General features: G+C 38.8%; 4 protein-coding genes and 9 non-coding genes across 30 annotated transcripts; 9 read left to right on the top strand and 4 right to left on the bottom strand.

The window, feature by feature from the left end:
- Nucleotides 1–1,073: 1,073 nt before the first annotated feature.
- Nucleotides 1,074–14,742, bottom strand: MED17 (mediator complex subunit 17). Its single transcript, XM_032990788.2, has 12 exons — nucleotides 14,441–14,742; nucleotides 13,950–14,116; nucleotides 13,372–13,591; nucleotides 11,104–11,240; nucleotides 10,919–11,003; nucleotides 9,664–9,816; nucleotides 8,697–8,827; nucleotides 7,480–7,664; nucleotides 6,777–6,914; nucleotides 5,652–5,769; nucleotides 4,200–4,359; nucleotides 1,074–2,297 (listed from the first exon to the last, which is right to left on the bottom strand). Exons 1-12 carry the CDS (start codon nucleotides 14,670–14,672, stop codon nucleotides 2,092–2,094), a joined length of 1,932 nt encoding a protein of 643 aa, XP_032846679.2. The 5' UTR covers nucleotides 14,673–14,742; the 3' UTR covers nucleotides 1,074–2,091.
- A 479-nt stretch (nucleotides 14,743–15,221) lies between these two features.
- CUNH11orf54 (chromosome unknown C11orf54 homolog) lies at nucleotides 15,222–26,741 on the bottom strand. Of its 4 annotated transcripts, XM_032990963.2 has the most exons (10): nucleotides 26,624–26,727; nucleotides 25,568–25,656; nucleotides 23,834–23,957; nucleotides 22,120–22,218; nucleotides 21,089–21,162; nucleotides 20,234–20,335; nucleotides 19,096–19,272; nucleotides 18,257–18,406; nucleotides 17,563–17,679; nucleotides 15,222–15,555 (listed from the first exon to the last, which is right to left on the bottom strand). In XM_032990963.2, exons 3-10 carry the CDS (start codon nucleotides 23,889–23,891, stop codon nucleotides 15,382–15,384), a joined length of 951 nt encoding a protein of 316 aa, XP_032846854.1. In that variant the 5' UTR covers nucleotides 23,892–23,957; nucleotides 25,568–25,656; nucleotides 26,624–26,727; the 3' UTR covers nucleotides 15,222–15,381. The 4 variants fall into 4 exon arrangements, with proteins under 4 accessions (XP_032846854.1, XP_032846856.1, XP_042649368.1 ...); XM_032990965.2 differs by lacking the exon at nucleotides 25,568–25,656 and having other exon boundaries at nucleotides 26,628–26,675; XM_042793434.1 differs by lacking the exons at nucleotides 21,089–21,162; nucleotides 22,120–22,218 and having other exon boundaries at nucleotides 26,628–26,741.
- Nucleotides 26,742–26,791: 50 nt separating this feature from the next.
- TAF1D (TATA-box binding protein associated factor, RNA polymerase I subunit D) lies at nucleotides 26,792–42,290 on the top strand. Of its 10 annotated transcripts, none has more exons than XR_006165403.1 (15): nucleotides 26,792–26,829; nucleotides 28,880–29,134; nucleotides 29,215–29,708; nucleotides 29,970–30,145; nucleotides 31,625–31,679; nucleotides 32,001–32,271; nucleotides 34,472–34,522; nucleotides 35,815–35,956; nucleotides 36,308–36,354; nucleotides 37,223–37,260; nucleotides 37,807–37,877; nucleotides 39,590–39,659; nucleotides 40,029–40,095; nucleotides 40,892–40,977; nucleotides 41,856–42,290. XR_006165403.1 is itself a non-coding variant. In XM_042793433.1 (6 exons), the coding sequence occupies exons 2-6, from the start codon at nucleotides 28,893–28,895 to the stop codon at nucleotides 32,118–32,120; spliced, it is 1,062 nt and encodes a 353-aa protein (XP_042649367.1). In that variant the 5' UTR covers nucleotides 28,018–28,675; nucleotides 28,880–28,892; the 3' UTR covers nucleotides 32,121–34,058. The 10 variants fall into 10 exon arrangements, 1 of the variants encoding a protein (XP_042649367.1); XR_006165398.1 differs by having other exon boundaries at nucleotides 26,796–26,829; nucleotides 29,240–29,708; XR_006165402.1 differs by lacking the exon at nucleotides 26,792–26,829 and adding an exon at nucleotides 26,930–28,000.
- Nucleotides 34,263–34,334, top strand: LOC116961158. The gene has a single exon (XR_004406842.1). It is a non-coding gene; the product is annotated as a small nucleolar RNA SNORD5 (small nucleolar RNA).
- On the top strand, nucleotides 35,580–35,706 carry LOC116961156. The gene has a single exon (XR_004406840.1). It is a non-coding gene; the product is annotated as a small nucleolar RNA SNORA40 (small nucleolar RNA).
- Nucleotides 36,050–36,188, top strand: LOC116961150. The gene has a single exon (XR_004406834.1). It is a non-coding gene; the product is annotated as a small nucleolar RNA SNORA8 (small nucleolar RNA).
- Nucleotides 36,579–36,710, top strand: LOC116961152. Its single transcript, XR_004406836.2, has one exon. It is a non-coding gene; the product is annotated as a small nucleolar RNA SNORA1 (small nucleolar RNA).
- On the top strand, nucleotides 37,432–37,502 carry LOC116961148. The gene has a single exon (XR_004406832.1). It is a non-coding gene; the product is annotated as a small nucleolar RNA Z40 (small nucleolar RNA).
- On the top strand, nucleotides 38,409–38,540 carry LOC116961153. The gene has a single exon (XR_004406837.1). It is a non-coding gene; the product is annotated as a small nucleolar RNA SNORA18 (small nucleolar RNA).
- Nucleotides 39,327–39,465, top strand: LOC116961149. The gene has a single exon (XR_004406833.1). It is a non-coding gene; the product is annotated as a small nucleolar RNA SNORA8 (small nucleolar RNA).
- Nucleotides 41,021–41,150, top strand: LOC116961151. Its single transcript, XR_004406835.1, has one exon. It is a non-coding gene; the product is annotated as a small nucleolar RNA SNORA25 (small nucleolar RNA).
- A 663-nt stretch (nucleotides 42,291–42,953) lies between the features above and the next one.
- On the bottom strand, nucleotides 42,954–101,733 carry CEP295 (centrosomal protein 295). 6 transcript variants are annotated; one of them, XM_042792433.1, is made up of 30 exons: nucleotides 101,713–101,733; nucleotides 85,275–85,408; nucleotides 83,913–84,113; nucleotides 82,586–82,710; nucleotides 81,612–81,705; nucleotides 77,033–77,146; nucleotides 74,917–75,057; nucleotides 73,620–73,803; nucleotides 71,622–71,813; nucleotides 70,555–70,779; nucleotides 69,185–69,291; nucleotides 67,479–67,691; nucleotides 66,587–66,684; nucleotides 65,383–66,460; nucleotides 64,234–64,405; nucleotides 63,942–64,094; nucleotides 62,148–62,372; nucleotides 57,222–57,328; nucleotides 55,630–55,671; nucleotides 54,955–55,093; nucleotides 53,154–53,330; nucleotides 51,952–52,100; nucleotides 51,545–51,707; nucleotides 48,586–49,223; nucleotides 47,639–47,812; nucleotides 46,400–46,517; nucleotides 45,406–45,606; nucleotides 44,757–44,865; nucleotides 44,125–44,224; nucleotides 42,954–43,316 (listed from the first exon to the last, which is right to left on the bottom strand). In XM_042792433.1, exons 2-30 carry the CDS (start codon nucleotides 85,380–85,382, stop codon nucleotides 43,269–43,271), a joined length of 5,595 nt encoding a protein of 1,864 aa, XP_042648367.1. In that variant the 5' UTR covers nucleotides 85,383–85,408; nucleotides 101,713–101,733; the 3' UTR covers nucleotides 42,954–43,268. The 6 variants fall into 6 exon arrangements, with proteins under 6 accessions (XP_042648367.1, XP_042648366.1, XP_042648365.1 ...); XM_042792432.1 differs by lacking the exon at nucleotides 101,713–101,733 and adding an exon at nucleotides 87,137–87,218; XM_042792431.1 differs by lacking the exon at nucleotides 101,713–101,733 and adding an exon at nucleotides 86,741–87,120.
- On the bottom strand, nucleotides 55,334–55,417 carry LOC116961155. Its single transcript, XR_004406839.1, has one exon. It is a non-coding gene; the product is annotated as a small nucleolar RNA U2-19 (small nucleolar RNA).
- Nucleotides 101,734–102,743: the final 1,010 nt, after the last annotated feature.

The raw sequence follows: 102,743 nt of genomic DNA, 5'->3' as shown, positions 1-102,743 counted from the left end.
GGCCTCATCAGTCTGTTTCCATTAAAATTAGGAATCCATGTGTATTCAACACTAAAGGACACGCTCCAGGTCCGTAACACTTTTTTTTTAGCAGATAAGCCTACAAGTCTTGATAAATGTCTTTACTGCTAACATGCAGTGCTTGCACTTACGTAACACAAGAGAACTCCTCTTACATCCATTGTTTCTTTTCAGAAGGGGATAAATCCTGCAACTATGAGATCCTATTACTTCGTAATGAAGAGCTTAGTTGATGAAAAAGCTATCATCATATGCAGGCCTGTCAATTTAGGTTAAGAACAGTAAAGTGTAAAGACACAGTTAAGTTTCACATGCTCATCTTCTAATTATTAGTAAAAGAAGATTTGTTGTGTTGCCAAGAGTCAAAACAGCCTCATATAATCAGATGCACAAACAGATGCATCAGGCTGTTGGCTGAACTGTGCACCAAGAAGCAAAACCCCTCTGCCTGTAATCATAGAGTGCCTACCAGCCAAGCAACAGGGGACCTGGCACCACAGGTCTTTCGTAAGATTCACCTGTCTTTCAAGATCAAGAGACTGCTTTCAACTAATATTTTTTCATTTTCGTAAGCTGTCTTGAGTAACTCAGAGCCTGAAAGGAAAACCCTTTCTCTCTCATAGTTCAGTTGCACAGAAGCCAAGTACTTGAAGGAACTGAAATAATAGGATGTTCTGCACTGGCAAACACCAACATAAGTACAATAGCTGCTTTGGATACACACTGAGCAGCACCTTAACACAAGCATTTGCTTAAAATAGATCTCCTACAACTATTCTTTATTGCTCAAGAATACAGCAAAATAACAACTGTCACCATACAAGTATGATGTTCAATTCAAACATGTTCTATATGAAAGAAGTTCTCCTATATATACACACATCTATATATGTATACACACACACACACCTCATAACACACAATATGAACAGAAGTCTGAACCAGTTCATACAGGTTTCAAAAAGACCTTTAGCAATAAATCATCAAACAAAAGAAAAGCTTTGTGCAACACCTTACTAGAAGCTTTAAGAAGGCTACAATTACAACCAAAAGAGAAAAAAACACTTTTTTTATTTTAAAACAACTCAAAACAGCTGATCCTCAGGAGGATATTACTGTTACCCTGGATGATAATCAGTGACAGTGCAGAAAGAAAAAAACAGAACCAAAAGCAGCAGCACAAGTGTGGAGATCCAAGATCTACTGCATGAGTTACCTGCTTCTATCCAGACATCAATTTACACAAGCCACCCACAAACTCAAATGGTCAGAATTTTGCAGAGTAAGACCCTTTCCTCTACATGCTCACAAAAAACAAGAACAAAAAACAAGCAAAGTAACTAACACCACAGTCTCATTTATGGCTGTCAGAAAGACATTTGCCTCAAGCTGTGACTTCGTAGCACTCTCAAACAAATCACTAAGTAAATACATCTCTCAAAAAGAAATGGGTCACCCAGAAGCCACATCAATGTACAAACTCCAACTCAAGAATGTCAGGCAGTGAAGACTGTTCCTTGATTCTTAAGTTTTGTTTAGTCTTAATTCTTGACAAGTGAATTCTGCTTCTTCTCTGTTGTCCCACTGCTCAAATGAGTCCATTAGCTTCCACAAAGATAGCCATTCCCTGTGGTACAAGCCACTAAAAGGCTTATCAACAGCACAATTCAATTCTAATAATTTTCATCTTCCAGAAATACTTGCTAAGATCTATTGAGAAAAAGTAAGGGCACAAGGGAAAAGGGAATGACTCTGAGCAAACACCTTTCATGTTACAAAGGACTACTGAATTTCATTTTATAAAAGAAAAATGTTAATTAGCTATGTTACTCTGAATAGAGAAATTTGAAAAGATACAGCTGAACGGAACTTTTTCAGAAAGTTGTATTTTATACGTCATTGAAAAAAAGTTTTATTACAAACACTACAATGGACATATCTGTACAGGAAATGAATTTGCATTTGCTTTCTTGTACTGCCCCGTAAGTTCCGATTCCCTTTGCTGCACGGGAAGTGCTTCTTCACAGCACAGAGATGATTCAAAGCTGCCATGGAGTGGCTGATGGATTATTAGCATGGAGTTAGGGCAGCCATGAGGAGTTCCATTTTATACACAAAGTTACGCCCTTCCATTTTATTCCACTGCACCTCCTTGAACGGCCCTCGAAGATGATTCCACTTGTTGTCTTGCAGCACATCGCCTTTGGGGAGATCCTTGCACTGGCTCCGTGGAAACTGAACCATAACTTTGCTGCCACTTTCCGGACCATTACGTACTGTGATGAACAGAGATTTTTATGAGCATTTTTACACTGTAGGTATTCCTCATATTAAATATCCTTCCTTGTGTATGCTATATATTACTCCTACTCAATTCCAAACATGCTGAAAGCAATCAAGGGAAATTATCTTACTTTTTTTTTTTTTTTTTAATTTTCTCTTTCATCTCCCACTTTGCTATGATTTTGTTGCTTTAGCACTGCATGCTCTTGGTTAGAGCAAACCAGAGAAATGTTTGACAAAAAACCCCACACATACACCTTACAAATGCATTTATTTTTCCCGAATGATGCTAGGAAGGGCAAAGTTTTTTGCCAGTTCTTCCCTTGAATGTATTCCCTACCATCCTGTTGAAGAACTTGATCAAAAAGAAATTGTTTCTAATGGACTTATCTCAAACGGTCAGGAATTAAGTCAGTCAGGAGAGCTGCTGCTTTTAATCACAAAATTCTGCAACACTGATGGAGGGGTGGTGGTGTTCTATGGGCTTAGGTAGATTTTTGTGTTTTGATGTTGGGGAGCAGTGGTGATGTTTGTTTCCCTGTTTTTTAAATAAGCAGTTAGGGAGATAACACTTAGCTTTCCCCTCACCTACCAAGGTAGTCTTTTACAAAGAGATGACTATCAGGCTGACTGAATGCAACTTCTCCCTCAAAAATTGATGCCAACTATTCCCCATTACCTTCTTCTCCTTCATGTTTGGAAACTGCTTCTGGGACTGTTTTTTTTGCCTCAACTTTCCAGAAATTGCAGTGAGGCTGACCAGATTTCAGCCAGAGGTTCCCCAGATTCTCCTTCCTGAATATAAGATGTGGTATCTGCCTTCTTCCAGTCCTCAGGAACCCTGCCTGATCACCGTGACCTTTCAAAGATGATCAAGAGTGGCCTTACAATGACATCACTCAGCTCCCTCAGCATTCATGGATACATCCCACCTGGTCCTGTGAATTTGTGTACATCTAGTCTGTTCAAAGGTTCTCTAACTTGATCCTCCTCTACTGAGGGTAAGTCATCTTTGCTCCAAAATTTCTATGGCTCTCAGGGACCTGGGATGCCTGAAGGCCAGTCTTAAAACCAAAGCAAAGAAGGCATCGAGTACCTGGGCCTGTGCCACCAGGTCCTCTCCCCATTTAACAGCAGGCTCACATTTTCCCTATTCTTCCTTTTGCTGCTAACATAACTGTTGAAGCTCTTCTTGTTGCCCTGTACACATCCCTCACCAGATTCAACTCCAGGTGGGCTTCAAGCTTTCCTATCCCCATCAATGCATGCTTGGACAGTCTATCTTCCTCCCAGGTCAACTGATCCTGCTTATTATCTCTTGCAGCTTCCTTCTTATGCCATGAGTTTAGTCACGAGCTCCCTATTCATCCACACAGATCATCTGTTATCTCTGCACAACTTCCTGCACATAGGAATGACCATTCTTAAGCTTGAAAGAGCTGATCCTTGAAAAAATAAAAAAAAAATTAAAAAAATTAAACCAGCTCTCTTGGACTCCTCTCCATCCCATAGGATTCTTCCAAGAAGATCCCTGAAGAGACCAAACTCTGTTCTCATTCAGTCCAGAGCTGTGATCCTGCTGTTTGCCTTGTTCCCTTCTCTCAGGATCTTGATGGTTTCTGTAATTTATTTTTTCTACACTAATTCTAAGAAATATTTTCAAGCCTCTATAAATTAAATCAGGTTTATATTAAGTGGCTTACTGGGCAAAGTATTGATTCAATTCAGGTGTCAATTCCATACACAAGAGAGAGAGTCTCTCTAGACTTTTATAGAATAATGTCGATTTATAGTAAAATATTCTACAAACAACCTCAGAAAGAGACTTAAAAAGCTTGTGGAATTTGCTGAAGAATTTTAAGATTTTTTCATATATTTGCAATGGAAAGCACTACCTGAAATGGCATAGTCTCCATTTGGTGATGCTACAGTTATTGCTGATGCATTGCCAATACTCTCCACCGGCCCCAGACCGACGTGATTACTGAAACTCAGCACATGCCATCCCATAACCTTCGCAAGCTGCTGAACTGCATGTACTTGGTGCTGTGACATCTGAAAGATAACAAGAAGCTCGTCTTCTGTTCAGTATTTGCACACTATAAAAAACTGCTTACTGGTTTTACCAAGCATTTTTTATTCTGCTGTACAGTAGTTATTTATAAAAGTGACTTTGTCTTTTAAGTTCTGTAGTTTCAGAGAAACTTTTTTTTTCTTAATATATATGCTATGTAAGTGCTAGTAGAACTCTGTGTTCTTTTAATTTAGACTAGTACCTTTGCAGACAGAGAAGACCACTTAAGTATTAAGCACACTGCAGTTAGATTAATTTTTCATAGGTATATGACTTTTGCCTTTTTTTTTTTTTTTTTTTTTTCCCAAAAGCCTGTGTTTAGGTCTTGGGAACTAATTCAAGTGACACAAACAAGATTTTGAAATAATCCTTTCTTTGAATGGAAATGAGACCTCTAGTGTAAAAGATAAAACCTGTGACAGTATTATCATAAACTCATGAAAAAAGGTTCAGGTTCTCAGATGCATGATTATCTCCATTAATGCTCAAGTGTAAGCACCAAGATTTAAAAGCTTAGAAGTTTAAATGCTAATGCTTTTCTGTATCAAAACTTAACACTTGTAACAAGGAAGTATCTAGCACTGTTCAGCAGTTTCTGTGAATGGACAAGTCTGAAAACACTTGAACAAAAAGAGATACCCTCAGCAGAATCTGTTTCAACTTGTTTTCTGTGTCGTGGAGTCTTGTATAGCTACAACAGGCTAACCACTGTTATTAAAGACCTGTACTTTGACTACCTATAATGCATAGTAGGGAAACTGTCACTTCTGAATAAAACCAGCAGCTTGCTCTAAGCAATTAAGAAAACACAGTTCATTCAAATATCAGCTGGTTTAGTAAAGGACGATGCAAAGTGAACATTAACAAGACAATGTTGAAATGACAGTAATTGTGGGCTCATTAAGATCTCTACTCTAGATAGGACTTGGTTACAGTAAGTTTCATACCTTATTGTCTGCTATGACTCTCCCTGACTTGTTCTGAAGCAAGCAACAATCTTAGTGCTTCCATAATGAGTAGCATAAAGAAATGTATTTTAAATGGGAGGGAAAAAAATATTATTACTACTGACCTTCATAAAAACTGGCATTATATTTTTGTAACAGTTGCTAAAGACACTATACAAACATACTGAAAAATTCAGTCGTCTACTTTCCTATTTTCACTATCTTTATTTGAAGTTTTCTAACATTTTCTACATAAAGGTGAGATTCTAACTTCCTCTGTTTCCTAAACACTACAAGAAAGGGAACAATAACGCATATGAGTCTACCTGAGATAAAAGGAAATCCTGCAGCTCTTGCTCTTGATGGGACAGTGTAATAACTCTTCCATCTCTATGCACAACTCTGATCTGTTCAATTCCAATGTTCAGCTGTAGTTGAATGGATCTTCAAAGACAAGACGAATATTTATTCAAAATGCATTACAACACTTCAGAAAGCGGGAAGCTAAGAACACATAATCCCTCCCATTTATTGACAAGAACGCTACGATGAGGATGATGCAAAGCCTATGGGATACAACAGCAACTCCAACCATTTAAAGTTTCATCACTCACCACAACAGCAACCTCTATACTACAAGGGACATATTCTGTGCCATGCTCCCAGACCTGGTCCACTGCTTGTTCAGGTCAAGAAACCTCTTGAGGTGCCTCACAGCTCCCTGCCTGCCACTGTCCCCAAGTTTCCTTCCAGTGGTAAAGGGAAAATGGTGTGTACTCAGGACCTGTTCTATCCTACAGCCAAGACCTGGGCAGCACATGTGCTCTGGAACTGAGACCTGCAAATTGCACCAATGACTGCAGCCTGCTCCATACCGTGGACACAGCCAGAGAGAAGTGCTCAAAACAGAAGAAACAACCACGGCATTCACTGCCAATGCATTAGTTAATTCACTGCTGGTCAGCATGCAGACATTTATTTCTGGAACATGAAACCTCTGATTTCAAAGATAATGTGCATAAATAATAGCCTGAATTACACGAGTACCACATTTCAGTACCTATGCAACCAAGCTAGGACTGAGCACTGACTAGCTCTCCATGACCAGAATGGAAGTTTAGAATCCAGCACATACAAAGATACTTGATGTTCAGCTATCACTATCCAAAGCAAATCCCCCCTTAAACAGCCTCTTTGACTTTCAATTCCTTCTTAGAAAGGAAACTGTACTACTTAATGACTTACTAAGTTTCTTCATAAAAGTGTAAAGTGGATGAAGAGTTTTCTTAGGGTGGCTGTTCCCCTCACAACTCAAAAACACTCGCACACAAATAATGGGTTCCTACTTGCCTGTCTGAAAAGAATCTAAACTTGTAAAATACAACTTGAATACACGCTGCCATTGCTGCATGCTTGTAAAATGAGAGAGATATGTGCATTTTCATACTTACTTGCATATCTGTTCATATCCTTGAGAAGTTATTAGAACTTTAACACTGGATTCATAAACATCATTTATATTGGACCAGTGGGCCTGAATCTGAGGATCCTCAATACGACTAGCCAGACTGTCAATGGTTCGAGCAGTTCTAGAAGATAAAGATGCATTTCATGCACAACAATCTTAGACAGTTTGTGCTGTTATCTTGTTTCAAGGAAATTAGTAGGTTCATTAGTTTGTTTGTGGGGTTTTTTTGGTGGTGCACACACACACAAAAGGCTAATTTAACAGAACCCCGTAGATCAAAGTTCTATTTCAGCACCATTCTGGTGCTAATGAGGCACATTTGTTTACTCTGTACATCTCACATACATTCTGCAGCAGTATTAAAGTGGTATTACTCAGTACTGGTTACTGTAAAGCAAATACTAAAAAAGATTTATGAAGTTTAAGAAAAATAGGGACAATTACCAGCAGCCTATGTCATAACTCAGAGATTTTAAAGGAATCTGACTTATTTTTTTTTGTTTACTACTGGAGTGTTGCTTGCTCATATTTCATGATATGTTATCAGTTCTTAGTACTTAAAAATAAAGTCTATTTTAACAGTGAAGGAAAAAGTAGATAGTTTTAAGAACACTGAAAAAAAAAAAATGTATTCTACATAATGGTACATTTTATCATAACTTTAACAAGAATAGCTTGTGACCTACCTGCGTCTCAAAAAAATATGTTTTGCCTGTTTTATTATCTTTTCCAGAAGTCCTTCATTTGACTGTAAAGAACTGATATCATTTTTATCAAAAGCCTGGGGTCCTGCAAGTCTCATTCTCTTATGGCCAAAAGGTGCACTAGCTGGATGTGGCATCACTGTTGAACTCAGGGTTTGCTTGTGACACTGCAACAAACAACAGATACTATTAAAGGAAGCGTCTAAATAGCTTATCTGCAATAAATACTATGTACATTACAATATGCTGCTTCACATCGGGTTTTCTAAGTGTATCTATTTTCAGAAAGTGCACCTCCTTTTACTTGATAAACTTGATGGCACTTTAAAGCCAGCTTTACGCTCATGCTTTGCCTCTCAAAGTGATTTTTAAAATAAGGTGCTAGCTAACAATAATTTGGTAGTCAGGCGGTAGTTCCTACAAACTCTGCCTCATATGCATCTCTGGAGACAGACAGAATAGTCAAACAAGAATAAAGGAAGCAGTTCAGAGATAAAAAATTGAGGTACAAAAAGATTTAGCAACCTGTTCAAAGTCAAGAACAGAAATTCACAACAGAGCTGGGCACTGAGCCAAAGCTTCATGAAACTTAGTTCAGTGTTTAAAACACTGGACCATTCCACACAACTGCATGACTTGCAAAGCCACCCTCTAAGATGAACGCTCTCCGGAACATGGATTCTAAGTGCTTAGACATCTAAAATTGTGCTCCTTTCCCAAACAGATGCAACCTCAACCTTCTACTGCAGGTCCTTCTGTTAGATTATACAAGAATCTAAAACACCAAAGGAGAGAAGTGGACCTCAAAGAAGCAAACTTCTTATGGTAACTGGTTATTCTTTCTTCACGGGAGTATGGTCTGAACAGATGCTCACTTAAAGTACCTGACAAGTACTAATTATACACAAAGAAAAAAGGGAGACCAATGAGCTGTACACACTGGAAAAACCTTAGATGGCTCTTCTGAAGTGAGCAACTGAGCCTGAGGTTAAGTAAAGAACTAGCGTTCCATGAAAGCATTAACTGGAACTCCCTAACCACCTAAACACACTAAAACTGAACAGCAGGCTGCCTTACACAAACGGTTAGAAGGTGACTGGCCTCTAGTGGTATCCTGTTGTTACAACAGTGTCACACACTATGCAGAAGACTGAACAAAAGCCCAAAACCTCTCCAGTACTTGACCATAAATGAATTACCTCTCTGATAAGTTGATGCAAATTATGTTCCAGAACATAGAGATGATCTTCTGGATTCTGTTTTTCAGAAGCAGACTTTTGTGACTTTTTGTCGTTGGAAGAGTGACACAAAGAAATAGACAACTGCAAACCTGTAACAAAGCAGATTAAAAAATGAAAAATAAAAATTAGGACACTGACAATTTTCAAGGAAGCTACTGAGAACTGCTTTTCTTCACCTTTTATAGTCAACAGTTTTACAACCAATATTCATTGTATCAGAGAAAAATCAGAGTGATGTTGGTAAGCAGAGCACCAAAGGCAAGTAAAACTTGCTACTTACTGAATCATTGACCAGCCATTGTGCTTTTCACACCGATTTCTATGACTCAATCCCACACAAAAAGAAGAGTCCCCAGGACCCCATTCCTTTCCCAAAGAAGGAATGATTTACCATCATACAAATGTTAAGCAATCCAGAAACATACTCTTCACATGATATAAATCAGCTGTGTATCCCTTGTAAGAACAGAGGATTCACCAGCCAACTCCAAGCCATCTTTGTGCTGTTTAATTATCCTCACTAAAGAATATTAGCCTTCATTCTTCTGAAGACTCATTAACTTAAGTCTTAAATTTTACCTGCATGCAATCCAGGAGCAATGACTTATGCACAGCTCCAAACTGCAATGTGCACATGGCATTACAGTTGACAGCTCTAAGTGCTGCTGACAAAAAACACACAATCACAAATCCATACAATAAAATACAAGCAAATTAGAAACTAAAGTGCAAAGTTCATTAGTTGAATGTTTCTATAATTAGCAAGCAAAATTGAAATTCTGTTTTTCAAAGTTTTTGAGAAACAAAGAGACTACCTTTTTTTTTTTTTAAAAGAACTGCACATTAAAGGGGTCACATCAATCAGAATTTCAGTTCACGTTTAAGCAAATAATCATAGGAGGAGGAGTCTTAAAAAGCTTCCTACCTGGAAAAGGCTGGGAGATTATCTGATTTTTCACAACAATGTGAGGAATTTGTGATTTAATTTGAACAGCTTCTCGTGACAGCTGGGCAAAAATTTCTTTACATAAAAGAACATTCTGTGCAGTCTCCAACTTTGTCTGCCAGTGTGGAGAACCTGAAAAATACAAATCAACATTTGCAGAAAGAAAGAGTAAGGGGAAGTTATCTTTTTGTTCAGATAGCAGATACTGTGCAGTAGCTATGAGTAAGCTCTAAGGTAAGGTAGCCAGTATCTTCTACACAAATTGAATATTTTCAGAGTTTTATCTCAAAGCAAGTACTTTAAGATAACACTAATGCATTTTATTTTAGATATATGTATACTGTGAACTGAAACTCCCTAATGGGACTGCGTATTACATTCATAGGCCTTTCGTGAACTCTGTTTATGAACCTTTGCTTCCTAAATTGCAGCTTACTTTCAGTGATACTTCTAGCTTTGTTGAATTCACTCTACAGTGAGCCACCAAATAATGTTAAGTTCATGTATGTGCTTTCACAGGATTTACAGGCCCAAAATTCTTGGAAGTTTCTGGTCTGAGGAAGTACACAAGCTCTATGGTATACCCTGTGTACCATATGAATCATCTACATAGTACAGCATCCTGTCTACATTCAAGACAGCACAAGCATCTGTGCCACAGACCACTGAAATGAAATCCTGCCAGTTCCTTTTAATCCTAAAGACTAAAGGATGAGCTTTTAATCTCAAAGTTTTACAGCTTCATATACTGGCACATACCAGATAAATCAATCTGCTATCTGCCAGGTGAGCTGTTGGTAATCAATGCACATACTGCCAGCACAGTTTCAGATCCAGAGAAAACGTATGAGCCACAGAAACAAATGATGCATTTTGGGCAAAGTTAAGAGTGAACAGTCATTCCACTCAGCTGAACTAACAAGATGTAACATAATACCTTGGTTTGCTTTTGGTTATGTGCTGAAGCTTTTAATGACTAATAAAAGGTGCTCCAGAATACTTAAAACACAAAGCTAGTAATTTTGTTTCAGAAACTGAGTAAACACATATGGAAAACCTGAACAATTATGCTTTGAGAGCATCATATTTCCAAAGCCCAAGCAGCACTTAAACAGAAAATTTCAGTTTAAATAAAAATATTCTTGTTCACTCTTCTTTCAAACTATATGCTAAAATTTTCAAATAAACATAATATGATGCACATGCTCAAAAAACAACCTATAGCTAACTATACCTGGTTTTGATTTTGGCATGGGTCTTTTAAAGAGGTTGACTGTCCCAAGGTCACCAATGTCTGGAGCTTGTTTCTGAATAGAAACCTAGGCAAAAGAGAATGTTACTTGATGTTTGTTCTTTGTTGCAAGCATACAAATACCAAAACAAAATCCACACTACATTATTAAAGTTTCTCTGGCAAACCTTGATATAGGCGGATCCCTCTAAATCACTTGGAATTTGAACATCCAAAGGACAGTAATCCTCAGGTATCTTTTTGTCCAGGTCAACGTCAGTGTTCTTTATCACCTCAAATGTGCCATGATGAAGAAAAAGGGAGCCTAAGAAAGGAAGGACAGAGACATACATAATATACATAAAGCATCTTCTGCAAATAATGAAGCTCATACCTGTTTTGGAGGAATATGTATTTCTAAAGTCTCCAAACCTCCATAGCTGCACTTGACTCAAATGCCTTAATGGTTTCTTAAAAAGAAGAGGTGAATTAGAAAGCTCATTTCAGCACATCAGCATGTTAGCAATTGCAATTGCGAAGAAAACTCATCTACACAAAGTAGATAAGCAGGCACTTTTTTATTCCACTGCTGGGGAACACAGGGGATATAGCTCCACAAAAAAGTGTTCACCAGATACAAAACATAACATATTTATACACCTTTTCAACAGTCATGATTACATAAGTTTTTACATAAAAATGCATAGAATGCCCACTTCTTAATTTGACCTTTACAATGATTGGTTTTATCAATTACTTCACCTTATCCATATTCCTACTCTACAGTAATAATTGATTAACTTTACTGATTGTAATCCTTGATATTAATATCAAAGAGGGGAGCGTATATTGATAATAGGGATTAGCATATGCATGTTATTTCCTGGAAATCACTATCATATTCAAATATCTTTAATGCGTGTGTGGTTTTGTTGGACAGGGGTCCTCTGGTGGTTGTCGGCAGTCTTCCTCACTGTGTCTGCTGACCGAACCCCATCCTTGCACATGCTCATTTCTTTGGCTGATCTCCCAAACCAAGACCAGTTTCTTCTGGTACCCATTGCTTTAATTCAGAGTCCATACGATTTTGACAGTAATTGAGGCAAACACAATACTAGTTACTTATTACTAAGACCTTAACATATCTTATGCTCTCATAGCTATTATAACTCTGTATCACCCTTATAACCAAAACTCAAAATCATATTCTAAGATTCAAGCTATTTCATTAAGGTAATTGTAACAAGCATCTCAGTCCTCCAGTGTGTGATGTGTAATACTTTACAGTAAGTTAGCAAGTGGTATTTAATAATTATGGGAGAAAACCAACAGTGTTTCAAAATGGTGTCAGTAGATGCAGGGATGGAGGAAAAAAAAAAAAAAAACAAACAAAATGGTATTTAGTTAAAACAAGACAAAAAGTTAACTGTCTGAACTTTTGCAAGCAAGTAGCTTAAGGTGCAACACCCTTACTGATTTAAAGGAATGATGATGATGTTTGGCTTGCAGTCTTAAAACTATGACAATGTTCTGTCTGTAAAAGGCAAGTACAGCTGGTCATCCAGGTGGGACTGATAAAAGTGGATGCTCACATCAGTCCTAACTGCATGCTTTTACATCCAGGGCACAGTTCATCTAGTTTAGGATAAATCAACTAAAGAGACATACTCTGGATTACATCTACAGCTTCTCCATGCACACAAAATAAATAACCCTAAATTTGTCCTTCTCTTACTTCACCGATGACAACAGAAGCCCAACATAACCAGTTCAGATGCCTGCTTTGTATCTACATCTTCAGTTTTGTGAGATTCTGCATTCAATCGTTCATTCCATAATCTGTTCTAAAACTCTGGGCTGGCTACCCTCTCTTACAGTAATACATGAAATAATGCATATTCTCAGCATAATCTCTCACAAGTGTAGGAATAATAGGTATAATAAATCTATCTTTGATGACACTCTTTAGTCATATGTTTTTTTAGGCAGTCCTCCAAGCAGCAGGGAGTTAGACGTAATGATCCTTATAAGTCCCTTCCAACTTGAGATATTTTATGATTCTATGATATTCACTCAGAGGAAAATGCAATATACTCCTCAATTTTTTATAAATGCTTTACAGACCAAATGTAGATAAAAGCCAATGACTTACAAGGTCTACCTGTCAACTGATCAACTACACTGTCAATGCAGAATTGTTTCTGTAAAGCAATTGCTACCAGAATCCTACACAGTCTTTAAAATCACTTTCTAGGATGAGGACGGCACAATATTTTTCCTGATAATAAAACAAGTTTCCTCCTTTTATAATCCTGTCTCATAATTACAATAAATTTTTACGAAATTGTATTATTTATTATTAGAGATAGTCCATCTGGTTTTATATTTACCAAAAAAAGGCATAAAATATAAATATCTATTACTGAGCAAAACAAAAGACCATACTGTTTGTTTACCTGCACTTCTGTAGCTCAGATCACCAAGAATTTTGTCTCCCACTTTTCTCAGCTTCCAGTGTTGTCTCAGTCTTAGCAGTTCAGAGTTGAAGTCTCTTTGTCGCTTATTTTCCTGGTTTTCTGCAACCGATTTGGATAATCTTTCTGCACCTTTCAAAAGGATTTGAGCTGCTCCAGCTAATGACTTCTTTTTTGAAATCAACTGTAGAAACTGAGGATTCTAGTAACAAATAAAGAAAAAAAGCTACCTGCACATTAATTCTCAAAAAATTATTATTAGTGGAAACTGATAGTGACTGATAACTTATTTTTGCTGGATGTTCAGTAACTTATTTAGAATTACTTTCACACCAGCATTATACAGCCACAAGTAGTATTTTGGCTTACAGCTTCAGCAAAGAGGCCTCTCAAATCAGCCTTACCTGCCACACTTAGCCTTACCCTGACCCATAAAGTACTGTGCCTGCACATCACAAGGAACATTTTAATAAATTTTTATGTATCATACATGAAAGAGTCCAGCGGAAAAAAATCTTTAGTATCAAGCCATACAAATTACACAACTAGGTACAATATACCTGTTTTGGAGGAAGGGGATCCTGCACAACTGGATCTAGAGTCATGAACTTCTTATCCTTGACAATGCTGAGAACATCATACAACACACACATCTCAGTCAAGGCACTTCTTAAGTTGTTCCTCACCGAATCCCATGGCCAAAGGGATGGCTGAAACTTTACCAAACCTAAAAATAAAACAAAAGAAGGGGATACAAAGATACCATGTAAGGCTCATTCTTAAACCAGAGAAAGATCACAACGGCATGAAATACAACATAGCAGCAGGGTATCTCAATCCATCCTTTTCTACTCTATCGCTGTAGTTTGCTGGGACTCCGTCAGGAATATCCTGACTTGACCCACGGCCATCCGCGGGAATCCACGGGGCAAGGCAGGCCACGCCCGGGCGCCTGCGGGGCCACGGGCCGGGCAGAGCCGGAGCCCGGCGAGCGAGCTCCGGCTGTGGGCTCAGCCGCGGGTCGCCTGACAGGGAGCTCGCCGCCCCTCACCTTCCTCATCCTCCGCCTCGCCTGGCTCAGCCCAAGCGCGGCCCGCCGAACCCGGCTCGTCCTCCTCGGAGCCAGAACCCTGGCTGAAGTCGATGCGCTGCGCCAGGCGCGCCAGGTTCTGGGACATGGAGAGCGGCTGCAGGTAGGTCTCGCTGCCATCCAGCCCCACCTCCTGCACCTGCTTCTCGCACGCCGACTCGATGCTGATGCGCACCGCCGGCACGCCCGCCATCTTGCGCCGACCTCCGGCCGCAGCTGCCGGCCGCGCGCAGGCCCCCCGCGCCGACTACGGGTACCGGGCGGAGGCGGGGCAGCGACGGGGCGGGGCCAGCGCTGGGCGGGCTCGGCTCTCTCCGGAGGGCACTCGGGAGGGGGCGGGGCCAGCGCCGGGCGGGCTCGGCTCTCTCCGGAGGGCGCTCGTGAGGGGGCGGGGCCGCTCCTGAGGGGACTGGCGAGAACGGCGCTTGGCTGGTGCGGGGCGTTTCGAGGGCTCGTTACAACAAGCGGCCTCTTTTCTTCACCCTCTCATGTCGCAGGGAAGCCCCGGCCGAGTTCACTCGTCCTTCTCGGAGGCCACCCATCTCCGCTCTGCTGCGGTTTTCTTTTACAGCGTTATTTTTGACCAGAAGCTGCTTTAATTCCTCGTTCCAAATATAAATTCACTTCTGGTTCCTCATCATCAGCTACATCTACGCAGGAAGCTCAACCAAAGAGCAAAAAATTACACCATTAATAATACTGCAATGACATTACAGTTTGAAGTCAGTCATCACAATTTCAATTACATGTATGCTCGGCCTTTCAACAAAATTAAGGCAGCAGTTTACTGCTCTCATTTATTCTTGATTCCGATAGATGTGCATAATTAAAAGCATTATAAAAATCAGCATTTGCATTTTAGAAAGATGAAATCGCTGCGCTTTCACTGGAGCGCGCCTGTTTCAGTCTCTCCCGACGAGGTGGGTCTCCTGGGGCCTGTCGATGCGGAAGAGCAGCTCGGCGGGCAGCAGGTACCCCAGGTACTGCACGCTGTCCGGGCTGGTGTCCTGGTGGTAGTGTCCTCCTTCCCCGTGGTGGCTGAAGCAGTGGGTGTGCTCCACGCGCAGATCAAAGCCCTGTCACCAGAGGAAGGCCCGTGAACATGCATTCATGTGAACTGTGGTTAAAAGTCCTGGGAGAGTCTCTCCTTTATACTGTGTATTTCCACGCATCTCAGAGCCTGCTCCGACCATTAAGCAGTGAAAACTTGCAAGGTGCTTGTGAAACTAGGACAAAAGAGGAGCTGTACAAGGCTTTACCACAGGACAAAGAGAAAAGAATTTAGAAACCCTGAAAGCCCACAACTTTCTTTTGGTGTCAATCTCCCGGAGATGGATTTATTTTCCTTTCTTCCATTGGGATTAAATAAAGCAGTCACACCAAGGAACCCCTACTGGAACAGAACCCCTTTGCGCTGAATGCCACATACCCATGGGATAAAGGGACAATTTCTACCCCAATTCTGAGAGCCAGCTTAGATGAAAATAGGAAAAGTAGCAAATAAAGTAACCACTTTAATGTATCATAGAATCATATAATGGTTTGGGTTGGAAAGGACCTTAAAGATCATCTAGTTCCAACCCCCCTGCCATGGGCAGGAACACCTTCCACTAGACCAGGTTGCTCCCAGCCTCGCCTGGCCTTGAACCCTTCAAGGGAGGGGGCAGCCACAGCTCCTCTGGGCAACCTGTTTCACTGTCTTGCCACTCTCATGGTAAAAAAAAAAATATTCTTTATGTCCCATCTGAATCTGCCCTCTTTCAATTTAAAACCCTTACCCCTTCTTATGTCACTACTGGCTCTGGTAAAAAGTCTCTCCATCTTTATTATAAGCCCCCTTCAAGTATTAAAAGGCCACAATAAGGTCTCCCCAGAGCCTTCTCTTCTTGAGGCTGAACAACCCCAACTCTCCCAGCCTTTCTTCATAGAAGAGGTGCTCCAACCCTCTGACTATTTTCATGGCCCTCCTCTGGAACCACTCTAACAGGTCCATGTCTGACTTGGGGCCCCAGAACTGCAAGCAGCACTCCAGGTGGGGTCTCACGAGGGGGAGAATCACCTCCCTTGATCTGCTGCTGGCCATGTTTCTTTTGATGCAGCCCAGGATATGATTGGTTTTCTGGGCTGCAAGAGGATACTGATGAATAATGCTATGGCATTTGAATGCCACCTTCTGCTGCTGTGTCTGTAAGTGACACTCTAACGTTTCCAAAACCATAGGCTTAGCCGAGTGCTGTTGAGCTTGCAGTGGGTACAGATGGGTGTAACCCAGCTACATCGTGTTGCTGGTCATTTCTGAATTTCAAAGTACTCGGTTGATTCTGGGAAGATGCATAAAATTTAGCCTTAGGCCAAAGGCTGCCCACATAATGAGACAAAGTCACGCCCTTGAACATATCCAAGCCTACAGCATACCTCATTTAATTTTGGAAAAATGTGTTTTATATTACCTATGTCTGAATTGTTATTTATAAAACAGTCATTTTTATCTATGGCTTCCTGGTTACTTTTAAATAAATAGCCTTCCTAATGGTGAACATGTTAATGGCTTTTGAAACCAGATTTTTTTTTTATCCTGAATTGTTTGCTGTTTAATTTAGTGCTTGTGAGAGATGCTAGATAATTTTCTAGCATGAGGCTTTGCAGACTTAAATTTGCATTGGCAATTATGAGACACATGCTTCACATATTTCAACACAGCATCAGCAGAGGCAGTTGTTATGAAAGTGAACTACATGAACACACAGCTGAACAAGCTTCCATGCTCTTGACATTTCTCCTGGCACGGCCAGCAGTGAATGCAAACTATGCTGTTGGGTTTGGGATGCAAACACTTGCACACTTGCAATTAGAATGAACTATGAAGTTCAATCCACTATGAACAGCCACTAGGTTTCAGAACAGTTTGACTTAGCCTCAACTCAAAACAGTGACAGAAATGAGAAGCATCCAATTTCATTACACCATCTCTGGAAAAATTTAACACAATATATACACGGTCCTGTTCTTCAAGGAAAAATCACATCCAGGACAAAATTAATTACAAGTCTCAGTTTACACTTAGAAATGAGAAAGAGACTCACTGGATCTCTGGAAACTATTACTGGCTGACAAATCAGTGGAGCCTTCATTTCAAAGAATTTGAGCCAGTTATTCACATCCTCATCGGTATTCAGAGGACAGGCAGAAAATTCTGGAGGCTACAGCAAAAGTAGAAGGTTTATAAGTGAAAGGAAGACACTTGTATCAAGATACTTTTACTCTAACAACTTTTCTTCACTTCTCCCCCCCCCCCCCCATGCTCTGTTCACACTCCTAAAAGAAGCTCACCATTGCTCATTACTGTGTTTCTGCTAGAAATGGAAGTGACCAGAATATTGATTCTTTCATTATGCAGGTAGTGGGAGAACTACTGAAGTGATGCTTCTCCTCCTGGTACATTTTAGAAACTCAGCTGTTTTAAAAAAGTCTATTGCTTCTTCTAAGTATCATGACAGTTTATGTATTTAATTTCAAATCATTTTACAATAGTTAAACAGTTCTTTAGCTGCCCACAGATTTCAAAAGAAGACAGTATTAAGACCAAGTAATACAGCGTAACTAGTTTTGTAACGTCAGTTTTGTAATGTCAGCTCCTTACTTTAATACACCACTTATCCTAACATTTTATGCATACATTTAAAAATACAAAACGATGTCAAGGCACTAAGATATTATACCCTGATTTATACTTCTGTTTTCAGAAAGATGAAGTTATATGAATTGAGAACAACTTACCATAACGTGAATCTTTGCTTTCCCCTTCTGAATGATAAATGTACCGCCCATCCCAACTGGCTTTTCTCCATAGTGTTTTTCTAAAATTTGTCTCAGACAAGACACAAAGTTAAGTTCCCCAGTTCTTCCATTGGCTTTCACTTCAATGACCTGGAGAATAAAGTTGATTTGTCACTGCTGTCTCTCACTGCAACAATATGCAAAGGTGTGTGAAAGCGGCTCTGAAATTCTCACAAGCATATAACCCAAGATTGCTTTTTGAAAACGTGAGTTTCCCTGCAAGTGCTGCTCCACTGGCATCCTTCCAGTACATGACCAACAATCTTTCCTAACTTTCTGTCCAACGCTAGCTTTGCCTGTGAAGGGTGCCGGGTAAGCAACCCCTCTTTGTCCACTAGCTGGCTTCCACTCTGTGGAAAACTCTTGGAAACAGAGAAGACCGCTCAGTTTCCATGCAGTAGTCAGGTTTTAGGCTGCTCTGCCAACACCTCTTTGTGCTAGCTGTGCTGAGGGAATGCAGTTCTACAAAAAACTAGACAAGTGTCCAAGTTGACTTACACAAGTACAACATTAAATCACTGCTATTTGGGATTGGATATGGATGGATGATTTATGATGGAAAAGTTTTAGTAAACTAATTCCTCAAAATTTCAAGTGCCTCTCTGTCTCCACCAATTCTTCCCCCTGTTCACCGGTATCAGTTCCTTGTTTGGTTATTTCCTTCATAGAATTACTACTCTACTATTATCACAGAAAACTGATAGGAGAATGCTGAAACCTGAGTTTCCCTTCAACCACAAAGCTCTACAAGCAAAGTCACCTTTGATCCAAGTACGTACCTTACCAGGTTGGCCCTCACTGGCATAAAGGTTGGCCAACAGCCCAAACTCACAGTCAGTATATTTACTGCTGTATTTCTCAAGCAGGCACCCTTTATCTGCAGGATTTATCTGAGCAATGTAGCTCCCATTTACAGCAGGCTTTTTTTCACTCTTAGTTTGAACAATAGGAATAAGCTGAGAAAAAGAACACGTAAGAATAAGTCAAGTAAGTCAGTAAGAACATGTAAGAGTCAGTCCAATGAACTCAACTCACATAAGTGCAGTTTAAGCTTTGGACCATGATCCCAAGAAATAATCCCCTTTGTTGCACAGCTCTGTCTCTCGGGATGAGGTCCATACTGGTAAGAAAAATACACTAATATTGTAATGTTATTGAAAACTCCAGAAACAGCTTTACTTTTTCTGAACAGTTAAATTTAATGTTATGTGAAGATGAATGCTAGTGTTAAAAAAAACAAAAAAGAAAAAAAAAAGTCTAACCATTGACATCTGAGGCCTGCATGCAAATACTGGAATTCTATGTAATACTTTCTCAGTATACAGGAACAACTGCTATTATAGTGGCCAAAATTTAATGCTGAGATGGACTATCTCATCTGCCAATAAATGCATCAAAAAGATGGCAAGACCAGAGGTTTACTCTTGAAAAGACTTGACTAACCAAGCCGCCACAGGCAGAAGTTTTTGTCTCCCACCTCTCCCTATAGGTGATCATTTTGTATGTGGCATCTTTAAAATGTACAATGGTAAAACAAAGCCATCCAAGAGGGAAAAGGACAGGGAGTATTTCAAAGGCATTTACCAGTATCTTTGACAAGTATTTCTAAATGCTGTCATTAAAACCTCTGGTCAGGTCTTTGTCAATCAGTTCCAAAAAATCATGGTCCTCGCACACTTCAAAGCAATCACATGCTTCCCGGAGAATTACAAGTTAAAAATTAATTTTTATTACTCGATGTATGCACCTCATCAGATGGCCCTCATCTGAATTCCTTCTAATATGTTTTATGTGCTTTTGGCATGAATGTTGTTTATTAAATGTTTTGTTGGAAATGGGAAATTCCTAGCATGATACTGCTCTACTATTATAATACTTCCATGAATTAATTGAGAACCATCACGCCTATTTACTAACCTCAGCATTTACTCCAAGAATCTTAGATGAAGCAGCCCCAGCTCCAAGAATGAAAGCTCCAGGCAGTTCTATGTCTTTTGCAACTGTATTTAGATCATAAACCTGCAAAAGAGAAACAATCCTTTGATTTTTGGTGTGGTGCTCTGATTTGGAATTGTCATTCTGTTCACTGTAACCTCTGGATGCATTCAATTCACAACACCCTCATTAGTATTTTGGATAATTAGGTTGAACACAGTTTCTGAACAATACAGCATTTGGTACTAACAAATTTGGTACATGTCCATTTATCTTCTGAAAGATAGAGCCTGCCTATATGTTCCCCTGCCATTTTACCCAAAAACTGAATTATTTTTCTTACTGAAATTTATATTTGGGTAAAATAAAAAATGGAAGGGAATATCATATAGAAACAGATGGGGTGAGGTGTCAGAAAGAAGGCATAATATTCTTGGAAAAGGACAGTGACCTGAGTCCAGTGTTGGCCTGAAAATGCAAATACAGCCAGTTTTTACAAAGAAGCATGGCTGTGACTTGAAATCACAGGCATGCAGCAAGCCATATACAAACATGCAGACAAGTTCCTTGTTTAGTAGTTCCTTCCATGGCTCCTGTCACAGATGGTATGTTTCCAAAGTTATATTGTATTTGAGGGCAGGAGAAGATGAACCATTAACCACAATCAAAATCAATTAACCAAGTCAGAATCAATCTCATAAAACACTGAAAAGGGAGTTTATTTCACAAGTAGAATCTTAGAGTATTCACTGGTCCTTAGTTTTGGTTATATTTTAACAAGATATTGCTTTGCTTTTGAAAAATGTATTAAACCCCACAGCTACAGGGAAAACTCACTTTTTCTTTTTGTACAACAGGTATGAGGTAAGGCACACCTCCCACATCTGCTATTCTAGGCTTTCCACAGATTCCTGGAAGAATACAGCCAGTTAGCTTGGTAAAATATTGTTTCCTAATAATCTTAAATGAGCATGCAGTCTAACACACCAAAGAACTGGTTTGTCAAACTTGTAAAACACCTTGAGAACACTATTTCCCAAGCATGCACAGATAAAGTGTTGCACTATTAAGAATTGCAAGGACAGTAAGCCCTAGAATTATTCACAGTAGGATTTGATGCTAGGCAACCTGTTGTAAATTTAACATTCTCTAAGCACAAAAAACCGTTACAGTGAGCAACAAGTGCCATTTATCACTTTTCCACTAATATGCTCTCACTACAGAGTGGATACCCCCACTGGGACTCCACTTGCAAAATTTCAGCAAAGCTGGATCCCCAGGTATCAGGACAATTCATCCCAGTTATTTGGACATGTATTTTACGAAGTGATGAATCACCTTCTGGAGGTGTTTCTTTCACTACATTGATGACAGAGGGAACTCAGATGAATAGCACAGATGACATGTCTGTCTTCCAGACAGCTAATATCAAAGAAGATGAATCCCACTCAGAGTAAGATACTTTCACTTCACCAACATATATGAATGGTAGAAATTAAGAATTAACGGAAGCACAACTCCTTGGGTTCAGATAGTGAGTGGCATGGATCTAAACCATTTCTTCATCTGGAAGATAACAACTTAATTTCAAAACCTTTACAGTACACTAAATAAAGCTGATGAAATAAGTGAGTATTGCAATCATAGGTAAAGAAAAAAAATTATGACAAGTACTTTGTAATGACTTGTCCTTGTTCATACATTAACTAGGAAGCAAATCCAGAAATAAAATGTAGCTCTTGTCTCATGCATATTCTTTACCTGAAAAACAATTTAAGCTCTCCCAACATCTTTAGAAGATCAAAACCATGTAGGATCAGGTAGAAAGAACTGGAGAAGTCTTAGTGGGAGACAGGAATGTTGGTTACCTTTAGCGGGAAAGTTGAAGGGTTCCTGAGTCAAATCAGGACAATCTACAACAGAGACTTGAGCATCAGCAAAGTTTTCTTTAAGCCCTTTCTGCAAAACTGTAGTAAATAATAATGGCAAAGTTACTGACAATGAAAAATTATCAAGAGTTTGACAAGTTACTAACAACAACAAATGTACCTCTTTAGGCTTTATTTCAGCAAGGTATATTAAAGGACTTATGCTTGCCCTAATTAATTTCATTGCTTTAAATGTTACTGTCTCTAGGCACTTGTTTCCCGAGTCAGAGCTTCAGAGAAGGGCAAAAGCTTGTTCAGATAATTGTTAGCTACCGCATTAATTGCTTTTAAGAACTTTAAAAACATTTTAATTGAAATACAATAACTGACTGCTCCTAGTAGCACTAGAAGCAGCACAATGTGAAGTAACATAAGTAAACTTAAACCAGATTCAGCAGAGATTTTGCTTCACAAGAGCAGACGAGTATGATCGTGGCCAAATACCATGTGAGAGCAAAGGAGGAAATAAGTTTTAGCTGAAGTGACAATCAGTTCTTTATATATGTATATTAACTAGACTGTTTGTAATAGCCTGATCATAATATTAAACTGTCTCAGCTGTCTGGAAACTTCTGCTGTCACAGGATATTGCCTGTCATGTTCATGTGGAGATTTTCTGGCAAGTGCCACTGTCAGTACAAGACAGATAATGAATGGTGCTGATGGTAATGAACAGCCCCACCAAAATCTAAACTTTTGGTTTTGCTTCATATCACTGTTTTAGGCTTAGAACCTGCAAAGTTACTCAAACAGGGAGGATTCTCACTTATCTAAGTGCACTGTTTGGAAACAACTTCCAAACCTTAGTGGAGTGTGGGATTGCCTTTACATACGCTCTTCTCTGCTGAGCCCACAGGTCTATAGCAGCCCTGGCCTATTGCCCCAGCCTGACAGCCACTGAGTGAGAAAAGCACTGAGAATCACTGCTGGGACCACACTTCTCAAAGCATGGAAATGTCAAACTGACACAAATTTTGGAGAGTGGCAGACTGAACTTGAGGACCTCTCTGAAAGAAAGAAAACTTTTAGTACATATGCTGCAGGAGACAGACTGTCAGAAGGAATAATGCCTTCCTACTAGGGCAAGGAAAGAAACTCAGAAGCAGGTGAGTTGGACCAAATCACCTCCAGAGGTCCCTTCCAGCCTCTACCATTCTGTCATTCTGAGCACATTTTGTGAAGACTTTAGAAAGAAACTAAATGTCTCCTGTGACCTGGTTCTAAAGCAATCACCAAAAGAGGAGCCAACTAGGTTCATGCAAGAGGACCTGTCATGCTATACTCCATCTTGTCAGATATGTTTTGAGTAGTCCCAAAAAAAAAGGGTAGAGGACAGATCATCCAATATGTGTAATAAGTTTGGTCTGTAATTGTCAAACATTCACAACCCATGCACAAATCTGCAAATGCAGCAGTTTTAAAGGGTTTGAGAGCCTGTTTGTGTGCTTAAATATTATTGGCGTTTGGGGAAGGAATCATTGTTTGCTTTAAGGAAATAACAAATAGAAAAATAGAGCTTTTCTTTACATCTCAGTGTGCTAAGAACAGGAACATTCTGCATGTACTAGCTATAGAAAGGTTTTGATAAGAGCTTTAAGATAAGTTTGAAGAGTACATTTTAAGTTTGTAAAAAGTTACACGCTGCATGACTTACCTCCAGCAAGCTCTTCCAAACTTGGAACATGAAAAGCAAACCTTTCGACTTTGGCCATTTCCTAACTGGTGCCGATTTCTTCGGGTAAGAAGTTGCAGTATACCACACTTTAAGAGTGACCAATCTGTCAACAAGGATAATAGTTTAACAATTAAAACAGGCTGTTTTCAATATGTTACTTATTTTTTAATTTCACTCAAGAATACACAGATAACTATAGAATTGATGTTCTGCCATAAATGGAAGACTAACAGCTTCAATATTAGTGTTAGTTCTCTTACGTGCTTTGGAAGATGTGTCAGTGAGCTCTTTATCTGGCTCAGAGCATTATATATGCTAGCCCTCAAGCTTACAACTGGGTGTAGCTAAAACACATCCTACGCTGAATCCAGTTCAAGGGACAGGTCAGGAGATTTATCTGTCCTCTGTAAGCCTGGAGTCAATTTGATTTTGAAAAAAACCCTGGGCTTTCCTGAGTACATTAGCTGCTTCTTCAGATCTTCCCTACCTTAACGTTTACTTTTCTAGCATGGGCTATGGTGGACTTTCAACCTCAGCTGTGACATGGTCTCCAATTGACTCTGGGCATGTGTTTCTCCTTCCAGAGGGGAACAGGCTTCAGCAAAATAGAAAACAGCAGCAAGTTCTGCAGTATCAGAAAGTTTTGTTTCAACATAAGTTTAAGAACTCCTTTACAAATGAACTATATTTCAGTCAGTCTTGCAACAGTAAAGTCAGCTACTAGGGCAAACCACTAGCTCAGGGCAGAAACACATGATTATACACTACCTATAAATCAGCAACAGCAATCATTAAATCCTTAGGCACATGCTTGCTGCACACAGCAGAAAAAGAAAATGGGTCCCACTTATCCAGATCTCAGGCCTTGGAGGAAAAAGCCAAAAACATGATTACAATCCCTGACAGAGCTTTTGTTATGAAGGACTATGATGTGAGCTAGCTGTTTATGTATACTTTTAGCATCTATTTTTAGAAAAATCCTAGCTTTTATGATTGTCAAGAATCATAACTGTCCTTATACCAGCAGCCTCTTGAGCCATCATGAAGGAAAAAAACGCAGCAGAAAAAAGAAATAAAAAAAGTTGGGAGATCATAGCAGTCGCCTAACTGAAGTCTTTGAGCTCAAAGTTCAGCCACCCCAAATTACTGCTGTAGCAAACAGAAGAGAAAGGGAGAAAGCTACCTGTGTATAGTAATTCCCATATTAGTTGGTCTTATCCACCTTCACAGGTGACTCCCTCCCTCCTCTGGCTGTGGAAAAGAAAGTAACAGGCTGGATTTGGTGCCTCTGGTAGAAGCCTACTGTCAGATGGAGTGATTCATATCACAGGACTTTAAAGTGCGCACCAAACACAAGAAGGGGAGCAATTAGAGAAAGAAAGTGAGAAGATGGTTTTGGGAGCATTGATTTAGATGATCCTCATTCCCTCAAGAATCTTTTGCCATGTCCAAAAGGAGGCTGTGCCAGCACTCAAGACAGCAGTTGAAAAGGTCCTGAAACAGACTGAGAAGCCAGGCTAGAGCTGCTGTTGTGCAAAAGGCAGAGGCAAGACTTAGACACGGTTTAAGTAGGTAGTCTCAGGTAGAACACCTAGACCATCACCTGCTGTTTAAAGGACGGTAGTCAGCTCCCCACTACCAAGAAAAGAAGGAAAGACTATGGGAAAAGCTCAATGTACTATAATAATCTGATTGCCAGACAGTAGTCCTTACCCAAAAGGACACAAACGAGTAGATCCGTGAGTCACCACCTCAAGGAGAGCTTTCACAGGGGAGTTTGTGTGGTGTGGGAGAGGGAAAACCTGAAAGGAGACAACAGACAATTAAGATCCATCATGGAGGGGGTGGGGTGACACTGAATTACTACAGAAGACTTTCAAAGAAAGAAGACAAATACTAAAAGGACAATAAGATTATTAGATCTGATATAGCACCACAAAAATAGAGAGAACAAGCATCTATAAAGACTTTAAAAGTCTATCTTTTTGAAGCAGGAAGAAAACATCCGAGAGAGTAGTCAAGGGCCAGAGGAATGCAGATGAAATGGAGCCATTATATTAATGGGGTGGGGGGGTTGTCTCATATCAAAACCTGAATTAAAATTAGCTTGGAGGGTAGAAGCCAGAAAGGAGAGGTTATATGCAAGCTAGAGATGAGTCAAGATGTGGGGTGAAAGAAATATCAAGGAAAAACTGAAGGTGGCAATCAGTGAGAGAAGAGAAACGTAGTGGTGACAACAAGAAGAGCAAAACATTTACAGCTGCATCTGCAGCGGTTGTGTTCTTCAACTGGGGCGATCTAAGGAGATGCCGTAGGTGGCAGAGGAAGGCTGCAGGGCCTCAGGGGCATTGCTCAAGCGGCTGGGATTTGGGGAAGGGACGGGTCATGGCAGGGCAAGAACAGGCGGGCCAGGCGAGACGGGGGTGCCCAGGGGGCGCGGCCAGACAGGCAAAGGCAGCAGGAGCGCTGGGGCGAAGACACAGCGAAGCTGACGCTGCACTTGGCGTGGCTGCGAGAGGAACTGAAGAGTCGTTCAGGCTGGAGCCGCCGGTTCGGGGGAGCCCGGGCGGCAAAGGCAAGGAGAGGCAGGACAGCAGTAACGGGAGCAACGAGCAGCTCCTCGGAGCCTCACAGCGAGCGAGGAGCCCGGGCCCTTCAGACGGAGCGGGGAGCGGCTGAAGGGGGAGCCAGCCAGGAGCTGCCCCGCACTGCCCGAGCCTGCAAAGGCGCTGGCGGTCGATGCCCTGCCCCGCACCCGACCGCACGTACCTACCCCGCCGCTCCGGACTGCTCGCCCGTGCCGCGGGCCAGCCCCGGGGAACGCCCGCCCCGACACTCCCACCATGACGGCCGCGCCGGCCCACGGCCCCGCCCGTCCTCCCTCTCGGCGGGCCGCGCGCCTCTCGCGAGAGCCCCCGGCTCTATTTAAGCTCTCGGGCGGCCATTTTGAGCCTTTTACGGCGGCCGTGGCTGAGGTGGGGAGGGGTGGGGAGGGCGCGTTCAGTATCCGCCGGCATCCGCGGCGGTGGGAGCGGGGGGACCTGGGGGACCTGGGGGAGGGGAAATGAGTGACAATGAGTGGCGGCGGTATCGAGCCGTGCCCGCCTGGCCTGCCCCGGCGGAGGTTGTCCTTGGTGAGGGGGCCCGCTCGGCAGCGGTGCCGGTGGGGCGCCCCCGCTCTCTGGTAACGTGGTGGGTGCCCACGTACAAAATGTCCGCCGTGGCGCCGGTCCCAGCGCGTTGCTGGCAGCCGAGCTCGGCGAAGTGGGGGCGGGTGGGTGCGTCCATTCAACCTGAGGTAGATGTTAGCGAAATAATCGATGGCTCTTCTGGGAGGAAGGAAGCTTGCGTGAAATAATGAGCCAGTTACATGTTGGTTATTTCTTTCTAAAGGGATCTGTGTGGCGTTCTGGCTGTTAAGAACAGAGCTGCAATAGAGGCGGTGAATGATTTTTGAGCTACCAAGTACTAGCCTCAGCCTGTGTAGTTGGGGTGCTGTTACTGCATATGTTCCTGCTTTGATGTTGGACTGTTCTGTGGTGGGGTGTTGTGTGAGCTGATGGTAGCACTGCCCGCAGTTCGTCCAGGGCAACCCACATTTCCTCGCAGCGGAGGGCATTGGGCCGCTGGGCTGCTATTTCAAGTGCATTAGGGCGAGTTTAAGGTCTAGTGTACTTTTAAGTCTGCATTTAATGCTGCATTGGAAGGAAATGTTTTCATTCTGGAAGATGCAATGGGGTAGGTCCTGCCTGCAACAGTTAGATGATGCAAAAGTCATCTAAATGTAGACTATTCAAAAATCAATCATTGAGGTATGGCTGCAGCAGATTTCTGTTACTTTTATCCTCTTTGTCCTGAGAAAAACTTCGAGGTCACTGTATCTGTATGGATTAGAGAAGAAATAGGACTTAATATCATGAGCAGTCATAGCTGTTCATGTTCTATAGCCGTTTGTTCCGGCCTGCTAGTCTTATTCTTTACTGGTAATCTATATACATCTAGTGTATTTTCAGACTTCTCAGTTTGCTGTTGCATGCCTTTGTCTTTCCATGTGTTTGGGAAGCCTTCTTCCTGAACCTGCAGTAATCAGTACTCTGAAACATCAAACCATTATGCAGACAATAGCAGATTTTCTGAGAACATTAGGTGAGTTTTGCTATAATGTCTGCAAGTGCTAAATTGTGTGTAACTACATTTGAAATCATGGGTGTGATGATAGGTTCGTGAAACTGTAAAAAACAATAAAATTTAAAAGATACAGATCTATAGGGCTAGTAAATGATTTAACAAGCAGGTAAACCAACTCGAGGCTATTACATAGGAAGGACTGGTTCCTCTGCTGTGCTTCAGTCCCATTTGAGTAGACTTGAGCAGCTGAAGGGGTGGATTGGGTTGTCTTGCAAATTCAGCTGAAAATTAAGCTTTTGTTTGTGGGGCTATTCTACATGTCAATTGATAACCAGTGAACAAAGGGTCGATAGATATTTGGAGGAGTTGGCTTTAGGTATCATGTAGCTAGCAAAAGAACAGAGGGAAGATGACATTGCTTCTGATGGGGATGCTGTCTTAGATTAGTTTAAAAAGGTGAACCACAGTGAAGTGAGTATTTGCATATGATTTAAAACTGCAGTATCCTTATAAGAAGCAGTTGGCTACACATATGTGTTTATTTGAGGGAAAACTTATTCCTAGTAGGAATAGGATTAAAGCATTCAGAACTCTTCTACAGGTTTCTGAACACTGATGAAACTGAAGATAGCCTTGCTTTGAGTGGGAATTGGACCAAAAGAGCTGTAAAAATCCCTTCTGACCTAAATTATGGTATGAATATCTTGAGATAAGTGGCTTCAACATAACTTACTCTGAAGGTTAATACATTTGCTCGTGGTTCACAGGAAAATCTATGCTGAAGTTTGCTCAAGATTGTTCTTACAAGCTTATCCTAATAAGTGGAATGGTGGAAGGCTTGTTACCTGATGAATACAGAATTTTCTTGATTTTTTTTGAATTCTTACTGATTTTTAGGGCAAATTGAAACATGACTGATGCAGATGAATCCCAGGCTTCTGACTCCGATTATCCTGATGCTCAAGAGCTAATATGCAGTCAGCAGAAAGAACCAAATGAGGTACACGCATGTGAAACAAATAGACGAATGGAGCGTTCACGTTCAAGGCAAAAGAGTGCTGCTCGTGAGGAATCTTCAGATGAGCTTAACAGTATACATAAATCATCAGCTGCTTCAGCTGAGGTTTTACTGGACAGCAGTGATTCAGAAACGTGAGTTTTTTTTATCGCCAGTTTAGAATTTTTCATGTGAAGAACCTGTCACATACCATAAAACATACATTCTTTTAAAGTTGCATACCTTCTCTTTTTCTTCAGTGATATCTTTGCTGCTAGTAGCAGTGAATGCCATCCTCAGTGCTCCACTGCACGTTCAAAGCAAAAAAGGAGATCTTGGTCTTCAAGACAGCAAGCTGAATCTGTTGCAGGAATGTCTGACAATGAAAGTTCTTCAAATTCTTCTCTGTCCTCTCAAAGGCCAGGGAGATCATTGGAAACTTCCAAGAAGAAGTCAAAACTCAATTTGAAAGCCATTCTTGCCTATCACTTCAGGGGAAAGAAGTTTAAGGCTGCTGCACACCGAAAATTCCGGAGTGGCTCAGGGAAGAAGAAGAAGAAAAAGGAGAGAGAGGGTGAGAGCACACAGAAGCGTAAGGGGAGGCCACCATTGAGGATCTCCCCTCAAGAGCGAAAGAGAATACTTCAAGACAGAGGTCTTCAATTTCCTTTTGTAGAAAAATATTATGGGAGGAAACATCTTCCTTTAGCTATGGTTCTTGACTATGAGGTGAGTCCTCAGTTCTGTGGGGGATAATGTATTATTTTTTTACTTAGTGTAAAAATAGTTTAAATCGGCTATGTTGTGCTTCCATCTGATGTGCTACAACAAAACAATGAAACAGTTTTCCTGTTAAACAGACAACAGTGTCCTCTTTAATATCTTTAAGACAAGCACAGCTAAAATATGGGTGTCAATGTAATACTACGTAATACAGATGCTTTATAGTGGTGTTTTTTAAGATCTCACTTGATGTATTTTCTTCTTTAGAATGCAGCTATAAGGGGATTTTTCAAGTACATTAAAATGCTTAAATTTGAAGAACAGCTTAAACAATCTTTAACAGCCCTTCAGGCTAGTGAAGACTTAGAAAGAGAACCTCTGATGGCACGGAAACACAAGTACTTAGATGATGAAGGTCCCATTTCCCCTATTCAGGAGATGAAGTAAGTTAATCTTTTTTAGGTGGTATAAAACTTGCTTTTTTGTTATTAACTAAAATACAAGTTTGTATACAGGTAGATGCATCACACCCATTCCCCCCCGCCAGCTCTTGGTCACCCCCAGCCTGTTGGTGTGGGGAGAGCATCAGCACTGCTTTAGTTGCAAGTCCAAACCAGCACCATACAGGCTGCTATGAAGAAAGCTTAACTCCCTACCAGCCAGACCAGTACAATCTGCTGCTCTGCCAGTTGGAGCATTCAGGAGGTAGTATGGTTGGTTGTAGTAGCATGTGATTTTTGTGACAGAGTTGTACGTATATCTAGTTCAGTGCCTATCCTGTTCTTTTAACCTGTACCAACAGTTGTAATCTAAATGTGAATATCTGCTTATGGAAGCAGTTTATTTTGGGAACAAAATACTCAGCCACCTGGGATTCTGTGCTTGTAAATGTGACTTGGAAGTTCTTGTAGAATGAGATATTTTTAATCTTAATCTGAAGACTGTTCTTTCAATTGGTGATTTGTACTGTAAGTTTCTAAGCGGAGTGTTTCATGTCAAAGACTAAAGGACATTTTTTAATTTCCTTTTTACTTTATTAAGCTGAAGTATCATCTTGGGTCTTTCTGTTTATGGTCAAACAGTTAACTTAGGTGCCATAAAGGGATCAAATCATCAAGAACATGTAATGTAATATACTCAGCACCTTAAAACTATAAAGCCTAAAAGACAGTGTAAAGGTAGAAAGGTGTCTTTCAGCTACTGTTCACATTAGTAATCACTTAAACTGCTATTTTATGTAAGTTGAAGTATTGCGGTGAACCTGTGAAATGAGTAACAATAATTTGCTCTCTGACAAAAGAGCAGAAGAAAAGTTCTGTAGAATAAATGCAAGTCAGCTCACCCAGACACTCGGCTCTTCATACAAGAGGGGTACTAGAAGACTTTCTGGGTTTTTTAACCAGTCCTCTGTGCTGCTTGTCAAAACTATACTACTAAAATGGTCTCATCTTTTTCTAGGGAGTCCTTTAGCTTGAGAGAAATCTGTGGACATTAGTGGAATTGAATTTGATAAGTGTTTCATGTCAGTGTGGAGATAATACTTCTCTGTTACCGTATCAGGATAAAAGATGTGTACTCCTTAGCTGAGGCCTGTCCTCTTTCTTGATTGTATTTTTGTTTTCTAACTTGCTGACTTTCTAGCCTGTTTACTGGTGTAATCGAAAACATCAATACTGTTATTGATGTCTGCTACTGAATCTTTGTTCTGCAGTGAAGCACTGCTTCTGTCCTGCTGGTGTTGCTAGTTAGGATGTAATTCTGGTAGAAACTATCATTTGAGAACCTTATCTAGTAGTAGTATCTTACACCTACAAGCCACAGCACTTCCATATAAAGAGAAACCAGGGGTTGTGGTAGGAAAATAGTTTACATATTTTAGGTTACTATAAAAGTACAGAGGAATTTGAATTTTTATATTTCAGTGATGATGACAACTTGAATTCTGAAAATCAAGACGACTTTGATGCCAGAATAGTGGTAAGTAAATTCTCCTTAACTTCAGAAACTCTCTAACCTTCTTTCTCTTATGAGGTTAAAGAATTAGTAGATAATGTTTTCAGTACTTTATTTCTGAGTTTAGATCCAGAGTTAACAGTATGATACCTGAGTCCTGATCTGTAATGCAAAAAAAAGTTGTGTTGAGAGCATATACTTTCCTCTTCTAAATAACGCTGGAATGTATAAGAATTCTAGAGTTCTCTGAAGAGTTCATAAAGTTTCCAAAGTTACTACCAAAATCTTACCTTGGAAATATTTCAAAACTAGACTTGTGAATACTCTTGTCTTCCATTTTCTTAGGAGAACAGCTCTTTCATTCTAAGCAGCAAAATTCGCAGTAAGAAAAAAATCAAAGCCAAAAAAAACCGTACAAAATCAACTGAAGTGATGGAAATAGAGGGAGGGAATGTGCTGCTATGAACTCTGGGCTTCTGTAAGAATCACCTCGGTGAAAAGAAAACTAAGAAATGAGTTGGCAGTGATCACTCAGACACCTTCACTTGTTTTGAAGCATTGGTCTGAAGTCAGTGTTGAACTATCAACCAAGCAACCTCATCAGATTTGGTTTAAGGTGAGTGTATGGAGCTTGTGTCTGAGACTGTTACAGAACAAGTTTCATGTCTCTGCTAAGCTTTTAAGTGTCTTCTGTGCTGTTCTGTATCAAGTGTATAATGTCCTTGATTCAGTGGCTGGTAATCTTGCTGAAACACTAGCTTCTGCAACTTTTGTTAACCAATGGATCATAGAATTTGTGTGGTTAAAAATAGGAAAACAAATTCCAAATACTGCAACATAGCAGCTGCACAGTAAAGTCTGTGCATGTGCATCCATACATACATATGTTCAAGTTACAAAGGGCAATTTGGATGCCTGTCTTTCATAGCTGACTTCTGTGAGTGGTACTGGAGAGGTTATTTTTTCCGAGTCTTAAGGAAATGCAAGTTATGCTTTGAAATACTTTGAGAGCTAAGTAAGGGTTGAAGACAAAATTGATGCTTAATGTAAATCAAATGCCAACAGTAAAAATGCAAAAGTGGTTAGTCAAACAAAAGTCTTGCAAAATATGGTTAATGCATTTAAATGATGATAAAATCAATTTGTATGATTGAGGTTGTCTATTCCATGTGGAATAAGTTTTCAGAAAGCTATCTCTCTGCTCCTGAATCTAATTCAATAATCTGAAGTTACAAATTATCTTAAAAATAACTGTAGCAACATAGTGAATCTTGGATGAAAAGAATTTTTTTTTTTTTTTTCCCCTCTTGCCCTCCTGTCCAGAATGGGTTCTGATGTAAACATGACTAAGCAGAAGATGAAAGCTCTTTATAATGATAGTACTTAAGGAGCACTGCCCCAGTTGCAAATACCTTTCTCAAAGGTGTTTTGACATTTGGAAACATGACTAGTGAATGTTTAGAAATGGTCTGAATACTAATGCCTAGATGACAAGGCTGTCTTGGTAGCAGTAGAAATAAAAAATATTTTAAAAAGTCTACTTGTGAATTGATAAGATTTAGAAATCAAAGGGTGATATGCCTCATTTAAATAATAACCAAATTGCTGTCAGCAAGAAACTTAACCACCTGTTCAGCAAGTAAACATAGTCTGTGCCAACAGGAATGATGTCAGAAAAATTCTGTATGTATTGATTTAATTTCCTTCAAAATGTAGCTGACAGTCTTAATTTACAGTAGGTCCTCAGTATAATGAGGTCAAGTTTCATTCCTTGTATATTTGGATTAAGGACCCAGATCTTCGTAAAGGAAGTTTGGGGTTTCCCAATTGCAGCTTGGTAGCTCTAGGTGCTAAGACTGCAAAAATTAGTCTTCAGTAGTTGAAGATTATATTTAATACTGGTCCAAAATTGATGGCTAAATGTAACTCGGATCTACCTGAGAAATACTCTGTCTTTGTCCTGGTTTTGGCTGGGATAGAGTTAATTTTCCTTCTTAGTAGCTAGAATAGTGCTGTGTTTTGGATTCAGCATGGGGTTTGGTATGAGAAGAATGGTGATACCACACTGATGTTTTCGGCTGCTGCTGAAATTTCAAGGACTCTCGCAACTCCCCATGTCTTGCCCGTGTGCAGGTGCACAAGAAGCAGGGAGGGATGCACGGCCAGAGCACCAGACCCAAATTGGCCAGTGAAATATTCCATATCATGCAATGTCATGCTCTGTATATAAGGGAGGGGGGATTCTGCCTTGCTTCTGGGATTGCAATTGCAGGATCTTGGTATTTTGGGATTGTTAGCTGGGAATGGGCTTGGATATCAGTTGGAGGGTGGTGAACAATTGCATTGTACTTTCTATTGTTACTGGCTTATTTTATTACAATTATTAAATTGTTTTTATGTTGACCTATGAGTCTCTGTGCTTTTACCCCTCCACTTCCCTCCCCCATCCCCTGGGTGGGGGGAGCGTGAGCGAGCGGCTGTGTGGTGTTGGGCTGCTGGCCGGGTTTAAACCACTCCAGGTTTCAATTACTCTTCCTGGATCTAGGAGTGGGCTTCTTGCTTGGTAAGGCAGAGCAAGGTGGTATCTGGAGTCCTGCTCATTCTGCAGTTCACATGATGAATTTTTCTGTTCAACTGCTGAGTGACTCAGAAATGAACTAAATTTCAATTCTGATTAGAACTGGAAAAACACAGATGAAAATAAAGATTAGAACTGCTAAATTGATTGCTGAAACCTAGCTTTTGGCTTTAGGAATCTTCAGTTATTTGACCATATCTGAAAGTTCTTAGCACTTTGCGTGCTTTTTTTCTTCTAGTTTATGTTGTTTTTGGAAGTTGAATACTGCTCAGTTTTCTTGACGTGCAAGGTAAGCTGTTACTTGGTTTGCAATTCCTGTTTTCTTCAGGTAGCTTTTTTGCTTTACTTCACAAAACATCTTTGAAAAACAGTATTCCATAGTTCAAGTGTGAATATATTAGTGTTTCATAGCTGTGCAACTTCTCTGTGAAGCTTCCAGAGTATTGAGTTCACTGCAACATCTTTTATCAGTCTGACCAAACTTCGAGCCTGTAGTCTCTGCTGGAATGAAAACTAAAAGTTCCAAGTTCTTGAATACTTGTGTATTAAATGCAGTTTTTGTTAGAAGTTATATATAGAAATACTTTGTTTTTACCTGGCTTTGAATGCTGCAGGGAAACCTAATCTTGTCTGGTTGGTTTGGACACTATCTGGGACCTTCTCACCTCAAGATGTTGAACTACTGTACACTTAATCTCCTGGTGGTGCCCCACCCATACTGTCTGTACCTGGGTGTATTGTACAGCTGCAGTTTCTGATCACTTCCCTGTGGTAAAATTTCATCTTGATGCATGTCCCATGCAAGAACAGGGGCCACAGCAGAAAGAAGCTGGTAGTCTTGCACATATATATTGCTAAAGCTGGTAACCGTACCACAGGGTGTAACTGTATTGGATGGTTTAACCTTGCAAGTTCATGTGGCTTCAAGAGAGTCTAGGAAATAGCATGGAAGAAAATGCCATATAAGATTACTGAATAGAGAAACGTCTTTAATGTGGAAAGCCCTGAGCTAAAGCTGAGCAAGTAATGAAACTTCACAGGGACATACTTAAGGGTGATAGGATGCAGGCATCTGCTTTGGCCACTGCTGCAGTAAGGGTACTGGACTAGAAAACATTCGTTTGATACATCATAACTTGTTCTTATGTCAGCATATCTGATACTGAACCTCCGTTGCCGCAGTTACCTTAGTCCAAACTACACCTGTCTCTAAAAATAGCAGTAGTGGAAGGAGACAGATATTAATGTTTAGTAGACTGAGCAATAACTTGAATTTTGTGTATTGTTAAATGCTGCTTCAAAACCAGTGAAAAATAAGACTAAAGTTGATGCAGTCAGTCTGTTCCAGCACGTGTTCAGTTTTTGTCTGTTGCTGTAGACAAAAACCTGGAACCTAGTGCTTAGAAAAAACCCTTCTTTTGCAACCCACAGCTGATGAACATATTAGTTGTGTTACTTATATGAAGGGACAATATTTGCATGTATTCAAACAGCAGTTTGTTCAGATGGTTAATCCAGGGCATGAGTTTCACGTTTCCAACTTGCAGAAGTGTAGTTCAGTTGTTACTGGTTTCTTTGCAGAGTCTGCAAATGAACACAGCAGCTCTGCAGTGGTGAGCACTTGTAACTTCTTTGGCGTGCTTGAATTCTTGCAGCTGTTTGCCCTTCTGATGTACAGATCTATTACTTCGGTGGATTTCTGTGAAATGCGTTAGTGAAAGAGGTGAGCTTTGTGTTTCTTTTGAGCTTCAGCATAAGAGCATTAGACTTCTTCAGACAGATACTATTTTCACAGCAAGTAATCAGACTTAACTAGTGCACTGTATGGTATCTGCACCCAGCAGTGTCTTCCTGATGGGGTGTTCAAAAAGCAGTGCTACAGTATTTCAACAGCTGGCATCGTTGGTTTTCATGCAGATGTGCTGGTTAAACTTGGTTTTTCTGTTGAAACAAGTAGTTCGAAAGTTTCTTATTGGGAAGCTTGTCAACACAACGTTTAAGAACTGTGGAACTGTTGTGGGATAAAAGTATAGTCAAATCAGTGACCTTGTTCCGAAATATTTCTTCTTAAAAGGGCATTCCTGTGATGTCTGGAACACACTGGAAAGCTTCTACTTAAGAGTAAGTATTGAGGAAATAGTTGTTTTTCCCTGGGTGAAGGTTGTTGGATGGGGATATAAAAGCTCACGCCTTCAGCTTTTTGCCTGCCTTTCTCCAAAGAAGCAATACTTTATTTTGAAACAGAGCCAAGTACCACATGGCAGCTAGTGACATGTTTCTTTAAAAGTTAACTGGCTAGGCTTCAAGAGGGAAAGCTATTCTGCAGACGTTGTGAAGAGTTGTTATGCCTCGTTGTTCAGCAAATAGACACAACTTGCTGTGTGTCTGAATTGAAAAACGTGGCTAGAAGAGCAACAGGTTGTGCTTTCCTCACTGTAAAGTTAATTGCAGTGGTGACAATGAGACCTGTAACAGATTTACTTAGTGGGACAATTATGCAAACAGGTCAAAATGCAGCTACTGTAAAATCCCCAGATGGGCTTGTTTTGATGTTTTTGTGTTCTGCATCGTGCCTACTAAAGGAAGTAGAATTAGCAGGTAGAAGTTACATGTAGTGCAGCATTCTTGTAGATGGTTTATTAGAGCATATTTGTAAGCTGTCTTCAAATGGTGTTCTGTACGTGCTTTCTTTACATCACAGTACTGGCTGACTGTTGGGTAGCTCCCTTAATTGTACCCTCTGTGCCATAAGCTTCCAGTTCCTTAAAATGTAGATAGATGTTGTTGATCATTGTGTGATAGACTGGGCCATGGCTCTGATTTTTTTAAAAGAAATGCTTTGTTTTGGCATTAGCATTCAGACAGGATAACAGTATTACAGTCTGCCTGCTTCATATTGAGTATGAAAGTACTGAAGTCTTAATAAATTACTAAAATACTAAAGAAACTTGGAACTATTACTCAGATGCAACAATTTACTACTTTTTAGGAAGTCCACATGACAGTCAACTCTGAATTAGCATCTTGGTAAGTTGGTGTGATTGTTTTAACTCTTGCCTGTTGCAAGTTAGCTGTCTAACTTGGTGAAGCTGGTTATATTGCTGTGTTTTTTTTTTTTTTTTACTGAGAAGATGCAGTGTTGCTTTAGAAAACATAAGAGCTTATCTCCCCCACAAACTTGAGAATGCTCTGAGAAAACTGTTGTGATGATTGGCAAAATGTTCAACTGCTCTGAAGAGAGTGAGTGAGAATAGCCTTTCTGAACAAATCGCCTAAGTGTCCTTTTCATGTCACTTGATTCTGGGCATCTGAGTGTTTAACATGCAGTGTTTTGTGTCAGTGAGCAAAGATCATGGCTCTGACTTTCTTATAAAAATAAACAGGAAGTTGTTAAGAGCTGTCCAATTAAATAGGATAACATTCAGATATTATAGTAGCTTTAAATATGATTCCAAATAGAGGCTATCAGAAATGCCCGTGGGGTTAGAACTCCTTAAGTACTAAATACTGCTCTAGGTTCTGCTGGTTTGTATGCACATCCATACAGTTTGTAACCTTACCTTGCTTTTTCAGGGGGTAATTAAGAGAAAATCGTAGAAGAAATGCAGGATGCCATTCCACAGAAATCTGAAGCCCCTTTTATGGTTAGTATGACATCTAAGGTTCTGCATATTAATGACTGAAGGGTTCTGGTTTTCAGTGGCTGGAAGTCTGTATCAAATCAAGCTTACTGACTTGTGGAGGGTTTCAGAGACTTGTTTCAGCACCGTGTTGCTATATTTTAGCATTTACTCTGTTAAGAATTTGACTTTTTGTCCAAAGAACACTCGTACAAATTCCTCAGTCAAACAGGAGGTGATTAGCTTAACTGCTTAAACTGATAGTTTTGCTTCTACAAATAAGTTAACACTTTGCAGGAAAGTTACAGGGAGGATTTGGAGTACAATTTTGTAGTTAATACCCTTTGTTTGCCTTTCAGGTAACATTAAATTTTAGCATTAGAACTGTTGCTAATACGGAGTTACTTCAGCTTCCTCAAATGTTGGTGTATCATTTACCTTCCTCCTTCTCCCAAATGTCTTGAAACAAGTAAAAAGACACTTAGTAGGATCTGTACGAGATACCTTTCCAGTTGTCTTAATTTTTATCTAGTGTTAATTTATAGTACCAGAAATGTTGAGGTCTATCCCGATAGGATCTCTTCTGTAGGTTCGTGTCGTTGGAAACGCCTCACAGAATAAACTTGTGGTTTTGCTTTACCCATTGAACTACTTGTTAGCTCTGTGGGATAAAACTGCAAGACAAATCTCTGTAGACGTAGCGTCCTAGGAACTGTAATAATGCGTTCTGTTCTCCTTTAGGCACTGATTTATGTTTTTGGTAAAAACGAAAAAATCAATTCAAGTGGAAAAGCTTGGGAAGAATCAAAAGATAGTGCATTTGGGACTTCAAGCATTAACTACTGTGTTGAATTACACGGGCTGAGCTTACTGTTCAGCCAGGTTTTTGTATGGGTACCTGATTTGTAACATCTTCTTGTGGTTTGAGTTTTCTGGATGAGTTGAAGCAGTCTATTCCCCCTCTGATCAGGAGTGATTATTATTTCTTGTTTTGGTAGCTGTAGGTAAGAAGAGACAGCACTATGGTGTCTAAACTTTGGAGTAACTTGATAAACAATGCTGCATTTCTGTTCTGATCAAGAGATGCTTGATACTTTCATACTGAGCAGCAATACTTGGGTTATATTTAAGACCCAAACTTAAAGAGTTAATTACTGAGCAGCTCAGCCAGTTTACTACTATACAGTTAAAATTCCTGGCTTCTCTACAGAATGTAGGGTTTAAAGTAAAACAAGCAAAATATTCTGGAAGTGTAAATCCTTCATGGTAGGAATATATAAAAACTTAGAAGAATTCTGAAGCTGCTGTTCCTATTAGGTGAAATTCATGGAGTCTTTTCCTTCCTAGTTGCACAGCAGCTTTTGTGAACTGAAGAATAGATCAGTGTAGCTTATGACTAGACACCAGCTGGTGCATGTAAAAACCCTGAATGTTAAAATGAGCTGTTGCAGCTGAAGAATGACGGCAGCTCTTTGCACTGTATGGTATCTGCACCCAGCAGCATTTTGCTGATGGGATGTTCAAAGAACAGTGCTACAGGACTTCAGCATTAGGCATCGTTGGTTTTCATTCTGTTGTGTCTGTTAAACCTGGTATTTTTGCTGATACAGTCTTTGTCCTCTGAGGATTTGAGTGCACTTGCTTTCTATTTTCATGTTCCAGTGTGAGAACTAGTTACTGGCTTCTGGAACTCAGCAAGTCCATTCAAGTTTATTTTTCTTTCTTTTTTTAAACAGGTGCTTTAGCATACAGACCAATGTGGATTTTGCTAGGATCAACTGTGGAAGATAAGAGCCTGTTTGACAGGTAAGTGCTGAGTTACTTGTCAGCTCAGTTTTCATGCAGCTGTTCAGAAGCTTGTGTGCTAACCTGGTGTGGGAATATAACAGAAGAGTAGTGAGGATTAAACACGTTCAGTTGTCTCAGTTGCAATTCCAGTTGCAGCTGCAGTGTCAAAAAACATGTGTATCATCCTAATTGTTTTAGTTCTATGTGCTTGACAGTAGAACATCTGTGTTTAGATAACACAGGCCTGTGATAGAGACCTTATTGAACACACTTGATAGTCTTGCCCTGCTGTGGGGAAAGATCAGAGCACAGCAGAAAATTACACCTGCAAAAATCCCTGATGCAGGTGAAAGCAGCAGGTTTGACATACTTGTCTTCTCTTTCCAGCTACCAAGGACCAAGCTTCGCTGTGCCTCTGCCTGGGTGCTGCTGCAGAGATCCCCCAGGTCACAAGGTAATGAGAATAAATTTACTCCTTGCGTTTTGTGGTGGTTCCTGCTTCAGCTCACACACTTGGCATGACTAGAACCATAACAGTGACACTTGAGTGAACTGTTCAGGCAATCTGCTCGCTCCAAATGTGAGCAGGTTGCTTCTCTGTGAGTCAGCCGTGTGTGTGTGTGTGTGTGTACTTTAAGTGGATGTCACAGTTGTGCAGTAATCTGTAGTACTAGTGTCTGAATTAAACTGCTCTTGCTTGTGAGGAATTGCTCCATACTTGTTCAGGCTTATTGGCACACAACTTGGCTTACATATTGGCAGGATTGATGGGCCTCTTACGGGAAAGGATAGGAAACCTGAATATTTATTCAAGCTGGTGGTAACAGCAGTGAAAGAAGAGTACCTGGTCATTACCAAGGCTGCTAGGATGTTGCTGTTTCTAGCGAGTTGTGGACATGACCGTAAAGCAAGTCCATCAGACTCTTGCATTGCCACGTGATGTGGCACCAAGTCTGCTGGGAATAAAGTTTTAATGTAGGTCAGGGACACAGCGCTGCCTTCTGCTGCTAGGATGGGAGCAGGGTCCTGCCGAGCTGTAGGTCTGGGGCTGTGCTTGGGCAGTTCCAGCACTTCAGCTGCAGAGGAACAAAAGTGCCAGTTGGAACCTTTGTAACTTGGACTCCAGAAGCCACCGTTGATGGTGGTGGTTGTGCACACACAATCAAAAAGGAGACACAAAACTGCTCCATGCAACTTACATCTAACTTTGATATTAACTGTTCACTTGCACTAACCAAATGTGACTCTAGCCCCTAGTGTCTGCCACCCTGCCACCCGGTCACTGCATGTCAGAGGGCTGAGAAACCACCTGCGTGCCACCAAAGTGAGTCTGAAGGTAAGGGCACTCAGCAACATTGCTGGTACTAAAAAGTATTTCAAGGTCACTTCAAAGAGGGTTTGCGTGGCTGAAAAACCAGCAGCTCTTAACGCGGTGACCACATACTGAAATCCTCTGCAGGATGCCGTGGACACTTGGTGTGTGCTATGGTCTATTTATGAGGAGATAAACCTTACGGAGTGAGGTCTCTTGGAGTGAAAAAGGATGTTTATCTGATCTACTGCCCGTGGGTTTTCTGAGATGCTGATGTAGGGGAGAGGCTGCTTAGTTTCATTCTAAAATCAGTTGATTTCTGCAGGCTGTGAAGGTGCAGAACAGGTTGATACAGTTGTGACAGGAGCAGTCCTGTATCTTACCTGCTGCTTGTGTGCTTGAAAAGGGCAAGGGAGCTGGTGAACAGGCTGCCCAGGGAAGTGGCTGAGTCACCCGCCCTGGAGGCGTTTTACAGTTCAGTGGTGAACTGGGCAGTGCCAGGTTAACAGTTGAACTCCATGATCTTTTCCAACTTAAATGATACATGATTCCCTTTCCCTCAGCAGTGATACGTTCCTATAGCTGCAGGGAAGTCTTAGAGTAGGTAACCGTGGAATAGGGAGGTGAGGGAGAAGTCCAGGGTGGGAATGGTGTGGGCACTCTGAGTAGTTCCAGGAGAGGGATGATGATGACCCTGGGGGAGCTGGCACTGGAAAAGTGTGCTTTTGCTCCTTAACATTTGAGTGAGGGGGGGACTGTGTGCATGCTCCTTGTGTTACTGCTTTTATATACTTGAAATTAAATTGCTTCAGAGGCAGCCATGTTATGCTAAGTGTGAGGAAGACAACAGTGTTCAAATGACCTGTGAGTACAAGTGCTAATAGATGCTTTTCCTCTCTCAGGTTGTGGTGATGTTCCTGCAAGTCTGCTGTGAAGAACAGTGCAGAACTCCTCCAGATAGAAAAAGAACCTTCTCTAGAGTGTTTAGTGCAGTAATTTAGAATTGAACATTAATTATAATTTTCCTTACTGCTTTGTAAATTGAAATAGTGCATGGTATTTAGAAACTAATTCAGAAACCCAGGGCCCCTTTGCCCTTACCCTTTCAGGTAGGACTTGCCTGTTTTGCCCTTCTGGGAGATGGAACAAAGCTGCCTGCTTGGTGTTGCAGAAGAGTGAACTAGGCTGAACATAGCAAGTTGTAATTTGACTAGGAAAGGCTCCATCGGCTCTTTTCCCTCACTCCCCTGTCATTCAGCTCAACTGTACTAAAGCTCTGGAGAGGTATTTATTCTGTACAGCATGTCACAGCATTTAAATAAAACTGATGCCTGAAAGCTGCAGCTGAGGTTATTTCCTGGTGCTATACTGTAAGCAAACAAGGAGGGGGTGAGCAGCTCTGGGCGGGTGCCCCCCTAAGCATCCAAATACGTGTGGGGAGCAGCCCTCGCAGAACCAGGAAGGTGAAGAGAGGAGAGACTACACCTAGGGCCTGTTGCACCAAGCTTCTACCTCCTTTAACTCCATCAACTGACATGCTTGTTTTGCCTTACACTCTTTACTTGGGGGTGATGGGGATGTGTATGTAACAGTGCTTTAGCTACTCTGGCCTGAAAAAAATTTAGTGAAAACAAGCCTAAAGTATAAACTGCTCATTAGAAGTAGGTTTTCTGGGACTGTTCTCTGCTGCATTTTAAACAGGACCTGGTTTAATGAAATGGTCCTGCTGTTCCAGGTGCTAATAACCAAATTCAACATTGTAGTAAAAGTTGAGCTTTAACTTTGTCCTGATGATGTAATTACTTAACTGCACTGGAGCTTGGAAAACTTGCACTGAAAAACTACCTTTGGAAGTAGTAACAGTCTAAGGCTTTCATTCTCTTCCTGCCTTGAGGTGCTTTAAGATGTACAGCTTGACTGCAGGAACTCACATTTCCTAATCTTAAATCAGATAAAAATTTCAGCTTTACAGAAGGAAGTAACATCTTGCATTCTCAGGGTGCAAGTCTTAAAAAATTTATTTGAAAATACTTTATACATGTATATTACAGAAGTTAGTGTGATCTCCCCTGAACACCCTAATGCACACTATAAAATATTAGTGTCCATCTACTCAGAGTCAAACCATGTTTAAAGCTGTAGTCAATCTGTTGCTGTAATGATCTCAGTACAACAGGAGGGAACTGCACTAATTTTGTTCAATTAGTTTTCCTACAGCTTTAAGCTGAGGATGCCTAATGGCTCCACAATTAACTTGGAAGTTTCAGGGGTGCCTTGGATTGTACCAATACCATAGTACTAAAGTCTTGTGCCAGTCAGTGTGCTTCCCAAGTCTTCTTGCCCCGTAGTTTCTCCAGCATTTTCTGCAAATAAAACCACAAGAGTACAGCAAGTATAGCTTAAGTGACTGCACTAAAACCCAGCACAGATAGGTGGGCACAACTGGGGTACTATTTGTGTAGAACCTGAGCATCACTAACAGCCAGTGCAAGTGTGCTTACCTCTTTTCTGTTAATTATGGAATCTCTGAAACAATATAAAAAGAGCAACACTTTACCCCAAGAGCTGAGGCAGGCAGTGCTGAAGGCAGGATTTGCGCCTGGAGCCCCCAGGAACAGTCCCAGCCAGTTGGGAATCCCTGAGTATTTCCTTCCTTCAGGTGCCTGGGGACAGGCACAGGGACCATGCACATGTCCTCTTGTTCCAGAGCAATGGGAGGCAAACCCAGGCAGGATTCTTGCAACCTGAGGTTAGGTGTGCTCAACCAGGCAGAATCTTCAGCTACCTGGAGTAGCCAAAAAAACTCTCTAAAAACTGCCTTATACAGGAGATTTAGTCAAGTTGGGACTAATAAAAAACTTCTGCCTCTCTTTTGCCAAGTAGACTTTCTAGCAGCTGGAGTCCCTAACAGCCTTTTTGCTCATCTTCAAGTCACCAGAAAATTTCAGCCTTAGGTAGACACACATTTTAGAGAAAATTTCAGCTCAGTCACAATGTTAACAAGGAAATTCTTAAGTGGGGTATACCAAGAGCAGCACTGAAAATCCAGACTGGTTTGATGGTCTGTTTCAGTTGCACTCACCACAGAACTACGTCTCAATTAGCCTGAGTAGAAGCTCAGTGAAATCATGAGAACTAAGCAGGTAGGACAACATTGTAGCAGACTATTACCTTCTGAAACTCTTTAGCCTTCTCTCTGTTTTTAGCGTAAGTTTCTTGCCTTGTTTTTTCTTCCTTTCCGATTTTTACTTCTGCAAGTTGATTATAAAGTCTGTCAAAACAGCAGGAGAAAAATTGTGTGGTGTTGAAAGTGGCCAAGCTGGAATAAGTTAACAAGCTTAAGGGTTTACACTGTCTCCATTGCTAGAATTTCAGAAAGGAAATTTTGACTCGGCTCTCCAGTAACCTAGAATCACTTCACATGCCTCTTCAGCTGCATCTAACAAACACCCCATTCAGGAGTTGTACTTGCTGCGTGTTACTGTCAGTAAGTGCCCAAATGCAACTGTGAACTTGGCTTTAAATTTAATCTGGTTTCACACATTAGCTGACACAGCTGCTGCCTTAGCACGAGGAAATGAGCAGGCTGCCAGCCCCGTTTCTCACTGCCCGCTGTGCAAGGGAACTTCCCAACAGGTACCTGGATCAAACACGCTTGGCCTCTCCCAGCTGTTTCGTGTGGGCAGTACTGGGTCCCACTGGAAGATCACAAACTGCCCCAACTGTCCAGCAGCTTTGACAAGACACATGAACTACTACTGGTTTTCAAATTCAAACTTCTCCCACTTGTGTTCATGCAATACCTTAAAGTACGCTGCTGCATTTCAGTTTCTCCAGACTTCCTGTTCTCTGGAGAAGACACTTTCACTTCTCCTGCTTTCTTCAACTGATTGACAACTGCATCTTTTTCTCCTTAAAAAAAAAGCCAAACATATCTTACACTTCAATCTCTAATCCAGCTAACTCAAAAGCATGAGAGGTTTTCATAGATTTTTTTTAAATGACATTACAAAAAAAAGAAATAAGCTAGCAGAATGGAGATGATGTGTTAAAAGTAAAACTTCACAGTCTCACTTATGAGGCTGTTGCCTGTACTTTAAGCCAGCCACGCTTCTCAACAGCCAACTTACATCTCTAATGTCTGTTAATGGGGAGTTCTATCAGTTTGCTTAATATGGTTGTTCTTTGATAAACAACTATTCTTTGCAGGGACAATTTAGGATTAGAAAAGTGTGGGCAGGTTGTAAAAATATGAAGAGGACCTGTAAGGGCATTTACAACACTGAAGAGGGAGCCAGACAGCAGAAAGCTCCCTGCATCCCTGAGAAAACAAACAAAAGAGTACTGTAGTCTGCAGTAGCAAAGATGGAACAAATGTGACATCTATTCTTAGATACTAAACAGCAACTGAAAGAATACCTAGTGCTAAGTCTTGTCCCCAGATAAACCTACCAGAGGTAAGAGACGCCTTTTGCCTGCTTAACTTCTCAGGCTTTCCTCTCTGGAACTGTCTGGCTTCTGGCTTTTCATTTTTTCTGTCTCTATTTTTAATTTCTTCTACCCTCTTCTGAGATTTCTGGATGAAGTTGTTCTTTCTTTTTAAAAAAGATTCTTGCAAACTTCCAGGTGCAGCCGCAAACTCCAGCAGCATCACTGTGACAGAAAATGAAGAGCCTGAACATTTCTCACTTTTAGCAATGAGCAGTATCACCCCTAGGAAGTCATGCATTTCAATGTATTTCTCCTGAAATGCTGGGCTTGACTACTTCTGCAAATCACACTAGGAGAGTGACACTGTGAATGAGGAGTAATTTTGCAAAATAAGCAGGAATTCAGACCAATGGAATCTAATAACTAAGCAGGTCTGCCAAGACAAACACTGTGATAAATACTGCATCGAAAGCATCTTGATGCCTCAAAACGTATCAAAGACCTGAGAAGTCCATAGCAATGGTTAACTTCTGTCAATTCCTGTCTTTCATGTTACTGCTGTTAATCTTGGACAAAAAATATTTCAATATTTTACTGGTGTTCCACACTATCATCAGAATAGGAAAAAAAAAAAAATTTTTTTTGGCTACCAAGCCCAAGTTTGGAGACTAACAGGAAATAAAAATTGTATGACAAACCAGCCACAAAACACCAGAAAATTTTTCAAAATTAAGTAGTTACAGAAAACCCCACCCAGTGTATTGTAGGTATTATAAACTTCAATTAAAAATAGCCTGGCATAGGAAGAGACAAGTCAATACTTCCTTGTCAATAAGACACAACTTAAGCCTGGGTCAAATGTACTACAAACCAAGCCTGAACAGCAAGGTGCATTTGCCTAAGTAAAAGAAATTTTGCTTTCCAAAGGAGAGATGTACTTTATTAATGATTTTAATACTATAAATAAAGACTTCATGTATCTCAACTTCAGTGTATTGAAGTTACACCCAATTACCTGCAGTCTGATGTGATGGAAAGTGACTGTCTTTGGGACTCTGGGCTGTGGAAGAACTGTCAGGCCTTACGAACACTGAATAATCTGCATCTGGAACTAGTGGTAAAAATTCTCTCTCCTGTTTCAAAAGGAATCAGTGATTGGAAATGCTTAAAATATACCAGAAATTTGAGTGAAGTGGTAGTGCTGTACGACTAGCATGGACCCGATGCAAATAAGACACACTCTTTTGCCTTCATAGCAGATGAAAGAAAAACATCAGAAATGGATCTTGGTAGTAAGTATTAAAAGCCTACTTTTTAAAAACATATTAAAAGTTTTTAAAAAGCCATTAAATGTCCTTTGCCCACCAGATTTCTGTTGCATCTTAATATGGGGCTGCATAATTTCAACTCAGCAGATGTGTTTTTCTTTCCCCCTGATCTCTCTAGTTCTCCCTATCATTCTCTTACTCCCGTGTCTCCTTCCCCCATTCTCAGCAGGAAGGTAACACCCACTGCAGACGTACAGCCTCCAGCTGCCAACTTCCACCTTACTCACATTACAATTACTTTAGAAAAAGACATCCTTAAGCCATTTTTAGGATCTTCTCTAGGTGCCCTCTGCAATCAAAACAGTATCTAATCTATTCACTAACAGACATACATTACTTGGTTCTGCACTACTGATTCAGCACCCAAACTACTCCATTATTACAAACGAGCTCCTCTACAGTTTATGGCTTTTGCTTTGTACAAGCAAATAGCAAAATGCATATCACAGGCAAATTAAGCATCCCAGTATGATGAGCTGATCATATTTTCCCCATAAACCTCAAACTGCCATGTGGGCCTGGTATAGCTCCATCCACTATGTGAGGAATTTTCCTTTTTTCCTGTTCAGTTTGTTGCTTTTGTTTTGTCCTGTCCCACCCACTCCTCTCATTCAAGACTTTCACTAATGGGATACAATTCAGTCTCGCAAACACCAACAAGACAGTTCTGTTTCTCAGCAAGTCTTCCCAACCTCTATCTACACTGATAAGACAAGATCATAGTGATTTTAAGGAATAGTCCAAATCTAAGATCCATTAGGTCTGTTTGGAAAGCATAGCATCAAACCAACATGGTCGAAGGAATTACTGAACTCGGCTAACCCTAACATTCTCTCATTTTGCAACAGTGGATTAACTGCTACAGTGGGGCCTCTCATTATGATTAAGACAAAGTTAAAATCAGAACTACATTCAGTAATACTCACCTCAGAAAATACATTAAATTTGGACTGATCCACACATGCTGCATTATTGATTTTACCCTCCTTACTTTTCTCTTGGTTAGTATGTTCAATATCTGATTCTGCAACACTGATGTCATTTGAGCTTATCAGAGTGAGTTCAGGCTCTTCCATAATACCACACCCAGACTCTGTCTCCTAGAAAATAAATGATACAAGACATCAGTGTAAAAAAAATATTTAACACCCCCCCCCCCAACTATTTCCATCAATAGCAACAGCTGTTATCTTGTTGAAGAGCCTCATTCAACATGTAGAAGAAAGAAAATCTGACCCCAAGCAATAAATGAGATACAGAAAGAGCATTTTGCCTGAAGTTGTGATGTATGCACACCCTGGAACCTAAGTTCAATGCAAAGTATTTTATATACCAGTGTTAAGAAAGCCCAAACAAATAATGCAAAGCAACCAAACACCACCACCACCTCTCCTCCACTCACCTCAAGTTTAAATTACTTAGTTCTAGGGCAAACTTTTTTTTTGAAGCTACATCAAAGTAATTTCCTTAAATTTGCTTATGCTTTGGTTAAATTATTTAACTCCATGCTTCTAAATGGGATTAGGGGCTGTTCAGTTAAGTAACCATGCCACACAGTACAGATGCATATGCTAAACAAACTGATGCTAAAAGGAGGAGATGCAATAGACACACTATAGCTCCTCCAACAGTCATGGGAACTCCAGCTTATTTTAGCTACTGCTAATTATTTCAGTGCTATAATATGAAAAAAGTAGTAAGGCAGAAGTCTAGGAAGCACACAAGTCAAACTAGAATTGTAAAAACCAACATTTGCCAAGCTTTCAGATATTAATGATCTAAAATAACTTGGTGCAACAACAACAACAAAAAAAAACAAACTAACAAAATAAGTCTGAACAAATTATTGCTTTTGGAAATCTGTTTTACTCACCCAGACTGGAATACGACAGGAGCTTCTGGGCACAGAACTAGAATATTTTTCATGTCTTTCTAGGAAAGACACATTCTGCTGTACAACAGCCTGTAAATGGATGTCTGAGTCTTCTAAGTTGGCTTCCCTAGGAATCCTCGAAGATTTCTGTACTCCAGGAAAGCTTTGATCTGTCTCCTTTATCTTCATATTGCACTGAGAATCCAGCTCCACAGGTTTATTTGCTTCATGTACATGAACTAATTTTTCAGTAAGCTTCACATACTTATCAGGTGCCTCCACAGGTAATTTTTCAGAAGACACAGTCTCTTTTAATAAGTGTTGAGGGAAAGTTTCATCCACTGTAACGGGTGTTGTATTTAGCTGATAAAATGATTTTTGCTCTTCTAGTGAATTCAGACTTTCATTTCGCAGATCTTCCATTGAACACTGGAGATTAATACATTCCATGTTTCTTGCCAGTTCTTCATATTCTCTGCTAGATGAAAGACAACTCTCATTGCCCCATTTTTTAATTCCAGGGGTTTGTTCAAGAGATCTCTGTAACACAGTGTTAAGGTCCACCAGCTGATCAGCATTCGGACAGTGATCGCTCAGAGTAGATTCTAATTGCAGTTGGTAAAAAGATTGTTCAGATCCTGTTTTAAAAATTATCAAGGAGTCAAAATAGTAGCTAACACAATTTCAACTTTAAAAAGTCCCTCTGTAATAAGACTTTTCAGTAACGCACAATAAGAAGTCTCATAAATAAGAAGAAACATTTTGTTTAAAATAAGTCTGCTTTAGTTTATTCAAATGTAATGCCATCAACATTACATAAAATGCCTCCCTCACTGCACACAAAACAGTTTCAAGAAACAATGCTTTCTGTTGCTTCTTACAATACGTTTAGGGACAGACTTCATGATGGTGCTGACATAACTACATTGAAAGTTAATAGACTTTACAACTTATATTCTGTAAATAGAAGTCCTTTGAATCCCTTTCAGGCCTCTAAGTTTCTAAAACAGGAAGAAAACAATCCAAAACACAATTACTTGGACAGAAACTCTTCGAAGTAGAAGAAAACATCCAAACTGGAACAATTATTACTGTTTCTACAAGTTATAATACTGCACCTTACGTTATCTTTCCTTTAGGATCTACACATCTTTTTTTTTCCAGAAAAGGCTGGGAAAAAAAAAAGATCAAGTAACATTTTAATTACTGGGGAGGCATTGCAGCAGTACAGCATATGTCGAACAGGCAACAGGGCTATTTTTTTTTTTTTTTTTAAATATGCCTCTGACCTAAGTTTGACAAAATCGGTTACACAGACTCCAGCATCATGCTATCAATAGGCTTTTTATACACACAGGAATATACCACAAGCCTTCAATGGTTTTCTTTAAACTTTTTTTTTTGGCGTTCTTTGACACCTACAAAATATCTAGTTTTACATGTATAAAGAATATTGTCTCCTGATAAATAGCTGTTAATGGTGAGGAAGGAATTATACTGCAACACCAGCCATCAATAGAAAATTTTCCAGATGATGAACTTGCATACCAACCTACCTTGAACTGACAACCCAAAATATTTTTTACTTGCTTAGCCTGTTGCTTATATTATTTTTTGCCTCCTTTTAAAGCACAACAATAATTGGTTTGGGATTATAAAAACACTTAAGAGATAGAGACATATTGCAGTTACATTTAAAGAACAAAGATTGTTCTCATAAGCAATTTAGAAATACAGTGTTTTGAAGTTAGAAGGGAGCTCCCAAAATCCTATTTGCTGTGACCACTGGTAGTCTCAAAGTGTAAGCCTTTTCTGGCATCTTTTACTATTTTTTTTTTTTGTACCAGCATCTGCCAGCTAAAGAGAAAGAGAAGTATGATATAGACAGAGTAGCTGCTTGCAGCTTTAAACATGAGTAGTGTGTGTTTCCAAAAATTACATGTATATATATGCAAATAACAAAGATAATTCATCAGGAACATTTACATTATAAATATATCTATTACTTAAAATGTTGTGCTGTGTTTCCTGTTACTGTTCAGCTTTCTGTTGCAGCACCTTAAAATGCTGAAACACATGATTCTAGGTAAATAAGAGCTTCAGAAATATTCAGATTACTACTAGCTGCATTTGGAATTTTATATTGGTCCTTTTCTTTAGAATACATGAAATATCAAGTTAATTTGAATTCAACTTCAAAACTTTAAAAAATACTTTTCCTGCTATGAGCTGCAGTTGATTTAATACTCCTGTAGAATCATAAAACTTTTAATCTACTAAATTAATTACTACACTGTAATCTTAAAGTTCCTTCCTCTCTCTTCCCCTCCTTTATTTTGTAGATAGGTAAGATAGATAAAGCAATTCTATAATCAGACCAAGTATCACAGTATGCAGTATATAATGACTACTGTCATGACTTAACAATGGAAAAGGAAAATTCAATGGTTTCTTGAAGGACACAGTGAATAAAAGACAAATGAGTAAGATTAGAGAGATTCTAACACATACCTCAAAAAATTTCAATCAATTTTTGGAACTTAATTTCCTCAGACTTACAGAATGATGGATATGCATGAACAAATATTTGGAAAAGTACTTAAACTGACAGTTTCAGCCAGAGTTGATATTTCTTCACTAACATCATAATTTCTGCACAAGTAATAAGTAACATAATATCTATTACAGTGACTTGAATATGCAGGTCTACTCTTGTATTAAAGTTGTTCTTTATTTCCTCAGCAGTTACATCACAAAATTTAGGTGTTCTACCACCCATTAAAGGTGGTAGAGAAGACAGTGTGTGAGAGAGCAGCAGCAGAGTTAAGACATTTCAAAGTATAGAGAAGTGAAGAGTTCCTTCTTAGTTTCAACACAGCAAACCCACCTTAAAGGTTGGTATTTACATACTGGCAATAGGTCGATTTTGAAAGCATTAATCTGACTATACTGTACATACCCAGAGTAACATTTTCTTTAACGGACTCTTTGTCTGATGTGATGTTGTTTGTCCCATTTGTTTCAAGCCTAGAAGGCAAGCTGCTGCTTTGTGTATCTACACTGGAGTTTCCCACTTCCAGAAACATAGGCATGTCTTGATGTTTTGCTGAAAGTTTTGAAGTCTAGTGGCAGAAAAAAAAAATAATCTTGAGTCAAGATTCATTTTTTCAGAAGTGTGAAAGAAAAAATTAAAGGCATTATTTGATTTTTGCATCCCATTTCTGCTACAAACAGCAAAAAACCCTTCCAGTTCTAAGTATATCAAAACTGTGTTTCTTCTAAAGAAGACAGTATAGAGATTATACATTTAAATCTTACAGAAATCTTAAGCCAAAATATTTACTCCATCAGAGCTTTTTGTAGTACCTTTCTAAATTCTCTACTGTCTTGTGAAATTCTGTATTGAGAAAAGGATGATGAAGCATCAGAGTCAAGACTTGGTTCCAAAGGCTGAAAGAGCTGGAAGTTCGGAAAATGTCCCTCAATTTCAGGAAAATCGAGTTCAGCTGCTAGAGCTATAAGACAAGGAGTTATTTTAAAAACAGAAACAAAAAACCCCCAATCCAACCCCTCTCAAACAACCAGAGATATCACACCTTGCTTCTATACACAGTAAATAAAGCATATAGAATTCTGCAAGTATTCAAATACTAGCTTGCATAAAGAAAAAAATCTTTACGATATCCAAGTTTCTCAGTCTGATACTACACAGGTACAAAGAGCAGCAAGAAACTTCTATACTGATGCATTTTTTTTTTTTTAATGAAAAGCTTAAATTGATAAGCTCTTTATTCAGCACTTCTGAGACTGCATCACAAGTATTGTGGCCTTCCCAGTACAAAACAGTGACGCATGTCCAAGGAAAAGCCATAAGGATGGTTAAAAGAAGGTTGAAGCACACGATGTTCAGAGATGCTAAAAAACTGAGTTTGTTCAATATTAAGAAAAGGCTTGGAGGTGTGAGGAAAGGAGCACAGAAATCTCTGCTGTCTACTACATCCTAAGAGACAGTATAGAGAAGATGCAGTCAGTCTTGAACCATGTTCAGTGAAAGAAAAAGAGATAATGGACACAAGATGGAACACAGGAAATTCTAGTTAGATACAATTTAAAGAAAAAAAAAATAAAAGGAGGAAGTTGTTAAAATGTTGCCCAGGGGTGTGTGGAATCTCTGTCCTTGGACACACTCAGAACTTGCCTGGACAAGGCCTTAAGCAACCTGGCCTAAATTGGCTCTGCTGTGAGCAGGAAGGGGGAGAATTCGGATCACATGATCCTGGCTGGCCTAGACTAATCTCGAATTCTATGACTCTAGGTTTTCAAACACTCCAGGAGGAAGTGGTTCAAATGAAAATACTAGGGTTATCTCCGCAATAGCTAATAAAGATGTACATGTACATAAAGCAAAGCATGAAGAACATCAAAGCAAAGTTCTTGCACGTAGAATCTTTACTGACTTTAAAATGTAGTCTGTATTATTTATATTCAGCTTAACACAGAACACTGAGTAAACTCCTCCTCATTCTGTATGAGAGTACAGTACAAAAATGCTTTAAAATGACAAATACCTTGGAAACATGTATTGTCCTCTGAGTAAGAGTTCAAGTCTCCAGTACATTTCCCCAAGATCTGCTCTATCTGACTTCCTTTATTAATGTACATCTCTCCTTCAGGCAACGAGGAGTTCCAAGGGCAGCTTGCTGTTTCTCTCAAAATTCGATCTTCCGTACTATCAGAAGACAATCCTATAATAGTAAGCTAGATGTTCACAGTTTTGCATATAAACCACTTATAAAGTCATCCGAAAAGACACTGCTTAATATCCTGAAATATTCATAGAACACTCTGCAGTTTTCTTTAATTGTCTTTTGTAAGTGCTCCCACAAACCTTACCACAGATTTCCACAAATTCAAGTAAATAATATCTAATTAGGTAGTAGTCAGTACAGCTTAGCACTTTTAGAGTATGTAGACTTATGAAATACTGAAACAATAAAATAAAAAAAAGATTAATACTGTTATATTATGCTGGCTAGCATATTTTTACTTCTTACCACCTAAATGTGTCAATCCTTTAATGTGATCTTGAGTATCTCTATGACATTGGGCAGTAGTTTAATACATGCTTAAATAGAAGTTGCCTAATACCAACACAAGAAATCTGAAGGAATCAAGGAAACCAGAATCATGTTCCTAGTTAGAGTACCAACCCCTCCTTGTCTACACGCTTACAGAAGAATTGCACAAAGCTCTTGGAAAAGGTCGTTATTAACCACTGACTGTATAATAAAGACATAGCTAGACTTGAAAAATTTATTCATGTAGCTAAGTAACCAAAACCTTTCATTTTTTTCTTCCACAACTAGAAAAAGAAAAAAAATGAAAGTAAAATCTACAAATAAATGATCTTAGAATTTGCTTTAGCTTTCTTACATCAACAAAAACACAGCTTTGTCACGTGTTATGAAGTTAAGTTACTCATAGTAACACTTAACAGTTTAGAGCATTAGGATTAAAATGAGCCACAGAAATCTCAGGCTGCAAAAACTGTAGTCTTCAAAAATTGGTTTATAAACATGGAATAACTTCTATACACATATGGTTGTTTATGAGATCATATATGTGTCAGATTAACGCAATACTAAGTCTTAAAGTAAATAAATCCCCAGGTCACTATCTAATCACTTTCAAACTCACTTTCCATGTTCACAAGTGATAATGTCAGCATATAGAGGAGCAACCATATATTTATTAAAAAGGAATTATTTTTAATTTTATGAAAAGCTAACTTAAGATCAAAAGGAAGACTGCAAGCAAAAAAGGATATGAACACATATTTCCTAGAACACTATTAAAAGTCAATATGGTATTCAAATGGCATTTTCACAGATAAGGTATTAAAAATTACTACGGTGACAAGCAGGTATTGAAACAATTCTCTTAACAGAAAGACAACAATCACAGCTCCATAACCAACTAGGATATAGACTGATTAGAGAACTTATATCACTGTATCATTTGGGGATCTGTTGGTTTTGGGTTTGTGTTTTTTTTTTGTTTGTTTGTTTTTTTAATTCTGCCACTTGAAAACTGCTAGTGTTACAGTTGCTTAATAAAACTCAAAATATCCTTTGCCACAGCTGATGTGTTATAAAGCTAAGTTATTATAATAAGTAAAAAAAAAGGAGCACATAACAAAACATTCTAGTTACACTCAACTCTAAGATAGATTATTCATTCTTATGTGAAATTCCACATTAGCCTATTACAGAAGAACTTACTTCCGCTGAGTTAGACCCATTCTGCTATAAAATAAAGAGAACACATAATTTTCCTTTTACAAGAACAACAAAAAACCCAAACACTTACCAGTGTCAACAGGGCTTACATCCAACATTTCATTAGTCAAAAAGCTTCCAGTGGAAATTGTTGAAGATAAGTCACAGGGTATTCCTTGCATTAAAGCCTCTGAACCTAAACTCGTGGATACTACTTTAGAAAGTACTTCCTAGGATAAAATAGCAAACCTATTACCATGTATTCAGATATCCATGATGAAATGTTTAAAACCACACATTTTATTTGGAGCTCAGTTCAAGTGTAGAAGCCTTCATGTTTTGCACAGTCAGGCAAATGCAGATTTCATCATTGCTCAGTACAAAAGATTCACACCCAACATCCCAGACACATCACTCCCCAACAGCCCTCTCCCTTCACACACACACACACACACACACTAACTAAAGCCTCTCAGAACTGCATACAAATCATGACACCTGGAAGATTATTGTATCTTCTGGTGGTCAGATTTGGCTATTTCTCATCACAGACCCAATTCAGAAGAATTGTAGATCTCAGAGGAACATATACACAACACATGGAAAAACTCAGGAATTTTACAAGTATTTGCAATACCGAGCCTTTTGCATACTGAAGACTAATTTAATTATACTACATGAAGCTTAAAATATACAAAGTATTATCTTTCTTAAATTTGAGGTAAGCTCCACAAAGTCACAAAACAGAGAATAAGCATTCTTTTACTTCCAAATTTTGAAGAATTAGATGTGAACATTTCTTCCCAAGCTGAAATAAAAAGTGCACTAAGAAAACAAGACAAAAATTTCAGAAACCCTTCCCCTACGTTTCTCATTATACACTACCTTATATAAATATATTTAATATACACATATAAACCATGTACGTTTAAAAGTAATTTTATATACACACATTATACATAATATGTTTTAAATATCATTTTTATCTCCTGACAAAATGATGGGATCTCTGGGTAAGGAAAAAGCAGGGGATATCACTGGTGTTGATTTTGGCAAGGCTTTTAACACTGTTCCACAACATTCTTGTATCCCAGTTTGGACATCACAACCCAGATGGATGGACAACAATATGGGTAAAAAACTGGCTGGATAATCAGGCTCAGAGGACAGTGATTAAAGGCTTACACTACTTGGAGATGGGGAGCAGGTGGATTAAGACAGTGGGGCCAGCAATGTGCCCAGGTGGCCAACAGCATCCTGGCTTGTATGAGAGATGGTGTGGCCAGCAGGACTAGGGAAATGATCATGCCCATGTACTCAGCACTGGTGAGGCTGCACCTCAATCCTGTGTTCAGTTTTGGGCCTTTCAGAGAAAGGCAATGAAGCTGGTGAAAGGTCTAGAGCACAAGCCCTGTGAGGTACAGCTGAGGGAACTGGGGGTGTTTAGCCTGGAGAAAAGGAGGCTCAGGGCAGACCGTATCACTCTCTACAACCACCTAAAAAAAGGTTGTAGCAAGGTGGGTGTCAATCTCTTCTCCCAAGTAACAAGCGATAGGACAAGAGGAAATGGCCTCAAGTTCTACCATGGGAGGTTCAGACTGGATATTAGGAAAAATGTCTTTACCAAAAGGGTTGTCAAGCATTGGAACAGGTTGCCCAGGGAAGTGGTTGAGTCACCATCCCTGGAGGTATTGAAAAGATGTGGATGTGATGCTTAGGGACAAGGTTTAGTGGTGGACTTGGCAGTGACAGGCTAATGATTTGACTTCATTATCTTAAGGGTCTTTTCCAACCTAAATGATTCCATGATTCTTTGACAGGACTCTGTCCTAGGACCTGTTCTCTTTAACACTTTTGGCAATGACCCAGAGGAGGTGACACCACACTTTTATCAAGTCTGCAGATACCACTAACTTGGGAGGATCATATGATACACTAAATGGCAAGGCTGACATCTAGAAGGACCTCATGAGGCTAGCCCTACATGAATGTTATGAAACTCAGCAAGAAAAAATGCCAAGTCCAGCATCTGGGAAGGAAGAACTCCATGGATCAGTCCAAGCTGCGGCCTGACTGGGCAGCAGCCCATGTAAAAGGACTGTGGAGTCTCAGCAGAAAGCAAGCTGAGCATAAGCCCACAGTGTGCTCTGGCAGCAAAGAGGGACAACAGCATCCTGCTCTCTATGAACAGAATATAGCCAGCAGATCCATCAGTGATTACCTCTCTTTACTTGGTGCTTGTTATACTGCTGCATCTAGAATAGTGCACCCACTCTAAGCCTCCCAATACGAGCTAGAAAGTTTTAATCACAAAATAAACAGTAAGTTACATTGTATGGTTATTTCTATATGACTAACCGTATTATCAAGTCTGAATGATGGTCCAGAATGTGTTGCAACTCCCTCTCCAACTTCAGCAGCAAGAACTGGTGAATCTTGAGCAACCTGAGAATCCTGGGACTGGGCTGAACACAATTGTAATAAAACCAATAAGGAATAGAAAGAAACTTTTGAGTTCACAGTTAGCAATTTTTTTTTTTTTTTTTTTAAACACCAGATGGCAGTAATACTCTACTGCTGCTGTCCTCACTATCTGGCCACTGATTTTGCCTGTTCTTACTGCTTTCTTCTCAGCTGCACCACACTTCCTCCTCCACTGTACCACCAATTTAATTGGCAACCAGCGGTTCTCCTTGATTGAACTTCCCAAAATTTCTAACTAGCATGACTGCTCTCTGCAGAGCATGCAGGAAGAGATAGAAATTCATGCTTTGGCTTTACAGAATGAAACATGGTTTTGCTAGTGTTACTATAATCATTTAATGGGGGTGGGGAGAATCTTTTTCATCATATTTTTCATCATTACAATGATTACAAAGAAAAGCAGATGTTCTAAAGTGGATCAGAGAAATCAGAAACACTGGGTTACTTAACTGTAGCATAACTACCGCCACAGAACTGAATCACCTTTGCCACAATGCTCTTACACATGAAAATAAGATCAGTATCTGTGCAAAAGAAACACCATAGCAGAACTAGAAAAATAAAAAAGAATTGTAATTTCTGTATTCAGTGCTCACAAGCACCTTCAAAGTTTGACAATTCTAAGACTGTAAATTAATTGCCAACAAACAACTTTAAGTATTCTTACTTCCAGTAATAATTTTCACGAAAAGTGCTAAATATCAAACTGAAATTAAACAATAGAAGTGAAGTAGGTACGTTTTCTCCCAGTTCTACAAGCGCTGGTAGTGACAGAGACATTTCAAATCCCCAGCATTTGTAAGACTTTGGCAGATCTTGTACCATTCTGTGAATCCTAACGCTAGTACCTTGTATAAGCTGAAATTGAGTTTCTTACAGGAAGGTGGAATCTAGTTGTTCCATTTTTTCCTACTATACAAAAAAAAAAAAAAAGGCTGGGGAGAGGTTTCCTATGTGAGGCAACAGCAGTGAAGTATCTATCTGATGTGATACTTATGTATCTCAGTAAACATGAAACATTTTGAAACTCATTTCAAAGAGGTGGAATGGAAATCTAAGTTTTCCTATAGCCATATTCCAGTAGTCTTCTAGCAGAAAGTAGAAGACATGAAAGAAAATACATTTAAAATGTACTTATTTGTATTAAAAGGGAAGTTAAGCTATTCTTAATTCATTCACTGTGTTGTTACATTAAATGCTGACTGATCTCAAAATAAAGGGTAAAGGAATTCTCAAACGGTTTCTTCCCCCCCCCCCCCCCCCCCCAGATTCTCCAGAAACTTCTAGCAGGAATGATCCTGATCATTTATGACATTTTGATCGGTAACCACACAGAGCTGCTGGCAGTAGAGATTGCAAATAATATGAGAAGTGGAATAACGGTAAAGAAACAGAGTAACACTGCAGTGGTGAAAATGACCTCAACCTCCTGCAAAATGGAGTGTGTTAAACAACTGTTCCAATATAGATAAAATTATGCACTAAGAGCAAAAAACACTGGTTTCTGTTCCGTTTACTACAAGTACATGACAAAGGTCTTCAGGCTCAAAGAAAAGGTAACTTTTATGATTTGAGTAGAACGAGGTAGCAACAAGCTCCTTGGTTGGATGTGTCAGTAGTGTGACTTAGTCTAGATACACTGCACGAGTCTGCTCCTCTTCTTTGGAGCAGAATGGATGAGACAGAGGATATCCTGAAAATGAGCACAGCACTGAATAAAATTCCTTGAATCATTAAGAAAACTGCAATCATATCTCTTGGTATTTACGTATCTCCATAGGAGAAAAATACTCTGCACAGAGTATACAAGATTTCTAAACCCAAATAAAGTAATAACAAGAAGCAATGGCTAGAAATGGCTGTCAGACATTCAGAAATTCAGAAACTAGAAACAGACCATTTATTTTATAATTTGATAAAGAAATAAAATGCTGGAACAAGCTACCAAAGAATTCTCTATTTTCTGATACCTTTACATCAAGATTAGGTATTTTTCTGAAAGAAATTATTTATTTTCTAAAGGATATTAGTGTGACAGGTAGTAGTTTAAAGTATGCATGAGAGTCAAGCATTTAGCACTCTTTTGTATATAAAGTCTATGGAGAGCTGTGCTACAAATGTTTCATTACTATACTGTAATAACACACATTGTTCTTGTGATATGAACAGTAACAGTTTCACACTATAAACCAAATTATCTGTTTAAAAATACAACATGCTCACATCTCATGACTATCACGGTTTAAGAATACAAATGTATTTGGTGACTCAAAGAAGGCTTTTTTATTCTTCTCTTCTCCCTCCAAAATAACTGTGCGAGGTTCATGTTCCTCACAGCTTCCTGACATTGACATGGGACTTTCATGTTTTAACCTCTTAGCCACCACACTGTGAAAAAGAATTTGTATTTAAAAATCGAAGCTGTAATATCCAGAGTGCCTTTTCTTCTTTTATCTTTAATACTTTATTTTGAAAAAGCACGCGAGCTGTGATTAATAGGACTTGTGCACATCTAGTGGGTCTGTAATCATGAAAGCAGTACAACTTCTAAGTTGTACAGCTTTACATTATTTGATCAAATGTAAAAACCACCAAGAACATAACTTCAAAGAACAAGGTCAAAGATCACATGTACAAAGCACACACTTGCTCTCACCTGTAGAGATACAATTACATCTTAAAAACATGGGAAAACCGAAAACATGCTCTGGTTAGAATCAAGTAGTAAAAAAAAAAATTAAAAAAAAAAATCACCTTAAATCTCCCCCTCAGATATTTTATATTTAACACAGACTATAGATTTTCCTGAAGATACTGCACTAGTTACAGAAAGTATCACAGTGTTCCATAGCCTTCCAATTACAAAGATACTGTTGACAGTTTTGATAGTTTAACTGCTCAAGAGGACAATCTTCTTAAATACATAATCACAGAAAGCTTTGCCTTTTTTTTTTTTGATATAGATGGTCACATGAAGTTTTCTAATCCTCTTACATAAGACATTGCACCGTTCATATATAATACTTACTAGTATGAAAGGGCACTACGCTAAGATATTTCATATCAATTTGGTAATAGCTGATCTTCTGCAAATCCAAAAAATACAAGCCTTTTCTTAAATATTGTTAAAGAAAAATTTTTAAGTGATAATTTAAGGTTAAATACAGGTATATTTCAAAAAATAGTATTCTGAGAATTAAAGCAAGCAGTTGAAAGAAAATAAGCTTATATGTACTTACTCAAAACATCTTCAATTCCTAGTAAATCCTGATTGAACTGAAAAGTATGTCTAAGCACAAACTAAAAGAATAGTTATCTTAAGATTTGGGGCAGTGGTGAAATATCTAGCAAAACCAAGAGGTGTCTACAACATAGCTGTATTGCTCATAAAGATGTACAGATAAGGTAACAAAGTTGCTGAAAACTCTTTTGCAGCTCTAGTAATATATTTATTTTTGACAGATACCGAATACTGTACTGGGCCATGAGATGCTGTCATCTTGTAATAAGCTTCAAATTGCTTTAGTCAGCGTTTTGCAAATTTTGTGTAACAGTTCCTAACAAGTCAGGCATAGCACTTCTCAGTTACAGCAACAATAAACTGCATTTCCATCTGCAGGAAATTTATAGAGAAGCAAGTGCATTGTAACTCAAAGTACTGGAGCCTTTGAGTTAACATTATTCCAAGACTGGAGAGGTAAGCTGAATTTGTACAGGCAGGGAAACACAGTAGGAATTGAAAACCTTGATATCCACTTGTTAGTCCAATCTCTTAAACTTCTTAATAGCCTGCTTGCTTTATTTAACTAAGTCTAGGCACCTTTCTCTTTTCATAAGACAGTCAAGCTACCTACAACATGCTTAGTAGGTTTCAACGAATTTGTAACAAAATTATTTTAAACATTCACAAACCACTTTGTATCAAAAAAATAAAACTGGTTTTGTTAACGAAAACAACTTGGTTCAATCTATGGAATCAGACTTTGTCACATACAGACACAGCCTATCCTCAAAGATGTGATCTCTAATAGAAGCTCTTCACAGATGAACAGAAAAGATCAGAATTAAAGTAATCCTTACATTATTGCACTATTTTTATTTCTGTCATAACTAACAGCTGATTCTTTCAAAGTTGTTTCTTTGAGCTAAGGATAACACTCGGCCTTCTAATTTTTTGTGTCAACTGTATTTTTAAGCTATTTCTTATATAACCTGATCTTTCAGTGGACATCTACATCAGCATGTTAACACTCCAGAGTTCTATTTTAAGCATTAATTTCCTCTGTGTCAATACAAGGAATCACTGGGTACTGAATCAGGCACACCACTGGGCTGCCCAGAACAGGTACACACCTGGTGGGGGTGCAGACCTGAGCACCCCCCAGTCTGGGCAGAAGGTGCCTCCCTCAGAAGCAACTCACACCCGTGGCTTCTACAACAGTTTGCTCCCTATGCATGCAGGGGGCTCTGCTGGTAATGGCAAGACAATCAGGTAATATAAACTAAGTATCTTTACAGACAATTCTACAAGGTACAGGTACAAAGTACATGCATCTAATGAGAAAGTGTTAACTAGCAATGAAGTTTAATTCAGTGTGGACTTTTGTTACTAGAACAGTAATGGATCACAAAGAAAAAAAAAAAGGTAAAAACTAAGTCATTCTGAGACACATACGTATTGAAACACACTTCATGTTCTTTAACAAGTTAGGTCATGTGCTACAAATAAATAGCAGTAAAATTAGCTAGCAGTGCTGAATGGCATTCACATAATTCCTTCAAGGAAGAGAACTTCCTCACCTGAATCATATGATTTCTCAGCAGTCATCAGCAGCACCTCCTGCAATAATCTACTTGACTGTTTACTTTGCCTTGGACTCCCATTAGAGATTTGTTCCTCATAGTTTGTTATGCTCAAAGGTAACCTGCCGCCTTCACATACGGCATGACCGTAACGTTTCACATGTGCAAACTCCGCAGTAGTCAAAATAGGAGAAGCTTCTCCACCAACAGAATCTGTTTTATCTGAATTTAAAACATTTGTAGTCAGTTTAGGTATAGAAATTAATGTATTTTATTAAGTGCAAAACACTGCAGGTGCATATTCCATTCTACAGAAATAACCTGCTGAATTCGTAGACTGACGCATTTTGATAAAGTTTGTCATATCAGGTCAGTAAAAACTTTTGCATTACACAATCTATGGATTATACAGGATGAAAGATACAGCTCAGACGTCTCAAAAAATAATTCCCAACTCAACTATTTCTTCTAAAAAATTTCCAACTAGATTTTCCACACGGCAAATACACCAAAGTTTTCAGTAATTTTTCCTAGTCCAGAGACAATATAATTTCTCTGCTACGATTTAAAGATTTCTTGCCAACCTGCCCCACACAACAGACCTTTTCAGCCACCCAATCCAATTAAAAAAAAAAACAAGTTCAACTTTTTACTACTTACCATGACCAATGGTTAGGTAATATAGGAATAAATCACATCTGGATCATAATGGGATTACACAGTTTATGAGTATTCCCCCTACTCTAGAACTGCAGAGGATAATATTTCAGAAACCTTTTTTGGTATGTATTTTGATTTTTAATCTTTTTTTTAAATTAAGATGCATAACACTAAGCCAAATGCTTTTTAGAATACAAATATCAATCTAAACCTTCACCAACAAAACTTGTTGTCTAATCAAGATACCAAATTGGTCCAACAATAATTATTCTGCATAAACTGCTGCTGACTAGCATTAATTACTTTTCTTTAATTAAAGGACGTCCCATATCAGATGTATCATTATTTTGTTCAAGATGAATGCCAGACTGACAGGCCTATAATTACTCAGATTGTTCTGCTTAACACTTAAAAATACTGGCATAATATTAAAACTCTTGCAAAACATGAATTAAATTTTAGCTAGGAAGAGACTTCACAAAATAAATATTAAATGTTTACATTTAGAAAAATATCAGTTTATTGTACCTGTTAATTGATGTTCCTTACAGAATATTACAAAGCATTACATGCAGGCTGTAACAAATATACTTAGAAAACAGTAATTGCTTTGTATAGTTGCTCTCTGAAATTTTTACAAGGACCATTTTGTAATCGAAAAAAAAGCAACCAAAAGGATGGTCTAAAAACTTCTGTTGAAGCTTGATATTAATTCCTTATTTAAAAGATTCCATACTCACTTTCTTGGCATGCTCAAAAGCTAAACCTTTAAACACCATCCATCAACTCTGATGGTTCTCTCTATGATTTTTGTACAATTGCCTATTAACACAGACCCTGCCCAACAGAAAAATCAACAGGGAACTTAAGTCATGGAATTACAGTAAGTTTTATTTTCTTGGTGAAATTTTGTTTCAATTATCTTTTTCTAGACAGACACTCAACTGTAACTTGCTTTGCTAGTATATAAAGTATACCTTAAAAAAGGCAACAATATCAGTTATTATTTCATAATCAATCATCTCAAAGATTCTCCAGAAAAGATTAATTGCCTCCAATTTCTGTTTCTCAGGAACAGCAGCATTTATTATATAATTTATATCCATATATACGTATATGTATGTACTTTACCTGCAAAAGACATGTTGCAACTCTTTGGTGTGTCTACCTCTGGTATAACACTAAGTTCATGTTGTTCCAAATCAAGCCCTAGCTTGACTTTAGCCACAGGTGGTTTGGAAGATCTCCATCTTTGTTCTTTACATAGAACTTTCTCAGACTGTTCTGTAAAACAAAGTTTTGCATGTTGCAATAATATATATATACACACACATATATCAAATTAACTTGGGGAGATGGAAGACAACTCCATCTAAGCTGCAAAAAGAGAAAAATTATAATGAAAAATACTACACAGCCATACCAGTTTGCTCAGCTGGACTGATGCACTGTGAAGTTGTTTCACTTCCGTGAAATTTACGCCTGCCACAATTCTCTTGCTGGTAGTTGTCTGAGAGTTGGAAAAAGTCAGTCTTATTAATCCAGTCAGGCTTTTGTGTCTCTGTCATTTCTTCATTTGTGCAGATATGTCTCACCTTAGAAGTGGGGGAAGGGAAAGCAACTGTATATAAGATCATATTTATACTCATTTACCAAATCAGCATTTTCTTGTGTGTGTATTCCATGCAGGATAATATTGAGGACTTTGAAAAAGTAGTTCAAGTATGCAAAATACTGTATAGACTCGCTTAATTTACAAAAATATTTGGACATATAGGTATTTTATTTAGATCTAAAAACCTGATGTGTTAAAACATAATTATTTATATTTTCAAGGCCTTTGTGGTATTAGATCAGAATACTCAGAATTTTTAGCAGGAACAATTCCTGAAAAGTCTGCTTTTAGTTTTTCAGCTCATGATTTCAGGAATTTTGGTGGCTTGGAGATTACAAAAGCAAGCGACAGGGACTCTTGGCAACAGTTATTTTTCTAAGATGGCTTCTGTTTAAAAAGAAAAGGGGGAGGTGGACACGAACGAAGCTTCTTTAGAAACTCAAAAATAATCTTGGATTTTTTTTTCCTGTTACCCAGAAAGAAGCAAAATTACAAGTCAAGAGTACAGCTGCCAAAGCAATTTCTTAACAGGTGCAAATAAAAAGACAAACTTTAAAAAAAAAAAAATCTATTCAAAATGCTTACGATATCCTTCGAGGCGATGCTTAAGTATGTTTAATACAAGAGCTGTTTTACACCTACAGCTGCATTTCTAGAGCTGAAGAAAACTATACCTGCAGATATCTCAGACAACATAACTATTTCAGTAGGCATTATGTTCAGAGATCAAGCACAGAAGTTCAGACTATTTCTGTTAGGCTGAACACAATGTCACTCTTGGGGCCTACAGAAAACATCTACCAGTAACAAATCGCAAGTCCTAATTAAAATTTTCATTATCGTAAATCACTTAAAACTATCAACACACCATGGGACACTTTACTAACTGGCAACATTCACTCTTAAGTTCGATCACCTACTAGATGACTCACCATGCAAAGCATTTATAAAGCTTACCTGCTTATTCAGAAATTCTTTCAAAACCTCTTGCTGTCTCTGCATCTGTTCCTTCAATTTATCTTGCTTCTGTAAAAGTAGTTGTTCTTGTATTTTCTGCCTAGAAAGAAGAGCTTCTCTTTGTGCATCCAGCTGCTCTTGCAATTCTTTCAAATACTTTTGCTGAGCTTGGATGCTTTCTGATGAGGCCAACACTCTGTCCCTTAAATTCAGTATACCAGAATAATTTATCAAAGATGCATCTCCTGGTTTTGAGATCAAAAATTCCTGAACACCCTGGGCTTTAGATTCTTCATGAGGTAAAGTCATGGGTTCAGGAAAATTGAGGGGTGGTTCAAGGCTTGTTTTGATGGTACTCTCTGCAGATCCCTGCTGATATGCTAAAGAATCAACTGAGGCTGCCTGAATAATATGAGGTTCCTTTGTTGCTGGCATGAATGGTGTCTTAAGCGGAAGCTCTTCAGCTTCTGTTTCTGTTTGATGGTTAGATATCTTCTGAGAAGACTCTTTCAAGTGCACTGTTTCTGAAGGTTCAGAGGAATCTTCTGCAGGCAAAACAAATCTAACATGCTGTACACGTGCTTCCGGTTGTGTTCTTACTGCAGTGACATCTTTCATTACTAACCCTGATGGTAACTGAAACCGAGATGTTTCTCTGACATGATTATTGGAGGTTTCCAACATTCCCACTTGTTCCTGTGAAAGGCAGCCACATGGCAAATGCAACTCCCCATGCTTCAATTTTGATGCTTCTACAAACTGCATGTGTCTGCCAGGACAAACATTACACATTTGCTCTTTGTGTTCCTGTGCTGATGTTTTTTCCGACATACGGATCATTCCTGAAAACACAGGTAGCGACCGCGCACACTCTTGTGCATGAACTTGTTCAGATGACTGGTCCTGTGTTGGTTGCACTCCTTGCCTCTGTAGAATTGGTTCTGAGACAGGCTTTAAATAAATTGATTTTCTTTCCAAAGAGCTCGGTGGTGTTACAGAAGACACGTATCTTTTTTTCAGTTTATTCTGATACTCCTGTAGATGCTTTCTAGCTTCTTCAATGGTCTGTTTGTGCAGCCTGAATAGAATGAAAACATTAATCTTTTCGAAGTGGTGCAAAGATAAACATCAATTTCAATAATCAAAACAATTCAAATCATTTTGAAACAGGCAACCCAGACTTTCATTTCATAAAGGAATTCACCTATTTTGCTGTAGAAGGCGTTGCTGATAATCACGAATCATCTGTATATGGCTGTCTTCTCTAGGACTCCTGGTTTCTGACACAGTAGTATTTCCAGTCTAATCAAAATTAAAAAAAATTAAGCGCACACATACAAATAACTCAAAGAAAACTAAAGTTGTATGTTCTTTCTCTTAAGCTTACAGAAGCCACTCTGTACCACCGTTTGAAGTCTGTGAGATTTCAGCCTGAGGCAATGAAGCTAAAGCAGTTTCTGGAACAGATGGCCTACAGCTACAGTCTCCCTCGGCAAGTTGAGCATACGTGCCAAAGTTAATGGTGCTTACAGCAGCTTAGCTCAAAGAGGTAACTGTACCCAGTAGCAAACTCAGGGAGCAATGATCCAACAGAGCTGCATTTTCAAGGCAATCAGATTCTCAGAAGAGTAAAAATTGTGCAAAGGAATCAAGATTTTAAAGATTACTTTCCTTCAACATCCTCAATAAATTCCTGTCCTTTAAGTAGCTGTTTAAGATTTAAAGAGACAAAGATGTAGACGTGGGGGTTTTTGTCCTTTTTTCCCCCCCCTAAAATTTTTTTTTCCCCCTTCTTGAAAAAGGATAAGTATACATGCATAATCATTATATGACTCTAATCAGATTTTACTAACAGGTATTTTAAACAGACATGCTGTTCCTGGTACTACACAAACACAATCCAACATTCGAAGTCCAGTGATATGTGAAATTCAAGCTTCTGCATTAGGAAGCTTTTCTATGCATGAAGTTCTGATTCATAGCCTAAGAAATAAAAATTTATTGCCTCAATACAATTGAAAATTGGCAAATGGTGCTCTTGATTTTTATAATAAAGATAATTGAAAAGTTACACACAATTTTCTACAATTCTTCACCTCAGGTTCCACTTTGTTCTGCTGATCTGTAGAAGGAACAGTATGAGTTTGCACCAGCTGGCCTTGCTTTTCCTCCCCTTTTTTTTTCTTAGACTCCTCCAAGCAGGTTTGTATTTGGATCTTCAGAAAATCAGCCTCCAAACGTGCTCTCTCTTCTTCAATTTGTTTAAGCAAGGCCAGTTGTTCCTGTTTCTGTTGTTCTATTTGCTCCTTCTATTGTGAAGAAAAATGAGGGTGAATCTCCAGAACTGAATGAGAAAGAAAAGACCCCTCTCACACACACCACCACGCACAAAACTTTGTTCCAATTTACAGCAGAGATTTTAGTGTTTGTGACAGGCATTTCCAAATTGTAAGAGGCCTTTAAAAATAGTTCCAAGGTTTACAAGAATAATTTTGTTTTACTGGCTAGATATTTCTAATAGTCCCTGAATCAATTTAATATTGCACTATTATGTGTTCTCAAATTAATAGAATGTATAAAATCATAATCTAACCATTCAAGATACATTATCATTTTCCAGAGACTGCAAAAGAAGTCCTCCTCTTAAATTGAATTTGGAAATCTACTTTGATGAAAAGCTCTATAAAATGCAAGAGTTCAACACATTTAGATGTTAATTCAAGCCTTACAAAACTTCTGAAATATCTAATGTACTTTAAGAGCACTCTATAAATCTCTGAAGTGGTCTGTTTATTTTTATTCTTTCCATATACCTATCAACTACAAATTACTTAGATCCACGCATAGCAACAGCAAATATATTTTTAGAATGGAAGCAAATTAAAAATCCAAAGTACTAGTAAAGATGAAGTGGACAACAGCCTTTAATGAGACAGTCTGAATGGGGATGTTGGGAAGACCAACACGAGAAAAAGCTAGACCTGAGAACAGTTAACGTGAACATAGCAATATATATACCTGGGCAGGTAACAAAGCATTTTCACAGAGGATCTGCTGTCTTTTTTTTTTTTCCCTAAAACAATACAATTTTGTCAAATTTTCACTTCCTGAATTTCTGATCTTTAATGCTACAATTTAAGGCTGCACTGAGATCTAAATTTCAACTTTATTTTTTTTAAATTGATAAACAACCACAAAATAGCTGGTAGGTCTCTAAGGATACAACAAAAATGAAAATATAATGAAACGTATATAAAATACTTATGAAATAATACGCAAAGCTATTATTTTAAAAATATAATAAATGTAGTATTCTCATAGACACAAAAGACTTTCTGCATTTGTTTTCTAGTTAACAGCAAACAACCAACCAAAATACTCAAGCTTTAAGCTTTTCCTGTCACTCTAAACAATCTCACAGACCTTCCTACATTATTACACAGGGTTAATAAAGTTTTCACCGAGTTCTGTATTGTTGACTATGTCCTTCCTAAAGCAAAGGTATTAATGTACAGCTAGGATCTCATTTAATCATATGATGGCATCCCTTGCCTATAGCACTTGTTGGATTTTAAGAAACTGGGTTTTTCCATTCTATTCTAAATTCCAGCTAGAGCTTAGTCATTTTAAGAAGTTAATACAAGCTAAGCATAGAAAATGTTACAGTAAAAGTTTATTTAAGTGTTATAAGCATGTTAAAAAGGTCTATAGCTGCTGTGTAACCTGAAGCATTTTAAAGTCTTCCATAAATCATGGTTTTTCACACCATAACTGAGGTAGGAATAAGTACACACACACTTACCCACTTTTGTCTCTCCTCTTCCATTCTAATTTTAGCTGCTTGTTCTTGAGGATGGATTAGAACTGGATTTCCAGTTGTAACTGTATTTTCCAACATTTTCACAGAATCTAAAATATACATGTTATTTAACTGTAATTGAAGTCAGAAAGTGTCTTGGATCCTTCTTTACATCTTGCTTTACAGTTGCCCAACCTCTCCAAACAAAATTTTAGAAAAAGATTACCATCTCCATCCCACTACTCTGCCTGTCTCCATAAACTGGAAAATTAATGACATTTTAGCATGTGTCTTGCTTGAATATACAGTAGTGGCCTAGCTCCAACAGGACTGAATATTACTTCTACCCAGATTACTTGATAGCCTAACAGCAAGATTATCCTGAGGAATAAAGCGCCACACTAACTTCTTGGAACAGAGGGTCTAAAACTGGCACTCTCTGGGCAAATGATCTAACATTTGGCTACTGCACAGAAAGCAAGCCTTCATCCTGTACTAGCAGCTTCAAATAGCAGCACATTCTCCCCAGAGGCATGTTTTCACTCATGTGGCACTCTCCAAACCCCAGGCATTATGCTGGTATATCCATGATGTACATGACTGAACTAAATCACTTAATCTCATTTTAAAATAACAAGCACCCTATGAAAGAAAAAAACCAAACAAACAAAACAACAACAAAAAAACCCCAAACAACACTCCCACACCTTGATCACTTTAATACTTCTGAAATCCCACTTAACATACAAGTTCACCTACTTCAGCACTAGCATAACCAAAAAAGCACAAAGAATAGAAATGAGAAGTAACCCCACAATGATGTGGCTACCAAACAAAATGGAACATTTAATTGCTACAAATTCCAGCTTCAAAGAGGCTTTTCAGAATGGTGCCTAGAAGTAGAAAAACACCCCCATGATTGAAGACACATCAGCTCGTGCTTTGTCTTGTGCATTTCTAGCTGTGAATCTCTGAAGCATCTGGCTTTTCCTGTTCAAGAGGTACAGAAATTCAGTGCCCAATTTTGCACTGAGAATTCCACTCCTGGAGGCAAGTAGCTATTAAAGCATAGCAACACCAGATGTGATAACAATTTGTACAAGATTTAAAAGATACAAAATTATTTTGGACATATTTTCTCCACAAGGATCTTAATGGGCAGGTTGGACATGGGAGCAAAACCTTTCCCATTTGTGGTTTCAACACATCCACAATGCATTGTGGGCAAAGATGGGAGAATTGTACTTCGTACTTTCTGGCAACATATCAAGACACCACCACTGAAGATTCATTAAACAGTTTTGTTGCAGTCCACCCTTACGAGACTTTTTGCTCCAGCATAACAAATTTTGATGCAAGTATGTGTTACGTACCTTTGGTTTCACATACTGTATTTTTCTGTTGCTCATAGTTAAGTTCTAAATCACATAATGGTTTCTCTTCACTAGCAATTGTGCCTGATTCAATAGTCTCAATTTCACCTTGAATCTCGTTCTCGCTTTTTGACATCCACTCCTGTTTTTGGCTTCTAATCTTGTTTAGCAATTTCTTTAAGGCAAGTTTTGACTGAGGTTGGTGAGTTTTTGCTTCTTCATGACCTATAACGAATATATACTGTTAAGAATTTTGGGTAATGAACATCTTCACATCATAAAAACAAAAACAAAAAAAAAAAACTTTTTTTTAATTAATTGCTTACACAGTTGGACAAATAGCTCAGGTACATTACCAAGTTTTAAAAGCTTCAGAAACAAGCAGTACTGCCTGCCTGTATGTTCCTGTCCTCTCCTTTGTATTAGCACTAGCAACACAATGCATCGCAGGCCAAAAAACTGATTGTGGCAGCAAATGGATGTGGCAGAAATGCTTGGTCAAGCAGCAGAGTTCACCAACACACTTGTTCACATGACATTATCCTGTACATGCCACAAGTACACACACACACACTCATACATGTGCAACTGTTGCAGCCTACTCACAATACGGAGTAACTCAATCACAAACCTGAACATAAAGGGCATGCAATAAGTAGACTTTCATACAAAGTTAAAACTTCACTTTGAAATATTTCAAAGCACAAAATGAAAATTTAAGTTCACATACCAGCATCATAGCATGATTTACACCAATTATATAGAAATAATTATGGCTACTAACAGTGTAGTTCTTACAACAATTAAAAATTATTCTCAGTATACTAATGAACTGAAGTATATTAGAAAATGAAGTCACATTTTTTAAATTCATAATAATTAGAGTACTATCATCCATTACAAACATCATAAACCACTTGATACTGAAGTACTTCATAGACATTAAGGAATTTTAGTACTTAAGTCTTTTTAGTAAATACTAAGGTTAATTTATTTGATATATTAAACTAAATCTCTTTTACCATAAAACCAAAAAGTTTAAGCTAAACAAAGTTTAAAAGCTTTACTTTCTGATTCATTGGGGATCTCCTCTTCTATCATCTGTCTCGATTCTTGTCGAGTATCACAAGTAGATTCTGGTTGAGTGTCACAAGCAGATTCTTGATCCAAAGAGATATCAAGATCATTATCTTGAGATCTGTCAGCGGGAGCTGGCAAAGGCTGTGGCTCAAACTGCAAAATCAGGTCTCCTTTCAATTCTAATTAAATAAAATGACCAATTGGAATAAAAAGCAAACAACATTGCAAGACTACACTCATCATACAAAATCTTAAGAAGTTCAAATATTGATAGCTTGTTTCACAACAGATTTAATCCAACTTTTTCCAAAACAGAATATTCAAAATTGTTTAGAACATTAGCCATCTCTTGATTCAGAAATTCTAGTGTTTTCCACTAGAATATGCTATGTCTTTCAAAATAAAAGTTTATGTGATAAAAGGCTCATCTTTACACAGAGCAGCACACAGGAACAATTACACACAGAAGGATCACAGTAACTTCAGCAGGGTAAAGACACATCCTGACCTTGCTGCTCACAGGGCTGTCACAGGAAAATGACTGATCACACAGTCCAGGTGTGAAATCCTAGAAGACTAGTCAACAGGAGTTCTCCCACCATCACCTTACCGACTGAGAGGGTCACTGGCTACAAGGGGTGTGGGACACATGGGATGATCATCTTGGAACTGTATGCTTATTCCAGATACTTAGGGGAGGAACCAAAGGCAGGGAAAAGGAAAGGATTAAGTTAGTCTGGGGAGATACAAGTGTGAGGAAAAAGGTAAGAGGATAAGAGGGGCTAGTCAATACGCTTGTCTGGCCATGCACTGTGTCTGACAGTCTGTCCTGTCTTCTCACTAAATTCCATTTCCAGATGTTTTCCTGGGTGAAGAACCCTCTATTTTTTTTGCATGTGTGTATCAATATAAGGGGCAGAAACTGGAGTGGGGACCTAAAGTCACAGGGGCACCTGTGTTCAGAGCACTGCCAACTGCAGAGACCAGAATGAGTACATATCATGTGGGTATGAGTATCAGCAAGCAGTGGCTAGCAAAACACAAGCCAGAGTAGCCAGCAAGAATGATAAGAGGCTTAGGAGCCAGGTATCAAGCAGCCATAAGACTGGGCTGGATACTGGAGAGGTCAGGGGATCTGCAAGTTTCCTAGTGAAGGGATCAGGAGATCCAGGCCTCCAAGCCAGCTACAGGGGAGACCATGGGGTCTCAGGGTCAACTAAAAAATCTGCCAGCACATGTACGCGCATCTCAGACAACTGGAGACAAGAGGATCCAGGGTCAGCTACTGGGTAGACTGAGTATAAAATGTCAATTAACACAGGAATCCATAGCATGCACATGTCTGTGCACATGTCCACATATCCAACTGGGACTGTGTAGCAACAACTGGAGTGGAGCAGCAGGTCTTGGGGGTTCACGTGCCCAGGAGCCAGCAACTGAGGAGACTAAGGATCAAGAGCCAGCTGCTAGGTAAAGTGAGTGTCTAAAGCCACTTACGGAGTGGCCTGTAGCATATATTTGAGCATACCAGTGCATACGTGGACATGCAAGGTAACTGGACAACTACCAGATCCAGGATGAATTACTGGGTAGACTGGGTGTCTTAAGACCTGTTACTGGTGGATCCATGGTGTGACAGGTAGAGATCTAAGACACAGGAGATAACTACTGACTAGACTGTCAAAGTCCTACTTGCTGGAGGGGTTCATACTGTTATAGACATATATCCCACTAACAGTCCTTCATCCTGATCAGAGCTGTGAACGGGCTGAGGCCATCTGTGCTGTTTGTGTTCAATGTGAGTGCTGTGTTTTCACTGTTGTCCTGTGTGGCCAGCTCTGCGTACGTGTACCAAAGCCTGGTGGTGTGTGTGCCTACTGTGAATACACACAGCCCTGCTACCGGCTTCACCTGGGAACAGGTAGCTGCAGCAGCCTCTCCTTTACTGAGCTACCAGATTCAGCAACCTCCAACAAATTACTTACTCTTGTCTTCACTGTACATATCCTCAAATGCAAACTCCAATTCTCTCTGCCATTCTTCTTTTGCTTCCACGCGTTTGTATGCAGGCACAAAAAGTTGAGGTGGCATCTGCGCTACAATCTGTCTTCTGCGCATCCGATCGATATTGTGCATTTGCTCAAGTTCTTTCAATAGCCTTTCCCTGTCCTTCAAGTATAAAGAAGGGATAACAAACATTTAGGGTTCATATTCAGACAGCCATATGTCAGGACTGATAAAACACTTCCATTTGGTAACCATGAAGTTTGTTTAACTCTTCGTGTTCAAAGTTAATTTTATTCTAGAGAGAAGGTGCTTCCTTGGGAGAAGGCTATATCTGACCTTTAAACACAGGAGTCATCAATACTACCTAGAAGATCTAACGTTAAATAAAGAATCGCATTGTACACCTGTAAGCCAGCTTTCCTCAAAAGAATTGAATCTGTTTTATAAGCTAAAGGAGTATTTCCTTTGAGAAGTTACTTTTGTTAGTATATACTTCAGCAATTGCTACTTTTTAAGATGTGAACTAAATACTCTTGGCAAACTACAATTATATGTGAAAGCTATTTAAAAAAAGCTTTATCTGAAACTTAGGTTGTTTTTTTTTTTTTCCCCTGTTAACTTAAGGAGCACCAGTAATATTTCCACAGATCCCCAGTTTTAGTTAGGCTACTCATTCAGGGCCAATCATATCTCAACTGAAAAAACAGGAAGCTTTTACTATTTCTAGCCTCCAAAAATACTCGTCAAGGTAGCAGACAATGAAACAAATTTCAGAGCATACCTCTAGGTATAAAGACCTTTCTCCACAGTGCAGGTTTTACTTAAATGAAACAAATTTCAGTATTTCCAGACTTATACACTAACAGAACCTCAGCCTTTAAGTAATAACTTTGAAAAGTTTTACAAAAATAAAAAAACACATGAACTGTTGCCTTCTAATAATAAACTACTTTTTTCCCCTGAAGCACAGAATAATCAACTCCAACTAAAGGTGATGTGGAAAAGTAGAAGTCATCACCTATTAAAAAAGTTTAGCTTGATTATTACTGATTGGTTAATAGCTGTCATGATAACAAAATGAAAGGATATTCTTTCATTCTCCCTCCTTCCAGATAGACAAAATAAGCAAACAGAGTTTGATGTTTTTTTAAACACATTCTGGAAACTCCATTTAGTCCATCAATTTTAATTCCTATAATTCCTTTACCAATCATCTACCCACAACTTAACACTGGTCATTTTGACATTTAAAAGAGGCACAATTACTTTGCCTACCTGAGCCAAATGGACTTTCTTCAAGGCATGGCTTCCTCTGAGATGTGCCTTTTCAAGCTGCCCTCTTCTCTCCCTCTCTGCCTCTCTGTGTAGTTCCTCCAAACGTTTCCCCTCTTCTTCAGCAGCTAACCGAGCATCTAGCTGGCAGTCAATCAATAGTTTAGTCCATGAAGTTCTTTGAGGTAGTTTAAAGCATATGTAACAATAAATAAATCAATAATTCTGCAGCAATAGCACTTAAAAAAACCCCCATACAATGATATATGAACACCCTCAAAGGTTTGTAATTCTTGGTTGCAAGCAGGACCAAGCTAGTTTAACTTAAAAAAAAAAAAAAGCTTATTTACATATTCCATAAGTGTAGGTATTAAAGTATGCTAGTTTCAAGCTGTACTAGGGATAATTATTTGTACTTGTGTCCTGGTTTTGGCTGTGATAGAGTTAATTTTCTTCCCAGTAGATGGTATAGTGTTGTGTTTTGGATTAAGTATGAGAATAATGCTGATAACAGCAACAACTGAAAATGTCAGTGTAAGTAATGCTTATACTTAGTCAAGGATTTTTCAGCTTCTCATGCCCTGCCAGCAAGAAGGCTGGAGGGGCACCAGAAGCTGGGAGGGGACACAGCCAGGACAGCTGACCCCAACTGACCAAAGGCATATTCCATACCATATAACATCATGCCCAGTATATGAACTGGGGGGAGTTGGCTGGGAGGGGCAGATTGTTGCCCAGGGACTCGATGACTATGCAGGTGGTGAAAAATTGCATTGTGCATCACTTATCTGTCTTGGGCTTTATTTCACTCTCTTGTTATTTTTCCCTTCATTACAAATACAATAGTTGCAATTTCAATTAGTAAATTGCTCTTATCTCAACCCATGAGTTTCACTTGTTCTCAGTTCTCCTCCCCATCCCACAGAGCAGTGGGGAGGAGTGAGCAAGCAGCTGCACGGTGATTAGTTGCTGGCTGGGGTTAAGCCACAAGAATATTTTATAGCAGAGTGGTTACTTTTCCTACAATAAAGGTAAAATGAATAAAATAGTTGATATTACAGATTGTCTATTTCTGTACTCATTGTTTTGTTTTAAACAAGGGAGTAGAGGGTAGAAAACAAATCCAGAAGGTTTTTCATTCTCATTTGGGAAACCGAAAAAAATCTGAAATTTTTAAATAAGAAAAAACTTACTAGCACATGAAAATTAAAAAATACTTAAGAAAATTAAATCATAGCACATAAGCAAGGCTACAAAGATTAACATTTTGTAATTTTCCATTACGAAGCTGAGTAAACTAAAATATCCCCTCTTCTTGTTTATGCCTAGCCCTTCAAATGTTAAGAAAACCTAAAACTTCATGAATGCCCTGAAGAAAATAGTCACAACAACATATTTACTGAGAGAGCTTTTCTAGCCTAAAAAGAGGCTGGTCCAGAACAGGAACTTAGACTGTGGTCTCATCACCAATAAAAAAACCTGTTGTTTGGTTCACTTTTCTATCGCATTATCCCAATTCAAAAATTGCCTCTAAAGCTAAGCTTTTGCTCCATCTCTCGCTTTTCCAGGTCTCCCCCTTCTTCTGATCTGACTTTGGCCTTTGTCTGAGTTTACAGTAAACTTGAATAAACTTTCACATTTGGCAAAAATCTATTCATTGTTCTTTTTCCCCACATTAGACTTCTTCCATTCTGGCAAGCAGAAACCGTTTAATGCATGAACAGATCAACACAAATATGAGGTAAAGACTAGGAGTACATAGATAAAAAGAGAAGAAGAGAAAAAAAGTAGGGCAACTGCAACTATTAATTTAGCATAAGCCATAACACAGAAGATTTAGGTGTCCTAATGTTGTAACAGTCTTGTGAACTCACCTCCTTACAGAGGTCTGTTCATGTGAGACTGTCAGGTGTGATCCCACAAGTGACTGAGCACGTAACAGGCCTAACAAGTTTCCCCTTCTAAGATTCTGATTAGTAAGTTGTGTCATGGCTGCTTTATATAAGTTCATGTTTTTAAACAAGCTCTAGAAAATTCCATTGCTGATATCCAGATACTGTATGCAATATAAAGAAAGATATATGGAAGCATGTATCACAAACACTTGGGAGTTAATCACCTGTTCTTCATCTACTTCTTTGTCCACATAAGGTTCAAAAATATGGTAACGTGTAACAGAGAAGTTGTCAGCACTATATGGCTTCACTGCAGGAGTCTTTTTCACTTCAAAATTCTAGGAAGAAAAGTACAAGTACAACTGTATCAGAGAACGGCATCTCTAGCAAAGCAACTGAACAGAACATAAGTGATCCATACACTTAAATTGGTATTAAAAAGAAAGCCACCCCCCCCAAATTATCTTCTGAAAATATTGTTATTTGAAACTTCATATACATCTAATAATTAATAGATCACATCAGCACAAGGCAGATCTAGAAGGCTTAACAACTGAGAGCATCTAACAGCCTAAGGCAAACTCCTCCACATAAATTGACATTCATGAGAGCACAGTGCTTTTGTGTTTCAAAAGCATTACCTTAAATTAGAAGCACTTGAGCTTAATGTACTAATGTAAATCCCAGTTACAACAGCTGTCACACTCACCTCAAAGCAGGTCAACCACAGATCCACAATATAATTATATCTAACAGCAAAACAACACTTCAACTACAGACTTTCTTTATGAAACTCTGAACCATTATGTCCAATTTATTAGTTGACCACAGAAAGGAGTATTTCCGTGACTTCACTGAAAAGTATCTATTCATATAATACAAAGTATTTATTTCCTTTGAAATTTTTGGTTACACTAGCAGATTTCAACTCTTGTCCAAAAGAGTCTGAACACTGAGCAATCAGACCCTTACCCTTTTTTGGCTCAGCCTGATGCCTTTGTACTTCTAACATATCCATTAATCTTCTCTCAGCTTCTTCTTCCCTAGACTTTCTCCTAAAAAAGGATTCTTACCCACATTAACTAAAACAGCAAGTTTATAGCCTGAGTAGTTTAAAACTAACATCACTGTAAACAAATGCACATACATAAAGAGCAGCATTTAGTCTTAGGAATATTTTATACTTATCTCTATGTAAGATGAGGCATACAGAACTTCAGTATTGATTGTCTCTTGCTATTTTATAAAGCTTGTACAAAGTGGAGTCTTTAAATTAAAATCCTAAGATACACAACTAGTTTTAGCCTTATCAACAGAAGTAATTTATTTTGTGGTTCTTAAGTAAATGCATGTTATTCTAGTAGTAAGAAAAAAAAGATGTACAAATACAAGAATTCCACTTTTATTTGTACATAACACTGTTTAAAAATTGCTAACTTGTTTAATCAATAAATCATAGTAATTGTAATATCAATATTAATCAAAATGCTTGTAAATACTGATTATAGCTCTGAAAACAAGTCCCATACCTAACCCTCATTAACCAGATCATCAACTGCTTGACCTATACTGTTACTTTCCAAATGTACAATTAAACTCCAGTCTTCTGATTTATTTAAAAATATGTAAAACTTACAAATCAGTAATTAATAATTGCATTTAATCAATCAAATCTCCAGAATTTTATTCAGAAGTTGTAAGAATTATATCAGAGGCTGAAATTTTTCAACCTAAATTGCTTTTGACTTTAAAAGTATTACTTTTTCCAATTAACATTATGACACCACATAATGGAACCACTGCAGTTAAGAATCCATCCATACTTCCATCAAGGTTTGCAACTCCTCCCTCCCCCCAAAAAGTAAGTACTTCTATATTAAAACTGGCAAAACTGGGGCAGCACTGCATCATGAAACAAAAAAAAAAAAAAAAAACAACAAAAAAAACAACAAACACTACAGATGCTAGGAATACTCAAGAAAAGCGTAACAACATTTTTGGGTTCTATTTCCATTACATAAAAATACTATAGATCACAAAAAAAAAAAAATTAAGTTCATAAGAAGCCTGTGACGCTTGTCAATAAAATGGTGTTTACAGTTTAACTTCAATTAAATCACTGAACAGTTGGTTTAATTAAATAAGGCCTCAATTTGTAAAAGGCATCCTTCTGGGAATTAAATTTGATTATGACAATATATCTAGAGTAAAATTACTGATTTTTTAATTGGGTAAAGTAACAATAATAGGAGTATCTTCAGAAAATGTTTTTTATATTCTAAGTAATTCTGCAATGAACAACACTGCCCTAGATCCATTTTATGAAATTTTATTCAATTGTTGTTGCAACAGAGCATCAGATTATGATTGCAGTTACGGTTAATAAGCTCTTTATGTAAATAGATTCAAGAAAATAAGGATACTTATGCAGATGACCTTGTAATTTGCTGTAATTCACAGGATTTAGAGTAAAGTTAAGCAATTAAAATTCAGTGCATTTTGAGTAACACATTTGCAAGACAAAGCCCCAGATTTTTCCCCCCTGAAATTGAGTTAACATCTTTTGTTTTCTCCCTCTATACAGAACTAGGAATAAGCCACAGCTCTAATTATCTCTGATTTTTCATTTACTTAGCATTTACCCCATGCTGAACATGGCACCCAGTTACTCTTCCAAGAAAATAACTTTATTCTTCACCCTGTGTCCTCCCAGCAACACAGGCCTATGACAAAAGGATTAAAATACATAGATATGAAAACTAGGAAAAAGGCTCAGTCAGCTAGTCTTCACATGGATCACTGACATGCTGTGCTATATTTAAACAATGCAATCTTTCCTCAACAAAAATCCAACATGTCTGCAGAACCACTGATTCAATCTGCCATTATCAGAGCATGAACTTCTTAAAAGAAATAAACCCCATGTATTGTAGAAAATCCAGCTGTTCACAAACTCTGCTAAGAACAGCTAAAATTATGTTTGCTAAAAAGGTGACTAAAGGACATTTGCTCATGAGTGGAATTACATTAAATTGTAGAATTTCATGTAAGAAAATTATGATTTTACAACACTTAAACAGGGTACTGACCCAGACCTGTCATCCAACACAATTGCAAAAGCAATTGCACCGGAACCTGAGGAAACCTGAACAAAGTCTTGCTTGCCGTGGTGAAAAAAGACTAAAGAATAAGATGGAGATTCTGCATTTTTAAAATGGAAAGAGAGATGCATTACTGAGATTGTTAGATTAAAAGTATTATATAGTACCGTGTCTTTTTAGATGTTATATCATCTACAAATATGCATGTTAACTGCAGCTGACTTTCAGTCACCAATTAGAAACTTGGTTTGTTTGGGTTTTGTTTTGTTTTTTAATAGAAAGCAACATAAAACACATCCTAAACTGCAAAAGTTACTAGAAAGCAATGCTGCAGCATCTTCTGTTTTTCCAACAACACCAAACTGAGCAACATAAGCATCTGAAAACCAGGAAAAGAAGAGTGAAAGTTTTAACTGATAGCGCCTTCATCTGCTCTATAGCAGATACACCAGGAACATGTCACATGTGACAACAGAGAACAGCAGCATAAGAGTGTTTGAATTTACCTGAACTGCACCACACAGGACTTCATTCCACCTGTTCTAAATTCCCATATTGCATATACTTCATCAGAAATAACCCCAAACTTTACCTCCTTTAATCTTCACTCATATCCAACTTCCACAGTAAGAAAACCTTTGAGCACCCACAAGGAGACCTACAGAGCAACACACACTAAGGCATACAAATGGAAAGTAGATAGGCACTCCTAATCATTCTGAAAGATGTAAGGGTCAAACCTTACTCAGTTTTTCCAGATACATCAGTACCAAACCCCTATCAACCAACACACTAACGTACACATAACACACTGGATGTAGCTGGGAAAAGCTTCGATAACTTCACTGGCTCTGAAAGGGACTAGTATACCTTAATTCTTTCTTCTCTTGTCAGTGGTCTGAATATCCCTGAACCTGATGGTCTGAAAGGGCACAGCAACACATAAGTCAACTTAATCTCTGTCTTAATGAAGTTCTATTAGATTTACTAAAAGTTAACTCCAAAGTAAAAACGCACATAATGTTCTTCCTGTGGTTCAGATCTGCAGTCCCTATGGTAACTTCTATACCTATGCAGAATCACTCTGAAATCAAAGCAGTATGTAGGGGGTGCAAAGTCATCCCCTAAAAAGGGTGCAGCATAGAATGAAAAGTATGGTTTTAATTACTTTCCTCCCCAATAGCCTTAGGTACTGTTTTCCTATCAAAATTAAATAGTTTAACTTACATTTAGTATTCTCTACAAGAAACTGGAAGGGAAAAAAACAACAAAACCCCCACAGCTAAAAAGGTAAAACCATCTTTTATAATAAAACTAAACAAAATGCTACTACTGCATCATTATGACAGAAGGCTGAGGTGGTACGTACATGCTGAGAAAGATTGTTGTAGAATTTAATACCACTGTGGCTATTAAAGGAAAATGAGATAATGATTTTGACAGACATTAACCACAAAAATAAGATCAGATGACAAAAAATAAAATCCACACAAGAGATGAGAAAAAAACAAATACCAAAGCTCAGTAGGAAGTTTTTTAATACATAATTCATTAATTTTCTCGATTTTTGCTGAACCATTCTCCTTATAGTATGCAAACAGCAATTTGGGATATCCTGTTGTGAGGAGTCACGCCAATAAGTAAATGATTACATTATATGGCACCCCAAAGTTGTGAACATTATCACATCATGGATACATACCTCAAGAGGACGTGGTGGAGGAGGTGGCAGGCTTGCAACTTTGGCTGCTCTTTGTCTTTCCACTTCCAGAGCGTGTTTACGTGCATTAGTTCGTCTTGAGGGGAAAAAAAAAAAAAAAAAACAAAACAACAAACAAACAAATCAACCCACACACACACACAAGAAAAAAAAATCACAGAAGAGAGAAGGAAAATTGTTCAAGCAACTGTGTCAGCACTATGCAAAATAAAAGGCAAACCTGAAAACAAAGAGGTTCAGATGTAACTGAGTTGAATGCTTGGGAGATAAGAATGGGCAAGCAGACTGAAAAGTCAGCAGAATTTATGCTGGAAGGCAGCACTGGAAAATTAATTTCTTTAAGTAATGCAAAAATGTTAATATACATGAGCTTCTAATGAACAAAGCAAAGTCCCTGGCTTTCACTTAAGTCTTCGGAAAGCACTGCATCACTTCAACATATTTTAATTGCTTGCGCAGACAAAATTAAGTATTTAATCAATAGGTCTCAGCTCGATTCAAGCACAACTATCCCAAGAGTATACAGTTCATTTTTCATGTCAGCTCAAGTTTGGTCCAATCTGCTTTAAAAAAATGCTAAGAAAGACCATGACAAATGCAATAGGTCCTTTTTTCAAGTAACTCTCCATCAGGAACTAGCCTAGTAACATTTCATTTCATGTCACTGAATAGTTGTCAGCCAACATTCTAGACTGAAAATAACCATAAAGAGATGAAAGGCTTCTCACTTCTTGAGTCTGTAAAGCCAGCTCATATAGTCGACATTCTCGTCTTGGTTTTAAAACTACAGTTCTTATCAAAATCCACAAGCTTCGTCCATATGCATTAGAAAATTAATGCTTAAAATTTAAAAATTAGAAAAAGTCCAAGCAAGAAGCACCAAGATATTTGTCTTTCACCTTGCAACATTTATTAAGCATAGAATGCATTTTACAAACTAGATAACTATTGCATACCGGGCTTGCTCACGAAGTAATTTTTCTTTTTGGCACTTTTGCTCTTTCAGAGCTTTCCTATGTCTCTTCTCTGCTCTTTGTTTCCTCTCTTCTGCTTGCTTTGCCAGAGCTTCTAAGTCAGGTTCCTTAACAATAAAATATTGGAAGCACTTAATACAGTATGAGGAGTAAAATGCTATCAGTGTGATAGTTCAAACTAAGTACAGCTGGTAAGAATCACAAGCTCAAAATTACTTTGTACTGTAATAGATGAAAAATACTCTAAATCATAACTTTTCCTTCTCTGTCACATTCCTTTTTCTCTACTACCAACAGCAGCAAATTTGCCACATTACTCAGCAAATGTAACCAAACATTGATGTAGAAACCCTGGCTTCTCTCTGCATCTCTTTGATAAAGGGGGTAATAAACTTTTTAGGAAATGCTGACTAAACTGTACAGAGAAAGCACGTTGCTACCTTTCAGTCATTAACTACAACAACCATGTATCAATAGAAATGTTTCTTTAGGATTAGTTCTCTATTCCTATGGCACTGCTACCACAGCTTTTCACACACTCACCCATCCTAGCATCGGAAAGGACTTTACAAAGAACGTGATTTAGAGACACTGAGATACAGAAAAGTATAATCCTATTTTACTTGGGTTAAAAAGCCTGATTAATTCAGGAAGTAAGCTAGTCTGCAAAATTCATGCATGAAATCTGTGGCACCACTGATTTCTGTAAAACCAATTCACAGTCAAATTCAGGGAATTATTTCTACCAAACAACCTCAATGGCCTCTCAAAGAGAGCCTACACAAGTTACAGGATTTTAAAGAAAGTGAAAATAGTTTCTAGGTGCAGAATTAAGAAGTGACACCAGTTTGCCTCTGAAGGCCTTACTAAGACTTTCCATGTCACCTGAGCACCGAGGAAAAAAAAATTAAGTGTGTGTTTTATTAACTATAGAAAAGATGCTGTTACATGGTAGCGAAATAGTTACTGTATTACTGGAATACTAGAGACAATGATTCAGCATATGCAATTTAGACAAGTACAAACATACACTATCATATAGGTGTACGATTTAACACAAATAAAATAATATTAAGAGTTTGCACAGCAAAAGCCTTAGCAGATGGGCCTGCTAGACCATTTAATCCTGGTCTTGTGGAAAGATATCTGCAAAAAAAGTACACAAATATTTCTATGTTGACATTCTAATACCTAAAATGACCATTTTTTCAGGACTGCAAGATCAAGAACAAAAAAAATTAACAGCAATCACAGTATTTGTAGAACATCAAGAATTTCTCTAACAATAATATTAAGCTGTTTCACTTACGTTCTCCTTGGCTTGACGGTGACCCTCACCAATCGCTCTTAAGCTTGATAAATACAGTTTTTCTAAGGCTTTCATCTTTTGATCCTGTGCTTTCTGCCATTCAGCTCTCAGTGCCTCCTCTAACTGCTGTAGTTGTTCTTCTCTCCTCTGCTTTACTTTCTGTCTTATCTGCAAGGCGATATACTTCTGTTGCTCTCTAACCTGTCGAAATAACATGTTTATAAAAACATTTATGTTTTGCTAGCAACTTAAAGTACAGTATTTTTTGCAGCAAGTCTTTCTACAACATACTCTACCCTCCTTTCAGCTTTCCATCTCATCTACTATTTAATTAGCAATCTGTCCAGAAGCGACTTTAAATTTGCTACTACATTTTTCCAAAATTAGTATATTAAATAATAAATTTAGTATTAGCTAAATGTTTCAGTTCAAGTCCAAACAACTGATAAACAAAATGTAAAAACTGCTTGGAATATCATTCCACCCCAAAATGCAACACAATAATTTATTAAAGACTCCTATCACATTGCAACATGGTTTAATTAAAATCAGCAATTATACTGATAAATTAATGTCTGTTTACTAGGTTTTTGTTTTCCACTTTGTCAGCAAAATTGTCTTTACTAAAAACACATCAAGAAAAAAGCCAAAGAGGAATGAAAGACAGTACACAGTAAATGTCTTGAAGATATATATATTTTGAAGATATGAAAGACCTGAACAGTTTGTGTAGGAAAAAGCAGAGAAAGGCTAAGAAAAGTATATGAAGCGAAATTAAGAAATAGGTCTGTGGTCTAACAGCAGGACAGCAGAACAGAAATGGCATAAAGACAACATGATCAACAGTCATGTTCTGAAGAACATTAAGGTAACTTTGCTCAGGCATTCTAAAAGGAGCAGTACTTAAAGCAGCTAGAGCTATGACAAATTGCAGCAATTCAGTTTGCCTAGTGGAAAGCTGTGAAGTTCTGTATTAGCAGTAGTTGTCTTATTTCTTCTACATGATCACTACGAAAACACCAGGAACACTGTAAGAGGTATGCATCCTTACACAGGTGATACATCAGAAGAGACAACTGCATGTTCACGGCCAAATAAAAATGGTAGATACTGGGAAGCTGTCAGGGAAGAAGAGATCCTGAAACAGATGCCAAAGTGAATCCAACAAACAGAGGAGGTATCACAAGCAAAATGTGCACTTAGTAGTAATAAAGATGAGAAAAGGAAAATAATTCACACACTAAATAATATGACGACCCTAAAATTTAGTTTACATGAAGTAACTTTTTCAGGTAGTTTTCCTAAATTGTTACATCATTAAATGAAATACACAACATGAAAAAAAAAAAAAAACATGCATACTTGCTGTAGCCTCAATTTTCTTCTTCTCTCGTATTCCTCTTTCAGAAGCATGGTTTCTTCATTAGGACTAAGCCTCAAATTCCTAACTTTCCCAACTTTCCTCTTCATCTTTGGCAACACTGAATAATCAACTTCTGTGAACACAACATGAAAAAGAGAAATTGTACATAAGTTATACAGGTAAACCAGCTATAAAAAAACCCAGATATTGCCACAATCTCACAAATCTATCATGATATCTAAGGAGTGCGAACTACCACTGTTCACATCTGTTCAAATTGCACTCAACAACACTGGTTATGTCTTTGTCACAGTAACCAAATGCACTGCTTTTGAACTATTATGCTCTGTAGCAAACTCTGCAACAGTATTACATTGACATTCTACACTGTGGACCACATAGGCACATCTGCCAAGGCAATAGAAAACACTATTCCACTCCTGGGAAGATTCAAAAAAACCCACACTACTGAAAACCACATCACACAGTGAAGCAGGCTGGTCATCAGGTAATTTGTACTGAAATATTCTCCTATCAGTTATAAGATACTGAGTTTGTTAACATTTTTGACTGCAGTCCAAGGTTTTCTGCCTTGAAGACTGTGAAACTGACAACATTCTGCATGCCAAGCATTTCCACTAGAATGCTATAATGGCTCACTGACAATTTTTTATTGACATTTTCTTAAGCAACCATTTCAAATTATGTTTCCTTGTAATTTTACTGTGGAACAAGAATCTGCTGGATTTACAGATTGCTTTTTGTTTTCCTTACAACTATAATTTTCATCTGCACAGCAAAAAAAAAAAATACTTATTCAGCCTGATATGCAGCATAGTCTAAAACTGCCCATGTCCAATCTTTATTTGATCTTTAAATATTTATGTTCCTGAAAATTCTCTCCCAAAACAAGGACCTTCAAAAGCCACTGTTTAGTTCTAAAAAATCAAAAGCTTATTACTAGTGAACAATCCACATAGCACTAACAATTTAACCAACATATTACACATGGAAAAATTTCCTTCCAGCATCATAAAAAAAAAGTTAACAAAACTCTAAAGAAATCAGGTGAGGTGTAAAAACAAACTAATTACCCATAAGATACTTTTGGTACAGGGTTATTAAGCCAATGAATCCCAAGACCATTACAGGATAAACAAGGACAGAATATCATGCTTCCAGCTGGCCTTCCCTTATTCAGCCGCTGAGGTACAACACATAAGTTTATCAACATGCGTAATTAAAGAGCAAATAACTACACTCCCTCCCCACCCAGCAAAAGGAAAAAAATTAGAGAATGAACGATCCAAAGCCTAGATCTCACACTTAAAGGATTAAGAGCAACAGCAGATAACGCAGCCGCCACAGCAACGCAGTCAACGTTTGCACAGGTTCAGCTTTAGTACAAAGCAACCAGTAAACACACGACAGTTAAAATTAAGCAGCCTTCCCCGGGAACACGCACCACAAGCTCCCGTAAGCGACGTTAACGCCTCTTACTGCGCTCCCCAGGGCAGCTGGCAAAAAGCGCTTCTCCGGTACCGGAGGGCGAAGCGGCGGAATTAAAAAGCAGCGAGAGGTGCGACGAGGGCCCGGGGGCTCAGAGCGGAGGCGGCTGGCTCGGGGCGCGGCTGCCCGGGGGACGGCGAGGAGACAGAGCACGCCGAGGCCGCCACAGGCCCTCAGGGAGCTCTGCCCGCGGGGCCCCGCGCCGCTCCCGAGCGGCCACCGGGAGCCGCTCCCAGCGCCAGCCCGGGCTGAGGAGGGACAGCGCGGGGAGCAGAGAAAGGAAAGCCCGCCCGCGGGCGGCGGGACTGAGGGGACGGAAAGGAGCGACCGCCCGTCGGAGCTAGCTAGCTACCTGCCTTCCTGCCCGCCGCCGCCAACTGCGTCACCGCTGACGCTCTCCCTGAGCGGCCAACGGCTGCGAGCGCAGCGGGAAACCAAGATCCTCGGCGGGTCGCTCCCCCTACGCATGCGTAGTGCTCGCCGCTCCAGCCTCACGGCAGCACGCATGCGCGACCGGCCCTAACCGTCCCCGCCGCCTTGTGTGGCTTGAGCCCCGCCCTTGCCTGCTGGCGACCAATGGGAACGGAGGAAAGCCGTGACGAGACGCACGCGGCGCATATAAAAGAGGCGCTGGACAGAAGGGTTATCCTTGGCTCCCTGCCTTTCTCTTTAGGTGGTGCTTCCTCAGTCAGTCCCTTCCCAGCGACTGATTCAAAGGGGGTTAGGGTTTTGCCTGCTTAATCAGGCAATTTCCACAGGTAATGGCTATGATTTTCTCACAATAATATGCTGGCAGGCCTCTGTCAGAGTTTCTAAGTGCTGAGGATTCTGTGGCTGGGGTGTTAGCTAAACTGGAAATAGAAATGGAGAGGGAACAGAAGAGAACATAGCACTGTTTGCTTTACCTCACGGACTTTACCTCACTAGTTTTACTTCTATGTAACTTTAATGTTCAACACAATTTCTGGATGCGTTGTATGCAGAGAAGCAGTAAATTTAGGCTAAGATAGTAGCCCAGGACTTCAGTGATGCTTTGCCTATCTGCTAGGCTTACACAGGGCTGGGGCTAAATTGCTTCTACAATGAGCTGATGTGTGCTGCTACCTGAACCTGATAACTAGTGTGGATCTTTCTTTTATAAACCTCTTTTTTTAACTAATGTCTGCTCCTTGTAAGTCCGTTGCAATGCTCGTTTGCTTCTTTGCTTTCATATTCATGTTTTCCTTTCTAAAAGGGACCATTCACCATAGGGGGGAGACTTGCAGCAGTTGGGATTTTAAAGTGGAGTCATTTATGAGGAACATAAAACTGAGCAAAACCTTGTTATTCACATTGAGAAACAATTCAGCTGCACATACAGATGAAACAAGAGAGGCTGTGTTAGTGTTTCCTTGCATCGAGTACGTTCCCAGGGTCTGAGCTGCTGCTGCAAAAATGGAATAAATGCTTGTGATTTATAACTGATCAGGCACAAAGGAGATAATCAGTTGTCTCATGGTAAAACATGAGTGCACAATATAGCTACTTTCTATAGCAGATTCTTCTAGAAAAGGGAAAAAAAAAATTATACTAGGAGCTAACTGACATAGTAACCCACCATATTGTGCCCTACAGGACTGAAACCAGAAGGGCTGAGATTACTTGGTAAAGCTTTATGGTTTGGTGCGTGGCCACAAAGAAAATACACTGAAAAAATACAGAATTGCAAAACAAAAGACATAAGCATAGGAAAAAATGTAACATAGCAGTTGAGCATGCTTTCTGCCCTGCCTTCTGCATTTTACTGCTAAACTGCCTTCCTATTCACAGACTTCTGTGCTATGGGATCAGTTAGGGAGATAATTTGCTTTCTCTCAAGTGCTTGCAACTTGCTGCAAACTGCTGACTGTAATAGCTGGTACCAAGTTAATACCTGATTGTACATTAAAGACACCCAGATGTTCCACAGTATGCATACTGAATAAATTAAATGTGAGCAGTGTGCTTCTAAATGCATTTTCCAGTCTCCTTATTGGATTTTTTTGTCCTTCAGTGTTTTCATTATGGTAGTGCTCTCCACAATAATATCTCTTCTAAATAGCTTTATCCTGCAGGTCAACAAGTAAAAAAAAAAAAAATGAAGACAGTCTATTAAGAGAGTAATTGAGATTATAGATTTTTAAATCTTCTACTTATAAAGTGTGGAAGAGGTTAAATACATACTCCTCCATTATACTATTGGAAAAAAGGGATATTATGAAACCTATACATGCTGGGTAAGAATTTTGTGTCAAGAGTGTTTTCTAGTCAATGTATTGCAGAATTATTTCTGCTACCACTTAATTTACATACATATACAGAAAAACTGAGATTTAGCAAACAGACATTTTAATACTGTAATGTTTTCTACTTTTTACTACACCTGTTTGAATTACAGTATTACAGGCCTGCATTAATTCTTTCCCTTTGTGAAGAAGATGGTGTTCCTTTTATTAAAGTTGGATAGTGATGCAGCAGTATCTGCATCTAGCCAGGCATATATAAAACTGGAGATAATGGCTCCCTTGTGCTTCAATTACTGGTCATACTTCTTCTAGGGGAAAGAATGATATTTGGAGGAGTTATCTACAAATTCCCAAGATAGCTGGGAGAAAAATCGGAATTTCTTTTTAGGAACAGAATGCTTTTCATACATTAAAAAAATGTCTTATAGTGTGAATCTATGTGAAAATGCAGATTTAAAAGAAATAAATTTTGTTTCATGTTTTTGAAGAGGGGTTGTATGACTGCGAAGTCCACTGCTGAGGTGGCCTGTGATGTGTGGTCAGGAGCTCAAATCACAGTACAGGCCTTCTGCTGTTCCAGAAAACGGCTTTTGAGAGCGGGACTGCCTGTACTTCCCTATCACTGAGGATGTTTATTCCATCAGTGGGTGAACCACTGCAAGAGATGTTGGCACAGGCATGTTGCCTCGGTGTGCTCTGTGGGACTATTTAGTCTGGATATAAGACTAGTGAGACTGGAGTTACCTTGGTGTGCCTGAGAGAACAGATTCCCTGTCTTGTAAACAGGCCAAGTAGACCAGCATATGCAACCTGTACCTCTTACTGCCACACAGGAGCACTTACTCCTTTCTTCATTAGAAATTCTTAACTGGCCACTCATGTCTCTCACTCTCACAAGGGAAGGATGACCTTGCAGGCTTTTCTGCATCTTCAGCAGAGAAGCACTGGTTTTATAGGTTTTCTGAGATCCAGTAATGGAACAGTACAACCACCTGACAGCTCACCCTTGTGCAGGACTTGGCACCCTGCAAGAATTAAGTATTCTCCTTGAAAACCTCTGAAGGAAGAGTTTTAAAGAAAGTGTCATATTCACACACTAGCCCCCGCCCCCAAGTCCTCTAACACCTCATTAGAGAGTAATGCAGTTTTCTGTTTCCTGTCTCCTTGCTGATTACTGAAGTATCAGAATGAAATGAGAACTTCTCTCAGTTTGAACTGGCCTTTCTCTGCATTCTGTATTCCTCAATGTCACATACCACATTATCGTATGGTCTTAAATGTTTCCCTATGGTTCATTTTGTTTTGATCTGTGATTATTTCTCCCATGCTGTTTTATCTCTTTTAGCACCTGACACTGGACATCTAATTATCACGACTGCCAGGATCTAACAGGATGTGGTTTCACAAAGGTTTGTAATCCTCCAGTTCATACAGTCTCAAAACTGCAAAGTGCTTTTGTTAAATAGTTTGCATTAAGTGTGTTTTTTATGTGTAAGCTTTGCAAACATAGATGGAGTTTCTTAACAAGCAAAAAGGGCTAATCTTTATTTTTGAGACTGACTAGCCTACTGCGGTCAGCCTGTGCAAGCGCAGCCTATAATAGTCTCTGCCCGAGACTGATTTGAAGATAAATTTTCTTGACAGATGTGGAAGGGTAGCTTTCGGTATTATACTCTGTGTCATGTAATAGAAGGCTGCAAAGCTACACTTTCTAGTACCAAAGCAACCGTATCTGGAGCTCTGCCTGTATAAATTCTCAACGTGCAAACTCTATTAATAAAAAAGATGCTATGGTTAAAAAAATCCACAAAACATCAAAATATGAGATATAAAAAGCTAAGTAGATGGTAGAAGGATAATTACATGTAATTAAATTAAATACAATGTACATCCTAAAATTATTGTCATGGAAAAACAAAGAAATGGCTGTAAATTCAGATCTGGTTTTAGATATAAATGGTGCTGTGTTACAGAAAAAAAAAAAGAATGCTTTCTTACGACGTTGGTCCAGAAGCCATTAGGGAACCAACAGCAACCTTAGGCAATGCCCACTCTCTGTCACGAGTGCTCCTGGGACTTCACCCAGCATCCTTAGTCCAGCTTAATGGTTTGGGTTTCTGGAAAACAACCAGCCTTGGGACGGCAAGAGCAGGACCAAGTGCTTAAGACCTTATTATTCATGCATGAACCACAGTTCTGCATAAGGTCATTTTAAAATGGGCTCTCAAACAAATGAACTCTCCCAAAGCTTGAAGCCAACAGAACTGAGCTGGATTCAAGTTTTTACAGACAAAAAGAAGCCTTGTGTAGCTACGCTGCTGCACGTCCTCAGAACTGGTCTGCCTAACTGCTCAGCGATGCCAGTGTACGCAGACTTCTACAACACAAACTTGGAGTGTGCAAATTCATTTACTAAAATTATTGTAATCTGTATTCAACCTTCTAAAATATATTGGAACCATAGATAGAATTTTCTCCAATTTTTATAATATGCATAGTAACTGTGTGCACAAATAGGCCAATTATGCTCAGTCCAGTGAGTTTACAGCTGGTCTTTGCCAGCTTTTCTCAACTACTGTGCCATATCTTGTTTGGCTAACCTTCCTTTGTTTCTTCTTGTAATATCTACTTTTGTTCAATTTCAGAAACTATATTGAACATTACTTGCTTTATTGTGGGTACTTTCAAGAAGAAAATAGAATGGTGCTGGATTTTCTGGTATTTCCTTTAAATAACAGATTCTACTCCAGCAAAATCTCTTAAATGGCTTAAAATTTTACCTTGTAGAAAAAGACCTCCTTATGTGACTAAAAATGCTTTTTAGTTTAGTCCGACATTAGTAGTAAGCATCATAGTTTCAGCATGTAGTACAGCAACTGGGAGAAAACTAATTTTTTTTCTAATTTTAAAATGATTACTTTTTCTCCAACCTGAATTGGCTTGTTTTGTATTGTTTGCCTCTTCGTTTTGATTGCTTATGTTTATTACATTGTATACAGGAAGTGGTGGAGTTTTCACAAGCTTCAGTTTCTCTCAGATGTGCATCCAAATGCTACGCTGAACACAATAAAATTAATGGCATAACATCTTGAAGAATAGCTTAAGGCTTTCAGTCTACAAATCACCGAAGAGGTCAAAGGATGAAATCATAAAGAAGAAGTAAATGGTCAGGTCCTGCCAACTTAATGACTGATTCTATCATAGAATCATAGGATCTCAGAATCCCTTTTGATGTCTTAAAAGTAATTTATACATTAAGCAACTAAAAATGTCTGCTTAGATACCCCCCTTTCTTTACTGCTGGCTTCTGTCATCTCTCTGACAACTTCTACACTGGGTAACATACAGGATAAGATAGAGAATGCAGATCTCCTCTCAGAAAAGTACATGTCATTATCCTTGGATACCTGTCATATCTTAATATTGTTTATGAAATACCAGCAAAATGTTCACAGTGTAAAAGAATAGATCCTGGTTTGATCAAGACCTTCACAGTCTAAATCAAACAGACTATATGATCAGACAGACCCGTGATACACCAGATTATACTTCTACCACAAATTAGCTTTGATGTTTTCTTTAGTAGAAAGAAACTGATTATCTAGATGGAGTCATTAAAAGGCTTTATGAAGGAAATACATTTCAAGGAGAACCTTACAAAAGGAACTGATGGTGAAAAAAAATTTACAAGGACAGTGAATTTGCACCAACAGGAGGAACTTGGAAAAACCTGTTTATGTTTAGAAGAAAGTAGTAAACATGGAGCATGATATACTGGTTCTTATTGTTTTCATTTCACACTTTTTAACAGAAACCAATCTCTCTACAGACATGGAGACATTTTCTGTCATAATTTTGCTAAATATTATAGATACCAAGGAGGGATGAAAGAACAAAGGGTCTTTAGTGTTTGGAAAGAGGTAAACTTAGAGCCTAGTCTGAGAGAAGAAAGTGTGGGAGGGAAATTGATAAATGTCTTAGGTGCTAGTTCAGTAACCTGCAGTCTGAGCTTCAGTTTTTTGCAAGACCATGGATTTTTGTGCGTGTGATCTTGGCTTAGTCTCTTTAGGATTGATCTGATAAATGGAACTAAGTCTCAGTATCCTGATCCTGAAAAGCCTTGCTAAACTACTAACACATAGAAGTTAGCATTTTTTAATCCTAAAGATCCCTAAGCTTCTAGATTTGCTCACTTTTACATGCTCAAGCTGTTCTAATGTTGACAGGACTGAATGGCTCAGAATCTAGACCTGAACAAGATTCAAGAATGACAGGGTTTTTTTATTTAGGTCAACATCTAGTGTACTCAAAGTACATGCAACCCAACAATTGCACAGGGTTCTGCACAAAACATGCTACTATTTTCTTTTGTGATTGGAGCAAAGAAGCAGTTGGAGACCAGTTCTCCTGTTTTCCATGTTTTTGTCAGAACAGACCAATTAGAGTAATCTCCTCACTCTGTGGCCAAATTAATAGTGAATTATGTTTTGCACAGCAGCATGGCTTCACAGGAAGAGGCACATGATTCCATCTTCCTAGAAAGAGCTATGCCTTGTGGTTAGAACATCTCTGTGGGAGTTGATTCTGACTTGTATGAAAAAACATTGAATATTTCCCACTTCCTCCACAAGTGCTGTGACCACCGAACTGCTGTTAAGTTGATGTAGTTCCTACCACCTGCTCCTGTTGGGGAAAAAAAAGAAAGAGCCTTGCCCAGCTTTTTTTTTTGAAAATGCGGGTTCCTATATTTAGTAGCGGTTTGAGGCTAAAGATATATTTTCTGAAAAGCATATCCCTACAGGTCTGAGAGGTGGAATTCAAGATATATTCCTTTTCTCAGTGTTTCCTATAAGCTAGTGCTAGATAGCTGCACCTTTAAGTGGTTCCCTAATGGTGTGCTCACGTCCTTGGATCATACCTCGAGGTTCCAGTAATGCCCAGCTTATGTACTCACCAGTATGAGCCTACATCAACCCTAAAACCAGAGGTGTCTATTGAATCTGGCCCTTTGTTTCAGATATTAAAGTAATACTGAAGTCAGTAAAGGGGACACCAGCAGTAGTGGAGAAAGACATGGACAGCAGTATCATTTGCCCCAGTAATGTCCTTGGTAAAACAAAAACATTTTTTTCCACTGGCCCAGTAAAATGGCCTCAATCTGCTTCATTGGGTGATCAGTGCTCATCTGGAATTTTATCACTGTCCTTTTTAGAGGATAATTTAATTGTTTTACATTTATAGAGGCAAGGTAATAACCTTAGATTTACATAGAGCTAATTTCTTTCATTGTGAGTGGGTTCTGCAGAATGTGAGCAATTAAGCTTCTGTGGGAGGATACAGGAAACATGATTAATGGATCAAAGAGACCCCATCTAAGGGAAATGGGTATAATACCAAGGGAGATAATGCTCCATTTCATAATAGTTATGCAAATATGCCAAATGTTGGGGAATTCAATTAATATTTGACAAATGGATTTTCTGTGATGCAGAGTAAACACATACTGGGAAAAAAATAAAGCTCTATTGAACGTGATCCGTTAGCTTCCTCTCACGCAGGCTGGGTTGGCTGGTCAGGCATCTCATTCCACTGCAGGTGGCAAAGAACAGCTAGGCATGAATCAGTGCCAGACAGGGATATTGTTTGGATGAAAAAGTTTGTGCAAGGTTAAATTCCATGCTTAGGTCTATTGCTCAGTCCTCTGATAAAAGTTAAATTTTAGTCCATGTAAATGAAAACTGGTTTAAGAATGAAGGAGACAGAATTAGACAACATTTATGTTCTTGATGTTTGTTTTCACTTCTTTTTTCTTATCTGTAAAAGTAACACTAGTATAAAACCCAATAATCAATAACAGAATGCCTGAGTTAGTGGAAGACACTGGGATGGGACTCAAAAAACTTTAGCCTCAGTTACCCAAGTATAAAATAAGTTAAATACTAATGATATATAAAGGTGTCATGGACAAGTGTTTTAGGTCACATAAAGAATCACTGTCAAAGGTATTAGCAAAAGTGACTTTAACATGAACTTGTAAAAGTGTGACTTAACAGAGTTCAGTGGTAAGGTTCACACATGGAAGAAACACGGCAAAGGAAAATCAAGTTAGAATTTATGTAGAATGATTTACACAGAGATCAGAGATGCAAAAAGGTAAGGGAGACCCTCTTGTTGAGTCACAAGGTTCAGAGTGGACCCCCTTGCTTTCAAAATTTGTGAGAGAGGAGTCTAGGTACGGCTGGATCCAGACAGTCCCAGATTTGGTCAACCATTTATGGCTAATGGAATTAGCCAAATGGATTTTAGTAGACAGTCATTCAGCATACTATCAGTCACTTACTGTGGATCTGTGGTGAATAAGAGGTCTCTCCGCCTTGAGTAAGGAAGGATCTCTTAGTCTCAGGTAAGGAATCTCAAACCTTGGTGTTAAAGAAGTGCCTTCCATCTGGACATTAGGTGTTAATCCATAGACTCCCGTACATGGGTTTTACTGCAATAGACATTTGTAAATTTGCAATAGAACATATGTTCCTACATATGCAAGAACAGTCACATAGGACCTTTGTACATAGTTACAACAGCTAGGAAATGTTTTGTGTGGAGTTTAAGACAATCTGTTGGAATGGATCATATACATGCTGGAGTGGTCACGAAGCACCACAGGCCAGTTAGATTATCTAAGAATTGAGTGAAACAGTGGTTTAAGAAGCTGGATCACATGATCCACTTAAGATGCAGCTGCAAGGACACCTTGCAATGGTGACTCCCATTGTCATTTCGACAACAACCAACTGTCCTGTTTGAGACATCTAATTAACCATGCGAGCATTACCCTGTGCCAAGATCTCAAGAAACACTGAGTCAACACTGAGTGTCTGTGCAAAACAAATCCTGGGCTGTTAGGACATCCCATGCCTTGCAGACTGGAGGAGGTCTAGGAACATTCCTTCAATGCCTAGAGACAAGAAATTGGGAAGAACTTAACAAATTACTCTTCAAAATCTTTTGTCCCTCAGGAAACCTACTATTGGAAATGGCACGCTACTACTTAACTTGGAAGCTCTCTCAATGCTTCTAATGAGACTTCTGTTTATCACTCTTTTCTGTGAAAGTAGGTGCCTATTCTGTAAAAACAGAAGTCCGCTGTGTTACAACTAGAAGTGACTAGGTGAGCTATAAGCTTTTACATATATATAAATATATATATATCTCATACAAGGACTGTGGTTTTTTCTTTGTAAAGCATGACAGTCAAGTTACCCTATTTAAAAGTGCTACCACAGTTGGTTCTTCAGTGCTGTTGCTTAGTGGTCAGAGCAGGGCAGTGGAGATTTGAGGTCAATCCTTAGCCTGAAAACGCCCTGCCTCAGGCTAGGAAGGTCTCTTTGGGGCATGTCCGGCGGCAACTGGGCTGCTGTGCATCCAGGAATGAGACTGGAAGGAAAGCAGTCAGGGCACTGCCACGCTCTGGAGGCACAGAGAGAAAGGTGAGGGGACCTGGAAGTCTGGCAAAGATTGAACTCTTCTCTGCTGTGGTCTGAACTATCAATGCATTTTTACATTAGGTAATCATGAGAACATTAAAAGCTAATGAGGGAGTTGATACCCCAAGTTAAGCTTGTCCTTCAGCCATTACATTCCTCTAGGAAGCATGAGCCAGGCTCAGTTGGGCCACTACAGTGAGGGGAAGGCCCTGTGCTGTGTATCCTGAGTGGTTAGCAGCTCCAAAATCCAGGAAAAGAGAAGTGCTCAGACACATGTTATCCTCAGGATTTCATACTGGTCCGCCACCAAACCTTTGTGTGGTATTCTGGGCCACCCTGGGAAGTGACTAATTCTTTTCTTTGAGAATATGGACCTTGCACACATAATTTCAGTTCTTTGATTCACCCTGCTGAGACCAGACTTTGTGATCCCTGTAAAGTGCATAAGTAGGCACTCTGGATTTCATTCTCACATCATTTAAGTGTACATTTTCCCTTTGCTTTTGACTGTAGGGGAGGATATGAGCCCTATTTTCTACTTGCAAGTCATGTGTTCATTTTGATTCACTATGGTCAAGTCACAAGATCTTAAGAAAATCCTCATCTCTTCTACTAAGCCATCTATTTAAATCAGAGACAATAAATTTTAATAAACATTGATATTTTCCCAAGCTTATAATTTCTTTTAACAAGCAATGTTGCTGTGATCTTTGAGTTATTGCCTCTAATAGATGACTTCCCTGTTGTCAGGGCTGATTCCATCTCAAAATGTATTAATCTAACCCACATGTACACTTTAGTTAAATGTATCTTGGCAGACATCCACCACTGGAACCAGTGCTGAACACCAGAGTATTCTTCTAATTGGACATAAAATTCATAGTTTTCTCATACGATTCTTTGCTATGCAGTGTGTCCAATTAGATTTAATGAGCTCATTTTCAGGACAAGTTGGCCAAACCAGTGCTATTGATGATTTATAGAGGCTACAAAAAAAAGTTACTTGATTCATTTCTTTCCTAAATTAAAACTTCCTAAGAAATATTGTTGCTTCTTTTAGCATGTGAATATACAAAAGCCTAATTTTGGAAATAAAATGTTTTCCCAGTGTGTAATTTCCAACGATTGTTGTAATAACTTTGTTTTTTCTTGCAAATGTTTTGGCAACAAAGATAAGTCTAGCATATTCTTCTATCGTGTTAATAAAACCCGGCTAAGTAGCATGATGGCTGAGCAACAAGTAGCAGTGTAGCTATCATAGCATGAATTGAACAAGCCAGCTTGAAATCCTGTGTAAATACTCGGCAGCTGGTGCCCAAGCTACTCTAGCTCCACTGCCAGCTTAAGAGTTCAGTGTAAAAACATTCTTGGTTAATACAGAACTGGTTTAACTGTGTTTTTCTCTGGAAAAATGATCTCACTGTACACAGTCATGGAGACTAGGACAGAAGGAAGCTTTAACCATTACTGTCTGAATTCACTGGACCTGAGCTGGTACACAATTGGAAAGTCGTGTACTACAGACCTAATTCAAGAGATTGTAGTTGAACCCCTGGAAAGACTAGAGTATGGAAAACAACACAAAGGAAAGACTGCATTTGGCCTCCTCATCACTGCAACACTGGCAGAGGGGTTAACAAAGCAGACTGGTAAGTTGTTGAAGATGCAGTGCAAAATTTCAATGTTAACATGTGGTTGAGAAGAGTGGCATTTGGGAAAAAAAAAAAAAAAAAAAAAGGAGATCCAAACATGTGAGACAGTCATTCACAAGGAAGGGTTCTGTAAAAAGCTGATGCTATTCTATGTGGTGTCCTTCTGTCTTCTACCTTTCATGTAGTGTCAGTGGATAGATGATGGGAGCTGGTAGGCCAAGGTTCTCTTTCCAATTGCAAGAGCAGGGATAGGAGCAGCTCCGTGGGATGGTTGCTGCTGGAAGTGGCAGCCCCACTCCCACGTTTTTCCTCTCTGCTTGGCTGAATAACTTCCTCCCACTCAGTTCACCGGCTGATTTGTTTAGGGAAGGCACTTGGCATAGTGGGATCACTTTCCACAGCTGCAAAATGGGAATAATACACCCATTTTTGAGAACTATCAGCATGAACCTCAGAACAGGAGTGGAAATTACCATTATTACAGTTTTACTTGCCTCTGCTTGCTTTGTGACAGCGTCCCAGGCCGTGATCACTTCATAAGTTCCTAGTTCTGAGTTACTAAGAATTAAACAGTTATGTTCCTGTTTGCATTGGATAGACAGATACTAAGGCTTTCATGCCTGGTATCCTTGATACTTCTTGCAAAGATGTTTCTCAATTATATACAGAAATAACGAGACAGAAAAATGCTAAAAGGATTGCCTGAAAGCTGCAGATTACTTCTGGCAATGATTATTTATCTGTCAACCATTTTGTCTGTGTATATTTTATTCTCTCTCAGTGTATATATAATAACAAATTACTTAGCAGAATCAAAGCTGCTTATTTTAAACTTACAATGCTCACTTTTGACCTGTATACAAACAAACAGCATCGTGGAAGACACATGCACATTTTACACTTAATAATGTTGTGGTGTTAATTTATTTACATGCATCTGGTTGCTTTCCTAATAAAATAGACCAGTCATCCTCCCCTAATGAAAGTTGTAAAAGGGGGAAATTGTTTGAGGTGCCATAATGAAAGCCAATATATTATGATGTGTCTTTAGCAGGATGGGTTAAGCATGAGTACCTTGTGTGTTAACTACTTCTTTCACTTGTCCAGTACAAATTTTGCACTAACAATGACAAAGTATTAGTATTTTACACAGTGGCAAGTCAACATTAACTAAATATCCTTGCCATATCCCCTGAGAGAGGAGAGTCATTAACCTCTTTTGCAAATGAGGAAACAACATTGGATTAGCATTGTAACTACATTGACTTCTGCGGATTTATTCCAGATTTACATCAGTAGAAATAAGACTAGTCCTCAAAAGAATAAGCCATTTGCTCATGGTTATCTAGCCACAAAGCTGTACACTTGGGATTAGAAACTGAAGACATCCACATTTCCTTTGCTGTTATAATAAGACTTTCTACTGGAGTAGCATCTATAAACCTTTAGCTAGGATAATTTTTAAAAAAGCACACCACCACAGAATCTTACATTGTTCTCCCACTTGTGTCTAGAAATAATTGCCATGTCTAGAAAAGTCTGCATCCTATGGAGATAAATTAACAAGAATAAATTATTTTTTTATGAACTTCTACTTGCCCAGAAATGTGAATGTTTTTCTGGGTAAATTTAATAGCAGAAAAGAATAATGGGCTTCCAAAGATTGCCAATGAGCAAAACATGTAAGTTAAAAGCCTTTTTATATGCAAATACTTTATTATGTTTGGGGGTTTTCTTTTTTTTTTTTTTTTTTTTCCTAATTTTTTTGAAAGCAAAAGCACAATGGGACATCAGTTATTTCAATTTACATATGAATACCCAGAATTCACTTTCCACTTACAGTTATTCCAGAGTCTTGGTGGTACCTGTCAGCATTTCAGGTCTGGAGTAAAGTGAGAGTTTGCTGACTTCTCTACACAGAGTGCTCTTCAGAAATTAGGGGTCTACACTATTTCTGCAAAACCAGAAAATCTTTTTGCAAGATATGTGTTCATTCCCAAGTAAGTGCTGGCAACAGCATTATTTCCGAAGCAGCATGACTTGAAAACACTTACAAATACAACTATTATATCTCCTAGTTAAACTATTTATCCATTATAAAAATGCTTAGCTGTTAGTTGTAATATACTCACTGCAAGTCTGGGAACTAGAGCTTAGATTCAGTCTTACACAGAGGATCAGTACCAAGTGTCACGTACAAACCCCACTCAAAAATGAGGTCAAAGCCCCACTCGTTAACCTCTTCATTCTGAGTGGCTCTTACGCACTGGCCAGTCCCCTTACCATGGCTGAGCGGTACCCTAAGAATTCAAATTCCTTCTTGATATCAGATGAGAAGGTAACTGGATCTAATCTTGAGTATTCCAGATGAAATAATATCAGATTTGCAGGCTGAAAAACTGCTTCCTGGGTCAGAAACCAACATGGAGGCCAAATTTCATGAATCAGTTCAGTGATATCACTGACACTATACAGATGCAAATTCATATGGAATCTGGTCTGCTGAAAATAAAACTAATATTCCACTGGGGTTTCATATTCTTCTGAAAATTTTAAATATTTTAAGTCTGAAAATATAAATAGGAAATAAAACATTTACTTCTTCCAAAATTGTTTTTCGCATTAAACTCCTTCCAAAGGTAAGTGTATAAGAAAACCAAATATGCAAAAGTATTTGCAAGACCAACATTGAGACAGAAAATTAAATCCATTCAGATTTTAGCAGAACTCTAGAGATTGTAGTCCATTTCCAAAAACTGCAGAGATAAGAATTGTAGGTTGAGAAAACCCTACTGATCTCAAAAAGCAAAGGCAGCATTTTAAAAAGTATGGATTTGTTATTTATAGTAGTGTGTAAGTAACCAACACTGTTAAGTTGCCAAAAAATTCACTAATAATTAATATTCAGAACCTCAATTTGCAAAGGGAATTTAGAAAATACTTATCACTGTTTCATTATTTCCATTATCCACAAGTGCTGCTCTTCTTTCTCTGTCAGAGATGCCTCTTTCCTAATACAGTTTATCATCAGGTGGGATTTTTATCTGTCTCACATAGCAGCACTTGAATGCATGAGAGATGCTGGCAAATCTAACAGATTTTCTGTGGAAAACTTTTCCTTTGTAAATAGTAATAACAACCTTCCTGTACAATAAATTAGAAAGCTTATGAATTTCCTGGTTCTTGAACTGTATTATCAAATAGCCATGAAGGTAAATATTATTTCATTGGCTGATGTTTGCTTATTTAAGGTAAGGCATATTCACCTTTATTTTTAATTAATTGCACTAGTAAAACACAATGGGAGTTAGATGCTAAAAGCAGAGATACAGATAATGAGATACATTCTCTCTAGGGAAAATCTATGATTTACATATGAATCTGTAGTCTTATGTGGGGCGGATGTGTCCCCATCCTACTCCGTCCCTTCTCTGCCTTCTCCCCCACACCAGTCACAGAGACACTGGGTGAGAGACTAGTCTTTTTCAAGGTTAGTGTATCACCCGATCCACAGTGTGAATAACTTACCTCAGGGTTACATTCATCCACATTCAAAGCACTCAGGATCCTGTTAAGCTTGCTTCCTAGTAGAGGCTTGTCATAATATAAAACAACAAGTCAATCTGGGCTATGACAGGATCAGGCCCATGCTTTTGATTCCTTCAGAATTGCACTCTCTTAGTTGTCCTTGCAGCTTTCAAAAGCACAGACCAGGAACAGAGGAAAATGCATGCTGCCAAGTTGAGCTTACTCACAGGATTTACCTTACAAGTTCCTTACAAAACAAAAAGTAAAGTCCTCTAAGACAGTAGTCTGCACAAGTACTGCAGCAGTGGCCAAATAAATGTGCACAGCTCTATCACAGCAAACGTGGTCCCAATCTCTTGTACCTCACCATTTATACAAAACTTATTTTGGCAACAAACGGTGGCTAGAAGCTTGAAACAGTTCAAGGATAAAGTAATGCTTCCAGTTCAGAAACAAGAATTTTCATGTCCCCTCTCTTCAGAGAGTCTTGTAGCTGCCGTGCTCTTCCACAGACCTTTTACTTTTTTTGGACTTGGACAGACCAAACAATGAACGCTCCAATTCTTTCTGTAGTCAGTGGGAAAAACTCCAGCTGCCTTCAGTAAGATTGGTTCAGGCCCTTAATCTCTCTGAATGTATTTCCATTCGAACAAGCAGCAGACATTGATATTACCAGAGAAGATGAGTGCAACATGAATATATTTCCAAACAAAAGAGAATTACAGGCCAGTTGAAATCACAGCACATTTATTTTCTTTAAAGTTAATGAGCGGCATGATCCAATAATAATTGTATCTTATGCTTTTCATAAAGCTCTTAAGGCATTTCATAATCAATTAACAGCTCAAGCACGTCATCATTACAGAACATTTTGCAATAATCCATTAGGAATTAATGTAGAGTGAGCTTTCCATCATCACTAAACAAACCGCTACACAGCTAGGATCCACGCCAAGAAGACAGGCTTTGAATTTTCTAATGAAGATTATACATTCCCAACAAGCATATCGCCAGGACTTTCTATTTGCCTT

The sequence above is a fragment of the Tyto alba genome, unplaced genomic scaffold, assembly GCF_018691265.1.
Source record: "Tyto alba isolate M040663 unplaced genomic scaffold, T.alba_DEE_v4.0 Super-Scaffold_2, whole genome shotgun sequence".
NCBI classification, from domain to species: Eukaryota; Metazoa; Chordata; class Aves; order Strigiformes; family Tytonidae; genus Tyto; species Tyto alba.
The sequence above is the reverse complement of the archived record's forward strand: the minus strand, read 5'-3'. Positions and strand labels throughout refer to the sequence as shown.

What these genes read in the sequence shown, in the direction of transcription:
- MED17 (XM_032990788.2), bottom strand. Translation starts at nt 14,672, where the DNA reads ATGGCGGGCGTGCCGGCGGTGCGCATCAGCATCGAGTCGGCGTGCGAG. An exon ending in ATCCCCTTCCTCCAAAACAG is followed by an intron (nt 13,592 to 13,949) that starts GTATATTGTACC and finishes ATTTGTTACTAG; the next exon opens with AATCCTCAGTTTCTACAGTT. An exon ending in GGATATGAACAGATATGCAA is followed by an intron (nt 5,770 to 6,776) that starts GTAAGTATGAAA and finishes TTGTCTTTGAAG; the next exon opens with ATCCATTCAACTACAGCTGA.
- CUNH11orf54 (XM_042793434.1), bottom strand. Translation starts at nt 26,699, where the DNA reads ATGGTGGGAGTGTCGGGGCGGGCGTTCCCCGGGGCTGGCCCGCGGCAC. An exon ending in ACTCGTTTGTGTCCTTTTGG is followed by an intron (nt 23,958 to 25,567) that starts GTAAGGACTACT and finishes CCTTGTTGACAG; the next exon opens with ATTGGTCACTCTTAAAGTGT. An exon ending in TAATAGTTTCCAGAGATCCA is followed by an intron (nt 15,556 to 17,562) that starts GTGAGTCTCTTT and finishes CTCTGGTGACAG; the next exon opens with GGCTTTGATCTGCGCGTGGA.
- TAF1D (XM_042793433.1), top strand. Translation starts at nt 28,893, where the DNA reads ATGACTGATGCAGATGAATCCCAGGCTTCTGACTCCGATTATCCTGAT. An exon ending in GACAGCAGTGATTCAGAAAC is followed by an intron (nt 29,135 to 29,239) that starts GTGAGTTTTTTT and finishes CTTTTTCTTCAG; the next exon opens with TGATATCTTTGCTGCTAGTA. An exon ending in TCCCCTATTCAGGAGATGAA is followed by an intron (nt 30,146 to 31,624) that starts GTAAGTTAATCT and finishes TTTATATTTCAG; the next exon opens with TGATGATGACAACTTGAATT.
- CEP295 (XM_032990980.2), bottom strand. Translation starts at nt 86,421, where the DNA reads ATGGTCTTGGGATTCATTGGCTTAATAACCCTGTACCAAAAGTATCTT. An exon ending in CTCCACCACGTCCTCTTGAG is followed by an intron (nt 77,147 to 81,611) that starts GTATGTATCCAT and finishes TTTTCTTCCTAG; the next exon opens with AATTTTGAAGTGAAAAAGAC. An exon ending in TGAGAAATCATATGATTCAG is followed by an intron (nt 57,329 to 62,147) that starts GTGAGGAAGTTC and finishes AATTGTGTTCAG; the next exon opens with CCCAGTCCCAGGATTCTCAG.